A 141,782-nucleotide genomic window follows, 5' to 3' on the forward strand; every position below is an offset into this window, starting at 1 on the left:
TCAGTGCTGATAAGGAACAGCAGGAAACACTAAAGCTCTGTGTCTTGGTTTCGCTCTGTGTTTCAGTGAAAGAGGGTTATTATGTGGGCTCTGATGTGACCGTGAGTTTGGAGTTTCGTTCCACGTCACTGGATGGGGTTCTGCTGGGAGTGAGCAGTGCCAGAGTGGACGCCATCGGACTGGAGCTCGTCGATGGACAGGTGAGGAACACACCGCGACCCCAACTTTCTGTCTACACTAAACAGTCTAACCATTCCGTCTTCGGTTATTTAGACAGTAGTTAGACGTTATGATTTTTCTCGGCTCAGTCACTTTTCATGTTTTTATTCGTTCTTTTATTCTATCCTTTATGTCATAACATAAAACTGAAAACTGTAAGAAGTTTACACTGACGCTGGAGACTCTGTAAGTAATTGTTTACTAAGGGAAAGCTTTACCACATTGACAACTACATTGCCTTGTGAAGTAGCTATTCCTTTTTAAACCGATAATATATTAGAAGCCGTGTTAATATAGACTCATGATTCGCTTAATAGCCAGTACTGTTAGCATATTAGCTTTTATAGAAAGATTCAGCACCCGTGGCCCAATCAGAATGGAGCATTCGGCACCGCTTCGGTAAAATAAACGTGTAGGAGTTTAAAGGTGCAATTTGTGTGCTCACTTAAAATGGAAGCAGTTTGGCTGAAGCTAATTTCCAGGCTTGAAAAGAATAAACAGCGTCAAATGAAAAGAGAGATCAACTTCACCATCATTTCACTAAACATTAAAAACTCTTACCTTTATTCATAACGCTCACAAGATCACAAGCTCTCAACAACACAGTTGTGAACATGCTCAGTGTCGCTAATATGCTTTGGATCTAAATTCCGAGCCATGCTAAAATCTTAGCACACTTGAGATATTTTTTTTTTTTTACATAAATTCTCTGATGTGAGTACTTTGTTTTATGTTTCATCATTGTCTCTGAGCTAATCAAACCTGTAGTGTTTGTCTGTGCTGCCTAGTAATGTTGCTGTGTGTGTGTGTGTGTGTGTGTGTGTGTGTTCTGTATGTAGGTGGTGTTCAATGTGAATAACGGTGCTGGAAGATTCTCAGCTGTGTCCAGAAGCAGGTCATGGCTGTGTGACGGCCGCTGGCACACTCTGGTGGCCAAGAAGTTAAAGCACAGCCTGAGTCTGACCGTAGACGGTGTGACCGTGAGCGCAGAGAACCCACACTCTTCCTCTACCTCAGCCGAGACGAAGAACCCTATCTACATTGGAGGATATCCGGGTACGGCCAGACTACACAGCTTTCTGTCTTTTTTAGCTTCGTTTTTGTAACACATTTACTGTACATAAATATAGAGCAACGTTTCGTTTTTGTAACACATTTACTGTACATAAATATAGAGCAACGTTTAACGTTTCTTCTCATCATCTCTTAACTTCAGCTAACGTGAAGCAGAGCTGTCTGAGCACCAGAACATCTTTCCGGGGCTGTATGAGGAACCTGCGCCTCTCCAGAGGTCATATTATAGACGTGTTAGAGTTCAGCTCAGCCTTCACTCGGCCTGGCGTCTCTCCTCACTCCTGTCCTGCTGCTGCTGCTGCCTGAGCCACTCGACAATGCTATCCATCACTCCCTGTGGACTGTTTGAGTAAAAAAAAAAAAGCCATTAACTCCAATAATTTGAATTAAACTGGGTTGTTAATATGAGTGACAGGATTTTGGAGAACGGTGGAGATTCACTGCTCATGTTTGCTAATAAAATGACAGAAAACTAATTCTTCATTCTGCTCATTTTTTTACTTTCTTTTCATGAACCGTGCTTCCATTAATGTTCATTCGAAAGAACTCAAATTACAAAGAAGCCTCTGCGAAACGTCTTTCTTTCACTTCTTGTCACGATTGTTTTTTGATTTTTCTTAATCCTTTCATTGAGGATTCCAGATAACGGATCAGACTTCCTTCTACAGCTGCTTTTTCTCGTCACTGTAGATCGAGCTGCTAATTAGGTTTTTAAAGCAGCTCCTTTTCTCTGAACGGCTCAAGTTTTGGTTTTGACGAACGAGGCTCGACTTTGTTTTGTTAATCCCCTACAAGAATTCTTGGAATATGAAGGTTTAAATCGGCCGAAACTACATCCAAGAGCAATTCTTGAATGTGATTTGATAAAATTTGGTATTTATTTACTAGAACAGCCTTGAAAGTAGTTTTGACAGAAAGATAAATCAGATGTTTTTATGAATGCGTTTGTTCTACGATTTCATTGTTTCTATAGTAACAATTTTAACAGGAACTTGAATGGTAAAAAAAAAATTATTAAAAATATTCTTGGATATCGAATAAGATTTCTGTGTATTTATTATTTCTGGAAGGAGTAACCAATATTAGCACTTTGTAACAAATAAAGGTGAAGCTGTAGGCTATATGTTTTCTAATAACTGTTTTTTTTTCCTCCTTTTATTACGTTAAAGAGACCCGTGAGGTAATGTAAGTGATAAGAACTTGTTCTGTTGACATTCAACAACAATAAATGTGACTATAATTAGACACAATGAGAAAAACAAAACAAACATGAACTTTCCTTTTGTTAATAAAAAATGTTTAATTGGCAAGTTGCTGTGATTTAAGAGGAATAAAACACTTCAGGATGTGCTGTTATTTGACTTAAGGTTGCTAAAGAGATGCAAGTGTAAGAACTACTTATTTAGATGGAAGAATTTATGATTTGTATATTAAGAAGTAAACATTTTACTTTCAGGCTTTAGTACACGGTGCCTGGGTTCGGTCTGGTCATGTATTAACAGCACAAAACATTTAGGAATGTATTTGTTTCTTATAAAAAAGCTTTTTATAAATGCTTTTTATAAGACGTCGAAGGTGTCGTTATCCGTGTTCCGTATTGTTAGGCTGCAAAATCGTAGCTTCTAAAGTACATTATATATGGAAAGTCAAGACTTCTTATATGAGTGGGTTTTTCTTCTTTTATCAGTACAGGTGAAATGGTTAATACTGGGTTGTGGAGAGATACTGAGTCAGTACATGATAAAAATACAATAAAAATCAAAAACACAACTCAGAGTTGGCAGTGTCGAATCATGTTATAATACAAAAACCAAAAATATAACACAGTCGAGTACATTACGGTTTACAAAAAAAAAAAAAAAAAAAAAGTCCTTGTACAAAAAAGAACCAATTAGTAGAGTTTATAATAATGAGTTCATCTTTTACAATACTTAGTGTTAGGAGAAACAGTGATCATAGTGTTGGCAAGGAGCAGAGGCGAGGCGAGGCGAGATGTACGGCTGGACTACTGGTTACAGTGTGAGCAGCACTTTGGGCCGAACTCGTTTGGGATTAGGTTTAACTGGAAACCTGGCCCAGGGTGCAATGTAAAACCTGTCCTTATCAGCTCTTTCAGGCAATCCTCTGCTCCGGCACAGAAACCCAACGCTCTACAGCGAGCCTGTTTGACCATATATTTATTACTCTCTACTTCAGCCTAGTTGCGGGACAGTCGAGATCCTCATTTGCATCGTAAAGATTCACAGTCCGTGGGTTACCGTGCAACACGTTTTCATAATGTAGTGCTTAAAACAGGAATCCTGCAGTCACTAGAGCCTGTTGGGTTTCATGCAGCACAGCTACTGAATCCATATCAAGCGCGTTGTGAATTGGCATTTAAAAGTTCACTTGGTAAAATAATGCTTACTGTGTGATCATTATGCATAACTGTACCTATTCATAACGTTTAGAAAGTTCAAATGGCTTAATCGCAAGCATGCAGTCAGTGTAATACAAAACCAACTATGGTTTACATGGTAAAATCTCAAGATAAATGGATAAATTAGTGGTATAAATATTATATGTACATGCTTTTTTTTAACACATGTGGCCGTGTAGGCATTGGAAAAAACATGCTTCAACAGTGGCCTTATATCAACAAGTTTCTGGCATCGAACAATCTCAATGGCCAGCATTGCATTGTTCATCCTGTGTGACGCAAGCCGCAGAGAAAAAAACCCCAAACAAACAAGTAAAGCCCTCTTTCTGGAGAGCGCCTGTCTCAAATCCAGCTTTCCACCCAAAGGCTTGACGGATAAATCAAAATCCTTCTAAATATCTGAAAAGGGGCAAGTGAGGTTGTCTCAGCTCCATTGTTGAAAACTTGTTTTTAAGTGATTTTAGAAAGAGGGGCAGCTTCTCCAATCTCCTGTTTTCATGACCCATATCCTGAAATGAGCACAAAGGAGTCCAGCTGTAGTGTCTTTTTTTGATCTGTGGCTGCAGCATAAATATGCTCAGGTTGTTCTGGACTTCAGGACCCATTCACAGTGAGGATTCACACGATACACCTCTAGCAAGTGAGCGTCCGGATCAAGACAGCGCTCCCCTGGAAATAAAAACATTCTTCAGTTAGGGGCAAAACTCTGTCATGTGACATTTACGCATATCATCAGGACAAGATTTCGGAATAAATGCGAAGACATCAAAAGTGTGAAAGTATACATATATATTCATTCATTCATTTTCTACCGCTTATCCGAACTACCTCGAGTCACGGGGAGCCTGTGCCTATCTCAGGGGTCATCGGGCATCAAGGCAGGATACACCCTGGACGGAGTGCCAACCCATCGCAGGGCACACACACACTCATTCACTCACGCAATCACACACTGCGGACAATTTTCCAGAGATGTCACTCAACCTACCGTGCATGTCTTTGGACCGGGGGAGGAAACCGGAGTACCCGGAGGAAACCCCTGAGGCACGGGGAGAACATGCAAACTCCACACACACAAGGCAGAGGCGGGAATCGAACCCCCAACCCTGGAGGTGTGAGGCGAACGTGCTAACCCCTAAGCCACCGTGCCACATATATATATATATATAATGAAGTAAAATCAAACCTTCTTGTATTTTTGTTCCCAATTACAGCATTTGGCAGACATCCTTGTACAACTTACATACATCTTATTTCAGACAAATGAACAGTTGACAGTTAAGGGCCTTGTTCAAGAGCCCAGAACTAGAAGCTCAGCAGTGGTGATATTTAAACACACAACCTTCCGGTCAGTCAAACATCATGACCACTGAGCTACCAGCGTAATATCTAAGTGAGCACTTTTGCTCATCAGGAAGCAAACTGAAAACGATTGAAAACTGAGCTGCTAAATAAGATAAAGATCAAATCATTATGTAAGGAATAAAGCACCTCAGGCATGCTGATATGTAAGAAGAATCAACAGCAAGGTGATGTGATGGAATCAACAGCATGTCCACAGGTGCTTCCCTTTCCTCCTCTTTTACCACAGCAATTTTTACAATGATTACTGTTTTTACTAAGAAACATTTTCTAATATCTTTGAAAATGACTTGTTGATAATATGTAATAAAGCAACAACAGATGAGATCTTATAAGGAGTAATGAAACATGCAGTTAAATTAGTGAAGCGTATGCCCTGGAGTGGCTTATGGTGGCAACATTATGAGCGAATGCAAGGTCCATTTATTCAAATAATTTATCCTTCATAATATTTTGTAATAAACAGCTCTTCTGCCACACAAAGTAATTCATAAACAGTAAGCTTTTTCTGCCAAGCGACATAGTTTATTTAGAAAATATAATAAAATGAACGATGTTTCATAAAAGAATTACATTTACAATATTTCTAAACATTATATATGAATTATACAAATAGTAAATATTATATATTATAATAAAAATAATAAATTATAAAATATTTTTTTTATATTTATATTTTTTTAATTGCCGAAAGCAATTCGTCCATTTTAAAGTTCGGGAATAAGTTAAACTGTTAGTGATGGTGTAATGGTTTTGTTGCTTTAAAAGTTGCCTGATGTGTTAATACAGAACACGGTTATTGTGATGTTTAAATGTTGCCTGATGTGTTAATACAGAACACGGTTATTATGTTTGAATGTTGCCTGATGTGTTAATACAGAACACGGTTTTTGTGATGTTGTTTGAATGTTGCCTGATGTGTTAATACAGAACACATCAGGCAACATTTAAACAACATCACAATAACCGTGTTCTGTATTAACACATCAGGCAACATTCAAACATCATAATAACCGTGTTCTGGCCCTTTTTTTTTTCTGGCCCTTCGTTACGTCACACAGACAAACCGGATGTTTGAATGTTGCCTGATGTGTTAATACAGAACACGGTTATTGTGATGTTTTTGAATGTTGCCTGATGTGTTAATACAGAACACGGTTATTGTGATGTTGTTTAAATGTTGCCTGATGTGTTAATACAGAACACGGTTATTGTGATGTTGTTTAAATGTTGCCTGATGTGTTAATACAGAACACGGTTATTGTGATGTTGTTTAAATGTTGCCTGATGTGTTAATACAGAACACGGTTATTGTGATGTTTAAATGTTGCCTGATGTGTTAATACAGAACACGGTTATTGTGATGTTGTTTAAATGTTGCCTGATGTGTTAATACAGAACACGGTTATTGTGATGTTTAAATGTTGCCTGATGTGTTAATACAGAACACGGTTATTGTGATGTTTAAATGTTGCCTGATGTGTTAATACAGAACACGGTTATTGTGATGTTGTTTAAATGTTGCCTGATGTGTTAATACAGAACACGGTTATTGTGATGTTTAAATGTTGCCTGATGTGTTAATACAGAACACGGTTATTGTGATGTTTAAATGTTGCCTGATGTGTTAATACAGAACACGGTTATTGTGATGTTTAAATGTTGCCTGATGTGTTAATACAGAACACGGTTATTGTGATGTTTAAATGTTGCCTGATGTGTTAACACAGAACAGGCAAGTCATTAAGAACAGGTTCTTATTTACAATGGCGGCCTGACAAGTGGAATAACCACTTAGGGAAAGGGAAGTAGGGCTAAAATAAATACAAAACATTAAAAATACATACAGGTTAACAATTACATAAATACATTTTAAAACAAAATTATGTAGAGAAGCAACTGCATATATCCGTGAACAAATATGATCTAATATTTTTAAAGGATGAAATTGGAATTAATTTATCCAGTTTGAGAGTATTTTGCAAAGCATTCCAGTCGCGAGCGGCAGCAGACTGAAAAGATGCAAGACCAAACGCAGAGTTGGTTTTAGGGATGCTTAACTGAAAATGAAGTGAGGATCGGATGTTATATGTGACAGGCATTAGCTGCAGCTAGTGACCTAAGTAAGGAGGTGAGTGGCCGAGAAGAGTCTTATAAATGAAGGTGAACCAGTGAAATTTACGGCGATTGTGAAGGGAGGGCCAGTTTACAGATGAATATTAAACACAATGGTGTGTATTGAAAGGAGCATTTATGGCAAACCTGATAGCAGAATGGTAAAGAATGGTTAATACAGAACACGGTTATTGTGATGTTTAAAAGTTGCCTGATGTGTTAATACAGAACACGGTTATTGTGATGTTTAAAAGTTGCCTGATGTGTTAATACAGAACACGGTTATTGTGATGTTTGAATGTTGCCTGATGTGTTAATACAGAACACGGTTATTGTGATGTTTAAAAGTTGCCTGATGTGTTAATACAGAACACGGTTATTATGATGTTTAAAAGTTGCCTGATGTGTTAATACAGAACACAGTTATTGTGATGTGGTCATGGCGCCTGCACTGTGAGGATTTTACAGTGGCTTCAAACACAGCTCAGACAATCAGATTTTGGAATCAAAACTATTCGTTTTATATTCTTTAAAACTCCTATTTTCTTTTTTTTTTTAAAGTAAATTCACCCTTGAAACAACGTCACTATTTTTATGCATCTCGGACAAAGACGTAAGTATTTAGTTGTATAAAATGTTGAGGTTCGTGCAGGTTGCAATCCACACGTACGTTTTAGCTTCATGTTTAATTGATAAGTTGATAAACTGATGGCATCATCGAATGAAATTTTGTTTTCTGTTCTCGTTGACTTACCTATATTCCCTCCAACCTCAAACAAATAATGCTTCTGTTTTCTGCTGCTGTTTCGAGACGTTTGGCTAAAAAGCAAAAAGTAAGAGTCAGACGTATGCTCAGTTGTATTCTTGTGTGTCTCGACATAAAGATCTCCTGCTCACTCACCCGTTCTCGAAATCGAATCGTGACATCACATCCCGAGCCTTCGTCTTACTGTCTAGCTGAATCGCCATGGAGATCTTGGCATGTAGTGGTGCCTGCACCCTGATGACCCCTTCACGAAGGTCAGTGAGCTGAAATCATAGGATTGAGGATGCTCAATAACTCTGTACAATTCCACTAATCACAGTAATCATTCTGTGCATGCGTTAGTCACACGACTAGTGGCTATTTACACCCGAGTGCCATGGACGATCCTAAAGCCCACCTCACTCCTTTCTTTGTCACGGTCGGTGTTGCGTCTCCTTAGCAGTTTCCTTTTAGTCTTCTCTGAGCTGGGAGTCTTCTTACTCACGGAAGCTTCGTTCATTTTTCGCACGTGCGAGATGAGGAAACAAGGCACCTGAAACAAAAGTAAGCATCTTTGTATGAGGACAGATGTGGCATGTGATTTGGAAAAATCTGTCTCCCAGACTTTAGTTATGTTAGATGAATAAAATTTTGTCCTCCAAATCTATCTTAGCTTAAAGAGGATTTAAGAACGAGCAACGAGGTAAAATTTTAGGCAGTTGAACTATTTACAAAAAAAAAACCAGACAATTAGACGACATCTCGCTGATCACCGGTTTGCTGTGAATGGGTTTAAGATATAATTCTAATTAAATATAACTAATCCAAAATTGATGGCCACATTTTCCTCTTCTATCTGATCTATAAACTGTACAGGCCTCACCGTCCACAGGAGATCTTGGTGGACGATGAGAAGGCGGACCAGGTGAGCTGCACCTGCTGCTCCCTGCATCTCCTCCTGCTTGGCCTTCTTTCCCCTGACCGTGAATAGATTCGGGGCCACAATCATGGAGACGTTCCAAAGACTCATGCGGTTCTTCTCCTCATATGCCACGACCTTCCTTAGAAACTCCAGCAGAGCCTGACAACACAAACACACGATCATTATGTAAAGATATGCTGTTCCAGTCAATTATAAAGAATGACACGGTGATATAATAAAGTTACACTTTTTACTCTGAAGTTTATTCTTTTCCTACAGCAGCACGTCCAGTAGTGTTTTAATTCTCTTATACCACAGCAACATGCCAACAAACACGTTTTTATTCATTAAATATGCTTATGTTCATGTTAGTTCCTTATATAACTTTACAATGTAGCAGCTATAAATAGACACGTCTTCAACAGCTGCTCCCTTTGTTTTCCGTCTTCTTCAGAAGTTCATAATACAACAGCCATGTAGCCATAACAGTGACAGTTCAGAGCACTGACAGAAGAAACTCCTTGCATAAATGCTAAATAAAATGTCCTTACAGAAAGCTATGAAATATATAGAAATGCACAGCCTTTACCTCTTAAATAACATATAATTAAACGTATACGCATAATTAAAAACCTGTATAACGTCCGTGAAGGAGTCGTAACTATAGAAAGGATAAGATAAGAACTACCACCAGAGCTGATGTTCTAGAAAATAAATCTCTCTTCCCTGATCACGGAGTGATTTTATGTATGAAGCGAGAAAAACTACAACACGATAGATATCAAGTGCTGATTTGATATCAACTATTAAGGTTGAACAACAAAAGCCATGTGTGTTCACAGGAAGGTGATTTGGCTGTAATCAAAGCCAAAGCTGGAGATTGAGAGACACTCTCTGGTCACAGATCACTCTTTGTGTACACAATCATTTCAGGTGATCTAATTTTGCATCTAATAAACATGTGTACAATCCACACCCATGCTTTAATACAGCCAACTCATACCATTATAAACCTGTTAGCTAAATTAGGAGGAATTTACAATATCTTGGGGTTTGTGCATTGTTTCGTCAGGTATGAGACACGTTTACGAGCAAGTACTCGTTCCCTTGCATTCTCAAATGACAAATTATAGTCATGACACATATCCTTTTGACTTAGGTGGAGCTCTGATAAATCGAACGACCTGGCAGACATTCCCCAAACACCAGGGCTGCTTTAGGATAATGAGCATATGCTAAAGAGTGTAAGCTTTTAAACAATAATTCAGTTTGCTAGCTTTATGTAAAATTGCAGCTTTTAATATCTAGAATCGTTTTGTTTTTCTTTTAATGAACCATCTGGCAGAAAAAGAAAGAAAGAAAGAAAGAAAGAGAGAAAGAAATTAGACCTCACATTGGACCTGACCTACCGGTTTTTCAACTGCAAGCTCATTCAAATGTCTAGGAATGAAAATACACATGCACGTGTACACGCAGAGACGCAAAATTACTCTTCCTGTAATTACTCTCCTCTTGCAGCCTTCACCAAGGTGACTATCATGAAATCGGTGGTGCCAGCCTTACACGGCCAACCTAAACAACCTCTTATTTTCTCTCTACCAGACTTCAGGTCAAAGCCAAACAAAAAAAAGCAAGCTTACTATTGTTTTATACCAGAGCTACAGAACGTAATCAGAAATACCAGACGGAGGCATAAACGTAAAACACAATCGCATCGACTTAAGATGCAAGGAGCGATAAGACTCCTTAAATCCATTCCTGAACACAAATAAACAGCTAGTACTTTAACATATAAATTAATTTCACGGGCTTGTTGAAGTTCCTATTTTGCTAAGGTATGAACTAGTTTTCTATAACAGTAACTCTGACGTTTCTATAGTAACAAATCATTCATTCTACTGTAAGCTATCTAATAAATGGATTTCATGAGTCAATGAGTTGTTATTGAGCAAAGCAAATCCTGTGCTCGTAGACATGCTGACGCCTTATATTATGAGACATTTACTGCATTTCTTTGAAGACATTTAACTATTTATTTTATTTCATTTATGGATTCCAGTGCCAGCAATTTGTAGCATTCGGTGATTATTCTGCCACAGGTAGGTCATGAGGACAAAGAGTTTGAGCTTTCTGTTTTCTCTGTATTACAACATGTGTTTATTTTTTTTATTTTGGCTTATTATTTCCTGTTGCATGGAAGTTTTAAACAAAAAGGTTAGACGAGGTTAGACATCACGAAGTTAAGTCCATTATTAATTACGATCACTGTGGCAAAACACTTTGGGACATGCTGTTATTGGACATGCTGTTATTGGACATGCTGTTATTGGACATGCTGTTATTGGAAATACTATATGAAAGGTATGAAGAACAAGTGTGGTGACAAAAAAAAAAAAAAAACGGCAGGTAAGATTCTTACCTTCAGCGTGTCTCTGTTAGCTTCGGGCAGAAGCAGGATGAGGAGGTGCAGAGCCTGCAGTTGGTGTTTGTGTGGTGCGATATCTGTCACATCCGAGACAGCTGTTAACCTCATCATACTCGGTGACACATAAAGCTACACTATCTTTTTGCCATCAGTGACAAGTACAAGAGTGAAATCATGCATAGTAATTCTTGATAACACTTTTATTTGTGCCAACTGTACTGTGAATAAAAAGGTTTTTATGTTTGTTTGTTTGTTTTCCAGTAGGCACATGGGAAGGTATGCGTGATTTTTTATAGGTGCTCACTTTGTGCGGCGGTGAAGGCAGGCAGGTGCTGCAGTGTGAGCAGGGGGTACGGCAGCTCTCTGATGAACATCTTCAGCAGACCAGCTGCATCGTTTTGTCTCACCTGCTCCCAATCAAAACTGTCGTCATAAAACTTCACCTCCAGCTCTTGACGCAAGTGCTGTGGATTTGCATAAAATTGAATAAATCAATAAATCAGGAATCATGCATCAAAACCTAACAACTGAGTAACTGAGGGTTAATGGTCTTGCTCAGGGACCCAGCAGTGGCAGCCTCGTGAACCTAGGATTTGAACTCATGACCTTCCGATCACCTTAACCACTAGGCTACTACTGTACGTCCCATAACAGAATAATCTACTGTTGAAGCAGTAAAGACAAACACTTTGAACAAACACTGAGTTCAACTGAATTATGGTAGAGTTGATGGCAGTATTAGCATTCTGTTCTGTTTGAGCAGAGGGTGCAAATAAAAGGGTGTTGAAGTGTAAACAGAATGCTATATTCAGTGTAGGCAATATTTTTAATTACATTTAAATATATTCAGCTTATCTGCAGTGTCATTGCATAATTCTCCTCTACTTTTCTATCTCTCTCTCTGTCTCTCTATCCATCAATCCCCTGTGGTACAATATATGTGGAGTGTCATATTATCCAGTATGTTTTTTTTTTTTTTAACTCTGTTGGAGGTTCCAACTTGTGTAACAGACCGTTGCCTTTAGCATGTTTATCTGATTTATTATGACAGACCCACATTTGATTCGGAAAACACCAGTAATGACACAAAATAAATGACTTCTACATATGCTTCAGTTGATCATGGTGATCAGTGACACCGCTCTGCATAATTATGGGTAATGTTCAAAACCAATATTGTTGAAGACCAATATAACACTGTAAGAAGTTTTAAGTCCCTTTAAGTGCCCCTCTACACACAAATAGTCCTGTACACTCAGCTCCATGTGTACCTAAGCCTGGAGATTATGTGGCGTGTGTGTGTGTGTGTGTGTGTGTGTGTGTGTGTGTGTGAGAGAGCAGTACTAAAGTAAAACAGCTGGTCTGCAATAGTGCCCTGTAATGCCAAATCTTTCTAAAGGCTCAGAGCAGAAAAATAATCAGGATGCTCTGGAGTCTTTCCATACCAACAACCCCACTGCGATTTCTTCCAGCATTGCATTATATTGTATTATAATGCAATGCTGGAAGTATTGGAAACACAGCAAACTCACTAATTAGCATTAAAACAAACATAAGTATCTGACCTAACCTTATGTTGCTGTAGACTACAAATGCTGCTTGTAGATAATGCAGATAACGCTCAGACACACGCACACACACACACACAAGCACACGTACACACACATGCACACACGCTCAAACACACGCGTACGCATGCACGTGTACATGCACACACACGCGCACACAGGCAACAGTAACCCGATTTTGGTAACCCAATCACTACTCCTTCTATCTTAATGTCAAACTGCCTTTTAATGAGTTCATTTTTGCTAGATTGGATTAGAATAGATTAGACTACCTGAGTAAGATGCAAAGCTTCACAGCCTCTTCAGAGATTTCAATCAACAAGGCAACCCTGTGCAGGCACCACTAGCTTTCATTAGTTCTGAGCAGTTACACATGGAAATATCAACATGGGCACAAAGAATGTGTACGTAGAAAGGAGTGAATCTGAAGCGTAGTGGTTAAAATAAGATCTGCGAAAAACAAAACGTGTGTGGGTTGTCAGGGAGCTACATGTTTTTTTTTTTGTTTCCATTGGCACATCATGTGTGTTAAAATCTGAGGTAACATGGTGATGGAAATGTGGTATGTCTAGGATTTAAAGCTAGCTGATACTGAGTGACATCGAAACCAAACTTTGGACAAATTCACCATGCTATAATGTGTGTGTGTGTGTGTGTGTGTGTGTGTGTGTGTGTGTGTGTGTGTGTGTAGAAACGTAATAGAGCTAAACCAGTCATTCAGTAGTTGAATTACTAATTAAATTAAGGAATGAAAGCACTTTTAGGGGTTAAGGTGTTTTACCTTTACTCTAGAGGCGGAGCCAGGTACCCTGAGAATTCCTTCCGTCTGTAACCCTGTCTGCTCCAACTTCGACAACAGCTGCAAACAAACACACAGATAAACATGAACTGTCACACTCAGAGAGATGGGCTTTCAGAGCTCAATATGGATCCTTGTTCACTCAAAAAACTGAACGTATGGCGTTTGCTAATTCCAGCGGGTTTAGTGTAGTGTATTTGTCTATCAAACTTTCTGATACACCCCTTGCATTGTTTAGAGATAACGCAGTGTGCTGTGTGAGATTTTTCAGCATTCCACTCCTTTTAAGAACAGATAGAAGATGCTTTATCTCTCACTGATAAGCCAATCAGACAGCAAGACTCTTGCTCAAACAGTGAAACCTAAACTAAAAAACACAAACGGATAAGCTTTCTCCTGCTCGCTCCAAACCTAAGCTTTATTCAGAATGGAACAGAAAGTCACCCTGTAGTGCTGGATATCAGTCTTAGCAATTAGTGTAAATATAGCTGCTTGAGATTATATGAGGAAAATAATCTCCTCCGCTGTGAAGGTTATATATGCCTTGTGAGCTGCTGAAACTCAATCTCATTCTCGTTCATTATTTAATGCATGATTTTCAAACTATTCCAACACGACATACCATGACCTTTCGGTTACATTTATACTCTTCGACACGTACAACTGTTTTAATATTCCTTAACGTTTCATGGTTGTAATGAAGTGTTCTAGTTAATTCCTCTTTAAACTGGATCAGGTTGCTCTCAAGCCGTGAGGAATCTGTACAGAGCATTAAATTCTCAGCATGTGGTGGACTATTGAACTTCTTTCCTCCCACACTCTAAAAGCAGACACAAAGGAAATAAATTTAGTAAAAAAGACTCAACTCTTAACACAGAGTAAAGCTTGCCTTTAGGCAAATTACACTGGCAAGAAGATTCTCCTCGGTGAATAAAGTCACTTAGGGATTTGGCTTAATCTCCGAAATGCAGCCTAATAATACTTGGTTCCATTCTCGGTCTCGTTCCTCTCAAGATTTCTTCCCCATATCGTCTCAGGGAGTTTTTCCCTTGCCACCGTTGCCTCAGGCTTGCTCAATAGAAATAAATATCAATTTAATTTTAAACATTGTAATTTCTATTTTGAAATTTTCCATTAGTGTGAAACTGTTTTGAGACAGTGTTCACTGTTAAAATCACTAGACAAATAAAATCAAATTGATTTAAATATCCTAACCTCAACTACTCAGCTACATGGTTAGCCAACTTTTGTGTTGTACCGTTAGCTCGAATGACAAGCTCTTTCACAAGAAAGCAGAGAAAACTGACATCATATCTACATTTATTAAGTAGTTTGGATTCATTTCTAAATCTACAAAAAACAAACCATGGTGTATTAATCCACTGTGATATGGTTAACCATTTTTATACCACTATATCCTAGTGAATTTCTTGCTTTGCTGCATAACTCAAATGTAACTAGAGGTAAAAGATGACTAACTTACTAAGAAAGACTTTACTTCAGAAGGGAGTACTTCAACAGAGCTGATAAAACATACTATGGTTGATTATGAACCGCTTGTCGAGTGCTAATCCCACTTAAATTAGCAGAAAACGTCACATTTCCCTTTCTCCGATATTTCTCTTATAGATAACCCTCATATGAGCCTCAAAGCATTTTAAGACAAAAGAATCCTACTGGCTCTTCACTTCGGTCAGTATTGGATTCCATAGTGTTGTAAAAGAAGAAGTAAAAAACTGTCATTTTAAAAAGGTTAAGCTTTTATCAGCTAAATACTGCTGATTACTGCTGCCAAGGTAAACTTCCAAGCTTTCCTGTGATGTAGCTAATACAAGCTAAAATGTCAAGGAGAATTTGCTTGATATGTTATATATTCACATGAAGTAGGGCAGTAGTAGTGATTATATAAAAAATAAATGACAAAGAATCCTCTTAATGAAGCAAAAGACACAATAAGACTGATAGTCATTTCTCTATTCGGCCCTCAAAATGGCAGCGATGATACAGAGTGAGGTCACATGAAGTGGAAAGATATGTGACTCTAGTTCTTCAATACAACACAGTCTCGTAGCTTCCAAGCAAAAACAGACAAGAAATAAAGCAGATTGTAGCAGCTGACCAATACTCAAGGGAAAATACAGTAACATGGGTGAGACTTGATAGTTTTTCTGAAAAGTGTTTGCTAAGAATGGGAACAAAGCCTCGGCAAGTAGAAAAATCAAATACATCAAGCTGAGGCTGGAGCTGAGGAGGAGGGAGGGAACTGAGTCCAAACCAGATGAAGTGCTGATTAATGACTTTCTAAAATGTCCAGTGCAAAGAATCGCTGTGCTGAAGTTTCCACTTTGGGCTGAACATAAAGACGCTTTGCTGTGGTTCAACCCCTGCACCACAACCCAGCAAAAACAAGAGCGAATCCAAGAGATAAGCTACGTACCTTTTTGAAAACAAGGGGAACTTTAGAGCCAGGAAATTTCTTTTGGTCATTTTCCAGCAATGTAGTCAGGGGAACTCCAAATATGCCAGTTTCTGCAGAGAGAAGGAGGCAGTTATCACACCAACCAAAACATATCTGGAGAATAAGTGATGAAATATTAAATGATAACATTTTAAAAGTACTCACCCCGCACCTTTCTACGAACTTCACGATTCCTCTTCAGCTCAATGCCCAGGGCATCGTAAAATGTGGTTAGCTCTATCAGACAGATATAGCCGATCTTCTTGATGTCTTCTGAGGACAAGTCTTGCACTCTGGTCAGCCCTTGCTTAGGCTTCACAATCTGGAATGTCTGAGTAAGAAAGATAATAAAATTATCTCAATAAAAAAATGAAACAATCTACAATCTACATTTAGTATGTATACTCTATATTTCATCTCAAAGCATGAGGCAATAACCATTCAGATAGATTTCCTTATCCTAATCTTTTGGATGGTTTTTGTTTTGTCCATATTCAACACAGCTGTGGTTAATGACTCTGTTTTTCTGTTTTAGAAAAGTTATAAAAGGAAAAAAAAAAAACAACATACACAGTTTCCCAAAAATAATCAAAGTAAATTGTGATATCAAACTCATTTCTGCTTTTGTAATGACCCAAGCTCTTTTTCATAAACATCTAAAATGTAAAGGCATAATTTTCAACCACTAAAATCTGTGTATGGTTATACCAACAGAGATAAAAATGTCTCACACTTAAAGCTATATCAGACTTGTGGCAATAAAATAATTCACTTGTTTGTACTGATTGAAAAAGTCCAATATGTCAAGCTCCATATTGCCTGCAAAAATAGAACACCAGTCTACTGCTAAAAAGGCTGAAATCCTAAACTGAGTATTGTAAATGTGACCTGTTTTCCCATCCTTTCTTTCGGCTCTTAGTGCAATCAATAAAAATGTAAAAGCAATAAAAATCCAATGATGACAGATGGTGAGTGAAAGGTTTAGTGGCCCACAGAAGCTTTGTGTGTGTCTGAGATTATAAAGAACTGTGGAAAAGCAAAGCTGAAGGTAAACACTTACTGGTAAATCCTTGTCTCCTTTCCAGATCCTTTGGCAGTCAAGGCGGTCGCGGCCTTTCCGATGAGCCGTCACTCCCTCGGAGTACGGTACTTCAAATGACAAGATATTCGGCTCCAGCTGACACTCTGACATGCTGCTCTCCACAGGGGAGAACACTGGGCATGACTGGTTACCTACAGCAAACATGTGCATACAGACATAGTCTGTAATACCCAAATTTGTTGGTTCGGTAATGCTATATGAGTTTAGTCAGGACAATATACTAAGCAAGAGCAATAGCCCCATAATGGACTTGTACAGTGGTTTGCTAGCATTAACAGCCACAGACTAACCTTTGGGAGGTATCCAGTGTGGCAGTATCGGTGTAATTGTCCCATTTGGGGACACTGTAGGAGTTGGTTCAACTGTCTGTAAGAACAACGGAATGTAATCAAGGCATATTAACCCATGTGATAAAGAGAAATGAACAGTTTCAGAAGCAACAGAATAAAAGTAATGCGACATATAAATCCCATGGTTTACACTTTGATGTTTATTAGTACTGTACAGTATAGAAACATACAGGAAACGTCTCTGAAATCTACACATAGGTGAGATCATGTGTACTCATGATCATGTGTTTTATTGTCATGGTCAGTTCTCTCCATACAATACAACCACAAATGGTTGGCAGTGGTTGTTAAAGTAGGATACAAAGGATTGTGAAGTGTTGCCAGGAATAAGTAATTTTTCAAAAATTCAAGAGTTATTAAATTATTTGAATGGCCATTTGAATTGAAAGCCTCAATAACCCAAAAACCAGTTACCTGTAAATAATATCAACTTGAATCTAATGTGTTCAGTTGGTTCTGGATTAGAAAGATCTATGTCTCTAATAAAAGAACAAAATATTATATTATTTATACATGAAACATTTCATAAAATGTTCATGAAATGTTCACAAATGTATTAAATACAGCTAAAAGAATCCATGGCTGCAAAACCTTTAAGCCCATGGACTACAAAAGAGCTTTGAATGCGGCACTCTGAAAAACAATGCTGAATCACATCATAACAAATGATAATGGGTCATATTCTTAACCAGACTTCCTGTTGTGGTCTATTCCTCACTTTGCCTTCCTTCCAGCAGAAATGTCCTTAACAACCCATCATCCTTTTCTGTAATCTAGATCACATTACATGAGCTAATGTTAGCACATTAGCCCACTGTGCCAAGCTCTACTCACAACTGCATCCTTACCATAGAAACAGTAAGTCTCAGTTGCCAGTCCAGCTGGCTGCGAGTAACTGCCCTACATTCGCTGCCAGCCTGCCTACTCCCTTGCTCCATCAAACACCATTTGTTGACCAGATGTCCACTCAAGACATTCTACTTTTTGCTGATGATATTGATACGGTAGAACTTGCGAATAAGACTGATCCACTGCATGTTCTACCATGTTCCACTTTCACCACCCCATGCCTGTGCATGTGCCTCTATAACACTCATTCTGGTCAGGCCTTGGCAGGACTGACCAGTTACTCATCCACTTCACATGCTCTTAGTCACAAAGTCTCTCAAGGATGGGCTTGAGAGCTGCCTTTATTTTGGTGTTTATTACTGAATTCCCACACATAAATGACTCTCAATTCATTTCAACTTGTATTGAAATTTAAACAATAGACAGTGTCAAAGCAACTTTATGGAAATCCAGATGAAGCAAGCCAGGGGCAACAGTAGAATTAAAAGGAATCCTTCACAGAAACCAGACTCAAAATGTAAACCATCCTCTTCTGGGAGACAATGGATAATGGGATTCTTAATCAGATATAATTAGATATAAAGAGACCAAACAGTATTTTTCATTATTATTGGGGTAGTAAGAGTGGTGCGTACTTGTTCACTCAAATGTGCCATATACTTAGAAACCCGAACGTGATGTAGCTTTAAGTGGTAGTCCGTAAGGTCCAATTATGTACTTATGAACTATATTTAAAGGTTTCCAGGTAAAATCCAGGTAAAATATATACACACTAAAAGTAAAAAATATACACTCTTGACAGAGCCAGAGGGACCATCTGACAGACAGAGCTATAGAAGAGTAAAAATAAAATAAAAGCAGTATGGTAAACAATATGTGTTGAAAGAAGAAATACAAGTCCTGAGACAAGCACAGGACAGTTTATATGATAATAGCAGAAGTTACAGATCTACAGCGTCCAGGTGAGATCATCCACTGAAGCAAAGATGCATCAAATTAGGGTCAAGTCTATTCTGTTTACAAAAACAAAGTCCATATTTATTTAAACTGCAACTCGAGTAAAGAAAATCCTCCATCCTATTTGCCTCGGTCATTGGATATGAACACAGCTTTACTGAAGGCTAATTTAAACGCAGCTTGGGTTGTTCCACATTCTAGCTCTTCTACATTCCAGCCTCAGTCAGTAAGAAAGCTATGTTTTGAGATGACTGGTGAGCAGCTGACCTGGCAAATGGGTGGCATGCTCAGGAATGTCTCGCCTATCCTGTACTTACCCTGAACACAGCTGTCACTCTTATCATCAGTAGGTTTCTAAATGAGACTGACACCTGAAAGGCTCCACAGTGACTGAGGACAACAGGAGACGTAAGATCGAGAGGCAGCTTTATCTGCTATGTATGTAACTCATCATCTCATAGACATTTAGAGAAAAGAGATTATGCAGCTAATCTTGCCATGTGAGAGCAGGAACCAATTAATCTTGCAAGATACTCAGTCTCAGGAGGCATCTCAGAATCAATATTCCTGTCAAAAGGAATAAAATACACTCAACGTGAAAAATCCAAGAGTATCAAACCACCATCTTTATAGTGTCTGAAAAACACTTTACGGATCTTCCAAGAGACTTCCGTACATAAATCTCCAGAACATTGTGTGTCTTGCTTACCGATGTGTCATTCGTGGAGAAGACATCCCGGACATGGCGTATGGCCTGCTTGTTTCTTTTGCGTAGGGTTTGTGTGTAGTTGTCTAGGCGTTTTTTCACCATGGCGGCTTGTGAGCGAGTGAGTGTTGAAAGGAGAGCCTCGGCAGGACTGTCAACGATCGCTCCGGACACGAGTGGGGAGAGACCAGCTTCGTGAAGCCATGCTTCCTCCAGTTCCGCTTCTACCATGCAGAATTGCACAAACATTACAGTCAGAATGCCAAGAATCCTGTACATCTACAGCAACAGTCACACCTGATTATTCACTTCCGATAAACATCTCAGTGCTGGGGCAATCAGAGTGAAAGAAAGAGTGGAAGAGATTAGGGGCCTTAAAATGTCTAGTATGGAATGTTTTTTTTTTTGGTCTCCAGTTTTAAGTTTCTAAGTAATCTGAATAATAATTTAAGCAACTTGCAAAGTACATAGGTTTAGAGACTCGGTGCCTTTAATAAAAAACATTGAAAGGTCTATCTGGAACCTTCCCAACCAAATTGCAATTGGTTCAGTCTGTCTCACATACATTATTCATTTAAATGTGCTTAATTGTGCTTGAAACATGGACCCCAATGCTAATCATGCATTCCCCTATGAAGAGAAAATCACCATATCAAACAAAAGTAAAAAGAAAACCAACAAAAACAGCATGAGTGAAAACACCTGTTAACCATTTTCTTTCAGAAATCCTGATATAGACCAGGGGGCTAACAGAATACATGTGTACATGACCAAATATTTTATCCAATGCTGCCAAGCATAAAAACAGTCCAAAGATGTAAAAGGAATGCCCAAATCCAGCAGGTCCACATTTCAAATATAGCACAAGAAAAAAAAAAGCTTAATCATTATTATATCCAGCTGTTCAAGCAGAACCCCATGTAGAAGTAGTCTGGACTCACCATCAATGCTGCCCTTCTCCATCATCTCCTCCTGTCCTCCCTGGTAGTTCTCCTCAATGTTCCTCATCTCACTCCAGTAATCCTGCATGGAATCCTGGGAGTCTTGGGATATGGAGCGATCAGGAGGAGATGGAGGCATCGCTCCTGCCGAAGTCATCCTCGCAATTCCCAGATTCTGTGCTTTCCTAATGAAAGCAATACAGAAGAATCCAGTTACTTAAATCCATTACTCATAGTAATATCACATAGTAACACACAACAAATATGCATTTTAACCGGTACACTTATCCAGGGCAACTTGCATTTTATCTCATTTTATACAACTGAGCAATGGAGGGTCTTACTCAGGGCCCCAGCAGCGGCAGCTTGGTAGAGCTGGGATTTGAGCTCATAACCTTCTGATCAGTAGTCTGAACACCTTAACCACTAGACTACCATATACCTGTACCACAACAAATCAGACTGCAAGGCATGTGGTGATGTAAATGTAGGAGAATTACACTACAATTACTACAAAAATAACCAGAGTATACAGACTCACTGAATGAGCCAGGGATTATTATAACGTCTTTACTGAATTAGTTATAACACAAAGCCGAGTTGTTCACAAGGGACATCCATTTTCCACTATAGCCCACTCATTTCAAAACACTCTGAGATGAAAGAGTTTGTGACACCATGCAGACCTTCACCCTTTTTTTTCCTGTCAGCAGCTGTTGGGAGGGTGGAGAGATGGAGGTAGAAGGATGACAGACTAACTCAATCCTTTCACTATGGAAGCTTCTAGATTAAAGGTAAGCTTCATGAACCAAAGGCAATCAATCATCAAAGCAAGGAAGTTTACAGTAAAGCAGAATGATCTTAGGATTTCAAGTAGTTCTCGAGAACAAAGTTAACATTATAGTCCCAAAAAGCCCTGCGAAGCAAAGCAATCTAATTCAATTTAGGCTTGAACTTTCCTACTGAAATATTGATAAGGAAAAACTAGCTGACTATGAACTGTTATCACCGTGTCTCGCATTCGCTCTCTGTAGTTTCTTTTCCAGGAAGCAGGCTTCACTTAGAGGATGTTATCGATCACAACCATGCAAGATGCCTACTGTGTTAAGAGAACTCCATTCTAATAGCCTCAAATTTCCCTAAGAGGCTTCTGCTCTCAGCTTCGACGTTTTTTTATTACTATATTTTGGAGTCTCTGTCACACAAGCATGACATGCTGGTTTCAAAATTGCCTTACGACACAATCACTGACTCATTGACTTTGCAGAACTAATTATAACTATATAAACATTTCCACAAACAGAATAGTAGTTCGTTTGTGTTAAATCTGCCACATTGAGAATTGTAGGACGGTGCTGGCTGAGCAATCCTATCCATTTCATACTGCTAAAAATAGGTCTCTCACTTACAGTATACAGGTCTACAATATGTCTATATCAGTAGACAGGAGCTTTTATCTCTGTTTATTTCATCTGAGATTTTCTCCTTTAATAATTTGGTTCTAGGTTTATGTTTTTACAAGCTGACCCGTAACAGCTACACAGAAGAGATGATGGAGGTTGTTATGCAAGGAAAACATAATTCTTTTGCCAATGGGCCCACTAAGGTACACATCAAAAGATGTGTTCACTATAATGTACAATAAATAAGTCATTTCCTATACATCAATCATGCATTTAAGATAAGCACAGGCATTATAGCCATTAATGAGATGGCTAATGAGTTCAAGAAAGGTTCCTCTACACAATGGTAATGGTATTTTGCCATCAATGAAATCTTTGGCTGACCTGCGATCAGGACACATCAACTGAGGAATAATGAGGAATAGTTCAACATTGTTCCTATGCCACTCTATGTACACATGCATAATGTATACTAAAGATGTAACTTTACTTCCTGAATAAGTGCAGACCTGAGTACAAGTTGCGTTCACATCCGGCATAGTTCCGGCGCAACCAAAATGAGACTACCTGTAGGAGGTGGTCTCAGGTTCGGTAACACGGTGCGCAAACCCTGCTCTGTTTCAGAGTGAGCTACCAGGCAGGCTGAGAGAGTGTGACAAAGCTCATGTGAAAAGCACCAATAGGACCCACAAGACAAGCCCAAACCCAGAGAACAAGTACCTATATGGCATCGGAAACATGGCAAAAACATAAATTACCATTCTATTAAAGAGAAAAATATTCTTATTTCATCAAGTTCACATGGAAAAATATTTCTGTGTCCCCATTGAATGTAACAGCCTGAATCGTTATTTACTGACAACTTTCTTCACCTGCAGGTTTAGAGTGAATTGTATTCTATTGCTTGACATGAAGAAGACAATTGGGCTTGATAAAGGGGATAATTAGTGGAATAATTTCACACAGTGTTCAAGAATTATCTTCACAGTAACAAAATGAATGCAATTCTAAAACAACTAACTAAGTAACAGTACAGTGTGCTACCATACCATGAACTCCAAACCTGTAATGTCCCTGGTAGTTTGGCATAATCTACTGTATCATAAATTTCCAAAACAAAACTTTGGCATAATACCTTTTTATGAAATATTGTGGTATGCATTCAATATTTAGTTCATGCAACCAAAATCTTGGCAAAAGTGCTTTCGATCTAAACTGGGATCTGTTGCTCATCTCGGTACGTTACAGTACATTGTGACAACGACATGAGGATTCATCAATGGATTGAGAGTTACAGGTTTAAAGCAATCGTTATGCTATACAAAAAGTGAAAACCAATAACAGCACTATCCAGTACAGGTTTTATAATATGACAAAAGAAACAAACATTATATTTAATGTTCTATACAATACTGCATTACAACTATAATACACGTCTTAGTACTGAACACACTAGATGAACAGGCTAACAGAACACAAGTCTGACTTCCTGACCTGAATTTGGCTTGGCACAAATCCTAACAAAGCCTGAGGAAATGAAAGACAAGCACCTTAGCAAACACATGCATAATATGAAAATAAACATAGACTACTGCAAGTTGCTTCTTTATATCACCGAACCATATTATACAGCAACCGATATTTTTAGTCCTGATGTTCCAGCTAAAAGAATCAATACTCCTTGAAAACTGACTCCAACTAATGTCTAAACGGAAAAAGCAGATTACCTTTCAGTGTCTCATCCAGCTACAGAGGACAAGAAAGAACATTAGAGTAGAGTAGCTCTGCTCTGATCGGAGATGTAGATCATAAATCGAAGCCTCACAAAGAAGGAGAGTAGGGGAGCAAAACAAAAAGTGAGAGGAACAGAAACAGATACGAAGAGGCTCAACTGACCCAATATCAGGATTTCCTCCTGTGACGGCAGGAACCCTGTGTGTAACCTAAACTCATCTCCCCTCCCACATACCTCGCTCCATCTATCCATCCCACTCCATGGGAGGCGAACAACTTTCCAGCACACACATTTCTTCCTTCCCTGCCCCCTCAGTCTTTCTCTTCTTCTCTTTGGTCCACCCATCCCTCTCCCTTTACCCCATCCTGTCCTGTTCTCTCTCTCCGGCTGGGCTAGAAGCCACTCCCTGCTTTAATCTTTACAGTTCCTCCACTTCCCTTAAGAAGGAAGGAGTTAAATGCCCGTTGTCTTCCATGTTTATGCCAAGTGGTGTCTTAAACCCTTCACAGTGAGACTAGAAAGTAAGGACAGTTTGGATGTGAGGAGGTGTCCTGGGAGCTGGAGTGGTGAAATGGGGTAATTTCAGAAAATCAGTCCCACATGTAGGTAATCAGCAAATCATTCATATCGCCACTCACTTTTATTTCACAACAAAACATTTTACTTTTCAATTCCTGAGAAACAAACATAGACTGAATGTTCCATTAAAAATGACTAAATAAAGGGATCTAGTTTCCGGAGGTTTTGCATCGCACAAGGTGTTTTGCATACATACAGAATGGCATCTGCTCTGACCCAAAAAAAAAAAGAAAGATAAATAAACATGCACACAAAGTACGCTTCACCATTTCTATGGATAATAAATAGAACATCCATATAAACTAGCCATTCCTTCTGAAGTATAACAATAAAAGAGCTAGATGTCGTTCAGGGCAAAACAGATTCCATAGCTCAACAAGGAACGAGAACTAAACTTAAAATGTGGTACTAGAGTTCATCCCTGTGAGGCTGCTTAAACCACAGAAGAAATCTGAAGATCCATCAAAAATCATGACCTCATTCTTCCAAGAATGTAAACACAGGAGCAGTGCTGCCAAGGCCGTAATCCAAAAGCAACATGTACGCAAAACTTTTGTCTTCAAACTACTTTTCGAGCAGGTCAAAGAAGGGAAGATTCAGACATTCTGCTTAGACTGGAAAACATTTCCAACTGCTTTATCAGTGTCTGTATGGCTACTCTGGCCATTTATTTAATCGACTAAAACATTTTCCATTTTCCGTATTGATTAAAATGGGCATCCACTTCAATGCTGATAAAATCAAAACAGAGTGCCAAACTGCTGACTGCGGAAATGCTGATTCGGTGCACAAAAGCTTCAGAACCGTTTGGAAAAGCATGAATGAAAATAGAAATTCAAGATGATTTTATCAGAAAGGTATGTCAACCACCCCCAACTAGACTTCAGCTAAAATACGAAACACATGTTTCATAAAGATGCCTCAGGGAACTTAACCAAGACTGCTCAAGGTTCCACGCACTGTGAAATGAAGGGCATCAGCTAATGGCTTTAATAATGACCAAAGCAAACTGGAATTATTTGATTTTATGACTTGGGTTGCCTGACTAGAGTAAATAAATCATTACAAGTCCTAATAGTATGACTGCAGGTACGACATAACTTGTGACTTAAGGTGAATATATTATCTTCCCATCATAATCAATCATTTATTTAAATTTTATTCACGGCAAATCTGCACATTGCATTTAAAAGCAATTCTTATAAATTCTTAGAACTCAGTCAAGCATTATTGCTGTCATATAGAAGAAATATTTTAGAAAAAAAAAACAAACATTCTTAAAGCTGTTTACTCGTCTGAAAGCTTATTAGGTTGACAGAAAATAGAGTTTTATTGATTTATAAGAGCATCACCTATTGAGCAATACTTCTGAATAGACTCAGAGATTAAGAAATAACAGTACCCCACATCAGAAAGTACCTTTATTTAAATTCACATTCATAATATTTGCCAATTTAAATCATTAAGCAGGCAAAGTACCCCACATGGCTTCTGCAAAGGGAAACAACTGGCATTTATAGTGCTGGTTTGGGGAAACCTCTAATGACAGGCCATGCTGAATAAATATAGCTACCAAGCCTGTTATCCTATAAACTGGCCTTTGCTCATTAGTGCTGGAGCATTAGGCACTGTGAGAGCACAAAGTATTGCTCAAAAGTGATTCAGAGGCACAACGTCATACAAACCGATCAATACGGCACTGAAATGCAGGGCTTCGAGATGATTAATATCTATAATATGGTCATGGAGAATTCTGCAAACACTAATAACTCATTAACGCAGTGACGGAAAAGTAACGGCTAGCCAAATTGTCTTTAAGGCTTTAGTGTTCAGTCTGGTCACAAAACAACACATGAACCCCTGTGGTTGAGATGAGCAATAGTAGCCATGTGGTGATTAATGGGTTTTTATCCTCCGTAAGCTTTCAATTCATGATCTGAAGTCAAAGCCACCATAAGCGAGTCTTTGTTAACCATCTTGTCACTGTGAAACACTTTATAGTGAATTTTCTTTATGGGATTATGGCTATGTTTATACCTTTACTATCATCCTTCACACACCATTCATTTGTGTCTGGCAAATAATCCAATTCAATTAGAATTTTTTTGTATAGCACTTTTAACATTGGACATTGTCTCAAAGCAGCTTTACAGAACATAAACATAATACAAAAAGTGTATTATTATACAAAGCTTAATATAATACAAGAGTTCAAGATTAATATTAATACTTGTATTTAAATGTGGTTGTATTTATCCCCAATGAACGAGCCTGAAGTGACTGAGGCGACTGTGGCGAGGAAAAACTCCCTTAGATGGAAGAGGAAGAAACCTTGTGAGGAACCAGACTCAAAAGAGAACCTCATCCTCATTTGTATGACACTGGAGGGTGTGATTATTAACATACAGTCTAACAATTGTGTATTGATGAGGAGGTTGTTGTCCTCAAAGTCATGTAGTTGGTGTCTCCTCTTAGAATGTCTGAACTGGAGCAAATACCCAATGCATTAAGGCCATTATCCTGAATTCCTTCATTCCTACTTAATTACAAAGTTAAATAGACTTCCCTGGTATTGGAAACAACCCACTTAGGACAAACTCACTCATAGCATGTTACAATTGCTATTTTCATTTTTTTCCTACCATTATGAAGAGGAACTACACTGTCTCTGATGCTTCCTGTTTTGGTTACCAACATAGAAAAGACATAGTTTCAATCCATGACTTAAATATGCAAATTTACCACTATACCACCACTATTTAGTACATGAGAACTTCCCATGAAAGTAAAGTTTGGATGAAATTACGTAAAGAAAGTGAAACTGATGGTTTAGCAGCAGAAGTGCTTGTTTAAAAAAATTCCCTTTGGGAGATTCTGTGTTCCAAAGAGCTTTGTTTCATCACAACGTCCACTGAGACTCTCCATTAAAAAAATAACATTTCACCCACTAGGACCGAGCAATACAACAATACACTATTAATATCACGATAAATTACATCATAATACACTTTTCTGAGATCAGTTCTTAGAGTCAGGTTTAAAAATATTGGCACTCTTGCTAAAAAAAAATGTATTGGTGGTTTATAACCTTAAACTCAACTTGAAAATAGGAAAGAATGTTAATTCTAAATTCTTCAGAAAATGCAACTGAAGCATGTTTACTTGTCTATATTGTGCGTTTTTTTATTTACCTGATTAATCAGAGTTCCTAAACACACTCCTCCTATTTGACTACATTTATACAGGCAATGGGATATTTCAAGTTCCAGCAAACTTCATCATGGTCACACCATGACTACACTTCTAAAGGCTGTCAGTCAGTCTGTGTATTTTACATGGCAGTATTATAAAAGCTCTATCCCTCTAGCTGCAAATTCTTGGTTAAACCCATAAGACGCTTAAAAGAATTTTAGTTTAATTTCATTTTCGATCACGCTAGCAAGAATGCAGTTGTACTGAATATCGGCACGGCTGTGATTACCTGCGGTCTGATGCCAAGAGCTGAATCACGTACATCAGTACACTTGTTTATGTAAAACAGAAGCTTGTATGACATTTATATATTGCAGATCAATGTTTCTGCACGCACTCTGATTTTAAAAAAATCTTTAAGCATTGTGACGTGGTTTTTTTTTTCCATGTTGCCCGCCACGACCATAAAGATCTCTTTTAATCCTTTTAACGTCTAATAAACGTTCAAAGCCGTAAATGTCCGAGGTTTCTTCTAAACGCGGCAAAATTTTAATTAATGCTCACAATATCACAAGATAAACAAATAATAGTACAAAAGGATGCACTAGATAGATAGACCCATAATTCTATTGATTGTGGTTCATCAGACAAAGTTAATTTTGTAAAAGTTAACAAATTAAAACTTAAAGGAAAATTACTTGACATTTGTAAAACTCTCTCATTCACACACACACTTCCGTGCACAGACACCAAGCCCAAACCTTTACCATGCAAATTGTATATCGTCAGTACATCTTGTTTCTAAATTGCGACAGCGTTCCTGTGGTTTTAGTTAGTTCAAAAACCAAATTACCATTCACACTAAAGAATAGCACAATAGGTCTTGAGTTCCTGACAAGGTTATCAAATCCTATATTAATGATTAATTTCAATCCTAAAACAATGTACAAATTATCAGACACACTGCTATGTAACCCCTGGTCATAAATCAGGTTGTTCAAGATAGCTGCAAAATAATATTCTTAGCCTTTATGCGCACTTCTTCGGACCTCCTCAACAGTATGTTTAAACAAACCTTTGAACCAAACCTTGTGTAAGTCTATCCATTTCTAATTCAGTCCTGCTGTGTATAAATACAGGTATTAATGTAATATTCAGATTCGGGTTGTGAAACAATGAGAGCTTTTGTGCATTCTGATTGAGTCAATAGTGGATTTTAGATATTGTTACGAACAAATACCAAGACAAAAATTTTTTTTTTTAATCAGAGTGAACAACTTTCAGTCAAAATCCCTACATATCATGTGAATGTTATCACACAGACTAAAATACTTGATGTAAACAAACATAGCGCTTAGTAGCCTACAAAGCAAATAGCTGCACCGTGTAAATAAAAAAAATCATAAAAGCTTCAAACCCTGTGAATTATGGCACCGTGGCATTTTCCTTATTAAATACAATTTAGCAAGACCTAATAAAACAAAGTTAAATTGTCAAGAGCTCAGCATGGAATCAGCTAGAATTTCTAATCTAAACACCTCTTTAAAAAAGGATTCACAAATGATTCCCAATTCTTCTCCCACTCAGCTTAGTACATGTTCACGGACACACGCGGGGAGCTTGGTGATTAATAATGTTTACCTGCGCATAATAGGATGCTCTTTCTCGGTACGAGCGTGCTGTAAATACTGGTCTCCCTTTTTCATGGCTGTATAGAAGACGACTGATAAAGTCACAGTCAGAGCGCTTGCTTTCTACCTGCATGAGTTCTGGAATGTGGCAGAACAACACTATGAAAAGCAGCACATTCTGGAGCTATTTCCTCTTGCGTTGAACTCACATGAGGTAACAATCTCTGTGTGTAAAGCCCAGCATGTGGTTTTGGTGATTTATTGTACTTGAATGGCAGTGGGCTTCTTGCCAAAACTAACACGCAAAGAATGTGAAGTTTCCACTGCTTTTTTTTTTTTTTTTTATTGTACAATATCGACTCTGTTTAGAATTGATCAGCTTCGTTAGAAAAAATGAAGACGGAGGGACTTGAGGATTACGGAGGATTTTCATTCACAAGTTGGGTTTTACATACAGTGTCAATACACAGCAGAGGTACTGTCACTTCAAACAGCCAGCACTTCCTCTCCTGTGCAATGGCTAACGATAGAACGTTTAATAGTCGACATTCACGAATGGTGCGGTGTGGAAATATCCGATAAAAAAAAACAAACAAACAAACACAGGTTCAGATGTTCTTCAGTGGAGGTCTTGTGATGCTATGAATGATAATTTAAATATCATTCATATATTTTATCAAATCTTTAATTGAAGATAATATGCTGATATTTAAACTTAATATCTCATTATTTTGACACTGTATGTGATTATGTTATGCTTAATACAGCATCATAAGTCTAAACTTGTTATCTCGAGTCATCATCTTGTCATTCTGAAATATCTTTTTGTTTAATTTGATTTATTTTTTAAGTTAATATTTCATCCCCACACAATTAAAGTGAGTGAATTAATATTAGTAGTGGGTCACAATGGCTTAGTGGTTAGCATATTTGCATCACATCTCCAAGGTTGGGGGTTTGATTCTCTCCTTGACCATGAATATGCAAAGCATGTTCTCCCTGTGCTTCGGGTGTTTCCACCAGGTAATCCAGTTTCACATCTTTAAACTGTCCATAGTGTGTGTGTGTGTGTGTGTGTGTGTGTGTGTGTGTTTCACCCTACAGTGCTGTACAATCTAATTATTGGTAATTAAGTGTGATGTCATGGTGTTGAAGACCTGCACTTAAATTAATGGAATTGGTCACGATGGTCATAGCAGTTACTAATGAAACATAATAACAAGATAATATATTATTATTTTGAATTACTAAGCTGAAATAATAATATTGCAGTTCAATATTTTAGAAAAACTTGACACTCTGGGCTTCCATACATGCAAAAGTACAATTGAGATGTCATTACACACAACATAGAAGTACATACGTAATGTAGTCATCGTTTACATGCCAGGACACCCAATAAAACAGGGCATGGCTAAAAACATTAGCTACTCTGTATATCTTAGTTCTAGCCCTAACATATTTGACCTATCTATACTGAATATCTTCAATAGTGTCTGAATATTAAACAGCAAATATGCATTAATGAGGTTGTGTGTCTGTGCTCAGGTGTAGAAGCCCATGGCTGACCTTGAGAGTACAAAAACTTGGAGAAGCAAATAGTACAAATGACCACACTGTACAGGGAGTGTGTTACTTTGAAAAATTACAAAAGCCACCTTTATCTGAGAATCAGAGGACCGGCGGTTAATATTTTGTACAAGAAAAGGCTAAATAGAGCACAGCTTTGAAAGAAATCCTGCTTGTGAGGCAAATTCTCACACCGATGCACCACCATTAAAAGTTAACGTCAACACAATCGTAAGCGTGCAGAAGTCACCTCTGTATGCGTTACACATTCTGAGATAAAGGCTTAGTGTTAATGGATGTTTATTCAGAGACAGCAGGTCACTTCTGAACTATTATATTAACATCCTGGAGCGGCTTTTTGGAGAGGTTTAATTCGTTATTTAGAAATCACTGTTCAAGTTCTCAACATACATCACTCACCATATTCTGCACAAAATAGCTGCAAAAAAAAAAAAGCCGAAATGCCTAAAGTCTTAAGTAAATAAGTAAATACTGGAAAGCTTAAGTAAATATTAGAAAGCTGAACGAATACATTTTGTTTTAAGAAGATTAAATCCATGCAGGGTTCTAAATCACCGGATACAAGCAGTCATGATAAGAAGTGGTAGCTAAGTGGTTAGGCTTTTGGACTGCTGATCAGAAGGGCATGTGTTCAAATCTCACTACTGCCAAGCTACTACCCCTGGGCCCTTGAGCAAGCATCAGAACTTAAAATGCTCAGTTGTACAAATGATATATATGCAAGTCTGGATAAATCAAAGCTGTTAGAGACACAAAGGAGAGCAAAATATGGTGAGAATGAGAACACGGGGGAAGAAAAAAAGCAAACAAGAAAGAAAAGACAGTGTCACCACTTGCCACTCTGCACTTACATCATTCCCTGATGAGATGCAAGGAAGACACACAGCCAATCAGGGAATGGAGATGTGCACAGAGTGGTACACCACACAAGCAGATACTAACACATACTTACAGGCTTTATTCATGAGCTACAATAATATAGAGACTTTAACTCAGAGTGTGTGCATGCACTTTTGCCTTGACCCATGATGACTAATTAACATGTGCTTTATTGATGCAATTTCCAGGGAAATTGTAATACTTTTTCATTGTGTTACAGTTTGCCTCAAATATCATCAGATTAATAAAAAGGGTTAGGGTTTAACCATTATTTCTCAACCAAGACTTAATTCTAACACTTGTTTAGTTACACTCCTGGAATAGTGACTATGATTTAGCTTTATGCTTTTTTATTTAAAAAAAAAAAAGTCTATTGATAGGACAGTGTTTTTTCCCCATCAACAAATAAATACAAAGAAATACAGACTGTCAGTGTGCGATTTTTTTAAACACCTGCCCTGAGTTCACAATTATGGCACTGACTATGGAATCAGTGTGTCAGGACAATGAGGGTATTATGTTTGCACAGGTTAAAAAAAAAAAGAAATCAGCCACAACATTTCTAAGCGATGTTCTATCCAGAAAGCAAGAACTGTACATTCTGAGAGATAAGAACTTAAGAGGTGATTGCACAATAGCCACCGAGTCACTTCTAAGCTATGGGTGTCACCTAGAAAATCTAGGCTAATTGGTTTAAAGTTAATTAGTTTAATCAGCCAATAATCCCAATTGTGTTAGGTTTTGAAAAGAAACAGCTAATTAATAACAAGAAAGAAGGTACAAAAGTAAGAAAGAAAGAAAAAGAATCACAGGCATTTCTCATTGCCCAGGTTTTTCTTGTTAGATTGATTGTTTAAATCAAGACCTGAATGTCTACTCTTTGGGCCTTTCTACACCTGGTCACTTCATGTGTTTTCTCTGATCCGATAGCTATCTGATTTGTTAAAACTGTTCCATTTACATTAAGCCACATAAATGCGTCTTGGCGAATCGGATATCAATCCGATCTTTCTACTCCCGCCCAAAATGCAAATATATTTTACCTCATTTCGGGGGTAACTGAGATAGAACACGCTTTGGTGTATGCGGTTTTCAGAATGCAATCAAAAAGAAGACGAAAAAACTTGTTACGACGGTTATGCTACAAAAAACAGCATTTACTGTTTGCTGCATTTTCTCTGGCAGCAGCAGTGCATTTTAAGACCCAACGAAACACCTGGGTGAAAGATCACTTGCGAGTGACGTACTTCCGTTTGGGAGGAGTCTATCGCTGACGTATGTGGCTTGAACAACCACATTCATTTACACCTGTCCAGTTTCATCTGAAATGCGTCCCAGACGACCTCCTGAAGTGGTTTGAACGATCGGATTTACATCTGTCTCGAAAACGTTTCGGAGGGCATTTAGACCTGGTCTTTTTACGATCGGGCAGAAAACGCATGAAGTGACCAGGTGTAAAAACCCCCTTTGTTTGTGCCATGGGTTTCACCTATGAAGACCAACCTAAAGACCAGAGAACTGTCTATAGGACAAAATCAAGGTCACTGTGAAGCTGAGAAAAAGAGGAAAATTAAGCATAGCCAATACAACAACATGGAATGTTCTGAAAAAGAAAGCAAGCGCTGGTTTACTAACAACCAATCATTGAAGAGATCAGCTAAGGAAAATCACAACAGCTGCAGAAAGAAACATGGTGTGATCTGGAAGAAAAACCCAAAACAAGAGCCAATGATATCACCAAGAGCCTCCACAGGGCAGGGATGAACTTTAAGAGCAGTAATATGAAAATGGAAACCCGCTCATCAGCAGTAAGAAAAGGAAGGCAAGATAAGAGTTAACAAAAAAAAAATTACAAAAGATAAGCCACAAATGTTCTGAAACCAAGATTTACCTCTACCAAAAAAGGGATTGAAAGGCCAAAGTGTGGACAATAAAATAATCTGCTGCATGATCCAAAACATACTTGGGCACTGTTGTAGATTAACCCTTTAACTGAGGCATGGCTTGGACTTGTATGGCTGCTTCTGGAACAGACTCACTAATCTTTATAGATTATGTAGCTCATGATGGTTGCATCAGAATAAATTCAGCAGCCTACAGACGCATGCTGTCTGCCAATTTACAGAGAAATGCATCCAATTTAATTGCGAGCAATTTCATTGTGCAGCAAAACAATGACCCAACACACACTGCTAACAAGACACAGGACTTCAGGGGAAAATATTAAGGTTTTAACCCAATTTAGAAGCATTTTACCTCCTGGAGAGAAGACTGAAGGGAGAAAACCATGAAAAACAAACAAAAATTGAAGAATGCAACAATTTGGTGATCACAGTGGGTCACTGGCTTGATGCTGTTATTGCAAGCAAGGGATATGCATCCAAACAGTGTTATTTACTTTAAGTCTATCAGTTCTTTTACTTTTGTTCACCTAACAATTATGTGGTTTGCTCACAAAAGGTGGCATGGTCTGATCCATCTTCTTATGGTACCCACCTCTGTACAGAGTACAGCAAAAACATGTTGATTTGAATATTTCTCTACTATATTGAGATTATAATGACACATACTGTTATTACACATGACTTGTATATTAAAATCTTACTGACTGTATAAAAATATGTTTATTTTTTTTTTAGAATGTGTCATTGGAGATGCTGTGGTTTGATAAAACACACCCATCTGAAGTAGATCATGATTAAATATTAGTTAGAGGGCAAAAGGTCACGCTTCAGGCTTGTGCAAAACTGTGCAAGAATTCAATATTCTGATAAAATGTCAATTATACTGAAGAATTATACTGATTCATTCTATAGAGCTTTTATACTGTCTGTACCTTTCCTTGTTACCCATTCTGCACCTTTAGAATGATGCATGCTTTGTATTTTTAATGCTTTACACTAGAAACATATTTCAGTAGTACTTAAACCTATTGTAAATCATATAGTTCTATGTGAAATATACACATGAAAGGTACAAAAGATGTATAATTATAGGGCTTTCAGCCAATACAGTGTAGTATTATTTTTGTGTTTGTGTGTAAAGTGTACAGACTGGGAAATATTCCATTTAAACCTGATTTCCCAACACATTAGAGAGAATGTTAATACATTTTGGTCCAACATAGGCTGGTTCTGCAAAATGATCATGTCCAAAAATCAACATCGATCAGTAATTTTCTTGAGTTTTCTTCCTGATAAAGTGAACATGACCCAATTCTGAGCACTGTGTTAATACGGGTGGGTGATCATGGTAGTTTCAATGATGCTGATCCACAACAATGAACACAACATATAACCACAACAACCTGACAATAACAACCTGACAATCCACAACAACAAACTGACAATCCACATCAACAACCTGACAATACACAACAACAACCTGACAATCCACAACAACAACCTGACAATCCACAACAACAACCTGACAATAACAACCTGACAATCCACAACAACAACCTGACAATCCACATCAACAACCTGACAATCCATAACAACAACCTGACAATCCATAACAACAACCTGACAATAACAACCTGACAATCCACAACAACAACCTGACAATAACAACCTGACAATACACAACAACCACCTGACATTAACAACCTGACAATACACAACAACCTGACAATCCATAACAACAACCTGACAATCCACAACAACAACCTGACAATAACAACCTGACAATAACAACCTGACAATAACAACCTGACAATACACAACAACCACCTGACATTATCAAGCTGACAATACACAACAACCTGACAATCCATAACAACAACCTGACAATAACAACCTGACAATTAACAACAACAACCTGACAATACACAACAACCTGACAATACACAACAACCTGACAATAACAACCTGACAATCCACAACAACAACCTGACGACAACAACAACAACCTGACGATACACAACAACAACAACAACCACCACCTGACAATCCACAATCAGCCATTTAAATGACCTACTGTAACTGGACTGTGTGTGTTTTGCCTACCATTGTGTAAAAAAAGACAGCTCAGACACAGACACAGGTATATAAATATCTTGTGTATACTGTGCATGATCTGTATAAATCATATATTATTAATAATAATAATAATAATAATAATAATAATAATAATACTGTATCTGGACTAACTGGGTCTTGTTTCTTACCTGCTAGCAGGAGACTCATATGGCTCATAGCGCTCATCGACCAAATGTATCCTTGAGGCAGTGAATGAATGGTAGGCGGTTAAAACGACGCTTCCCGATTCTTTTAAATCCATGGATGTGTTAGAATCAGTTAGAAACAAGAGATCTCTGGCTCGTACCGGAGCAAACGCCACTCAGCGCTTCTCCATACAAGTAAATAATACTGTTTATTACAGCTCTCTTGCGCGTGCTCATGTTGTAATCAGACGCCACTGGCAGGAAGCCGAGAGGCACTGCACCGTTGCGGCCAATCAGAGAGCGGCGTGCTTGCATAAATTAAAAACCTATTGTCTGCTTTGAATAAGCGGCCGTATCGTTGACGCGGTTTTTCAAAACTGGCGCGTGCGTTCTAACACTTTAACGGTCGCCATGTCAAGTAGCCCATTATTCCCTGAAGTTAGCATATAGGCTAATATGATTGTTTTATACGTCTTTAGTAGCATCATTTAACTGTTAAATTATATTATATGTCAACTTTTATTGTTTCTTGGATAGTTTTCAATGGATAGGAATTAATTTTGGTATTCATTTTGAATTCCTGTACCAGCTGTGAAATAAAAAATTCCACCTTGCACATTAATGTTAACAATTAGCATTATTCCTCAATATGGTTCTGTCCATCCATTTATTGAACTGCTTATAGATGGTATCCCAGGGGACTCGAGGTAGAGCGTATGGGACATGGGACAGGATGCCAACCCATCACAGGGCACAATCGCACTCATTCACACACTACATACAGGTTAGAGATATCAGTCATCATACAACTAGCAGAGGATGGTGAAGGTCTACACATGGTGAAGGTTGGATTGAGAGGCAAACATGCTAAACACTTTCTTAATCGATTCTTTTTTCTATTTTCACTTTGGCTACCAGTTTCCTACATTACCCACAATTTAGTGACGTGACATACGGCTAAGTATGGTGACCCATACTCAGAATTCGTTCTCTGCATTTAACCCAACCAAAGTGCACACACAGAGCAATGAACAGACACACCCCGTGAACACACACCAGGCGCAGTAATTTACATTACATTTACAGCATTTGGCAGACACCCTTATATCCAGAGTGACTTACATTATCTAATTTTTATACAACTGAGCCATTAAGGGTTAAGGGCTTTGCTCAGGGGCCCAACAGTGGCAGTTTGGTGGACCTACAGTAGGATGGAACTCACAACCCTCTGATTGGTAGCCCAACACCTTAACCACTAGGCTACCACATGCCCAATGTAAAATGCAATGGTACTACCCCTGCTGGTGGAATCAGTCAAATTTAGCCCTTCTTCATCTCTGTCTAAAGGGCAATACAGCAACAATTTGTTCTGTTAAACAATATTGTACTTGTGCTACAGTAGCAATGTCCCCACTGTGACATTTGTGCAACAGAACTTTTCCCAGAACTTAAGCTTTTAAGCTTAACATTTATACACAATTACACATGCTGTTCATATGCTACATATTTATCTGCACTTGTGTATTTTCACAATTGCTACTCTTTGCACGTCTGGTAGATGCCAAAATGCATTTCTTTCTATCTATCTATCTATCTATCTATCTATCTATCTATCTATCTATCTATCTATCTATCTATCTATCTATCTATTCAAGTTTTTTCAATTCAAGTTTATTTGTATAGCGCTTTTTACAATGGACATTGTCTCAAAGCAGCTTTACAGAACATAAACATAGAACAGAAGATAAACATAAGGAGTAGTATAAAGAATTAATATAATAAAAATTCAAGATATATATATATATATATATATATATATATATATATATATATATATATATATAGTTCACAGTGTGTATGTATCTATCTATCTATCTATCTATCTATCTATCTATCTATCTATCTATCTATCTGTTATATCTCTGAAAATGCATGGGAACAAACAAAAAAGAAACAAATGATGTGGACCAACATCCAATCAGGAAAAAGAGGCATCTCTGCATGTCTGTTAATCACATTGTCTAGCAATTCCCCCGTGCACTAATATTGTGCTCAAATTGGATCAGGTTCATTGTGTTAAGCACTGGCCACCATTGTGTTGTTCCCTACCTCAATTTTTATATAGCTCAGAGTTCACAAGTTGTGACACAATATTTGTGTGTTTTTTTTTCAACATCACAGTGCCTTTGGAAATATAGTGTAACGTGAGACATACAGAGTCGTCTATTAGTAAATTGCTATTCCTTTCACTAATAATATGTTTATGTTATTTGCTTAATATCTGTTTTTTACTTTCTCACACAACATTAAAGCTATACGAATAATTACAATTAAATTCAGTAATAAATACTCTGTTCAGTAATGCCTATTGTCTTTGCATAAACACTTCTCCTTTATCAGTTTTTTAACTTACAGAAGTGTTTATATGGCAAGAGACTTAGCCTGTTCTCCTGTGTGATGACTCCTATTTCACATCATGTACAGCACACAGGCCTGCATAAGTCAGAACAAACACGTGTCTCTTGTGCATTCTGATCCACATTGTGTGTCTCAGGTCGCATATACCCAGTGGATCTCCACACAACATGATACAAGTTAGGTATTAGTGATTAAGTATTAAGTATTAGAAATACATCACATGATGTTTTATCAAAAAAAAAGTTTGTCTGATTATTATTTTCACAGTTTAAAAAAATCATCTGTGCTCATTCACCTTCTCTCTGGAGAATATAAAATGTCAACACAGCTGGGAAGAAATTGTCCTGGGTTCGTGTTACACAACAATAATTGTTCAAGGCTACCACTGCTTATGAGATCTTAGCAGGGTCGGCAGCTATAGTGAACAGAGACTCACGCCAAGTTTAACACAGTGTAACAATGTCCCCTTTTAGATATTCTCATGTGTATATGCATGCATTCCAGACTCTTACATGAATATATGAGTGTGGAAGGGTAATGCATAATAAGAAGTAAAATGTAGTTGATGTATTTGGCCATGTGTCAATGTTTAATTTTTCAAGGACAAGAAAGACTTGGACATCTCCTGGTGTATAAACAATCTTCAACATCTTCAAATTTAACATATATATATATATATATATATATATATATATATATATATATATATATATATATATATATATATGTGTGTATAGTATATAATATTTATTAGGGATGAGCGAGTACAGCATTATCTGTGTCTGTTAACCATATGAATTATCTGTATCTGTACTCGGAGGGGGTGGGGCCTAACCCGGGGCTTGTCTTTAAATGGGCGGGGCTTTAACTGGTAATAATTCATTCATTCATTCATCTTCTACCGCTTATCCGAACTACCTCGGGTCACGGGGAGATGTGCCTATCTCAGGCATCATCGGGCATCAAGGCAGGATTCACCCTGGACAGAGTGCCAACCCATCGCAGGGCACACACACACACTCATTCACTCACGCAATCACACACTAGGGACAATTTTTCCAGAGATGCCAATCAACCTACCATGCATGTCTTTGGACCGGGGGAGGAAACCCCCGAGGCACGGGGAGAACATGCAAACTCCACACACACAAGGTGGAGGCGGGAATCGAACCCCGACCCTGGAGGTGTGAGGCGAATGTGCTAACCACTAAGCCACCGTGCCCCTGACTGGTAATAATTAATTTGTAATATTTATAACACTAGCTTACTACCTTTATGTTTTTATGAAATACAGCAAAAACATGTCAGACACTCAGTGTCTGGTTACTGGTTAGAGACAGCTGAAGGTTTAAAAAAGAAAAAAAAATCTCTGACAGGCAGAGACGCATTCTACCAAGCAAGCACCACGTCTGAACAAACCCACGTTTACCAGAACTCTACTGGTTAGTAAGTACGTATTATTAACGTTACAAGCCGAAGTAAAAAGCTGAAGAAACCCTAAACATTAACGGAAAAGACCCACGAACGCGAGTGACTGAGGGAGAGACAGAGAGCTGTACTGTGTGTGACTGTGAGTGAGCAGAGCGAGACACAGCAACACAATACATCTGTATGTGTGTAGGGGAGGGGCGCTGTGACTAGCCTATCACAGAACGCTGACATAATCAGCTACCCAATGATGATTTTCATTCAATCCGAGCACAGATATTGACTCGTATTATTCGTATAATACTCGTACTCGGCAGAAGTGCTTTATCCGTACCGGCTACTCGTTTCAGTCGAGTATCCGGCTCATCTCTAATATTTATTAATGTTTTATATATATTTATGTATTATATATCTTATCTGTAACATCTATAAATGTCATGCAGGATATGTGCTCCTCCCTACATAGGTGGATGAAATGTGAAGAAAGAAAAATAGACAGCTGGAGTTCTTCACATGTACTTTCAGCAATTTGAGAAATGTCAAGTTCAACAAAGAGGCTTGAAAGGCAGGTCTGATTATAGTGATCATAAAAAAAGAAAGAAAGAACGACTGAGCGATATAGGCTGAAAATGTCATGTAGAATTTAGGCTATTACCTCTAGGGATCCAGAACAAATAGATATAATAGGCCATCCAGGATTTGTGTGAGTGTTGTTCACCAAAACGATATGCAAGGATAGGAAACAGGTTCCATTTTGGTTTATGGGGTTAAGGTTAAGGTTTGATTTTGGTGTAAACATCAATATGTAACTTTTAGGGCCCGACAATGTGTGTGACAAACTTGTATTTGTGTGTTAGGCAAAAACAAAGATATCCTGCTGAAATTACATTGTTAATAAATAGATGATCAAGGACTGCTGCAGTGTTTTATCTTAATCTTCTATCTCAAACCTTCTATAATATATTTAATTTAACTTTACAGAATATAGTTATTTTAATCTAAAATTGTATAACCAGTGGCTAGTATTACAAACAGTCTCCTAAAAAAGATTACTTAATCGACTTACCCACTGCTTAGAGTGATAATTCAGTACCCAGATAAATCCTACAGAGCACTAGGAGTCAAATAATTCTGCATTGTTGACTATATTCGTGTTTTTTTTTTTGTTTTTGTTTTTTTAAAGTGTGTAATTGATTTCAATCAATAGCCTGCCATAGCCCATGGATTCATCTTAATTAGAGCAGGCTAGTTTCTTTACTACCCTAAATAAATTAATGCAGTAGGAAGATAAAGAGGAGACATGTTTGTGGTAGCCCCAGAGTTGTGCCTGGCTCCTGCATCTGTCAACACATTTCAGATCCATCTGGACAGCCCTTCATGCCAGCCTGGACTAGGATTGTGTTACAGTCTTGCCTGTGCCTGCTCATTATTTGCAGGAACACCCTCATAGTTATCATTTAAGTAAACTAAGAACAAATATTAATGCATATGAGATCATATAACATTTAGATGGGCACCACTAAACAGTATTAAAAGATTTATCGTCATCGAGTACATCTTTCATTTTCTAAAGTGGCAATAAATCTCCGAATATTTATCTGGTTTAAAGAGAACCACAGATGCTGAGGTCAAATCAGAACAACACAATGAATGCGCAATCAGTCAAACTATAATGGAAAACAATCAGTCCATATTGTTTAATTAAATTTAGAAAACATTTAGAATGATCTCATAAGTTGATCAAGGATCAGTGTTCATGAGCACAGTTCTAATGACACTACAGGAAGGTGGCACTGGAAACAGTGAGAGAGAACTGTGGGAAACTCTAGCTGGCTGAGCTGTGAGGTGACCCAGGAACGGTATCAGCTGGCAGTGCAGCATTACAGCCATTCTCTCTATTCAGGCTCAATGCCATAAGTCTCAACAGTCTGTTTCCTTTGGAGGTCATACTGACTAACTCTTCACTTCCCTTTCACACCAGCCCTACATTTGTGGGGAAAAAAACTTGGAATTGGACAATCCTGAGTATTCATAAATGCTGCCAACTGCACTTCACAAAGTCACGCTATATCAATAATAATGTGGTTATGTAGTGTAAATCAGGACAGGCTAATAGCCAGGCCTTTCACAATGAGGTGGCCAGGTTCCTCTCCTCCCAATTTACATGATTCATCTCATCAGCATGCCTGAATAATAATCCTTAACCACAGAAAGTAACAATGACACATGATAACCCCTATCTCTCTATGGCCTGGGTTGGACCATTATCCAATGACTTTTTTTAAATAATAAGACCCATCTATTCTATGCAGTACACTCGTTTTACTAAAGAAATCCAATGTTATGCCTTTAACTAATCAATATTGTTAACATAAAAATGTGGGTGACCAGACAGACGGTCATTCTGCATGCAAGGTGATGACCCTTTCAGTACGACCATGTATTAGATACATTTTACATTTACAACTGAATCTATGAAGCTAGATAAGATTGCTTTTCATATTTTTTTAATTATCTGACACTTTCAAGTACATCTGACAATTTCAGTGTTTTCACTATTATTTACAAAAAAGAAATCTCTCTCTGCTAGTTAATTATTTTATTTTATTTTTTTACTTTTTTGAAATCAGTTCCATTCAATAGCTCATTTACATTATTAATGAACTGTGGCAATGTGCCTTTCATTGCCCTTTAGCTAATAAATTACTGAAATCCATATTGAAATCGTTCACTATTTACTACTTCTGCTGAGAAAATATCATTTCTGCTTTCCTCACTCACTCACGCAGGCCAGCACAAATTCTCAATATAATTTTCATTCTCTAATAATTATTGTTCTTTAACCTTGGAGGATGCCAGTCATTCAAATAATAAAGGTTAGAATTTGCATGGATCAGCTATGTAAAGTTTTATGACACATAAAATAACAGGGGTCGTCCTGACCTATATCATCATTAGTGAATTCATTTTCATAAGATGCCCTATATGTCTGCGGTTAGTGCTTTGGGATAATGATACATAATGGTTTTTTATGTCACATGATTTTTGTGTAGGTGCTGAAAGTGGGTACATCTTCCACCCTAGTAGAGTTCTGAATGGGATTAGGTAATGGACAGTGCTGGTGTAAAAGCCAGGGGTGCTATTAAAACCACAGAAGTGACCAGGATTCTCATACTCACACATCAGCATTTGTGAACACTATTACCTGTGGAGATTGCTGCCAGTTTTCAGTGGTGTATATAAAACAATGAGAAAGAAGCATGTTAATATTACAACTGTACTTAAGTACATCTCTTTATGTATATATTTATGTAAGTATGTATATAACTGTATTGGTAAAAGCGTATTGAAATTCTAACTACAATGAAAATTGCTTATTACAGTATTATCCCATTACTGCAAGGCAATTATTTTCTAATTTTTTTTTGTCTGTTACTTCTCAACCGTCTCAACACAAATAAATGCAATTCAACACTTTTAATAAAGGCAAATTTCAGAGAAGTCCAAAACATCAGGCTTGACCAAAGCACAAAACACAGCACCAAGTCAGGTGATGAGCAAATATATTAGTCTAGACAAAACAAACTTGTGAATCAAGAAACAGGCAATAACCCAAAAAAACAGTACAACAATAAGCGATGACAAACAGGTTGGTAAAGTCAGGCTCAGGAACAATGAGAGTTTACTTTGCAAGGTGACTGTGAAATGCAAGTCTTTATATAATGTGGTCTGTAATTGTGAACAGGTGTGTATAATCAGTAATATGGTAAACGTCAACATGCTAGTGTCTGTTGGTGTTGGGTGTTGTAGTCTATAGCGGCTTTGTTTATAAGCTGTGTAGTAGTCTGGGTAGTGTAGTTGGATGCAGTTTCTGGCATGTATATGACAGTCTGTTTTCCATACTTCTATAATATAAAAATTCTGAATCACCTAGCTGCTGAAACGATGCTAATGTCAATGTTGAGAGCAAAAGAGAGAAGAAAGAAAGAAAGAAAGAAAGAAAGAAAGAAACAGTTTAACTATGTTTTTATCTGATTTTACATAGCTTTAGTTATACTGCACAGCACTGTTGGATAAATGTTGTTATAGGAAGAAAAATCAAATTAGCAAACAAACTAACTAGCTAACGGTTATGCAAAAACACTGCAAGGAATTTCGTTTTGGAATCACAAATGTCAGCTTAAGAACTTAAAAAGCTGTTGAATAAATAAAATGATGCTAGAGGCTTACCTTAACTTGACAGACTTTGACACTAAATGTTTTTCTTCTCACAGCACTCTTTACCAGTTCGTATAGCTTATACAGTAGCTATGCTTTTTAACCAAAGAAACTAGTTAGCTAAGTACAAATCATATGCTACAGTAAATTTTGCATTTTACAAACATTCTAATTTAAAAAATCTAAGTTTTAACAATCCTGTCCTGTTGGCTGCTGTGTCTCCAGCTCTCCTTGAAAACGAATGACTTCCAACAGCTTTATTGTGTTGGTGCCAGTGTAAACAGAAAGCATAGATTGTTATATAAATTGGACAAACACTGTGGTGTTCAGTATATGCTTTTTTAAATGAGTTTTTATTTCAGCTCATTTTCTTTTCACGACTTCATTTGAAACTGTGTTTATCATGTTAACTCATGTTATTTAGCTAAAATGTAAGACTGCAGATGTCAAGTTTGAGTCACAAATTACACTCAAAAATTTGTCAGCAGAAAACAAGAAGTTCACACAAACATGTTCGGTAAGCTGATTTTTTATTCTGATACCTACAAGCACCCTGTCTATTGAACTGTGCTAACTTGTGTTATATGGTGTTAGCATACACCATGTTGTAAAACTGATACAGTACTTGCACTACATGCAAGACATGTGAAAGATGATATATGCAGTATGTGACTGCGTCTAGTAATGCTTGACCTTTTCCTGGTAAGCTCGGCTTCACAAAGGTTTGTCCAAATTTTTGTTAAATGTATTGTAATTAGCATGATTTGTTAATTTTATACAAATGTATAAGATTTTATACCAGAAAAATAATTTAGTATATTTAACTATAAATTATATATATATATATATATGGTTCTCATAAATATTCCAATATTCCTCATTGTGGAACGATGCGATAGAGCAATGAATTCAGTCCAGTGACTCAAGCACATTTCAGAAAGTCTGAGTCTAAGTGAAATATTCTAGGATCACATTGCCTACAAAAGCCTTGTTTAATCCTTCAATACAGCAGGAAGTAAATGCTGCCAAAGCCATTGTTAAAATGAAAACACTGTCTTAGAGCTCATGAGAGGATTTACATGCACTAAAGAACACATGGTTGGTTAAAGAAACTTTACAAGTTTAGACTATGCTCAGAATGCTCAGATAAATTTTTATTAACTTTTATTGCCACTTTGCTTGCAGTTGCATACTGTATGTTACCTGGCACTGTAAGGACCAATACTGTATTAGAGTGTATTGTAACATGTAAGAGTAAAGCTTTAATGTATAAATAATTAAAATACAAAAGTCGTCAGAAAGCCTTGCTGGTCAGGAAAGATGTTTACCTATCATTTTTCTAACAGAGTATAATCACGAACTTCACAATTCAGCATCATTGTGCATCCTTTGCAGTGTAGTATTATTTTGAATAGAGAAGTTAATGGGCATTTCCCTGTGTGTGGGGGCAGTGGTTTTGGTTTGTCAGCAGATTAGAGGGTGGTGAGGGAATGAATGACTCATAGCCCAGTTTCATGTTTACACACAACACAGTTCACTTTATAAAACTATTAAACAGCATATCATTTTAATCCTACAGGTTTTTAAATATTATTAACTTGTATATGGTCTATTAAAAAATATCAGAGATTTCATTAGTGGCAATTCCACCCCAACTGCATGAGTTAAGCACAGTATAAGCAGGGAAAACCTCACATTTATCTGACAGACAGACTTATTGCTGTTTTCTTCACAGCAGCTTACAGTACACTTAAATGAAAGACATATTAGTCTGCATATGCTTCGTAACTTGCTAGTTAAACAGAAGCCACCATATGTTGCTTAGAGAAGTAACATTTCTCATATTTAACAATTATTCTGATACCTGCCAGTTGTTTAATAGACCACAACGAACTACAGAAGAGTTGCGCGTCAGTGGAAATGTGTACCGTAAAGGCAGATACTGTATTTAAAACATTATACTCCATTTGAAGTCTTATTTTATTTAAAAGACCCTGGCTAATGATGGATTCCTTTAGACTATATATTTTTAAGGTTTACATAGTCACAAGGATAATGTTAGAAGTGAAAAGAAAGATATTATATTAATTAATCATAAATTCAAATTGCCCATACAAAATTGTAAGTCTCTGTCCAACATTGTGCCAAACATGTGACTTTGGCTAGCAAAATTACTTGTGCTCAACTGGAGAATTCTGCCCAATGTGGGACTTTATCCAGCAAAGGGGATTTTGTCCAAACAGGGATTTTATCCAAACAGGGATTTCTGCACAACTTTAAACATCAGGCTTCAAATAGCAAAAGTGACTCTGACCAACATGAGACATTTCCCCTAAAGGAGACTTGTGCCCAACTGGGAACTTCTGCCAAACTAAAAGCTTCTGCCCAACTTGTCGCAAAAGGGATTTCATCTCATATGGGTTTTGTACCCAAATCAGGAAAAGTAATAATATTTAAAATGTAAGCATTTCAGTGCTACTTTTATCACCATGCTTTAGTTGACAGTTTATTTCCAGTCTCAAGCAATATGCCCTCTTTCTTCAAAGAGCTTGTGTTTTACTCACATCCTTCCTTCACAGTTCTTCCTTCTTCATTCAGTTTTGTAATATTAGGAAAGCTTTATAGGATGTTGTCAGTAAAGTGATGAATGTTCTTTTTTGAGACTGAAGCACTTGATGAATGGTAATAAATTAGGATGAAACAAACATTCTCCCCCACGAAAACACTGTGAAGTAAAACATATAATTGAATCCAGTCTTTTTTTTCATTGTTATGCCTTATTGATATATTTAGAAATAATATAGGTTACATTCTAGGTTTGGTATTGAGTAAGAAGCTCTTTGGCTTGTACAATTCAGTGTGTAGGCCTCACAGTCTTTTATATTGCTGTAATGTGTGGGTTCCTGAGCACAACACACTCCATATATAGTTATGTACCAAAATATTTTGCCTATTGATTTTAAGAAAGCATTAAAGCAATGAAAATCCAAACAAATAAAATACAATTTAATTGAATGCTTCTTTTTTAAATATCTTTTTTATGTTCTTTATTTTCTGAAAATTATATTATTGATTTTTCTGTTTCATATAGCTTGTTCTTTTTGTGCTAATGATTTCTCACATTGAGTGTTAGGGTTAGGGTTAGGGTTAGGTATTGAAGGTATAGGCTTGGTATTGCACTGTTTATTGTGCACGGTATTATTTAAACACAAATGTATTGAAGATATCTTGGATTCTTTTTTGTCTCATGCTTTTCATCCAAATTATATAATAAAGAATATATTAATTTAAGAATGTTCTATCTTAAAAGTTTTGTGATTTACTATTGTGTTCTACAGTGTTTCATTTTTTATTTTCTGTGCACTTCAAACAATTTTTTTTTTGTTTTTTACTTTAATCTATGACTGTACTATTTCCTTTCACATTTGTTTTGGCCAAAGCAATACTGCTATCTTACAATCTTTGCTGCTGAGCTAATGTATTATTGTGTGTGTGTGTGTGTGTGTGTGTGTGTGTGTGTGTGTGTGTGTGTGTGTGTTGTGTATGTGTGTGTCCTGTCTGTCTGTCTGTTTGCATAAATCTCCTGTGAATTAAGTTCTTAGTTATCTGAAACCTTTGCATAATTTATGCCTGACGAGATTGTAATTAATTATTTATTTCTTTGGGAATAATGTGTAAATAAGGGATTATGCTATGGCCTTTAGTGCGGGTTATTATTTTGCCATGATAATGATGTTTGCACATAAGTCTGCAAATGGATATGTTTCTTAATATTCAGCAACATTATCTCCTTGACCAGAAATAGGTCTGATTTGACTGCAGTGTGGCTAAGAGCGCCACCATGTGAGTCCTATGTGTGACTGAAGCTCATTCGCCTCTAATGTTTTAGTATTGTGTGTATTCACAGTATTCTGTGTTTGGATTTTATTGAGGTCTTTTTCTTTTTATTTCTAAATGGTTGGCCATTTAAAGGCTGTTTGTTTTTCTCTCCTGTTGAGTTTACATATATATTTACAGTATATATTAGATACTGCTTTTGCTACTATTGCTACTACAATTACTTCTACTATTACTTTACTACTACTGCTAATAATAATAATAATAATAATAATAATAATAATAATAATAATACCAATAAAAATTATAAACAATAATATTATTATTATTATTATTATTATTATTATTAGTAGTAGTAGTAGTAGTAGTAGTGATCGTTTTCTTCATAATTATGTTTTTATGAATCGGTTGTTATTTAATACGTTTAATAGATGTTTAATATGTTTAATAGATGATTTCACGATTTCAAAGATAATGGGGCTTGTGCTCTTCTGTGAATCTTATGATAATGTCACTAGAGGTGTATTTCTCCTAGTAGAGCCACCGTTGATGGACAGATTTGATCAAAGCAGTCAGCCAAAACCGCCAATAATGTTATGAAAGTATTCTAAATGTACTAAATGTATCCTGCCCAGATTAGGGTTACCAGGCTCCCCACCTGGAGCCAGGCTTGGTGTTCATTTTCACAGATTCACATATTAAATTAAAATGCCAATATGGAGATGGACTCACCACCAGATAGGGGGTAGGTATGTGATAATAAATTACTGGGCATTGCAAAAAGAATGGTTTTGGGAGCATGGAATATCACCTTGCGTTCAGGGACTGGAATTAAACCCATACTCAGAAAGAGCTTTGTAGCAAAATTCTTGATGGTGTGATCTTTTTTATTTTCTTCATTTTCTGCATAAAAAAGGATAGGATGGGTGTGGGGCTAGTCACCAGTCTCAAGAAGTAAAACTCTTAGTATCGTGTCTGCAGTTAAGGGTATTCAGCTTTCTTGGAGATTGTGGAGCCACATTGGAGCCATTCCACATTGCTCCTGGAGGACTTCAGTGTTCATATTGAAAGGAGAAAACAGAGTCTCTTGGATTTGAATCTGAGGGGTGAAATTTTCATTACATGTCTGTGCAAGCAACATATTATTAATATTAAATACAAGGTTGCTAAAGTCATTGATCAATTGTATGATTGTATCGTATCATCACACCTGAGGTCATGTTTTTCAGACAGAGATGTTGAAGGTCTGAACAAGGTTTGCATTGTATGGTTAGAAAAAGGAACCAGAGGATGTGCTCCAGTTACTGGGGAATAACATTTCTGGGCATCTTTGGACAAGTTTATGCCCAAGTTCTGGAGAGCAGATTCTGTTTGATATTTAGGAATATTGATATTCTACCTAGCCTGTGGAACTGTGGACCAGCTCTTTACTCTTCACACATTTGAGAGGTCATGGGAGTGTGCTAATCCAGTCTATATGTGTGATGTTATTGGAGAATGCTCATGTCCCTTGGAATTTCTGTAGCATGTACTGCAGGAATATGGTATGGTATCTGGGTGGCTAATGCGACGTGATTTGCAGGTGATGTTATTCTCTTGGCATCAATCAATGTGGACCTCAGATGCATGCATGAGCATTTCTTTGCTGACAATGAAGAGACTGGAATTTGAATTGTAATAAAATGACAATTCAAATCCCAGCCTCTTCACTGTCAGCAAACAGAGCAGACAGAGCCTGTGGTCCTCTCACAGAAAAGAGTGGGTTCTCCCTTCAGGTGCGGGAAGCAATGTGTGGAGGAGTGGAGGAGTGTGTGTCCCTTGTGATCTTAATCATTATTTATGGAAAAAGTGTAGAAGAATGGCAAACAGCAGTGTTATATTTTTTGTCAATCTGTGGTAGTGAAGCAGTAGCTACTTGGGTTCTTCTACACCAACCTTGGCAAACCATGTCTTTATGGAGCTCATGGGTATTATGCACAAGGGGATTGTCATGCTTTAACAGGTTTGGGCCCCTTATGAATGGGTGATTTTAAAGCTACAGCACTGAAGTACATTAGACAATTGTGTGCTTCAAACTTTGTGGCAACAGTATAGGAAAAGCTAATATATAGGTGTTCTTTTCAGGTATTGGCAAACATTTGGCCATAGTGTCTTTCATTTATTTACTTTGTTGTTTTTTTCTGGAATGTACAAAAAGAAAAGCATTGCACACCTTTTACATGGAGAATAAAACCCTATATTTTATTCTGATTTTGATTCAGTAGCTGCCCTTTCAAATTCTGATTTATATAAAACCCTGCTCCTGTGATGATTTGAATTAATAACGTGCATAATGGTTAAGTGGAAAAAGCTAAAATCATTTATTACTGTAATCCTTTAATGCCATCCTGTGGTGATTCCAGCTTGACATACACAAAGGGAATCGATCTTTCAGCAGAGAGAGTACAGATGTGAGAGGAGATTGAAGACAGCTGATAGAAAAGAATTGGGGATTCAAAATGATGCAAAAGTCCATCTAATAGAAAAAGTATATATTACTTGAAAAATAGAGCTTGAAAATGAAGCCATATTGAAACCTGTGAGTGAACCATTAGTGGGCAAAACAGAATATTGCAACTGTGACTATTATTGGTGCTTGCAAAGCAACATTATTACTGTTGTGCCGGACAAAAATTCGGCGCATAACTTGTCCCGCAGCTTTTGTCCTAGACCCATGAATGACGTGTCAAATCGAACGGCTCATTGAGGAGAGGTGTGCTATGACTTTTATAAGTGATCCGAGTACCGGTACTTCTGGTACCGGGTCTCAAATTGGCCTTTTTTCCCATAGACTCCCATTATAAAATTTGGAGGTTTATAACTCGGCAAGCTTTCGAACTATCTACACCAAACTCGGCCAGGTCCTTTAGGGTGATAATTTAAACAAAGTTTTAACTTGGTGTACCGACTGGCCTTCCGGTTGTGCCGCAGCACCGCCCCCAAAATATGCAAAATCAAAAAACTTTTTACAACATGGACATGTGACATATCAAAACACTCAGAACAATGAGGGGAACTTCCTCACATGTATTTTGATGACGTCACGTGATGTCACATGATGTCATGTGAAAATAAAAAATTAGCACAACATGGACATGTGACATATCAAAACACTCAGCACAATGAGGAAAACTTCCTCAAGAGTATTCAGATGATGTCACATGCTCGTCTCGACTAGCCTCTGGGATTTGCCACATGCAAGCAACATTCACATTTTCTTCAGGAAATGTACGTTCTAGTTATTATTATTATTCAGATGTTGTCTAATTTTACTTCATCACTGCGTTGATGTGAAGGTTCTCCAACCTCCTTAGAAAATGAACTCATGTGTTAGGTATGATCTATTATGTTCAGTGGTCCCTAAGTAGAAAAACAGTAAGAGCAAAAAACCAAAATGGAAAAATAAAATGCACTACAACAAATAAGAAAAGGCAAAAGCAATAAAAAAATGACAGATAATCAGATCCAAGGCCTTGATATGGGGGTGTGGTAGCTTAATGGTGAAGGCATTGGAATACTGATCAGAAGGGAGTGATTACAAATCCCAGGTCCACCAAGCTACCACTGCTGGGCCCCTGAGCGAAGCCCTTAACCCTCAGTTGCTCAGTTGTATAAAATGAGATAAAGTCGCTTTGGTTGCTGACAAGGGCATTTGTCAAATGCAGGCAATGTAAATATGATGATATTTAAATTATGCTGTCAACTTTGCATGGCAATCATATTAGTAACTGAACAATGAACACTCTCCTACAGGTGATTTTTTTTGTCCTGTTTTGTCAACATCGATTTTGTCAATAGAAAAATATTTGCTGTTGTGTTTCTTTTTAATACTTGCAGCTTTTTTTTGTAATTGCTGTTGTGTTTTGTTGTTGTTGTTTTACTGTTTTGTTTTTCTGTCTTTTTTGTTATGGGTTTTCATTTACTGATGTGTTTCCAAATTTGTTCTGGAGATTTTGACATTAGTGTTGTTGTTTTTTTTTTTTTTACTGATATGTGTTTTTTTTTACCCAGAAGTGCTGTTGTGGTTTTGTTTTTATTGTTAGCTAACTGATTTTGTTCTTGTTGTTCTCTCACTTTACTGTTAAAAATTAAATTAAATTAAATTAAATTAAATTAAATTAAATTAAAACCATTATTATTATTATTATTATTATTATTATTATTATTATTATTATTATTATTATTATGTATTTATTTGTGTGGTTTTGCTGTTGTGTTTTTCTGTAATAGACCACTGTTCCTGTGACTGATTGCAGAGTAACATACATGACAAAGTACTCTTTGACTCATGCAATTCTATTATAATCTTTGTTTTCTTTATTTTTTTATTTATCTGTATTAGAACTGTAATCTACAGTACTAGAATTTATAAATTATCCCTACATTTTAATCCAGAGTAGATAAGGGTTAAAACAGTTCTGCTAAATGTAGAGAATCCCTACAGAAAGAACATTTCAGAATTTATTTTAGGTGTGTGCCGCTGTCAAACAGTATAGCCTAATTTCACAGCTTCTTCCAGAGAGATGGTGAAATATTGTTTGTATATTCACTGACATTCTTGCTTGCATGGTATATTGGAATTAAACCTACTGTGCTACTAAGTACTGCACAGTTTTCCTTTACTAGGATTTCACATTGTTGCACAATTCTATCCTGTGCCTTCACCTATGACAAGTCATCCACCATGATTAAATCTCCTAATTTAGCTGTTCTTTAATTCTGTAGGAATTGAACGAGCATGGCTATAAGTACGTTTTAAGGATATTTATAAGATCCTTATTTAAGAAGCATCTTTCCTAAAGTTGGGACAAGGTGTCTAGAGTGATCTTCCTTGTAAAGACAATCTTCATCATTTTTAAGATCTCAGTACAACGTACTGGGTTAAAGCCTAATAGAATAGTGCTAGTGTTTCTACTTAATTGCCTTACAGGCGGTGGAACCTGAGCTCTTCTCTGCATTTCTCTATTCAAAAATTAAATCTGTCTTACCTAATCTGATTGTGAGGTCAGCTGATACATGCCTTTTGTATTATGGCTCAGAAGCTGTATATAAGCTATCTACATACTCGATGCACAGCTCGATGCACATATTACATAAACTGGGAAAATAAAATCTAAATAAATAAATAATTTTCTGAATGTCATACACTCATTTGATACGGCTACATGAAATAGCCATTTGCTATTTATATGTCCATATTAAGATTTTAGTGTGTTTTTATTAAGCATAAAAAATATTTGCATTTTTGACATAGAAGCTAAATAGAGATTATGTGTATTTGCATGCATTAGTAGTGCTTTGTACTTTAACTGCCATGTGTTACCAGAGAAATACAGCTGGCAAGCTTTAAAAATTGGGTATTAGAGATAAATATAGCACATGGATTTTAAATATTAATGTATATGTAATACATTATGTTGCAGATGGTCACACAAGGATACCTAAAAGAGTGCTGCATGTGGATATGAAAAAACAGCTTATGCCCAATTCTCACCCTTTTTTCAGTGGATAAACGTACCTGGACACTGTAGACTTAGCGAGGATCTGCTGCTGTATACCTCACAGAATCCTTTGGACTCACCTCATACTACTATTTGACCTTACAGAATACAGCTGTGGAATAGAAATTATTTATCACCCCACTATACGGAGTCACACAAAAGAGACCGACTTTCTTCCTTGTCTACTCTCTGAAAGTTGTCACTTCTGGCTTGCTTATTATCTTCTCAAAGTAAACTTATTTTTTTTAAACTTTTGATGACTTAGTACTTACATGTATAACTTTTTGTACTTTTTATGTGTAAATTTCAACTGGAAATATTTACATATATAAATTCAGTTCAATTCAACTTATTTGTATGGCACTTTTAACAAATCACATTCTCTCAAAGCAGTATAGAAACAGGATAAAATTTAAAATTAAGTTACTATTTATCTTTAAAATCTATCCCTGAGCAAGCTGGAGGTGACTGTGGCAAGGAAAAACTCCCTGAGATGATATGAGGAAGAAACCTTGAGAGGAACCAGGCTCAGAAGTGAACCTCATCATTTGGATGACACTCTACAGTAAATAATGTAAATGTAAATAATATCCTTTCAACAACAATTTGTAATTGCGTGGAATTAATCAACCAAGAGCTCCTGAGGAACTAATGGGTCAGTGCAATTTCCGAGTTCACCACAAACCCAACACTAATTCCTTCCTGCCAAAGTCTTCAAACGATCGCTGATGAAGACCAGACCATAAAGCTGACTGACGCAACAGCGGTTCAAAGAAGGCGTGACAGTCTCCAGTCTCCATGAGTCACTGGCTGATCATGCAGATCAATCCCCAACAGAGTGCACACCATGTGATGAGTGAGACTCCGACCAGGCGGAGTCTCTATATTACATATTACATATGTGACTTAAAGGTATCTCATTTTATACATCTGTGTGCTTGAGGGTTAATAGTCTTTCTCAAGGGCTCAGCGATGGCAGCTTAACAGTGCTGGGATCTGAACTCACCACCTTCTGATCAGAATTGTAGTGTGCTAACCATTGAGATACTACTGCCTAAATATATATATATTTCAATTCAATTCAAGTTTATTTGTATAGCGCTTTTTACAATGGACATTGTCTCAAAGCAGCTTTACAGAACATAAACATAGAGCAGAAGTTAAACATAAGGAGAAGTATAAAGAATTAATATAATAAAAATTCAAGATATATATAGTTCACAGTATGTACAGTATGTAGGTTTGTATGTATGTATGTATGTATGTATATATGTATGTGTATGTATTTATCACCAATGAGCAAGTCTGAGGTGACTCAGGCAGCAGTGGCAAGAAAAAACTCCCTTAAATTGGTAAGGAAGAAGCCTTGAGAGGAACCAGACCTCATATGGGTGACACTAGAGGGTGTGATTACAAATATAAAGTCAAACAAATGCTGTATTGGTGTAAGGATCACATGGGGTTCAGATCTCCTCTTAGTATCACAGAGTCCAACTGGAGCTGATAGATCTGTAGATGTCTCAGGATTCTCACAGAGTCTGCCTCATCTCAGTGGAGGCCCGAGATCTTCATCGCACGGAAGGCGGATCGGAGCTGGTACAATGTCTGGATGCCTCGGGATGGGTAGAAAGAGAGAAGCAGTGGAGAGGGATTAACATATCTGCTGTTTATAAAAATGTGCAAGTCTAATGTAATAGTGTACAAGATTATAGGATGTGTTATGTGTACGCCTGACTAAAGAGATGAGTTTTTAATCTGCTTTTGAACTGGGAAAAGTGTGTCTGAGCCCTGAACACTATCAGGAAGACTATTCCAGAGTTTGGGAGCTAAATAAGAAAACGCTCTACCACCTTTAGTGGACTTAGATATTCTGGAAACTACCAGAAGTCCTGAGTTTTGTGATCTCAGAGAGCGTGAAGGATTGTAACGTGTTAGGAGACTAGTTAGATACGTTGGAGCTAAACCTTTAAGAGCCTTGCATGTAAGTAGCAGCAGTTTGTAATCAATTCTAAACTTAACAGGTAGCCAGTGTAGAGATGATAAAATTGGGGTTATATGGTCATACTTTCTTGTCCTAGTGAGAACTCTGGCAGCTGCATTTTGGACTAACTGTAGCCTATTTATTAAAGATGCAGGACAACCACCTAGTAATGCATTACAATAGTCCAGTCTAGAGGTCATGAATGCATGAACTATCTTCTCAGCATCAGAGACAGACAGGATGTTTCTCACCTTGGCAATATTTCTAAGGTGGAAGAAGGCTGTTTTTGTGGTATGGGCGATGTGATTTTCAAAAGACAAGTTACTGTCTAATATAACACCCAGGTCTTTAACTGTCAAGCTAATAGTAACAGTACATCCCTCTAAATGGAAGTTAATATATATATATTAACTTCAGTTCATACTGTAAAAGGTACAAAAATATTTATGCTTGATTATACCACCTTGTACACAATTAAGCTTACATGTAATACACAAACAAACAACATCCTGATTAAACCCCACACCTGTTCTTTTCAGATCTAATAAATTGAAGTCTCAGGATGATATTTAGTCCAAGTGCCAGTAGAGGGCTGTGTCCGGGCATGCGCAGTGCGCGCATAAGGAGAGCCCTGTTTTGACTGTCAGCGTTGACGCGCATATACCGACTGGCGTGTGGGGTAAGGAATTAAAATAATTTCATACAACCCCGAGCTAATGTGTTTAGTTTTATAGCGATAACGAGCCTCACACTTGGGGAGGACGTCGCCTTTTGGGTACGAAAGACGCTCGAATGTGAACTCGCTTGTGTGTGTATATATATATATTTATATATATATACACACACACACACACACACACATATATGTGTGTGTGTGTGTGTGTGTGTGTGTGTGTGTGTGTGTGTGTGTGTGTGTGTGTTTTCCCCTATCGTATTTAAATGCGTTGAGAGAGAGAGAGAGATAGATAGAGAGAGAGATGGCTGTGCTCGCTAATCTGCCCTGTTTTCTCTCCTGTTTAAAGCGAGCTAATGAAACACAACGAGATGCCCAGAGACCTGAGCGCACACACTGACAGCACAAATTTAACCCACTTCATACACACTTCTACATTCTGTATCCATAGTTAGCTCTATGGCTAAGTGAAACTCATTTTTTTTTCTATTTTTTTCCCTCCCTTCTTCTCGGAAATGTTTTCCTTTTCATATTTATAACCACGTAGCCATTCACTTTGCTACACTTACAACTCTTCCTGGATGTTGTTGCTTCCTCCTGCGTGAAAAGACTTTTATCTTTTACTGAAGTGGAAATGCTTTTATGGGGTGTTTATTTTTGTTGTTGTTGTTGTTTGGTTTATTTCTTTCATTTCTGGACGTTTTCCTGGTGGGTGGAGAGTTTCGTTGTTTGTCATAAATATGATATAACAAACGTTGTTTGTTTGCGAGTTGGAACTTTTAATGGCGACGTTGTTTTGGAGGAAAATAAATAAACAGTTTCTTACATTCGTGTTGACTAAAGTGTGAGGATTCTGTTGTTTAACGTCTAGATCATATAGACAGGGCTGTAGGGTGTAGACATGTGGCTGTAGGGTTGATTCTGTACATCATGGCCTACATCTCAGACTGAAAGAGTTTAATACAGACACACTGATGTGAGGAATAACACATTACAGCCTCTGTATAACAATAGGAATAACAATAAACATCCCACATTAGAATATAGGTGTTTTAATTACTATTAAAAACACCAGATCTCACAGGAAATCTTTGCTATTTGATGTCTGATCAAGATTCTTTCCTGAATTTGTGTTTTTTGTAATTATCCATACATTTTATAGTTATTAAAACCAAAAACCTGTTTTGTTTTTCTGATCGATATTGTATTAAATATTTAATTTACTGTAAAAAAAAATATATATATATATTTCACAACAGTATGAAGGAATACAATTGTGTTCTTGTTTAATCAGGAAAACACCACGCGCTATAAAATGATTGCATCTTTGTTTTTCGGTGTAAAATCAACAATATATTTAAATATTCAGTTCTGTGGAAAGCATGTGTAATATCCATTTAAATCAGGGTAATAATGAATTGATATGAAATACAATTTCAGGAATGAAAGTGTTGTAGAAAAAGAAAATGTTTCTGACTATAGAAAAAAAACGTGTTAAAATTTTAACTCGTGTGATTTAGGAGGATTTATTATATCTAGATACAGCTTGAGGTGGATATCAGGAAACAAGCTTTTCATTAACATCTGATGTGATTGTATGAAGTGGCCGGAGCTTAAACCACCTTCTAAGATTCAGATCATTCGATGGTCATTTATTGAAGGAAAACTGAACAGTTTTAATATTTTATTGCTGCAATTGAGTCTGCTCCATAAATATAAGTCTGAAAATGTGAATGAAATGGCTGACCAGAAAAAAAGATTAATTTTTTTCTTGCCTTAACTGTTACAGAGGGTGATTTCTGTTGACCAGTGTAAGATAGACGGTCAATCGGTTGTGATATAATCGACAAGGGTATGTTTCTGAGCTGAACAAGAAGATCTGATGGTTTCAGAAGACAATAAGGAGAAATCTGATTTAAGTTGCAAAGTAATAATTAATAGGATTTTATGTTGTGCTACATTATGTTGTGTTGATCCTGTTTGTCATGATTGGCTCTTCAGATTTCCCTTGATTACCAAGACTTGGTTTTTTTGTTAGTTTGTTTTTGGAGTTTCCCTCTTAGTATGACTTACTTTGGATTTTGTACAAGTGTAGACTGGTCGATTATGTTGAACGACATAATGCCGTAAGATTTGGGCTGATTATCGGGCGTTTATTTTCACTTTGGTGTCGGGAAGTTGAGAGTCGTTTCCAACTTTGTGGCCGCCCCTCTAGTACTTCCTGTTTAAAGCCTTAGTTCAAGTTAAAGGTGAATGTGAATTTATTGCTTAGTATGAGGTTGGTTATTTAGCTTTGCTATTAGTTATTGTCTGATGTTGGAAAAAACACCTTGAAGTGTGACACAATATTGTGCATAATTTACTTTTATGTACCAAAATATTATATTTTGAGTGAAAAGGAGAAGGCTAGATTTAAAAAAAAATAATTTTGGAGCAAAACGTTTAAGTGTGAAAAGTGATTGTGACTTTGCATGTGAGCTGTTTTCCTGTGTGCTGTGTTGCTTGAAGATAAGACTACAGCATGTAACTCTGACCTGTGTCTCAAAACATACTGAAGAATTGTGTGTTGAGGATGGGATTTTACACTCTGTCAGAAATGTATTATTTATATTTGCTTAATGTAATATGCTACAGGTTGAAACAAGAAGTTGGGCAACATTAAGCAGTAATTAATTAATTGAATAATTAATTGATTTTTTTGGATAAATTGCATGGTCCGCTCATGGGCTTTGTATTCTCTGATACTTTGCATCTCAGAAGAAAGCTTAAGCTTCAGTCCAGTGTGATTTCCCTGAGTCGCAGGTTTTATGATTTATATAATGTCAGTTTGTGTTCTTTTGATCTACATGGCAGTTCCTAATAAATACACTTAATAGGGTAGATATAGCATTAAACACCCGAATTTAAAAAAAAAAAAAAAAAAGATTCCGAACCAAAAGTACCTTTTTTTTTTCTTTTTTTTTTTTTCTATTTATAGTTTCATTTCAATGAGGATTTTTAAGTTATTTTTTTTATTTAAATGCTAAAGAAATTATATTCAACAAACTATTCTGTAAAAAAACTTAAAATGTTAATTGATTTTTGTTTTTTTAAGCATGCACATTTAATTTGATTTCAAATTCAGATCACACATCACTGATATCCTGATAGTTATACTACAACACTTATTTTGGGGAAATGTCTTTTTGTTTATATTTTATGATTTTTCATAATAAAAAAGTCAACAATATGATGAATGAAAACAATGTAATGACTTGAATGAATGGCTGTATATTAAAAAAGATACAACTTTACCATCAATACAGCCAACAAGTTCACTTCATGTGAGATATGACGCTAAAGATAAGAAAACACTTTTTACCTCACAAAAGCTGTAGCTGAAATGAAACTTTACAGAATGAGTTTGAGAATGAGTTGTGCTTACCTGACAGACTTCGTGAGGAAAATTATAATGTCAGAAGGTTGTCACGGTTTGCACGTTGCTCCATATTTCTGTTTCAGAGAAACGCCGCCAGTTGAAAATCTCAAAATGCAACGTCATGACTGCTGTGATTGGACAAGTCAAACACCATTAGCCAATGGCTTTAAAACGCAAAATGCTTATTAAATATATGCTTATTAAATATATGGGAGAGAACCAAACAGTCATGTATTGTCAAGTTTCTAATATTTTATTTTCATAGAGGTACACAAATTGTTGTTTTTGCAAAAATTTCTCTGGCAGTATGCATCTGAGGCAAACAGTAATTAGCTAAATAGCTTATTCATTTTTGGGTATTTTACTGTTATTTTAAGGGACTTAACTGAGGTTTATCATATTTTCTTGTATTTACATTAACAGTATTTAACTGTTAATTCAACGGTAATTTCATATTTTATAGTTTACAGTTTTTTACTGTTGCTACTTTACAGTTTTTCACCGTTAAAACTACGGACATTTTTACAGAATATTGTTAATACAGTATATTAATTTTACTGCAATAAACCATATTTTCATATGTTTTTAACTGTTAAATTTAAGGTCTTACTCTGTAAAACTAATTACAGTTTTTTGCAAGTTTTGTGAAATATGGTTTTATCCTGTAGCATTTATACGGTATTTTACTGTTAAATTTACAGACATTTTTTACAGTGTGTTCACTAGGTGCAAGTCATTACAATCCACAACAATACTACTACAAGTACAATTCTACTCTATCAGTTCTTGGAAAACAACTGTAAAAACCATTTTGTTGGATTGTGGCCTGTAGTTTTAAGCCAATTTTAAGACATTCACTCGTGCAACAACACAGCAGTGGGTCATGATGTTTCTGTGAAATTCCTTTAAATTAAAATTGTTCTATTTAAATTTGGAATTTAATTCAATCCTTTATTTGCAGAATTAACCTGTGCCTTTGTATTAAGGTCAGGAATAAATTGAATTTTTACAGTCGTTATTTCTTACAAGACTTTCTTTTTATTTTATTTATTTATTTTTTGTATGAATGTATTTCCTAACAAACCTATGTCCTTTGCTGCGTTTCTGTGTATATCCTGCAGCGTATTCATTACAGTGTTATGTTTTCATCAGCTCTTGCCATTTCATTGAGCGGGACGGAGTGATTCAGGATCAGATTTGTTAGCATAATAGATAATAAAAGGATTAAGTCTGACCTTTTCATGTCCATTGTTTTAGACTTCAATTGGAGGAAGGCACGAAGTGGAGAAAATCATTTTAGATGCTAGAATATCAGCAGTGAATAGAGTTCCTGCTTTGAATGTTTTTCCTAGCAGTTGAGATGTGAGTCGAATAACGGCGTGTGTTCATTTCCTCTGACGATTCTCTTTAATGAATATAATATTGTTGATAACTTTCCAGCTGATAGAGATCTGGTTTGTGGTCATTATTTACACACAGGACAGGAAGGCAAGGACGATGTGATATTAAAATGTAAGTGTTAAAGCAACTGTAGAAAGAAGCACACCGTAATAAACCTGCTTTTTAATAGTTTAGCCATCATTTCCTGGTCATTATGTTTATGGAATTCAGCAGAGAGTTTCAGCCTGATTGAGCATTGTGTGTGTTTTTAAGGATATTTTTAATCTTTACTTGCTGTGTGTTGCTAGTTGCTGGTATTCAGGGTGTGGTTTCAGCTCTGTTTTTGTCCACTGTGCGTCTGTTGTTTTTCTCCTCGTCATTCTGAGTAATATGCTAGGAAGAAGTCATCCCTGTTATTTCATGACTGTATAGTAAATGGTGCTCTAGTCTATAAAAGTGCTCGATGATAGATGGTCAAATTTGGTATTGTATTACACCAAACAGACGAAATGTCATTGATTGATGCGTCATTGATACGAGTCTATGAGATATTCTACACGTACACTTGTTCTATATCTTTTTTATTTTTCCTCTACTGCTCTGATCAAGTTGCCATTTTGTCTGCTTCATCTCTCTCTCTCTCTCTCTCTCTCTCTCTCTCTCTCTCTCTCTCTCTCTCTCGCCCTCTTGCTCTTCCAACTCTGCCTGTTCTTGCCTTGCCCAGTCTCTGTTTCTCTTTTGTGGATTTTCTTTGTTATATACACTTTTTTCAGATCTGTAGCTTTTAAACTGAGGTAATATCAAACTCAACAGATATTTTATATCAGCAATCTTTATTTTTATCTCTGTTCTTATATACATCTATTTCCTAATTACCTCATGCCCAATTACCTCATGCATCTATAAAAACATAGTCAATGGCAGACCTGTTTGATTTATTTATTTAGAGTTTATTTCTATCCATAATTATAATTATGCAAAAATCTGTAAAAAAAAAAATAATTCTTCTTATTATTATTAGGATATTAGACAATTCTTAGACAGAAGGAAAAAAGAAATATATATATTTATTTTAGATTGCCTGTGACATTATTTTTATACGGTCTTATTTAAACAAACTTTTAAGTTTTTTCACATTAAAATCTACATTTTTTTTTCTAACTTCAAAACACATTGTAGTTTTTTTTTATTTTCAGACAAAGCCTTGTTTGTGTACATAAATGTATAGCCAAAGGTTACAATATAAAATACTCAAAGGAATCTCATCCATCAACTACCAAAGATTTATTGTGTCATTTATTGTTTTTAAAAATGTCTCCATTCACCTGTAGGGTCTTGCCTTAATCTTTTCTAGGCTTTTGAGATGTTTGTTCCTCACTGTATTCACCATGCTCTCTGTTAGCTGCATAAAAATCCTTCCCATCATCCCCCCCGGCTTGTTGCTGATGCAACGTACAGACATTTCTGTACAATCACAGCAGCACTGCACTGAAGCTCATCATAAGTGGACAGCAGTGTAAAAGGTGCTCTGTTGCAAGGTGCTTGTTCTCTCAGGACTTTTAGATGTTGGGTGTGTATCCATTAAACAGCAAACAACAATGACCGTTTGACTGACTGGTTTAGTATTTCTGAATTGAAGCTTGTAATTTGTTAAATGGTTTTCCTCTATTAAACTTGGTTAGGCTCTGTCACAGACATGCATGCACATGCTCTATTATGTCAGTAATATGACTGAGAGGATTTTTCATCTGCTTCCATGTGGCTTCTTGTTCTAATTTAGGATTTGCCAACATCCTTTGACTAGCAAGAATCATTCCCTACATGCGGTCGATCTCTTTGGCTCAATGCAGACCAGATTTATGAGCCTAAATTTGTATCTTCCATTTACAACCAAGACTTAATTGTAAAAAAAATAAATACAGCAGCAGCTTCTTAAACAGGCTACATTTTTTTTACTTTTTCTTTTCTTTTTTCCTTTCTTTTCCATCCTGTAAGAGCAACGCACAAAGCTATCAGCAATAGAATTACGATAACTGGGAGATTCACACTTGTGCGTGTACAAGTAATGTCTATTACACAGACATGTCTGAAATATTCCCCTAATGGCCCTTATGTGTTGTTTGAACTGTCAGTTAAAGATAAAGTGGGAGTTTATTTTTGCTGGGCCTCCTGTGTGTTTCAACCTTAGAACCTGATGTGTGCAATATTTGTAGGAATTTGAGCCACATATCAATTAAGTGAGTAAGCTTTAAACGTCCTGATAATCTCTTGTTTGACAAACGATCGATGATTGACAGATGATCTAGTTTGGAAAAGAACGCAGCATGATCAGGACTGTCAAACCAGATGCAGTCTAATGATTAGTTTTTTCTTTTCCTTTCAGTGCTACTTCTTCTGAGGCTGAATTTAAACAAGTGTCTCCTGGAATAATACAACTTCATAATGTAATAACTGATGGCTAAAACAGCAGCCCAGTTTTCTCATAAGCTCCAGACACAACCCATACATAATCAGACGTAGGACAGCTTTAAAATGATCACCATGGGGAATTTTGTGGGTTTTAGCATTTCATTATTGGATTCTGACACCTCTGTAGCTGAGGATTTAGCATTTCCTTCCCTCTCTTAATTACAATGTAAGAAACATATCAGCAAAAGCCCGTCTTTTGTTTGTTTGGTCGGTTTGTTCAGAATCTAAATAAACAACCCAGCATTTTGTAACAAGCAGAAAATAACAAGAATGGGAAGCTCCATCTTTCTCATTATTTTGTTTACACTTAATGTGATGATTAGGACCGTAGCATCGATTCTTGGAAGTTATAATGAAATTGTGATTTATGATAGTGAAGTGTTTTGGGTGATGGTAAAGTTAAATAAACTATAATGCCGGTGAACTTGAGGGCTGTTCACACTGCGCTTAACCCTGACTTCTAATCTTCGGGTAGATGAAGGTTTCACACTTGTAATTTAGAAGCAGGGTTATTGTTAGTGTTTATTTGAGGTTCTGAAATCCTTCTCTGAAAGCACAAACATGGACAGTGTGAAACGATGCAGTGCAAGAACGCTACAGCTACATGCTTCAGAACAAGACAAGAGAAAATCGGTTATTAAAACCGGTCACATGCTATTTTTTTTTTTATCCAGTCCTAGTTGTTTAAAATATGCAAGTAAGCATCTTAAACCGTGTGCAACATCAGATTGTGAATTCACAAGGTTAATTGTTAACCATGGAAAGTATGAGCAGTGTAAATCTTTAAATGATATAACTCAGGATTCTGTTTCTCCAGGATTTCAAGGAGGAAAAGCCCTTTCTTGTTCCTGACAATAAGTGACAGTTACAGTACATGCAGTGTTCTGCTAGTGGGTGTTGCATCTTGTTAGTGTCTCCGTACTGTTTTCCTGCTGAACAATTCTTGTCCAAACCATTTGATGAATTAGCTTATGTTCTAAAAAAATCTAACATGCGACACATGAAATCATCACGTCACCAGTCCGTTAGACTTCATACAGAAATGAACAGCAGTGAGCAGTATGTGAGCTGTAAGGCTGCATCCATTGAGAGGTATAGTCTACAGTGTTTGGCTGTGTTTCTCAGACACGGTCCTCAAGGCAGGAGCGTGGCTGTGAGTAGAATATTAAACTTGATTAACCGGGGTCCTAGGTGAAGAGGACACCCGAGGGATTGAAAACTGTGACTGCACTTGGACTTGGCTTGGAAATTGCTTTCTGGGACATGGGTTTTGTTGTGTGGGAAAAACTGGTATATGACATTTCTTACATGTTGAGGAGCATTGCACGGTGACGGGTTTTGTTATAAGCCATGTTGTTGTTGTTGTTGTTCTTTCACAGTGTTTCTCTGTTTCTCTCTCATCCTCTCCCTCTCTCTCTTTCACCCCCACACACACCCTCTTACTTCTGATCCAACTCAAATGTAATTGTTACCCTGTGTCCATGTTTATTCTATTCTTCAAACTGGAGAAATTTGAAGCAAACAGCTTTTCCACATAAAATCAGTTTGAACAACTTTGTAAACATTCCAGCAAAAAATTAGCCAGTGTCAGTTTTATTTAATTTTTATTTTTTCCTGTGCTATCCGTCCTATCTTCCCATAACACTTAACTGGGGAACTTTATTGGCATAATCTGTGCCAATGCCAGTCAGCCCACGTTGCCTTAATGTCAGCCAAGTTTATATCAGCTAATTGTCCTAGAGCTACATGAAGAAATCGTAAGCATGTTAGTTTGTAATGTAATGTAAAAATTCTGTTACAACACCGAGTCATTTAATGTCTTTGTGCGGTATATTCACTGACTAATTATGATCGTGAAACCCAGGGGAAAGTACACCCTGCGGGTTTGGACATCCTTTTTTTTAACTGCATTAATTGAGTGCTGTAGGTCTAATGATCCACCTCTCTCTTAAGATAGATCCAGGCTCACAGCAGCAGTGTGCAAATTACTGCATTAGATTTAACAGTCAGGTTAAACGCATGTTCTTATAGGATTTTGCTGAAGGTCTCAGTGTTTCGAATGATTTAAGAATTTTGTCGTGTTTTGTTTTGTTTTTTGTTTGCTTTTAATGGAAGGTTTTGGAGCGATTCAGCATCAGGACGTAGAATGTGATTGGAATGGGAGTCAGAGCGCCGGTTCCCTGATAGGGTGGATTAGGTGAGTGCAAACACCGATTCTGTGTGTCATGTAAAGGTGTTGATCAGTGCCATACCTGCTGTGACCACTAAAGCTTCTTAGGTCTTTTTGGCAATGTAAATATTATACAATATGTATAATGCCTGTTTCGAACAAGTGTGGTCTCTTTCTTTTATTACATTTTTTTTTAGTGATTAAAAAAAAACAATAACCTTTTGTATTTTCTTTTCTATGTGAGCAGAAGGAAACTTATTTATTTATTTATCTTTTTTTTTTTTATTGGAGACCTCTAAATTCTAAATTTTATGTTCTTAACTTGTACAAGCATGAAAACTAGCATTTTGGACATTAATCATCTCGAGACCGCATCTGCACATGATAAACAAAAGTGGTGCTTTTTGCTAAGACGAGTAAGCCAAATTCAACAGTATTCCCTGGTCCAGCTGACTGATATTTTATTTAGTTTCATAACGTTCAGTTAGAAGCTCTTCTGCTTTTAATACAGATCTGTCAGAATGCTGTATTTACATGATGCTGTATTTCTAGCACTTTTCTTCACAATGCCTACAGACTAGAGACTATAAATATAACTCTAAATAAACAATATCCTTAAGCATTTGTTGTTCAAATCTATAATTTCGGTTCGTATCACAATGGCAAAAGTGCTTATTTTTGAGCAGCGATATGAATCACTGCTTACTTTGCTAGTCTGCTATTGTTTGCATTTCATTCCAGAGTCTATCATTCTCTAATGATGCAGGGAGAGGACAGAAAGAAAAGGAAACAGAGTTTGAATCCTAGAAGCGTGTCAGAGGAATACTGTCTCAGAGTGAGTACTGACTAACAACCTACCCTATGTCTGAGCAATGCTGACTGTTTTACTGTCATCTAAAAAGCATCCTCGCTTTCTTTCGTAGGAACGTCCGAAAGACGACGCGACAAAGATGAAAAATAAACCGCCCACTTCTGTTGGTAAAGCTACTTTAATGATCTCTTTAGAGAAGGTGTTTGTAGTCCACTCAATTTAAACATAAAACTTTAAGACATTTTATACAGGGTGATTTTTATATTTTTTTTACAACTGTGTTTTGAATCGGAGCAGTTAACAGTAAGAAGAGGCCCTGGTCATGGGATCAGTACTTGGAAGAAGAAGGATCCATCGCAGCGCCTCCGGGACTCTTTACTGAGGTAAGGATGAATCTATATGCGTTTATTGTTTAAATTCTCACTGGGTTTTTTTTTAATACCGTTATCCTGACACAGCTGATTTAAATCTAGGTGCTTATTTAGGTGGCCTTAGGTTTTGTATGGAACAACAAAAAAAAACAGCAGTCAACAGTGGGAGCTGTGAGCCTCTTATTCTGCGTGCTTTTTCTCTTTATTCAGAGAGAAATTGCTGAAATGAGAGAAAATGCACACAGTATATCTTTTCTCTTGTCATGAATGACAGCTAGCCTTATCCTTTTAAATAGTGTGGTTTGTGGACGTTTGCTTTCCTTTTAATAATAATAAGGCAGTGTACTTGTAATAGGCCTGTGTCCAGAGATGGGCATTAGGCTACTTTATTCACACTTTATGTACAGTATGAATGTACTGGGACACTTCTAATGCACACAGACTCACAATATATGTGGCAGATTAGATCAAATTTCTGATATTGGAATAAGAAGAATGTCATTGTGATATATATATATTGATTGTGTGTGTATATAATAAAAGGTAGGTTTATTAATGCAAAAGCCTTTCATTTTGGTTTAAGCAAATCTTTTGAATCTCACCCTCATCGGTAGATAAATACTACTATTTCATATCCGTGTACTGCATCCTTTACTGTGAAGATTTTTATTGTCATGGCTGTGAGTGAGAAATAATAGATGTTCAGATATAATGTTCCAAAAGACATACTGCAAACTAAGTAGTAGCAGCCTAAATCCTAATGACTGCAACGATTTTCAGACTGTGTAGTACGGTCGTGTGGGATTTGGGATGCAGTCCGTGTATTCTTGACTCTGAGGATATACACAACCTTCTGCTGCTGTTACAAACTGTGAAAAGGTTTACCACATTCGTGACTTTCACAGATACTGAATATGTAAAAGAGCAAAACCTTTTGATTTTGACAAGTCCGTCAGTAATCACAACTACGCTGCTGTATAAAATATCACTTTGCATGCAGTGAATTTAAGAGTTTTCCCCAAGCCTGCACATTTAGTCTTAACCTCGCTCGCTCATTCTAGCTAGCTAGTGAAAATACAGCAGCACATCTGATTGCTTAAAAAACCGACGCAAATACCAGTTGCATTCTAGTTAAAAAAATGAACAAATAAGATGTACCTTTATTTGTCCCACAGTGGGGAAATTTCTCTAAATAATACATATAAACAAAACTGACTGCTTATCTACTAACCTGTTATCATCATGTATTAAAACCGGCTTTTGATACAAATATCAAAATGAGTCAGATGAGACGCGTGCGTATGCTGAGCTCCGGTAAAGAGCACAGCACATTCCTAACGTGGCTCATTTGCATGCTGTGACGTTAATGTCTATGAAAAAGTGCACAGAAAGCTGGGAGGAGGAAATGAATGATAAGGGTAATGATTAACAGGATAAGTGGGAGTTATTTTGATTCACTTCTATGCCAATAAAAATATTTTATAATGTCATGTAGTAGTAGTAATAATGATGAGGACACAGTGACATAGTGGTTAGTGTGAGTGTGCTTGCATTGTGATTTGAGTTCATTAGTAGGTTGTCATTAGTAGGTTGTCAAAAAAAATTCATTAGTAGGTTGTCTTTTGTGCAAATTTGCACAAACTGAATAGCATTAGTATGTTTTTCAAAATTTACAGGATTTTCATGAACACAAAATATCTTTGTGTAACCACTCATATAAATGATTTACAAATAAATCAGTTTGCATCCAGCTTGATAAATGTGGCCCAATATTAGTGAACCAACAAATGGCTTAAGAAAAACCTATATCTCCCTAAGACTTGCTCTCATCATGTACACAGTCCTCTCTACAGATTTCTTCAGTCTGAAGTTGGGGTGTGATGACCCATCCGAACGTGTGTATGCCGTAGACATACAAACCTTTGTCCAATTCTCACCCAGGACCATGAATTACCATTACAGAATTTTCCTGGCGACTCAGAAATGTTATTATAATTTTGTACTGTATAATATTTTATTGACACCCTTTTTCATCTTTTTCATCTTCACAAGTCTGCCATACTGTTAAGACCAACTTATAAAAGGCTATGTAACCAAATTTGTGTTATTTGTGGAAGAGACCGATGAACTAGTCCGACTTCTGTATTCCGAAATACTCCGACTAATGTCTGCAAGAGCATCTGCAACTGCACAGACAGTTCAGATCCAACACTGGAACTGTAGATTTAGCTGATTTTTATTTGCATATATTTAATGGTGTTTGACATGCGTGTGCTCATTTATAGCTTATTGCTGTAGCTTGTCAGCACTACAATAGAGCAAGTCCTGGTTCTCAGTTAAATGTCTGCTGAACATAAAGCTGGATTGTAGAGACAAACTGGCACATGTAGTGACCATGCCCTTACTTGTTAGGCGTCCCACTGGACTCAGTTTAAAATGAAGACAAACTTGGAAGCTTTTCGTGCTGCCAACGGTTTATTTTTGCTTAAATTCAGTGTGAACTATTCTGTTGTTCAAAGTGAAGTTTGAAGCAAAAAGTTAAACATGAGTACTTTTTACTTGTGCTTTGTGTAGGGAGCATAATTATATATATTCCTGACAGGCGGTGTGGAAAAATGTGCTGACTGCAGCAGCTCACTGAATTGAACCTGTTTACTCCAGAGACTTCTTTTTGGTCTGTTTACCCATTGAGCATCTCTTTCTGTTGAACTCTTATTACAGCTGCATAATAGTTCTTTTTATGATTAATGCGTTGAGTCGAGCTTTGGTGCCTCCAGCACTGCCTTTATGGAAGTGGGCTTTCTGCAGTTCATTCGCTCAGTGAGTAAGTGGTGTGAGCTAAGCTCTACACACTGAAAATTTCCCTGAGCTGCTCATGCCAGCTGCTAGAAAGCTGGGACATGCAGAATTATAATCCCAAAGGCAGCATTTGTGTAAGGGATCATATTGATTAGAAAAGCAGTTGATGACAGATTTTGCACTTTCTTATATTGGTCTGAATGGGATTATGAAAAAGATATCATGTTGCTCTGAACACGATAAGTATTATTTATTGATTTGTTCATTTAGTCAATTTGAAACGTCGTCTGTTGACTTAATCGCATGACGTTGCTGCTTCTAGCTTACAGATCTGCACAGTTCACTCAGTGTTGCTCACTTGGATCATTTCACTGTACATAATAAACAAGAAATAAACATATGTGTAGCTTAAAGTGGAAAATAAATCATGGGTTCCTGTTGGAAAAAATCGCATGGATGTAAAAGACATTTCATTCAATCCGCATGCTTATTCAGGGTTAAAGTATTTCTTGGAGGTGGTTTGCAAGTCCAACAATAACACAGATTATGCTAACAAACCATCAAACTACTTCTGTTTAACATCATTTTATTGAAGTGCTCTGTGTTTTGCTGCAGCACAGTCGGGGATAAAGAAAGGGTTATGTAGTGATTACGACCTATAAGAAAACGTCCGTATACAGTGAACACGTTTCATACCGATAATTTCTAAACACTAAACACTTTCTAATCCAAATGTATTATAAAACAATCTAAAAACGTGTAATGATTCATAATCCTACTAAATTTCTATTGACCAGAAAAGGACATCTTCCTGTTGAATTTGTTGAATGTTCCTCGGGCTGTTTTCTTCTGGCCATTTTATACTCATGCCTGCTCATTAGGGATCTACAGCCAGATTTCTGTGCAATACAAATAGAAATTAACTGAAATAATTTTTTCAGTTTGTTTCTCAGTGACAGGAAACGTGCCAAAACTAGTTGAATTATATGTCCATCATATATATATCATTAGGGGAGAATATGTTTGAGATCTACATCTGGATGACTTCAGAAGTCTTTAGATACCAGTCAGTCTTATAGAACATGCCTACAGCATCCATCAGCATGGCAACTTTCTCCACAAAGGGACTCGACAAGACATCTGTTCTGCTTAGAAATGCAAGCAAGTAGTCATTTCCATAGCAACCTGAGCTCAGGGATGCTCCTTCTCAGTATTCACAAAAAGAGAAATGATATCAGTGAATGAAATGCTTTGTAATGCTGTTTAGTTCCTGCATGATAACATGGAGTTGTGCTTACTGACTAAATTCCATCCGATTCTATCAGTTTCTCACTTTTGCTGCCACATGTTAATAGGAACCACCACAGAACCACCTCTGAGCAGATATTAGTTAGGCTGGTGGATCGTTGGTTAAAACATGTCAGGACAACAGCCGTTCTGTGGTCATAATCCGACCAGTGAAGAAGGGCTGGGAAATGATTAAACACAGATTTGCATGGAAAAAAAGATAAGCTATAATGTGTAACTACACCTGCTAGTTAGTAAGTGTATACCTTCCTAAAGAGACAACTTTTTCCCTTTCTTTCTTTTGCAGTACCAGTCATTTCCTTACAGCAGGAACGGCTTTAAAGTGGGAATGAGGCTAGAGGGAATCGACCCCTTGCATCCTTCCATGTTCTGTGTGCTATCTGTGGCTGAGGTTAGCATACATTACATGTCTTCAGATGATGCTAGTGTTAAGACGTGAAAAATGCCACTGTATTTATTTATGTAGAACAATCTTTCTGTTTAAAGATTTATTTCTTTAAGACATTTGGACGTTTAAAATGCATTGGTTGTTATTTCATTTACGTGTCCTCCAGGTGATTGGCTACCGTCTGCGTCTGCACATCGATGGTTACTCGGAGTGCTATGACTTTTGGGTGAACGCTGACTCCCCGGATATCCGGCCAGCCGGATGGTGTGAATCCACAGGTCGCAAACTACATCCTCCAAAAGGTATGGGGCATCACAGGCGGTGATGTGTGGTGATAAATAGAGCACATTGTATTGAAATATGTGTTTACTGGGCAGATGGTCAGCAGTCCAACTGTGATCTTTGGTTTTAATGAATGGAGATTTATTTAGCCAGTCTGTTTTATAAAAGATGTGCAGCATAAAGTCAAAGAGAAATGGTGCTTAAGAGTTAAACCCTTACATTATTAATGTCTTGCTTATGACCTTTTATTCTCACTTTCTGACTCTCTTTGCCTCTTAGGTTATAAGATGAACGAGTTTAACTGGGAAAAGTACTTGGAGTCTTGCAATGCTCAGGCTGCACCAAAGAATCTGTTCAAATCCCAAAACAGTGTAAGTGCACTGCCTTGTGCAGATTCAGACAACATCCCACATATAGACAGCAGCAGGAGGAAATGTCTCTATAAGCAGTGAACAGTGCCTCTTACAGGCTGAAAAAGCCGTGATGGAAATGTCATGCTTTTATTTTTACTGATAGTCTCAGCTTATTTACGCCTGGTTGTAAAAATTATCTGTGCAGCCAGAATCCACTCGACATCAGTTATTGAATCCCATGAACATTTTCAGACAGCATAGTCATTGTGGAATTTTACTTCTCCCCAGGAGGTGACATGTAGCATGTTTCATCATAGTTGAATTTAATGCTGCCAGCATTTAGGCCCTTGGCATCTAATTGGAACCAAAATCCTCTCAGAGTCCCTCTGTGTATGCTATTTTTTTTTTATTTATTTTTTTATGAAGTACAAGTTGGGAAAGGAAACAACATGTATGTGTTACTAAGAAATTAATACTTTAATTATTAGGAGATGGAATGAGTGCTGGTTAGCTGTCAAACTTTAATGGTGAACATTTGTCATGGTAGATTATCTGTAGAAGAATGTTAAAGGAAAAAGCTTTTATTTTATTATAATTTTTTTTAAATCCATCTTATTGCTCAGGTTTTGTTTTTTAAATTACAATCATGAGGTTAGCTGTCTCAGTACAATGAACATCTTTTAACAGACTACCCCCACCTCGAAATTTGAAGTGGGCATGAAACTGGAGGCAGTGGACAGGAAGAACCCCTGCCTGGTGTGTGTGGCCTCTGTGGCCGACATCATAGACAACCGCTTTCTGGTTCATTTTGACAACTGGGACGACACGTACGATTACTGGTAAGAGGGCACTGTAAGAGGAAAAACTCCTAAAAACTCATGGAGAATGTGACATAAAAAGTCTATACTGTACAGAACTGAAAACAGTGAACTCTCTGATTTAATACTGGTTATTAAAAGAAGCAAAACCGAAAATTAAGCATTTAGATTTGACCAGAGATTTGAGGTGCAGTCTAATTGAATTCTGGTGGCATGGCTCACATTTCACAATTATATATGGAGTAGACGCATGATGTGTACAAAAAACCATCTGTCATTTATTCAAAATATATAATGTGTTTTGAGTGAAACATACTGATTGACCTACACAAATGGAACAACTCTTATTCTGCATTTTTAGAGATAAGTGGGAGCTGTCAGTTATAATATTTTATACGATGAAAATCAATGGTAGTTGTCTTTATGTTGTCCTCTTGAGCAGTGAGAATCATGTGCCAGTGTTCGGGAATTTGACATGGCTGTCTGAACTGGGTAATGAAATGCACTTTAGGGTGAAGCATATACAGTGATCTGTAATCACTTGTATAAGTAAAAAAGTTTAAAAGAGATTGGTATAATGTGTTGAAAAGAGGAGAAATGCTCTCTTTTTTCTGTTATACTACTTGCTTCCAGCAGGAGAAGCTCTGAGCCTTCCCAAATCGAAGCAATCATCTCATGACGCACTGCAGAACATGTACATGCACAGAGCAAAGACTGTTCATACTCTCCACAGTCCAGTTATTTCCTCATGCAGGATTCCTTTTCTTTTTTAATTCTTGCTTCTCGTATTACAAATGAAAGCAAGCAGGAACCAAACTGCTGTCAGTAAAGCTTAAATATCCATACATGCTTTAAGGAAGTAATATTCTTTTCAGATAGCAATGATTTTGTTAGACAAGTGTTATTATTAATGACATGATGTTTTTGGTTTGGCTTTCCTCAGGTGTGATGCCAGTAGCCCCCATATCCACCCTGTGGGCTGGTGCCAGGACCACGGACGACCTCTCACAGCACCTCAGGGTAACTGCCAGCCATATTTAGGCCTTTGTTTGTCTGTCCTATTCTCTACATTTTGTCCGTTTTGGCAGGACAACGCCTTACCCATGTCTATACGTGCAATATAAAAGATTTGTGGAACTATCCATTTAATATACTGTGAATGGATAGCTCCTTGAAACTTTATATTAAAGAAATGTCGTCATTTTGCTTGTTTTCTTGCTTTTGTGGCTCTAGATTTGATTTCATTAGTGCCTAGTCCTTCCGCTTTTTTGTCCCAATATTAAGTAAAGTAATTCCTTTATTACTAAACTAGACAATACCTTTTCTCCCATAACAACAGAACCAGGACACACTATTACTGTACATTATTCATGGTACACATTTGTAATAGATTTGAAATACATTGAAGAGATTAGAAGCAATTTTCTTTAAAATATTTCAGACAAAAAGCTTTTTTGTTTGCTAATTTGGATAAGAAGATGAGGGTTTACTCACTTAATTCAATAAACTTCTATCCTTCGATAAACATGTCTTGATCGGTCAAAAGGATCGGTCACGCTCGTGTCCTCACACATGGACAGATTGGTGTTTTACTAAATATACAGGTGTTCTAAATGCTGTGTGTTACTGATGATTTCTTACACCCAGTTCTCTATGTAACCTACAAAAACATCCTCATCAATGTTTATCTGAGCTATTCTCACGGCTAACATTCAGACATAGAAGAAAATCTCTCCAGAAGTGAATAATTCTGATTTATATACTACTTAGAGGTCCAAACCATAATAACTGGAACTGGTATTTCCTTTAAAGTAATACTGACTTTCAGTCTTCACTTTTTGATGATCCGGAGCTGTATATTTACACAGTGATTATTATCACTGTGTAAATATACAGCTCCGGAAATCATAGTCAGGAAGTTGGTTAGTTGTAAGACTTTAATAAACATAGTTATACAATTTTTAGTGTGCCTGGTTCACAATTGTTCTCTCTCTCTCTCTCTCTCTCTGTGCATGCATTTCCTTCCTCTCTTTCAACTCGATTCTCTTCTTCTGTTCTGCTGAGTTATGCTAAGCTAAAACTGCATCTAAGTTTTCACCCCAAACTGCAGCTGTCATCATCTTTCCAAGAATAGCTCAGGCTACTACATTAATCCTCCAGCACATTCATTATATATCGAGCTCTGTACAGGCGACGTGTTTGGGTGAAACCTGCTCTGCCTCTGTTATCTCTTACTTTTAGTTTAGCTTTATCATATGTCAGACTGCCGTGTGAGCATAGGAGCATGTAATTGAGCATTGGAGACCTTTTGGAGAGAGTCACACTGCTGTCACATAGACAGATGGAGCAGTCTGCACTGCCTTAGAGGTGTGATGGGGGAAATCTGGCTCATGGTGATAGCAGCTAGCACGGCCATTCCTCTCCTGAGTAGCAAGCACAGCTTAAGGTTAAACCCAGATGAATACGACAGGATCATCTCTTCACACCTGACCTGGCAAGGACATGGACTGTGTTAGCTGTACATGTCTGATAAAGTTCTCTTTTTTACAATTTTAATTGTTCTAGACAACAAAACAAAGGTGTGTGCATTGGGCACAGTGTGTTTATAGAAAAAATAATGAATTCTGTTTCATTATATTCTTTAATTTACTAATTACTTGAATTTACAGAATGGGTCTAGTCATTTTATCTCTCAATGTTGTATTTAGCAAAGAAACAAGTTTTGATTTTGCTGAAAAATACTTAACTCTTTTTTTTATTATTTTTAAGTATCTTATTGAAATGAATTCGCTCATGTAGCAAGCTGAGGATTTTGACATTATGAGTAGCTATAGAGAAAGCTATATGTGAACAGGGATTCCATTATAAATGCATGGTAATAATATACTAACATTGCAGTGATGGTAGTAAACTGCTAAACAGCAGTCAGTAAAGCCCATTTTATTCCAGTCACAGTAGATGCTTGACGTAGGCTAAGCTGTGGTGCAGCACCAAATACTATGTTAATCAGTGTGTTTTCTTACATGAGGTGTGCACCTCATAAGCACTTCCATCATATTGTTCACTTTAGTAATATTTATTCCACACGATGAGCAGTTTTGGATTCTTATGTATGCTCGTTATCCAAACTGTACATAGTTCAATTTTAGTATCATAGTTTCATAGTATTTTAGTAACAGTCGTATTCTAACAGTATGTTCACACCTCATTTAAAATTCAATAACACTTAATGAGGTACTACTGAGAGCTGGACTCGGCACTTCTATTGCACTAAATTGCTGTGGTCTTTAAGTCTTTTGTTTTATTATGATTTTTGGATCATTTCTTTGTGTTCCCAAATCATTTCTACATAAACATAACCCAGTGTCAGCTATTAAGACTTTATTAGCTTTTCACAGTATCTGCTTTATGCTCTCTCTCTCTCTCTCTCTCTCTCTCTCTCTTATCTTCAGTCTTTTCTTTTTCTGCTGATTGAATGAAAAAGCTAATTAGATTAACAGTCGTTATTTGCTCATGCTGTAGTGACCAATAACTTGAAGGCCAGTACAGTGTTTACTAATATAACCTTATGTTCAGGTGTAAATAACAGCAGTTGAGTCAAGGGTTAAGTCATGTATTTGCCAGACATCAGTTTCATAATGCAATATAGTCAGAGTCTATTTCTTTATTTAAATCAACATCTATGCTTTAAAAAATATATATACAAAAATACTGCAATACTAAACTGATTAAGATGTAGCGATAGAATGACTTAGATGAATGTTTAGTTATATTGTAAATATCTAGCAGAAAATATCTGCCAGTTGAATCCCAGCAGTTGGTAGACGCCCTTATCCAGAGCAACTTGCATTTTATTTCATTTTACACAGCTGGGAAATTGAGGGTTAAGGGCCTTGCTCAGGGGCCCAGCAGTGGCAGCTTGGTGTATGTTGGGATTCAAACTCGCAACCTGACCGGTAGTCCAACACTTTAACCACATCCCATAAAATCATCAGATAACAAAAATGATAAAATATTGGTAGACATAAAAGAATCTGTAAATATTTTATAGGTTGATTCATTGTTCCTGTCTACAATAGGTTGGTGTTAATTAACATGGGGACAGTGTTGGTCACTGGGACAGTAGTGTATATGTGCTTTTTGAACAACCCTTTCAAGATTTTGATCTCATTTGCTCTTTAATAACCAATTCTCTTCTTGGAAAACTTTGACTAGATTTTGGAGTGTGATTGTGGGGATTTGTGTTTATTCAGTTATGAGAGCATTATTGAGATCAGGCACAGATGATGTGTGTGGAGATCTAGGGTGCAGTCAGCTCTTATAGTTCTGTTGCAGTGTGTCATTTGTCATGTTTTCTTGCTTTTGCTTAGCATTTTAATACTTTATTTCAGTGACAATGGGGCCCAGTGGGACCAAGGAACACAGCACTGTTGTGTGCTTCTGTCTTTTTGGCAACCGTTGTGGGAAAGACCCACAAAAGGGTGTGATGGTCAAGTCCACACACTTTAGGCATAAAACATGCGTAGCATAGAGCTTCTCATCAGTGAACTTGTGCATACATGTTCCTTAATCAACCATTATGTCAAACTGATGAGAATGTTCCCAGATGATTGTATTTACCTGTTCAATAGGCTTTGTTCTCACTGCTGTAGTAGGTGGAAAGAGAGTTGTGTATCTTAATGTGATTACTGCTGAGGTTTAAAAATTAAAACACCATACTTGTACATTCTTATAGCGATGTTATGTTGAAATCTGTCATTTGTCCGCGTTTTCTTGCTTTTGCTTTGTTTTAATTTATTTCACTAATTTATATTGACACCCCCACCCCTAGACTATACTGAGGAAGAATTGAATTGAATTTTATTTTATTTTATAGTTAAAGTTGTTCAAGACTTTAGAAAGTGTAGAGCCAAATAAGGATCCAACTCTTAACTTGCTGGTAGGAAGACAATATAACAGATAAAGGCAGATATTACAGATAATGCAGTACAAGCCATTTCCTGCAGCAGACATTGAGTGGTACGCTTACTCTTCTGTTTCACATCTGATAAATAGCGCACTTGTTCTTGGAAGGTGCTAACGCTTACCATTAGTGCAAACCATTAGCAACTTATTCAGCCACGTGCCGCAGCACCATTACTCGCTAAGTCTCTGAACCTGGCAGCATGGTGTGATGCCTTTTTCTAATCAGATTGTGGTGTTGGCTTTTGTTCAAGGACACCCCAATCCAGAACATTTCATATGGGAGGAGTATTTGGAAGACAATGGTGCTTCTGCAGTTCCAAGCCAAGACTTTTGTATGGTGAGCAAAGAATGATCAGTATGATACAATATTTCTAAATTGTGCAAAGTGTTTATCAAAAAAAGCCTGTGAGTGACTACGTAGGTCTGATCTGTGCATGTGTTCTTGTTTCTGTTTTTGCTTGTGTTTTTCTATTATGGTGGGGACTATATATCTGTTTTTTGCCTTGTGGGGACATTTTTCTGTCTTTTTTTTTTTTTAAACAAAGTTTGAAGGTTTTATTTAAAATGTTTTAAAAAAAAAAAAACAACTCAAAAGCTTTTTTGTTTACTGACATTTAGGCTAGGATTAGATTTAGGTTTAGACATTAATTAACTGTGCCTCAGGATGAAATTGGTTCATAATTATTCAGCAATGTGCTGACTGAAAAAGGTACTCCTCAAGGCTATATACATGTTGAATGGCAGTTTAATTAAAACCGGCTCACTCCTCTTTTACAACAGCTTGTAGTTATAAATTTTGCAACTGCAGACTTTGGTTTATCCTGGTGTTATCCCAATGATCGACGCTGTCTGTCTGCAGAGAGCCCCTCATGGATTTCAGAACAACATGAAGGTAGAGGTAGTGGACAGAAGAAACCCCATGCTGATCCGTGTGGCCTCAATTGTTGATGCTGAAGACTACAGAGTGAAGGTGAGTTAGAACACTACTGACACAAGCTTCACTTTCAACATGTTCGGGCAAGGGACATCTGAAAAGAGTGGCTTTGTGTTCTGCAGGTTTCCTTAAAAGTCTCTTCGTATAGGGGAGATACTATTTTTTTTTTTAAATAAACAATTAACTTCTTATACCAAAGAGTCATCTGTTCCACTCACAATGAACTAGTGATAACTTTGAATGTGTTCTTGTAAATGATCTTTATACTGTTTTTTTTTTTTTTTTTCCCTGGTATGCCAATATACATGAACTACAGCAGGTATAAGTCATTTTGCCCAAAAAAAAAAAAAAATAATGTTTTGTTTATAAATGCGTTATTATTGTCAGGAGTAGGTGCTTTTGTTGAACCCGTCCCATGGACATTGTCAGAACCTTGGACATTTTTTTTTAGTTTAAAAACATTATATATATATACATTATATACATACATACATACATACATACATACATACATACATACATATATATATTTTTTATATAATGTTAAACTTAGACAGGTTATGATGTTTTCTTTGTATACTCTGGTTGCAGTAGGCTTAACTACAAATAAAGGAGCAACACTGACAAGTCTGCACTGGTTTATTAGTTTCGGGGGAAGTGTTGGTGCTCTAAAGACTGTTTTCTTACTGGCCACTTTATTAAACAGTGCCTTATTAGTTATGACATCTTAACGTAAAGCTTGAATGGTTTTCCCTAAGTAGGATATCAGCATTCTAGTACTGTAGCTCAGCAATGACTCTAATTGGCAATACTGGAAGGAGTTTGTATTAAAAACGACGGTGTGTTTCTGGAATGTATAAGCATGATCGAAAACCTCAAAGATTACATCACATGCTGTCGTTGCCATGCTAAAGTCTCTTTTATGAAATTTATGAAGTTTGTCCCATTGTTATTCATTCCTAATTGTCTGGTCAGATACCATCCATTAGGAGTGAAGCTCTAATGCAGGTCAGAAGTATTTGCTGAATGTATTGATTTTGATCAGACACAATTCAGTTCACATCATACTACAGCAGACCCAAATCAGAATTGTTTTTAACTCTATGATGATAAGAACAACACTTCAGTTTTCCTCATTAGTTTTTGTTGTGTTTACAGTTACAGATTCCACAGTGGGAGCCCTTTTTAGGTTCATCGGGCTGACTAAACCTGAAACAGTTGCTACTGTAGAACCTAATTAATGGCCCTTTTTGTGCACACATTTTAAAGTGACACACGTAGCACTGCTTCTTTATACTGAAATAGACGTTAGAGCTGAATATGCTCTGGCACGACAGGCTACGTTTGATCTGCACTTAATGATGTTTGCTAGGATTTCACTGTTGATGCAACTGAAAGCTAATGTTTCTTAACCGAACACTGCAGTGAAATCGCATTAGAGCCTCATCAGATGCTGCCTGTTGAGATGGTCCAGATGCAGCATACTTTATGCAGACAGTGCTGTGATTTGATGTCTTTTGTATCTAAAAAAAATACCTAACGGAGCTGTCTTACGTTTTCTGTTATCAGAAAGCACAATCATTTGACTCATTACCAGAGTGTAATAGTTTTAAAATCAATATCAGCTTGGTGACTAATCATATAACTGAGTGAAGTGTCAGAATTTTTGTAGCATAATTGGACGTGCCAGGAAATCTACTTTTCTCCCTTTGATCCAAAAGCAAATGCCTTACAAGGTACTTGAAAGATTGACCTAGCATGATTTTTTTTATGTTAACTTCTATTTTATGAACATTCACCAGGCACCGTAACTGTCCAGTTTGGGTGAGTCGGTGCCCACGATAGCCTCCGATGTGGTCTTCTGCTGTTGCAGACCTTCCAACTAAAGTTTCAATGTTTAGTGAGCAGAAAAACCTCTTAGAAAACACCAAAGTTGTAAAGAGTGCTTATTAGAGTTTTCATATTGAATTGTATATTTCTGCACCATACTGTGTAACCTCAAGTGACTAGAAAATCTCAGGAGATCTTTCTGAAATCTTTCTCAAAATAACCACACCATGATTGAAGTCATTGAGATCACCTTTTTCTCTCATTATATTTAGATATTACATTTGAACATTACCTAAAGCTCTTAATCTGTATCTGCACGATTGCAATGTGCTGCTGCCATACAATTGGCTGATTTTGCATGACGTTACATGGACGTATAGGTGTTCATTATTTTTTTTCTGCTTCTTTGTAACAGGTGCACTTTGATGGCTGGAACTCTAAGTTTGACTTTTGGGTGGACTCGGACTTGCCAGACCTTCATCCTGTAGGCTGGTGTGCGAGGACGGGTCACCCACTGGAACCTCCACTCAGTAAGTGTTCATTACCTTCACCTACATGTTATGCCGTGCTGTTTTATATATGAATAACACTCATAATGAAGTCTATGATAAACTGTCCTCTAACTGTACCACTGCACAAAATTGTGCTGAAAATAGCTTATGGTCAGCAATGAGCATCAACTTCTGCATCTGTCTGGCCCAGGAGCACTGAGTGCTCAGAGTCTTTATTTTAGCATTCTGCTGTATTCAACACACCTGATTTACCTAATTAAGTAATTACCCAGGCCTCCATGGACTGTAGCTTGTGTGCTAAAGAAAGAACACAAATCTCTGCCGGAGACCAAAGTCTAATATTTCTTATTTTGCCTGTTCAGAGTATTGCAGCCTTGTTCTTAAGAATAGAGTGGATCTAATACCATACAACTAATCATGAATATTTGTGCAAACATGACTTCTAAAGTTTTAAGCTAGTTGGCTAATTAATGTCTTGATCTAATCTTTGCATTGTTTTTGAAAGTATGTAACATGCAAGCCTTTACCTTTTGACATTCACCTCAGTGGTTGTGGAAAGCGGGGATAAACCAGATGTATGTTTGTCACCCCCAAGATGCATCACAGCATCTAGCGATGACATTTTCACTTCTAGGACTGACCTCTGAGGTCTGAGCTGACATTTAGCTATGTTGATTCTGTTGTGTTCTACTTGACAAGGTTACTGTGCCGTGTCAGTGCATGAGATTTGATCTTGAATGAAATTTAAACTCTTGTATCAAGATGGTAGGAATTTAAAAAAAAAAAAGAAAAAAAAATTTATTCTTTTTTTTAACTGCAATGATGCTTGGAGAAATACCATAATCTTATACACGTTTTTTTTTGTTGTTTTTTTTTATACGTGTCTTGGTATTTATGTTTATAATGTTATGCTTTTTGTTATGTTTTCTTTTCTGAAATTTGCTGTATTTCAGTATAATAGGCATTATTTTTGACTTTATCAGCAAATGCAGGACCTTCTGACCTCAAGAGCTCCATGACGCAGGGAGTGTGTCCAACCCCAGGCTGCAGGGGAGTGGGCCACATCAAGGGAGCAAAATACACAGGACACCACAGGTATGGCATGACGTTTATCATAGTGACACTTGCCTTTCTGCATTTTGTACATAATTCAAACTCACTCACTCATCTCTCACTCACTCATTTTCTACCGCTTATCCGAACTACCTCGGGTCATGGGGCGCCTGTGCCTATCTCAGGCGTCATCGGGCATCAAGGCAGGACACACCCTGGACGGAGTGCCAACCCATCACAGGGCACACACACACACTCTCATTCACTCACGCAATCACACACTACGGACAATTTTCCAGAGATGCCAATCAACCTACCATGCATGTCTTTGGACCGGGGGAGGAAACCGGAGTACCCGGAGGAAACCCCGAGGCACGGGGAGAACATGCAAACTCCACACACACAAGGCGGAGGCGGGAATCGAACCCCCAACCCTGGAGGTGTGAGGCGAACGTGCTAACCACTAAGCCACCGTGCCTCCCCATAATTCAAACTGCGATTCAAATTTTTTGATTGTCATAACACAGGACAATCCTCTGTTTCTGCCAAAGCTGAATCGATCCAGGTTGAACTTGGCATGAAAGAGTGTTTCACTTAAAGCTCACCTGTCACATCATGCAAGCCTTTTAATCCAAGCAGAGGGCATTTGAGGAGAATGTAGGATCATCTAGGATCCAGGTTAAAGGCGGGGTCTCTCCTGAGGATGTGTAGCTTGTACTGTATCTAGGATAAGCTGCTTGTGTTGATCTGTTTAAAGTAGCAGTGATCAACTAAAGTTTGTAAAAGTACAGTTTCATAAAAAGTCTTGATAAGGAGCTAACATACCTGAAAAATGACAGCAGTTGCCGTATACATTAACTTTCTTCCTGTGATGAGCAGAGCATTTATTATATCCTGAGTTTTTTATGTAACCTGACAAAGTCTTCCAACTTGTCAGCGTGTCTTGTCAAGCATACAGCTTTGTGCTTCAACTGTATGCCTCTGTTACTCCACACCAACTATCTCTCCCAGCCCTCGCAGATCAATACTGTCACCTGGAGAAATATCAAGTTAAATTTTGATCGATGTGAAACAAAGTGCAGTAAGAATTGTAATTTTCTTTTGTAAACTTCATTCTGTTTTCCTGCCTTTGATCCACCCAATTTTCCTTTGTAGAGTCTTGTATTTATCTGTTTTGATTTTTACCTTTTCCAATCGTGTAATCACAGCAGAATCACCCAGGAGCCGAATATGCATACTTTTCTTCATCTTTAGATAAAGAGACTGGGGTCTATCAAAGAGCCATTTCTGATTGGAGAGAGTGTGAGAGATGCAGCGTTTATTATCCATGCGGCAGAAAATGTTCTTCCCAGCCGCTGAATAGAGCTGAGCTTCATTAGTGAATAATTTGCATTCTATTTGCATATATTAACATATGATTGCTTCAAAACTAATCATGTAAGCTTGGCAATAGCATTACGTTCTCATCAAGCGTCACATGTAGGAAGAGAATACAATATTCAGATATCTGAGATGCTCAACAGAGTTTACCTTTATTCGGAACAGCATTCATGAGAACATCATGATGAGTTTTTCATCTCTTCGATAAGCTGCCTTAAACAATTTGGACAGCTTGAAGGCTGCTTTTGTGAAGAGGTCCTAAAGTGAGATGATTGCAGTAAACAAGACCTTCCTGTGCATATGGAACTGCTTGACTTTCTTAAATAAAAACCCAATTTGAAATGCATATTAGTGACATACTCTCAAAGAGCTACTTCATATTGTTTGTATGACGTCTGTATTTCTCTTCTCTATCCATTAATCAGAAATATATGAGCTGAACCATTATCTGAAAGTGAAAATAGCGGGGTAGTTGTGAGTCAGTGTGATTTCCAACACAGTGCAATTTAACCAGAAAAGCAACACAAACGCAGAGTTATTTTTAAACCCTATCTACATTTTCACCATTTCAGTTCCATGTCAAGTAAGTTTTATTTATATCGTGCTTTTAACAATAGGCATGGTAACAAAGGGACTTGGTTATTTAGTTAGATTTAGATCCCTGATGAGCTTTAACCAAAGAAAACTCGTGAGAGGAAATTCGTGAAGAAGAAACTCGTGAAGAAGAAATTGTGAGAGGAACCAGACTCAGAAAGGGACCCATCCTTTTCTGGGTGGCACCAGATTATTAGATTATTATTACTCCAGTTTATTACTCTGTCAGAGAGTTTTATTATTGTTGTTATTACTATTATTATATTATTTTCTTACAGTTTTTTTGTTTAAAGTCTATAGAAACCAACGGATGGTATCTACTGAATAATTCATGAGACTTGCGCGCAAACCATTGTCAGTAAGTGCAATCTTTAGGCTATCCATGTGAGCGCAGCCGCCTTTGATATCAGTGTGGTACATCTCACAGCAATCTTTAGGCTATCCTTGAGGGGCCATTCTTAGCAACACTGAGTGATTCTCTGATGATGGAAGCTCCAAGCAGGAGAAGCGCATCACGATGGATCAAGCAGGACCAGAGAGCAAAGGGAGTCTAGATCGAAGCATCTCATCAGGCAGGAGCGGGAGTAACCTGTGTAGCTCTTCAGGAGAGAGAGAAACAGGGGAAAGAACCAAATACAGACGTGTTCATGATAATCAATGTAGCATTATCGCACTGAGAACAGTTTTATTGTCAGAAGTTAAACACCTTTTGCTTTTATAAATACTTGTATTCTTTATTCATTTTAAATGTGTCTCTCAGGGCATCACAAAATATTTAGGCAAATGATCAAAATGGACAGTTTAAATTTGAACCCTTGACATCCATAATTTAAAAAAATTAATTTATTAGAATTTTCCCTGTTCCTTGCATTGATTTATCCTCAATCATAGGATCATTAGGAGCTTAACCATGTTTGTGTCTCATTTGATGGTAATGTTAATCGCAGCTTAGCGAGCGCAGAAGTGGAAGCTTAAATCCTGATGACGCTGTTCTGTGGCACATTTGCTGTATTGAAGGCAGAGCAGAAAAAAAAGTGAAACATAAAGTCTATTTCAAAGCCCACCCTGTCTTTTACAAGGCAGTAGGGAGCACTTTTAAACCTCTTCAAAATATCGTATGACCTCTCCTTAAGTATGCATTGATTTTTGTCTGGAAGCCATCTGTACTGTAGAAAAGGGCGCCATGCGGCGAAGCGCAGCCCGTTTGACTGCAGTAATTTTAGCCTCCTCACATCCACGCACATATTAATCTATTTTTGCACTCCTTTCAAAACCCTCCAGCCTCTTTTCCCATTTCTGCTTTTAAAAATAGTCTAATTGTCCAATTTTAGCGTTTGCATTTAAAAATTCAGAGACTGAGAATCAGTGTAAATGATGTTTGTTCATAATATACACAAACACATAAGGTAACATGTTGCACAGTCCATTATTGGAGCTTTAGAGCATTTGTGTAACGAGTCGTTGTCATGCTCTTATCTTTCTCTAATAGCTGTTCTTTATATCATATCTATTCCTCTCCTCTGAGCCTATTCTTTTAACGTTATTCACGCTAGAGCAGATCATTTAATTGTGCTATCATATCAAAAGATGTTTTGAGGGGTTTAATAAATGTAAAGGATGGTTAAGCTCTTTAGATTGCAGCTGCTAGCAGTGTATGTTTTTTTTTTTTTGTTTTGTTTTGTTTTGTTTTTTTTTTATGTTCAGGAAGATGTCATTTTGTCCTTATGCCTGGATGGTGATGGCAGTTATCCAATCAACCCTTCACAAGGCAGCAATGCAATGCATAAATCATGCAGATACAGTTCATGAGCTTCTGTATCTGGGAAAAACTGATCTCAGTGACTTTATCATGGCATGTTATTAGTGCCAGATGGTCTAGCTTAAGCATTTCAGAAATTGTTGATCTGGGATTTTTCAGCTCAGTAATCTCTAGACCATGTGATGGTTTTATGCTGGGCATGGCTTCACCAAAACTGTACAGCTAGAGATGGTTTCGGTGAACATGAGCCCATTGTAGCCTCAGATTCTTGTCTTTGACTGAGAGTGGAACCTCTTGTGGTTTTCGCCTCCTGTAACCATCCACCTCAATGTATGACGTGTTGTGCATTCTGGGATGCTTTTGTCTTTTTTTTTTTTTTTTTTCCCCTCACCACAGTTGTCAGTGTGGTTATTCAGGTTTCCTTAACCTTCCTGTCAGCTCAAACCCGTATGGCTATTTCCCCAATCATTTTGTGCATTTTGCTGCTACCACATGATTGCCTGATCTTCTGATATTCTGTATATTATTCTATTGTAGACAGTTTTATTTTTTTTTTTTTTTTTTGTTTTTTTTTTTAAATTTAATGCTTATTTAAATGATGCAATGTAAAAAAAAAAAAAAAAAAATGCTAGACACCTTTGCACTGATGTACTTCTCATCACTTACACCGGCATCAGACTTTGAATCCTGGTACGTAACCTTGACCAAGAATAAAAAAAAATTTGTATAATTTAGTATTACGATAAGAACAGATATTTCAGCAATGAATATTTCCAGATTAAAGAGAATAGAGTGCATGATGAGTTACTTACCCATAATCCTAGATGATGTGTACAATGGCTCTAGGTTATTGGTCTCCCCTGTCCATCTTCTTTTGTCCCTACAGTGATGCAAAGTCAAATCAAATCTAATGATCAATGATTAAATAATCGATGAAGTCAAATCAATGATTTTTTTTTTCTCTTTGCATGAAATTTAAAATTGTCCCTAGGTTGGAAAGTGTTTGTTAGTACACTGACTTGACTCTAGAAAAAAGGAGAAACATTGTTTTGTGTGTTTGAATCTCTGCCTGAGCGGAAGAACATTGTGTTTAAACAATCTGCGTTTCATTACTAAAGATGCCATATGCTTCTTATGAGGTTGGTATTGGAGCTGTAATGGGAACAGGACCTTCTACTATTAAGAGGGAAGATTCCAGATGGTGTTTCAGGTGCAAGCTAAATGAAAAACGGTCCTTTTCTCCGAGCCAACTCTCTCTAGTGTGACTGATGTTACATGTGCAAGAAAAATTATTGTTTTGCATTCATTATATATATTATATATACAAAAAATAGGCATTTGTAGTAATATTTTAGATTACCTTGTTTTTAGCAAACGGACAGCTTTTGTTCTTGCCTGTATGACATGCACATGTATAAAATGCAGCTTCCACAGATGTCATCCCTATGCATTTCTTGGACGATTTTCAACTGCTTAGCTTTGGGAAATGGTGCTTGTCTAGTACAAAACACAAAGCTATGTCTTTTTAATTGTTTTTCACTCTTCTCTGCTCATTTATGTCTCCTTCTCTTCTTCGTAGTGCCTTCGGCTGTCCCTACTCGGACATTAACATGAAGAAGGAGGTAGTGCTGCCTGATCGGCTCGGTGGTGAAAAACAAATCACCTTCGTCCCAGTGCACTTTGTGCAGAAAACCAAGAGGCTGTGTGCTGAGCAAGAGGAGGAGGAGGTGAACGACAAAGAAAGCCACGAGGAGAACAGGTTGGGATGATCTGCACTGCTTTGTATATTTTGTCATCTTTAAATGAGGATGTTTTATATCTGCATTTTGTGTTACTTTACTTAGAGTTTGGAAATATTTGATTGTTGATTTACATTTTTAAAAACGAAGTGAAGATTTTTTTTACAGTGTGAAAGGCGCATGGGTCACTTTACAGTTAGTGCTTTCACACTGTAAAAAAAATCTTCTTCGTTAATAAAAATGTTTAAGATGCTTTAGTCCACAGTTAACTGAAATTCATGTGAAATTCGCATGATAAAAACATTGTTTTCTGAGTGACTAAACAGAAAGGTAGTGGATGGTTTTCTTATTACCCCAGACTACATTCTGCCTTAAACCTGTAGAACTGGTCACCTTCATTAACCTTTCATTCCTCATGAAATCACACGATTAAATGTGCAATGGGCAGGTTTTAAAACTATTCCATTTTATGCTCAAGTTCACATTTAGGTTTCAGCCTAAGCCCAATTTCATGCTGATCTCAGTCTAGCAGCGAGCTGATAGGCTGAGCGTCAGGTTTATTCCCAGCAGATGCCTTGGAGGTGCCGAAATTTCATTTCTTGCTTGTCATACAAACACTCCGAGACATGGGGGCTACATAGGCTTAAATGCCACCTCAGCATCACTGAGCCACTTTATGCCCCTTCTGAGGGATGTATGAAACTGCATTAATTTTTTTCCCGACAAAGAGCAAGCCATGAACATGGGCCAAGTGGTTCAATGAGCTTGTTATATGGAATATCTGTGCTGTGCTGGAAGTTTTTAGTTTTAGCTCATATTTTTGTGTGGAAAGTGGCACTTTCTACTTCTTCTAAGGTCCATAAAGACTGAGTTCAGTACATTATTGAATGTTACCCCCATTATTACATACTGAGGTTTTATGTACAAAGATCAGGTGTGATAATTTATCAAAGAAGTTAAATCCACATCAAGCAGTCATACTTGCCAAGTATTGCATTGCTTTGTACATCGTGTAGTTGTCTAAGGCATTAGGGTGTATTTCTGTTTATGCTCTTTGCAGGATACAGGACTGTATTGGCCATTATCACCTTGTGCAAGACCGTGTGCATTTACATTTATGGCATTTGGCAGACTCCTTTATCCAGAGCAGCTTACAGAAGTGCTTTGAATTACCCAGCTGTCTAATATGCAGTTTAATTAAGTTTAATGTTAAGCGAATCTTTGTAATAAGCTCAGATTTAAGCCCTGGGTGACCAGTGAATTTGTTGTACTGGTCATCTTGACCGATACTGCACAGTGCATATCGACTGAATACCATGAATACATAAACAGAAGTTTAGGTGATCTTAATGTGTCAAATCACAGATAATCAAATATGACTTGTAAAATATATCCACAAACTTTTTTGATGGGCAGTTTTTGTTCTGCCGTAAGAGACCTCTGATCTTTTAATGTTTCATCTGTCATCACACTGTTCTCATTATCTTTTGAAGAGAGTACTGGGTGTAACCAGTGTCATGAGAGGTCTTAATACTCTTCTCCAATCTAAATGCAAATTGTTCTTGCACAAATCCTCTCCGAAGTCTTCTACAACTTTATCGATCGTCTAGTATTCCCATTATTTTGGGCAGCTGCTCTCAAAGCCTTTCTTGTTGAATAGGTGCTGATTTTTGTCTGTTTTCCCCACTCTCTCAGGGAAGAGCTGTCAGGCTGTAACACAGCTCCTCGTCCTCGCGGCCGGCCCCCTAGCCATGCCACAATAAAGAAAGAGTACAAGGAGGAACCTTCATCTCAGGGACAGAAGGCGTACTCGCCGCTGGGGAAGCGCAGTCGCCTGACCACCAGGTAAAGCCAAGTCTAACGTAAGATTGTTAGAACTCCTCAAGAGCAACATAATGATCGCAAACGAGGGCATCTCAGACTCTTCAGGGACTTTCTGTCTGAGGTTAGATAATTCAACTAGGTCTTATAATGAGATTGAGCTGATATGATGAAACTCTGTGTAACTGAAGACAATATCTTTTTTTTCATTTGCACTCCTTTAGAAATGGAACACGAATACGCTTCGAGTCATAACTGAGCTTTAGTCCTTTTTTTGAATGAATCTTTTTGTATTATCATCCACAATAAATCACACAAAACATAGTAGGGAGAGTAACTAGTACTTATAAAGCTCTGAGAAAAATACATTATGATGTTCTGGTGGCACAGCAGGTTACTATGTGGAGGTTCTCGTCATTTTCTTGGGGATTTCCACAGGGTTTTCTGGTTGATTTTACTCCCACCTCCCTAAAATGTGCCTTTAGGTGGATTAGTTACTGTAAATTGCCCCACAGTGTGGACTCAACTATGGTGCTACATTAAACAACACAGAGCTACAAAAAAACAACAGAGAATTGTTATTGTTATATACAGAGCTATGGCCAATGCACATAAAGTTCAGACAATGACAATTCAGACAACTTAGACTACACTATTGGAACAGATACATAAAATAGTGCATATACAGACTAAATGGATTATTGTGCAAAAGCAAAAAAAAAAAAGGATCTGTAAACATGTGATTGCAGCAGTGTAAACATATCTGCTCATGTGCTTAGTGCAGTTATTAGCAGACAGGGTGCAATAACACATGCAGTTACACATCCATTTACACATTATGGATAATGTAGAGATGCCATTTAGCCTACAGACATATATTTGGACTGGGGAGGTAGCCTGAGTACCCAAAGGAAATCTCAGGAAATATTTGGGAGAGCGTGCAAACTCCACACACACAGGGTGGAGGAAATCGAACACCCAACCCAGAGGTGTGAGGTAAATATGCTAACCATTAAGCCAGTGTGTTTCCTGGATACTCAACATGAAATAACCAATTTTAATAGCGCATCACTGATTGATGTAAGCATCAAGTAGTAATTTTCGTTAATCACGGGATTCTTATCGGATTATATTCAATGTATTATCCGACATAAAGAATGTGTTATCTGTCTATAGAATTTAGTCAAGATTTTCTCATAGAGTGACAAGTAATAATATTAAAAGACTCCTGTAATCACACAGTGTAAAACTGGCTTAAGACAACCACCTGAAATCATATGCTTATACATGCAGCATTGCAAAAAAACATTTCTCTCATTGCTATTTTAACACTAATTTAATGTGAATAATATCTGAAACATAATATCTGAATAGCCCGTATGCATTAAATCACTCATATTCCATTACACTGTTATGTCAACAAGTAGCAGGGATGATATTTATTGCCACTCTGCCATGTGGGCCGGAACAGCCCCATCTCATCTAGCTACTTATTAACGTAATTGGCATCAGTCCCACGTTTCCCATGTGACACCGAGAGAATGAATGTTCTATCGTGTTTTTCAGCACCAAGCATGTGAGTGCGTGTCATGTTGCATGCATGATTAATATTAAATGGCTTCCAAGGCTTGCATTAATACTGTGTAGGTGTCTGAGGAGATGGATAACCCCTTCAGTAAAGGCAGAAAGTAGAACAGTCACTGAGAATTATGTAAGGATGGGCTTACATAATGAGGACGAGAAACAAGTCATGCAAAGAAAAAAAAAAAAATAGAAATAAGATAATTGCACAATTGGTGAAAGGTATTACAAAATTTTAGCTCTTTCTTACTATTCATTCTGTAACACCTTTCCATAAAGGTGTTATTTTAACAGGAGTCCAATAAATCCTGTCCATCTCGTCACAGCCTTCTAATATAAAATCTGACTAAGATGACGAATAGTATGTAGTCAACAGTGTTCTGCAGCAGCTGTTCAGTGAGTCGCTTCATTTCACAGCTTTCTCACCAAGAATCTCTTTTATTTTCCACCATTTAATCGCCCAAGTTCTGTTTAGTTTACTTGTACTAATAACATGTTTTTGAGCTTTTTCTGCACATAAAACTATAAACAAATAGAATTCTCAGAGTCTGTTATGGCTCTGATGACTTCTCTCCCTTGGGCTGGTTCAGAGACAGTACTGTGACCTCTCCATGAGAACAAGATGCCATTTCTCTTCCTTTTGCTGTCTTGGCAAGCGTGTAACATCGGTTCATATCGGTTCAAAGCATTCATATCGGTTCAGTGTAATTTTAAGTGGTTATCTTTGCCTTATAATGTCAGTGGCTTCTCTCAAAAATATGCACTCTCTTTGTGCTTTATTAGGAATGACTGTAGAACGAAACATCCATGCAGTTACCAGTCAATCATCTAGAGTTTATGAAGCCATGCAGATACAGGTCAAGAGATTTAGTTAATGTTCTCCTCAACACCAGAATGGGTGAAAATATGATCTCTGACACAAACATGTTGGCATGCTTGTTGGTGCCCGGTATCCTGGTGTGAGTATTTCCGAAACTGTTGATCTCCTGTGATTTTCACACACACAACAGTCTCTAGAGTTAAAAGCAGTACTGTGAGCTGCAGTTCTATGGGTCAAAACACCTTGTCAGTGAGAGAGATGAGATGAATGAGGAGAATGACCAGATTTGTTCAAGCCGACAGGAAGTCTTTACAGTATTGTGATCTCAGAATAAACAACACTCTGAACCTTAAGGCAGATCGACTGTAACTTCAGAAGCACAGAATTCAAAAACGTACCTGGTTCCACTCCTGTCAGCAAAAGTGTCTGAGGCAACAGTGGGCACGTTTGCTGTCTGGATGTAGTGAGCCTGTGTATATTGTAGCTTCAGTGTCGTGTTCTTTTTGTGCCAGTTTCCAATAAGCAGATGAGCTTTGATCATTTTTTTTTTTTAAATAAATAAAAATCTATGTCTCTTCCTTTATAAGAGAAAATATTCTGTAAATATTCTACTTTGACTGTATTCTTGCTGTTTTTGACTGCATTTGATAGACTACCTTTTAAGAATCATTTGATTTTAATTTGTTAGTGATATTATTTACCCTTAAGCCAAGCCAAGGATTCTTGTAGCCAATTAAATCATCCATCTATAATCCATCTGGAGTGACAGATTGTGCAAAAACGTCTTTGAAAATGAATAAACATGAAAGCCAGAAATAGTGAAAAACGTCTGAGATTGACCCCTGGGAGACTTGTGATTTTGGCTCTGCTGAACCCATGGCTCAGGGTTCATGTTATTTTGGGTGTAATGAACTGGAAGTCAGATTTTGGGTTTGTCTGTGGAACATGCTCTGTTTGAAGCATTACAGTCAAAGCTACAAAGATTCAGAAGAATGAACACAACTGACGTATCCCAAGTGTAAAACTTCAGATCAAATCGAAACCTATATATAATCTGAGGACACCAGTAGCCTTCATCCTTTTCTTTTTCTTCTCTATGTTACTCAGACTCTGAGGATGTATTACTCCCCCGGACTTGTATAATAACGCTATTGCTCTATAACAGCACTGTACAGGAGCGTATATGCTCAAGTTACACCAAGAATTCCCACTGCCACCTTCTGGATATGAAGTGTATTGATTAGTCTACATGCTTAGAAAAAGGGTACTAAACTGTACTTGTTGTTGAGGAGATACCCTCAAGGGTGCATCTTTTTTAGTATGTGTCTTGTCTATAAAGGTACAAAAGCTAAGAATCCCCCTGATCAGGTAATGTACAGGGTAGTACCTTTTTTCTGAGTGTGTAACAACTATGAAATGTAGGCTTGATCCACTTTATCACTGTTCTATGCGATTGAGCGAGCACACCACTTGTGAAGAATGTGTCCCACACACACACACGCACACACACACACACACACACACTTCATCCTGCTGCCTCTGTGTAGTCAGACATGCTCTCTAGTCCATTAAAATCTGTGACTTTTTGCTTACCTCTGTTTTTTCCTCTCTTGCTCTCTCTTCCTCTGTCTTTTTCTATCTTTTGCTCAGGATTGCCCAGTCAACAAAATACCTGCGCATCAAAGATGAGGAGGAGGAGGAGGATCTTGAGCTAAACAGCATGATCCCAGGTAGGAAATAACCTCTGTTGTAAAGTGTATCTATGTCAGATTTTTCTTCAGAACACTTTCTGCATTTCCTATTTTTATCCCTCTCACCTAAATGTTAGTATCTCTAATGATATTTAATCCGTTTTGAATTGTTGTGTGTCCTTCTTACCTTCCTGAGCAATAAAGTTAAAATGTATATCAAAATATATTTGATAATTTAGTTATATACCCATTTCCTTTTCTTTCCCCTCTTTTTTCCCTTCACCTTCTTGGTGTATAAACACACAGCTTCTTATCACTTTGGTGCTGTTTGCATTTGCAATGTTTTGTTTGCTTTTCATTCTTTGGCTATGTTCCTAAAATAGATGAGTGTCAAATACCATTTCAGGAGTATTGACCTGGTGTGATATAGGCTGCCATCTGTCCTTATTTATTACTTACTCAGACCTTGTAGCAGCAAAACTGACTGATTGAACAGCATTCATTTTTGTACATCTGTCTTCCTACTTACAGTAATAATGGCTGACTTCTGGGTGAACACTGAGACCATCAAACCTCAAGCATTATTGTGCTGCTACACTGCGGTGTAGATGGAATTATGACTTGTAATTGAACCACTCAGCTGTAATACATTTTAAGATGCCATGGTGGGCCATAGAGAGGTGTGTGTGTGTGGGGGGTTCTGACTTTCAGTTTGTATTTGTGAGTGTGTGCGTGAGTTTCCAAACTAATAATTCCCAAGTTTTTACATATTGAAAGTGGAGAACATGCATGCCCATGACCACTTTGTAAACATTAGCAAAGCTGAAGAACATGCTCCATAATTTCCCTTATTGATGCATCCCTCTTATGGAGGAATTCAAATAATAAGAAGCCCTTGTCACATATATGGCACAGTGAAATACATTTATCGCATATCCCGGCTTGTTAGGAAGCTAGGGTTAGAGCACCTCCTGGAGCAGTTGCAGCTCAGCCTTGAACCCCCAACCTACTGATCATTAACTCAGAGCATTAAGTATTGGGCCAGCGCTGCCTCTATGACTGCCTGCTGCTGTAAGAACCAAACATTTACAAACACCACCAGTTTTCCCATTTACATTACTGTGTTTCTTTGATTGTTGATCTCAAGCACTGGGAAATATTCTGCATCAGTTTGCTTTCTGTCATGAACCACTGAATTTCTTGCCCCTAGTCCTAGTTTGATGTGTTTTCTGATGTTTTTTCTTTGTTACTGAGACTCTTGAATGTAATGAGGAGTTGAGCAGAAGCAGATCAGAAGAAATTACACAGACTGAATTTCATTTACAGTCCGTTCACTGCACTTATGATGGCCACCAGCTATACTGAGCGATATAATTCTTAGTATGGAAATGGCGATACTGGGTTTGAATATTTCATAGGTAAATAAAGGGATTGGTGTGTGTGTGCATGCATGTGTATATATGTATGCGTAGCTGTAAGCCTGGATGTGCGTGTGGTGTGTGTGTGTGTGTGTGTGTGTGTGTGTGTGCATGCATATATGCATGTGTAACTGTAAGCCTGTGTGCACCCTTAATGGCACAGAAATAGTACATTCTCACAGTGTCTCCTGAGAATATGTGGGCCTGTGAGATATTCCCCTGTATAGAGCTTTCTCTTTTCAAAAATGGTTGCAGAGTGAGCCACTAATATTAGCTGTGTGTATGTGTGTGCATGTGTGTGAATGCTCAATTGAGTGAATACAGTATGTGAGTTCATATTGATATAAGGGTGGGGCTCTATAGGGGACGATAAGGCAAGGTGATAAAGAAACATATTACCACTATCAGAGTCTGCATGACCACACACACACACACACACACTCTTTCTCTCTCACACACTCTCTCTCTCTCTCTCTCTCTCTCTCTTTCTTTCTCGTAAGATTTGCTTTGTTCATTCTAGTCATCATCATATGTAGAGAATTTAAGCGCTGCAGAAAACGCCACTCTTCTTTGTCCTGAGACCAGAGTCAGGTACAGTAATAAAGGTTCATTTGAAACAAAAGGGAAAAGATGTATTTTTACCTCAGACGGGGAAAATATATTATTTCATAAGCAGCTCAGAGACTTTAATCAGCCAGGATCCTGGTTTGATTAAAATGCTGCAGTGATTCAGATTTGATAGGACATGATGCTCTAAGCCTTTTACTTGCAAATGTTGTGGTCTAATCAACAACTCTAATTTTTTTTAAAGAAGCAGCACAGCAGAATTTAGACCACGCTGCTGTTTTGGTTTTTGAATACATTTGCTTGTACATTAACTTGCAAGGTTCGAAATGAGCAATGGTGGTGTTAAAGAAAAGTCCTACTGAATACATTTAATGGCAGAGTAAATATTTTATAGCTGAAGCATGAAACACTGAGGCTTTTTCTTTTTTGCTAAGAAAGAACAGCTCTGGGGGGCACGGTGGCTTAGTGGTTAGCACGTTCGCCTCACACCTCCAGGGTAGGGGGTTCGATTCCCGCCTCCGCCTTGTGTGTGTGGAGTTTGCATGTTCTCCCCATGCCTTGGGGGTTTCCTCCGGGTACTCCGGTTTCCTCCCCCGGTCCAAAGACATGCATGGTAGGTTGATTTGGCATCTCTGGAAAATTGTCCATAGTGTGTGAAGTGCGTGAGTGTGTGTGTGCCCTGCGATGGGTTGGCACTCCGTCCAGGGTGTATCCTGCCTTGATGCCCGATGACGCCTGAGATAGGCACAGGCTTCCCGTGACCCGAGGTAGTTCGGATAAGCGGTAGAAGATGAATGAATGAATGAACATGCTACATTTGCATCTTTGTGTGTGTTCTGAATGTAGCAGGGACAAGAAGATTTTGTTCACTTTCAGTCACTTGGTTCACTTTTACACCTACAGTATTAGTCCAGCTGAATCAGAACAACATTTTATTCTGGTTTGTTTTCTCACTCCACATAATTAAACAAATGTTTTTCTGTCAAAGTAAGCAAACGAAACACTATTTTGTGTAAAGAAATTTTGTATATCACATTTTCTCTCTCTCTCTCTCACTCTCTCTCCTTTCCCATTGGCTCATTGGTTTGAATCTGCAGAACTCGTAGCATTGCTGCAGGACTGTCCTTTGACTCAGTTTGGCCTCATGGCTCAGTTTAGCAGCTCAGATCATGGGAAAAATGTCACATGCTACTCAAATCATATGGCGTGTTTGGATCAGTACATGTCATGTAGTTGGATCAGTTCAGCACAGAATCGCTTTCTCAGTGCTGTGTCTTTCAGCACAGGAGACCTAGTAGTTAAGGCATTTGGCTAAACTTTGGAAGGTCATAAGTTTAAATCCCAGCACTACCAGGTTTTTACTATTGACCGCTTGAAAAAGGCTCTTAAGCTGCTCACTTGTATTTTCTATAAGTTGTACTCTAATGCTAGTTAACTGCACTACACACACTCAATTACTGTGTTCTCACCTGAGGGGAAAAAAAAGCATCCAAACGGTTTGAATCAAACTGGGAAAACACTGCATATTTGAAAGTACCTTTGGATAAGCAGCAGAAATGTTACTGTTCTTAAAACCTTGAATCTTTTCTATTGACTTGAAATGCAGGAAGCTTTTGGAATGACTCAGCTGCTTGAGAAGAATAGATAAATTGGATGTTTTTCATTTCTGCTTCTTTCTCTGTCCCTGAGGCCTACAGTTTACTTCTTTCCTATTGCTCAGAGCTCCTGTTGGCAGGCTATGGACGTGGAGCTTCTTGCTGAGTATGCGGAGATATTTTGAGACCCAGTGAGTCATAGAGGCTTTCGTTGCTAAATCTTTAAGATCATTTACACTGCCTCTCCAAACAGTGGGATTGTAGGGAAAAAATAGTTTAGATAAATTTGTTTCATTGCCTTTATTGGTGATTTAAGCGTTGCTGGTGCCATCCTGTGGAATATTTCCTTCCTCTCTACACAACCACCTAACAGGGTTTTGATGATGATTGATGATTAGAGGCACTTTTATGTGGTTTGGGAGATAATGCTGTTTTATTAAACTGCAGTGAGCCACAGACGAGCGGGAAAACGGCAGCAACAAAACAAAAGCCTTTGTCTCTAGAACTTTGCCTTTTGTATTGTTTGTGGAACGTGTGCAGTATTTTTCCAACTGTACCACAGTGCGCTATAAATAACCGTGCAATTTGATGTCTTTTCTTTTCTTTTTCTTTTTTTTTTTTTACATTTAAGATTATACTGTGTTTAACATTTATATCATCCATTATTCCTTCTCAGAGCCTCCTCCTGCTCTCTTCTGTGTGACGCAGGGGACTGTGTGAGAGCATATCCGTGGCTCAGTCAGCATCCAGAAGGACAGACAAAAATAGACAATTGATCATGATTGATAGAAGGAGAGAAAGAGAGATAATAAGAAAAACAAAGTACCAAATGCGCAGTAATGGTCAGGGATGATTTTGGCTTATATGGAGGTGGATGATTTTTTTCTCTCTCTCTATCTCTCTCTCTGTCTCTCTTTGTCTCTGTCTTTCAGTCCCTCTGGAAGCAGATGGAGGATTGACCTTAATAAACAAAGCTGATGGGATGAAGCCAGGAATACAGCACTGTGCTAGTCATTGGATTATGGTTATTAGCTATTAATCTATGTAAAGGATTATTGCCACACCACTAACTTGTGTACTTATCTCAGCATGGGTATGGAGATATTAGAGACTGTCTCAGTCAGTCATATGGTTAAATTATGCTTAAGTGACGACATTCTATGTGTTTTAACTTTTCTTGTACACCGATCAGCTGAAACATTCATGTCACCTGTCAGTGGATTTAACAACATGGATTGTCTCATTACATGTCAAGGGGTGGGATATATTAGTCAGCAGGTGAACTGTCAAGTTCTCAAAGATTGTGTGTTGGAAGCAATGACAATTTTAGACAAGCGCCAAATTGTGATGTCTACATGACTGGGTGAGAGCATCTCCAAACAGCAGGTCTTGTGGTGTGTTCCTGGTATGCAGTGGTTAATACCTACAAAAAGTTCAAAACACCTGAAGCTGTTCTCATTGACGCATGTAGGGAATGGAGGCTAGCTTGTCTGGTACAATACCATTTAAAAAAAAAAGTACAAATTGATGAAATTGTTCATGCTGGCTGTGATGGTAAGGTTTGAGAACACAGTGTATTGCAGCTTGCTGTGTATAAGTGCTCATGCCGACCCCTCTACATCACCAAAAGCGGCAAGGATGGGCAGGTGAACCTCAGAAGAAGGTGGCCTGTTCTTATAAACCATGATTTCATTTACATCATGTGGTTAGCTGGATGTTTCATCACTCTCCTGGGGAACAGATGGCTCCAGGATTCACTTTGGGAAGTATGTTACTCGGCAGAGGTATCCATTGGGGTCCACCTCACAACTTGCAGGACTTAAAGGATTTACTGCTAACATTTGTGTCAGATACCACAGCGCACCAGAGGTCATGTGGAGTTCATACCTCAAAGGAAGTCAAAAGAGACATCTATGCAGTATCAGTCTGGTTTGTTATAATGTTCTTGCTGATTGGTACAGATATTTTTGGCCTCAAATCAATAATCCTACAGCTTTATTTTTGAATTGCTCAGTAATTTCTCCCATTCTTCTACTTTTCATTTTTAGCACAATGAAGTGGCAACAGGAAGAAAGTCTGTTATTTTGAAAAGCAGTGGATAAAATTAAAGTATCAAGGTGTTATTTTGTGTGTGATATTTTATAGCAATTGCAGACACTCAGCAGATTTTGTAGTGAACCTTTAGTGCTATATAATATTATGTTTGTACTTACCTTCTTTTTATTCCTCCACTGCTGGGTGGTGGATGCATTACATTTTCGGTTTGTCTGTACTTCCGCCCATTAATGCCTCTGTCTGAGGTTAAACGGTTGGAGGATTTCTAATAAGCCAGCAGAGAGACTGATTAGGTTTAGGGGATCGATCCATACAAGGTCGAGACTAAAGCAAGGTCACCTGTCTGAAATAGATTCAACAAGAAAGAATTCTTCTATGGCAAGAGACCATATGGCCAAAAGTATGCGTATCTCTGATCATGATACACACATTTGTGTAAAATATCTTTTATATGCTGTAGAATTTAAAAAAAATTACTGGATCTAAGGGGCTCAAACCTGTGCACAAAGTGAGACCCATAAAATCCACATTTGCCAAGGTTGTTGACCTCAACACTACTGAACAACCTTTGGATTAATTGGAAAGATGGTTGTGTACCAGCTGTTAATAGCTGCAAATGGGGAAGAGCTCAATATCCATGATTTTAGAAACATTTAACGCGGCTGTTAGTTTTAGGGGTCCCCTTTTTTAACTTTATAAGTGTATGCTTTAAGGGAATTGGACCCAAAATATTGCTAAAAAGAAGGAATAATCTTTGCAGTGGAGGCATCCCACTGATAACTTTAACCTTCGTCTTTGTCTTCGTCTTGTTAGTATAAATCAAGTTTTTCATCGTCTTATTGAAGCCAGTGTTTCACAGCTTTATTTTAAATGCAACACTGTTGTTTTGCCAGCATTTTGTTAGCAAACCCATATATTGTGATACAGGAATCCCATGTATTGTTATTTTCATCATTATCACCCCTTTATCCTGCATATCAACAAAATTCCCACACACCCGCTTGCTTCATTATTACATTGCACACTGACAATGAATATAACAGCTCCTGACTGCCAGGATGGAAGCAAAGAACACTGGCACTCAAGCTAATAATATTCCAATGTAGCCTCCATAATTCCATAAAAAAGAAATGTCATAACTTTAGGCACTGTGGTTTATGTCACAGACGAAACTTTGTCTGTAATGGATCATGGAGATGGAATAATGGTGTGTCAGATGTCCTTCTAGTCCGGTATAGCTGCTGTAGGACATTTACTAATGCCGCCTCCACTGTGTGACATGGAAGTGCCATCACCACATTCTCACCCACTGTCTCAGCCGCCATCACCTGAAGCCCACAATCTGCTCACTTCCACCCTCTTACTCTCTTTTATCCTCTCCTGTGTCCTTGTCCTCCTCTTTCTATTCATTTTCACTTATTCACCCTCTGTCCCTGGCTGACTCACTCATTCTTGTTCTCTCATTTTGTGTTTCTTGTTCTAGTGTTCTCTGGATATAGTTTCTACGCTTATGTTTGGACATGTGTTCTAATCTTCTCCAATCAGCCTCTATTTTATTTATTTATTTTTTAAATATTTTTTTCCTCACCCTAATCCATAAAACCACTCAGACAACCCAAGAGATTTGCTTCCTTTCTTCCGTTATATGTGTGCGATTCACACACTTCAGAAATCTGCTATTTTTTCGTCACATTTTTATGTGATCATTTTGGATCTGTGCCCAATTTACAGTACTGTCCTCTGTCCTCCGGGGGGGCGGAGGCAGAGTCACACAACTTCAGAGTCCCGTCTGTTGCTATAGCAGCAGCTTCCATGCCAACTGGTGGTGGATGGAGGGTGTAGCCATGCTGAGCTCGGCCTTTCCACCCAGGGGTCAGCACAGCTCACTGATCACCACAGACACCCACTGAGCCTCCACAATGAAGCCATGCTAGAATCTGGATTTCACGTGTGCAAACTCGGTTAGCACCTAATTTTTGACTTGGTAATTAGTTTGAATTTAAAGGAATAAGTTTATCTTAATCCGTGTTTTATTTCTACTTTCCCCTCAGTCAGTTATGTTTGTTGAATAGCCCTAATATTGCTTTTTTCTGCTGTGCATGTTGCGTGTGGGTTTGGCTTGTTTCTCTCAGCCAATATTATTGATGGGGACATTCATGGTGTTTTTACCACAGACAGAAAATGGAGAAGTGAGAAGATTCTTCATGTATTCCTGGTTTCATACTTTATTTATAAATACCTTTATACTTTATCATTTTGTCTTCAATACCCATGTAGTAACACCTACAAATGATACAACAGTGTGACAATGACAGCGTTGCTGATGTCTTTGTTTTAGTTTAATTATATATGTTTGAACTGAGCCACATATTTTCTAATGAATATATGGTTATATTTCTCAATATATGACTAAACAAGTACTCTTATTTAATCCCTTACTAAGGATGTAAAAATGAATGAAACGGGTAAATGCAATGCGTGCATGTTGATGAACACGCTGATTGTTTGTCTTCCGAGTTTCACTTGCAACTGCATGAAAGTAAAATCCTCCCGCTCACACAGATTTATTTTTAATTGCCTTTCATCAGAACCCAGTCTCGGTGCACACCTCTGTTCTGACCCAGAGGTCAAGCAAAGCTTTCTAGCAATCTTTCTTCACAAATCAAAAATAATATGCCTTCAATTTGCATCTGTTTAGAACATTTATTAAAGGTTCATTTTGTGAAAAATGTGAATTTTTTATTTTTTTTCATGTGAAAGTGTTTGCTCCCTTCCTGATTTTTTTTATTTTTTTTTTGCATGTTTGTCACACTTTACTTGTTATCTTTGACTAATATTTAAATTTATTTGATGATCTGAAACATTAAACACAACACCCATTTTTTTAAATAAAGGTTTTCATTATTAAGGGAAAAGTAGAATCACTTCAAGTCAAGCTTTTATTGTCATTTCAACCATATATAGCTGTTACAGTACACAGTGAAATGAGACAACGTTTCTCCAGGATCACGGTGCTACATAAAACAAAGACAGTTCTAAGGACTTCGTAAGTAGTCCTAGATACATAAAGTGCATCTGTGCAACCTGGTGCAAACAGTGCAAGACAAAACAAGACCGACAAGACAGTGTAGGACAAAAGATTGCAAGACAATACAAAAAACAGACAATACCTAAATAAGTCCTGACCGACAAAGTGATGTAGACCAAAAGAGCCTCAAAAGCTACACATCATGCCGAAATTCAGGAACAAATGAGATGATCTCGGGCTGTTTTGCTGCTTCAGGAAGACTTGCTGTGATAAATGGAACCATGAATTCTGCTGTCTACCAAAAAATCCTGAAGGACAAGGTGCTGCCATCTGCTCATGACCTCAAGCTGAAATGAACTTGGTTTCTGCAGCAGGACAATGATCCAAAACACACCAGCAAGTCCACCTCTGAATGGCTGAAGAAAAGCAAAATGAAGACTTTGGAGTGGCCTAGTCAATGTCCTGACCTGAATCCTATTGAGATGCTGTGGCATGACCTTAAAAAGGCGGTTCATGCTCGAAAACCCTCCAATGTGCCTGAATTACAATAATCTGCAAAGATGAGTGGACCAAATTTCCTCCACAGCGCTGTAACAGTGACTCATTGCAAGTTATCGCAAACTCTTGATTGCAGTTCTTGTTGCTAAGGGCAGACCAACCAGTTATTAGGCACTTTTTCACACAGGGCCATGTAGGTTTGGATTTTGTTTTCCCTTAATAATAAAAAACCTTCATTTAAAAACTTCGTTGTGTTTACTTGTGTTTTCTTTGACTTGTATTGAAATTTGTTTGATGATCTGAAACATTAAAGTGTGACAAACATGCAAAAAACTAAAAAATCAGGAAGGGGCAAACACTTTTTCACACCACTGTATATTAGTATTTGGTAATTATAAATCCCTTACACGGGGATTAGTAGATGGATTTAACAGAACATTCCGAGTAATTACATTTCTGTGAACCTCTTCAAGTGTATTTACACTTCAGCTGCACAGATTATGTTAATTTATCTAATGTTTAGCTATGCTTATATAAACCAAACAAATGCTTGGGCTTTACGCCTGTCTTTAAGTTAACATTTTTGTAAAAAGTGCTTGCTTGCTGATTTCACAGGAGGAGGGATCCATTCGTTTTAATGTGTAGCTGTATAGTATAAAAATAGCAGAATTAATTAACATCTTTAAAAAGTACAGTGTTTGTTGTAACATAAGTAATGGAAATGCCTAGAATGTAATTTGACATTACATAATTTAACACAATTTAGTTTACGACTGCCCTTTTTGGTTCATGTCACCATGGTACACACAGATTGGAAAACCAGCGCAGCTTGCATTTGTAAATTGCACTCCATTGTAATAGATGGAAAACAAGAAATCTGTAATTCTGTGTTCCTAAGTGCTCTCTGCTTGTTATTGGTAGCTTGTTTTACCTTTTAGAAATTAGATTTTTACTAATAGTATTTGTAATACATGTGATGGAAATTCAGAGAGAATGGTTGAGTTTATTCTAAACTTGCTGTCGTTAAGTAAATAACTGTACAGCCAGTCACAAGGTACATGGATTTCACATAAAAGTGATTTATGATTTTGTAGGCCAGTAGGTTTCTCATGATTTACTTGTTATACCCGAATCCATTTTATATAATACACAGAGGAATGAAACGTGAACTGTTCCCTCCTTGCCATTTCCTGTTGTTCATAGTCTAATAGTAACTGCAGTGGACTTGAACTGTAGCCTTAGCTGGTAGGTCAAACCTTGAAATCCTTGATTTTTTCCTCATTGATTTTGTGCCCCATGCATCACGTACATATCGAGTAAGCTGTCCCTGCACTGCTTCACCCATCACAATCTCTATGATCAAGGCTGTCAGGGTTTCGATATACGAAGCAATGATGGTGTTGATTTTTTATGAAGATTTCTGTAACCTCATGCTGTCAGGATGGAGTCCATGTAAAATGATACAGAAGAAAGGATTTTTCATTATAACATGGTGTCTCCTTACTTCACTCTATTGCCCAAACTAGACAATTTTGTAAAATTAGGCTTCAGTAAACTAAACAAAACTAAATCTTAGTTAAATTATAGAAGTTCATGAACTTTTTAATATATTTACAAAATACCACGATGCATAATTAGCAAAATATGGAGTGTGTGTGTCCTTTAGTGTATATGTAATTAAAAAGGATTAGGAAAGACTGTAAATCCAAGCCTGCAGAAAGCAGTTCTTTGCTGATGAAATGTCTTCATTATTAGAGAAACATTATCTAATATATCTATGAAACACTCAACTTAATTGGGAATTGAAATTGCTTTAATAATCATTTTTATTTTTGTCTCTCTGTCTTTCTAAGTGTCTCTCTCAATACTGTGCTCTCTACACCCACACTAAGCTCAGACTATTTTCATATTATATAATAAGATACCTTATATTATGTAACCTTTTCGCATCTTTTCTACTCATATTGAAGTATTTTCTCACACTAATGTAAAAATAATAGCGGTGAAATTCTCAATCTAAATGTTAATGAAATGGAAGTAGATATATTCTTATTTGCTTGATTCTGTGTGTGTACGTGTGTGTATGTAGATGTGTGAGAGAGAGAGTGTGTGTGTGTATGTGAGAAAATGATTTATATAGTATGAGGCATGACCCCTAAGCTCAGCTGACCTTTAGTATAGACCATGTTTACAGTTATATGCTGCTTCAGCAATGTACTGCATTGTAATTGGTTAATGGTTTGAGTGATTCAACAGGCAGACTGGAAAATTGTTCTACTTATTGTGCTAAGTTGCTGCAGTCTGTTGGAGCATATAAACGGTAAAAAGCGCTTGCATTTTTTTTTTTTTATTGCATCACGCAGCTGTTCATTTTACTTAGCCCTAATAAAATTGAAGTATACATGTGAATTCTGAGCAGCATTTTTATATAAATAAACGTTTTAATGTCTTGAAAATTGACATATGCTTCACTGATTAAAGAATAGTTGTAATGGTTCAACTCCGTCCAGGGTGTATCCTGCCTTGATGCCCGATGACGCCTGAGATAGGCACAGGCTCCCCGTGACCCGAGGTAGTTCGGATAAGCGGTAGAAAATGAGTGAGTGAGAGAGTGTAATGGTTCAGTCAGAATTAAAAGGTTACCACAGTGTATTGTAGTGTAGTTAATCATCCAGAACCTGATGCCATGATTGCTAACCAGAAAAGGAAGATTAGCATTGTCCAAACTACATGTCTAATTAATTCAGGTAAAACTTTTGCACAGCACTCAGGTATATTGATAACTAGCAATTTACACGTAATCTAATTAAAATGCATTTTTAATAATGAATACATTCTGAGAGATTACCATGACTTGTTTCTAATTTGGCAGTGACATGAACACAGCTTGAGGTCAGAGAGAGGGAAGGAGAGAAGGGCTGAGAGAGAAAAAACAGAAACCGTATAACTGTAAACAAAATGTTAGTCTTAGTTGTCCTGTACATGTTATAACTAAAAATATGTGGACACCTGACCTTCACACTAACATGCAGGCCTTCTCCAAGCTTTTACCCTCAAATGTGGAAGCATACAATTACTTAGAATGTCTTTGGACACTATAGCATTTAGGTTTCCCTTCTTAGAACTAAGGGGTTAAAGTCAAATCTGTATGACCGCATGATAATATCACAGAGCCCCGATGTCAAACCCCACTGAACACCTTTGCAATAACAGGAAAGGCGAGTCAACTCTGGCATGAGATTTACAAAAAGAACGTATTAGGTGTAGGACAGGTGTCCACAAACCTCATCATACTGTATTATTTATATATATATATATATATATATATATATAAAGAATATGATGCTAAAGATTGTACATCTGTGGGGAAACATTGGACATTGTTCAGCTAGGTGTTTGTTTAGTTTTATTATATAAAATCTAATTGGTTTATACAGAGATAAAATGAGTAAACAAAAAGTTTTGTATAATTGCAAATCAACAGAATTACATTTTGACATTTTAAATTTTTTTTAGGTCTATTTATAGATAGCATGCTTACATGTGAGCAGAAGGTGACTGATTGTTCAATTGATTGTTCAATTCAGAAGGGGTGTGAGTGAGGTTTAGGGAGGTGAGTGAAGTGAGGTATAGTGAGGTGAGGTGAGGTTTAGTGAGATGAGGTGAGTGCTACAGCATGGCTCAGACAGACATTTCAGCCTCAACATGAACAATAGGTTAATATTAGCATGTATTCTAATGTAGTGTTGTTTCTTTAGTAACAGCTCATACACAGGGACATGTTTTGTAGGCGCACCACATAATCTAAGACTAATAATTGGATTTTTAAAAGGAAACATTTATTTAACATTTATTGAAGGAGTCTATGGTTGTAAGCGCTTTGCAACAGTCACAGTACTTTTGCAGAATTTATCAGAACATAAAAGACTTGAGTATAAAGGAATTTATGCTTTCCAGTTTCTCTGCACAATGACAAGCAGAGAGAGAGAGAGGGGTTAGGGAATGACTATCACAACTAAAACAACGATGAGCATAGGAACTAACTTGTCTCTCAGACACCACAACATTAAATCTAACTAAAAACCGTTCAAATACTGATGTGTTGTTTATTATTGAAGTAAACATTGTAAACAGTAGTGTAAAAGTAGCATAACACATTTGCGGGTTGTGTGAGGGCACAACATATTTATATTTTCTATAACATTATGGTCTCTCATATGAGATTCCTTATCTCATGTTCACATTCTCAATTAATTGGAAATTATTTTTATCTATAATATTATTTAAAAATGACTCCAGCTCAGTATTTCTTTTTATTTCCAGAGTAAATGTGCTTTGTATAGTATTTAAATATATTGACTGGCTACTGTTTACACACCATAGTATTGGATTGCACTTAAATGTGACCCATCAGTGTAGAGGCTTTGGGGGCCAGTTTATTAAATGCTCTTGAGGATTTGGGTTACTGCTTCGACAGTATTTTCATTGTTCACTCACTTGGGAAGCCTCCAAGGCTCACTGCAGAAGAGCACGCTGCAATCCTGGCTGGCCTTCTGGTAAGATCCTTGGGGGGAGGGGGCGCACAGACATAGAGCGAGGGAAAGAAACTGGAAGAGAGCGAGACCTGGAACAAACGAGCAAACTCTGTGCTATGTATCTGCGTATACACCTGTGCTGTACGCATCAAGCAGGCAAGCAAAGTGTTTCTGCTTTTTAATTGTCATCCAGTGCAGTCCAATTCCTTTAGCCTTAAATTGGTATGACTTGAGTAATTCATTTCAATCAATGGGTCTGTTTTATTGCTTGGCATTTCTTTGACTAGCAGCAGTTTGGTCTCCAGTCCAAAATATGACTTTTTTTTTTTAATTGGAGGCATTGAAGAAGAAATGAAGTACTGTCATGATCTTACAATTATTTTCTGGTTATCTGACCATCCCTGCATTCGTTCCTCCATGCATCATCTGTTACTGTTAACGTGAACCCAAGAATGAGTATTTATATGGAATTATCATTGTAACGAGCAGATCCAAACAGGATCAAGGTCACTGCAATTTCTTATATCTGAAACAATTTTTCTGCCATAGTTTCTTTTTGTTTTGAACTTCACGCTGGTGGAGGCATCACCATCAGCACCACTGGTGTCTAAATCTAATTGTTTATTCATGCCAGAGGCTATACCTACTTTTTTTAAATTTACTCTGCAGCTGTTCTTTTGTCACTTCATAGAAAACATTGTAGCATAACACACAACAAAGAAGGCATGTTTGGATCCTTTTTACGCTATAGGTCTGATTATACACAGTCCTCACTTGTGCAGTGATGGTATGACTTTAATCTGCCTTGACATATTGTCTGATTCTATCCTGTTTGCCAAATGGACCTACACTGAGCATGTGACACAACAAATTATAAACAGATGCTTAAGTGATGATGATCTTTGTGACTATCGCCATGGCAATGCTTTCTTTGACAGGATAAGCATGACAGTGTATGTTGTTTTTGACTCCCTTGTGCCAGCGTTCCCAAAAAATGTGGCACTTCTGATCAGGGAGAAACTGCTAGATATGAAATGAATAGGCTTCACTGACATTTGAAGACACTACACATCGGATGGTGTAATTATATTTTAGATCATACCACAGCACTGTTGATTGGTCAGAGGTTATTGATTATTTTTATTTATTTTTTTTTTTACCAGTAAGCAGATTAAAAACTGGAAATGGGTGTTTCCAAAATGGCTGCTCAGTGTGTGCGCCTTTTGTCACGTATACACCCAAACTACATTCAAAAGTCACCTGACCAGTCATGTGTGCAGTCCCTGCATTAATCTTAGAGTCTTGGGTTTAAATGATCTGCATTTCCCTTTTAAACTCACTTTCCCACACAGCAGCATGCTGTCTCAGTGAGCACACTCTCTGTAGGAGTCTCTAATCCTCTGACAGGCAGATCCACTAGCATGCGAACACACATTGCCTGTATACTCACACACTGTCGGAGCCTGGACCCACTGCAGACATACACACATACACACATCCTCACACATGCACAGTCTCCCTCTGGAGAGCGCTTCCTGATGAGTCACGCTTTTTCTGGCTGTTAGCTCATAAGACTGTTGCCGAGGGACTTTAGTGTCACTAACCCAGCCTGTCTCACAGCCGACCAAGTGCCACTCTCGCTTTGAGTCTCCTGTCTGCAGCCTTGTTAGCGCTTCTTGCATTCGCACTAATGAAGAGGTGCAGCTAAAGCTGAAGGAGGGAATGTGATTCTGCCTACAGTATAACCCCCTGAATGACCTGATCGCCTCAATGCCATCGCTGGCTAGTCACTGCAGAACTGATCCTCAAGAAACATTTTTGTTGAATTAAATGGTGAATTAAAAGCTTGATGTGGATATATTTGGAGAAGTCAAAAATTATATGGAGTACGGATTTATTGATTGGCATTAGGATGTATATATATTTTTTGGTTTCTTTATGTGCAGCATATAAATTATCGTTAACGTTGAACTGACTTGTGCAACACAAATATTGTCTTAGGTGGTGCGAGTCATTTTGCCTTGAGCTCTCAGTGTTAAATCAGATTATGTGCTTAGTCATTTGTAAAGGCTTCACCATACAAGTTAATCATTCAGGATTATACACATGCTTGAGTTATTTGTATCTTTCACTTTATTTAAGATTAGATGCATTTCTGAGGTAGAAGGTGTTTTTAGCACCATCAATTCTTTTTAGCTGCTTTTGAAGTCTTTTGTCTACATTTGAAAATGGATCAGCTAGTTTGTATTTTTTATTTGTTTTTTATTTTTTGTAACTGATTAGGAGCTGTTTGTAGTGGGAATGGAGGTGAGAAAAATGTAATTAGACCTACTGTGTGGCAATCACGTTTTTCTGTAAAAAAAAAAAAAATCTTAACTTAGAGGTTCAGTCTGTAATGTTTCTGTACTTCCTCACTGATAGGATGGAAATCTAATCTCACCTATCTGAATGTAATGGTGTTATGTAATGTGTTTGTCTCTTTATCTGTGTCTCTATGCTGAAGGGAGCAGTGGTGTGGAGAGTGGAGTGAACAAACTCTGTCTCTCACTCCCTCTCTCTCTGTGTCTCGCTCTTTCTCTCTCTCTCGCTCTCTCTCTCTCTGTCTCTCTCTGCTAAGTGAAGTAACATTAGTCAGAGAAAGTATTCTTTCAGTTTGGTTCTTTTAGGTCAAAATCAATGCAACACGTAACATGCAATGGGACTTTGTATGCAAAATATCTCCTTCTCTTCCTGTTTTCTTGCTATATAACTTTTTTTTACTTTTATTTTTACTTTTTCTCCATTATCCATGCTGACTATTGCTCTGCACAGACTTTTTTAATGCTGTGAAAATGGACATTTAGTGAATAGCAAAGACTTGTATGAGTAAATAGTACTGAGATGTGAAAAGTGGTCTCTGTTTGTGATGTTCCCCGGAGTCTCATGATGGCCTTAATGGGATCTTAAAAAAAAAAACATGCACAAACAAAAAAATAAAATTTCATACAGGGTATTGTGAAAAACCCTCAGCTGAGACACAATGTGTTAATGCCAGAGGTCTTCACAACACTGTCCTTCTCAGGCAAACAAAAACAGTGGACCATGCTGGTTGCTACCCAGACTATTTGGATTTAAGTGGCTCGGAGTGGTTCTTGTTGTGCAGTCCTTGACCAGCCAGCCATTACAGTGTGACACCATACATGAATTTATACACTAATTTATAATTAAGAGCAATTTAGAGTAACAAGTTGACCTTACCATCATGGTTTTCAAAGGTGGGATAAAACCAGAGAAACCACACAAACCTCTATGCAGGCAGTAGCAGTAGTCTGAGATCAGGATCAAGCGAGGGATCCTTGACCTTTGAGGTGGTGACATTAGCTGCTGCACCGCTGTGCCTGTGCATTTCTCTCATAAACATTTAGTCAAATAATAGTTGTTATGTAACATCAAAAAATACTGCATAAACTTTAACAGCTGTTGCTAATGAGTTTCATTCTTTCATAAATCACTTCAAATACTGCACAATTAAATCCATAACAGTGGCACAGTTAATTTCAAGAGCCATTACACATTTAATAGGAACCATTGTGGATGTAATGTTATTGTTAGTGTAAGCAGAGCGAGGACATGTCTCAGTTTTACATAACGCCATATCTGCAGTATCTGTGGTTTCCGTGTTTGCTTGGGTGTGAGAGCAGAGCCATTAGCTGTCCTCCAACAGCAAGAACTGAGGAAGTGGGCATTCACTGACAGACGTGAGCAGTAAGGGGTGGGGAAATGTTTGCATCTCTTCTCAAAGGCACTGCATTGTGTTTTGCAAAGAATCCGCTGGGAAAAGAAAACAGAATATTGTCTTGTTGTGACAGCAGCGAAAATCTCTGGAATATGACATAATTCTGTTGTGTGTCAACAGAGTAATCTTTTTGTTAGACATTTTGGAGGCTAATACTTGTTGAATTTATTGATGCTGAACGGTCCATTGTAAACACATTTACTATCTGATATCATTATGCATTTGTGTTCATTTGAATTAACACTCCTCAGTTTAAATAGAGCTTTGAATAACCCCTGATAAATTATATAGCAACCCATGTCTGTATTTTATCATATAAACTGTAGTACTTTTTAAATGCTGTTTAATTTCATGGTCTGTTTATTCACCGCATGCTTGTTTCCAATTCAAACATGTTAAACCGTTTAATTACACATTTACATTACATTACATTACATTTTATCCACATTCTTTATTGTCATAGTCTGCTCATGTGTGTTGTAGTATACAGAACACACTTCACTCTGTTTGTTCCTCCAGCTCCATTTTTTCCCCTCTATCCTGTTTATTCTGCTGGACTCGCTCAGATTTCTATGAGAGGAAAGCCACTTGGGACCTTGTTTCCTTCTTGCTTAAATCACCCGGTTTTGACATTGTGGGGACGTTTGGCAGGTCCCCTCGAGGAAAACTGCATTTTTAAAACTGCGGCTTTTCCACAGTCATGCTTACCCGGGAGCTGAGGGAGAAAAAATAGCCGTTCTCTTTGGATGGGAGGGATGGGATATGATACTGTCTCTCCTGTGTCATTTACAATGACACTGGCCAATCAATCATCAAGAAATATGTGTAATATAGAAATCAGTAGACAAACAAATATTTATTTTTTTTTACTCGGTGATCATATAGGATTCATTTTAGTTACAAAGGTTATGATTCGGGTTGAGTATAGATTTAGGTAATAAGCTTTAGTAATAAAAAGGCCAATAGAAGATTATCACCATCATAGCAGAGTACATGTATGAGGTGTCTGTAATGTTTGCGTGTACATGGATGTCTGTGCATATTTGTGTGTGTCCTCTAGCCACAGATGATGAAGTGTGATGGCAAGTTGGCTCTGAAATAGTAGCATATGTCTTGTGTGTCACCAAAAGCTGCTTGAATGTGATGTGTTTTTGTATCATTTGTATTAGCGGGTAAAGTTGGCTCGTGGCTGTTTATGGAACAATTTAGACTGTTGTGCAAATTTTATTCAGAACCACTTCTCTGACTGAAAATCAAAGTACATGTCTCAGTAAAATATAATATAAAAGTCTTTGCCTACTTTAAAATCTTATTTTAAACATGACAGGCAAATAAATACATCTGAGAGAGACACTAAATTATTATTATCGGTTAAGAGTTACATTTCCTCCATGTGCACAGCAGTACATATTTAGTACTGAACATACCAAATAACATCTGATCATAGTCATCAGATCTGACGATGATGATGATGTATACAGTTTTCTGCACTTCCTGTTGGTGTTTTTAAAGGCCACATTTGTACTTCCATCTCAGAAATGAAACCCTTAGTTTGAGTGGGTCTCTCGGAGAGAACAGCTCTGTTCAGATAGTTGAGAAGGTCAGGCACGCTCCTGTCCATGGACTTATTTTAACTCTGGACTAGTCTTTAGTTTTAGGCTCATTTGGAGCTGAAGTGAACTGACTTGTTCTTTTTTTTTTTTCTGGTTCTGCTTTTAATGAATATATTAAATAACGTCTTTTTGTTGCATATTTGTCATTGTTCCTGTTTTTGTTTTGGTTTCTGATTTCTATCTTTACCGCCATTGATCAGTGTTTGGTTTTTTTCCTTATTAGGTTAACGTATTTAATCTCTGTGTAACGTATTTAATATTTTGAGAGCAGTTAAAGGTTTGAGTTGTGCTGGTGTTGTTCCAAGTCATGACATCTTCTGTTCTAGTTTCCTGTGTATTTTTCTTTTTCCATAGTGATTTCTAAGTTTTGAGCTGCACAAGTCTGGTAGTCTGGACGTCTGGTTTATGATTATAGACGATCCCTCTTGTGAAGAGAATAAAAATAAAAAAACTTCTAAAATATGTAAAGAGAATGTTATCACCTGAGAGAAAACTGTGGTTTAGATCCCCAGTTCTTTGCAATTAACATATTTGTTCTAGAAAAATAAACCTTTTTTTCCTCAGAACCGATTTAATCTACTGTATAAGATTTAATTAATGCCATATTTAATTTAGAGCTAAAGCTCTGAAGTTTAATAAACAGTACAAATCATGCTGTATCACAGACAGTACGTCTGCCCAAAACATGGTACAAAAACCCTGCTGGGTGCAAACTGCATGCTAATTACGATTTATGTGACGCATTCAAATGAAATTAAAAGCAAATTTAAACCGATCTTCTATCTATCATGTGTGTTGTGTTAATATGTATATAATAACTCGCTCGTGAGACGTGCAGCCTTCTGCTGACGACTGTTAAAGCTTTTATGATTTTCACCCATGAGAAGGATGAGTTCATTATTATTCTGCTGCGAACAGACTGTTTGCATTTTAGATTTGGTGAAGGAATAAACACTGGAAGAATACGGTGACTACTTTCCTTTTCCTTTTTGTTCATCAATTCTTTAGCTAATATTGATCAAGCACTATATTACTCAACCATGTATCACTTTAGATGTACAAAAGAAGGATTGATTATTCCATGTCTAATTAAAACTGTATATGTTTTCATAAAGTCACTCCAGCAAGTCACCACGTCCTCAGAGCATGTCTCAAATAGCACATCAACATTTAACAAAAAATCAAATAAAATAAATAAATCTAATTATATTTTATCGTTCATCTCTCTAATGCAGCTAACACAGATAAACTGTGATGGGTTTCCAATTCCTTATATTAATTGCTTTATTTCCCTCTATTTTGGCTCATAAATCTTGCTCTAAATTGGATGAGACAAGGATCCTGCATCCCTACAACCATCCAGTTGCAACCTGCTCCTGTTCACTTGGGCTCATTTAGCATTCTGTCCAGCATCTTTAAAAAAGATCCCTTGGACAAACTGGTGTTAGTTTTCTGTCTTTGATTTAAGCAGCACGAGATGCAGTGTGATGATGCATTTCACTGGCATTACTGGAGCTATAAATCATTTTCAGTTCCAATGTTTTGTTCAGCATATGCTCAGCAGATTTGGGTACACAACTGATGCATACTGTGTCTGTTTGTGTGTGCAGAGAAAAACGTGGACAGTCTCCAGCAGGCCCTGCATCAGTCAGTCTTCCTGTCAGCCATGTCTTCTCAGCCTGGGCGTGACTTGCCACTGTGCTGGGAGCAGCACTGTAAGCTACTTCCTGGTGTGGCCGGGGTGCAGTCTAGCCGTGTCGCCCACTGGACAGTGGAAGAGGTAAGAACACCATATTAGCACAGTGCATTTAAAATGCATTATACGTTTTTTTCCTAAGCAAAACATAATTGCAATTTTGTTAGGTATTAGTGTTGGATACATCAAGACAGGAATGTCAGCACTTTCCACTGAGAGTAAAGAACAGATTTGTTTGTTGGGCCATTTAGTCTTGCCTTCAAACTGAGTTTAGAGCCAACAGGTTTCCATACAGAGAATCATATTGAACTTCTTATCTGTGTTAATCACACATGCTTCAGGTGTTATAGATAAATGTCAGAATAAGACATGACACCTCATGCTGTTCTAGCAAAATAATCCATGCCAAGGTGATGTAATAGGAATCTTACCACCATGAAGTTGATTAGGATGTACTGTTATAGTGTTTGAGCCTGATTCTATCCTAGCAATTTGCCAACAGTTGGAGTGTTGGAAGCAACGATTTGAAATTGAAACCATTTGTTTTAAACCATTATTATAATTTATAATATAATAATAAATAAATGTTGTGAGACAATTTAGTTCTTTTTTCTTACTCATGAAGTTAATAGTTTAATTATTCAGGACAGTGGACTGAAGTGGACATCTTGCACAATTCTGTCTCTCTTACATTATTAACAAAAAGATTTTACATTTTTAATAAAAAAATATAAAATAAATGCCATAAAAATCCCTTTGAATCAGCTGTTACTGGGAAAATTATAAACAGTGTTGATTTGTTTCTATTCTAATCCGTTGAATGACCATGTTCAGTATTGTCAGAGCTGCAGTTACAGAAAATTTATGGACACCAGTCAGATTTGAGAATTTCAACAGGGCTGTGGTGAAGAAACTGCCTTCCAAGTGAAGGAATGTAACATAGGTGTAAAATATATGTACCCCACTTATTGTTTGCCTGGACTTATCATCTCATAAATAGTCTTGTACCACTTAAAATTGAAAATTATAAAACTGGCTTAAAGCAATAACATACAGTCACCAGAACCAGGAGCTTTTGAACAAACCACATCAACAACAACAATAATAATAATGTGATTAGATTGCTGTAACTAAATGTGTTCTTTTATATTGCTCTCTGGCATGTTGCACCACCTAGCTTCACAAGCCCATTGTTCACATACATAAGTGTTTTGTTTTTTTTCCGCTCCATGTAGTAATCTCCTGTTAAGACATTCTGCTCTTGGTTTGTAGGCGGTGTTTTAAAAAATGCCATGCACACCATCTGCTAGGGGAAACCACTACAAGTCCATATTTAGCCAACACTGATGATTGGTTTCTTGAGTGTCGGTTGCTTTCTTCAGATGCACATACATAAATTGCTTTAACCCTGAAGTGCCTCTGATGCATATGTAGCAAAGACATTCATCTGTTAATCTCAAAAATCTGTTTATATCCGTCTGTCCGTTTGAACTGTTGAAGAGGAAAGAATGAAGGGATATACCTCACTTTTTTGTGAAGTCAGTGAGCAGGTCAAGGTGGTAAACATACACTGTGTGTTGAAACAGATGCTGTGCAAACACTTCATGCCCTCAGCAATATCAGAACTGTCTAACACAGGACAGTTCAGCTGTCAATCAAAATCTTGGTTCTTGTGTTTTTCTCATGATTATCATTCTGTAGACTTTATTAATATTTCACCCATGAAGCAGGATTTGTAATTTTTAAATTATGGGTAAAAATTGCAGGGGGATGCAGGTGAGGGATGAGACACCACAGTGCATGAAAAAGTAAATGAGAGAAAATAGATTTTTCATCATAAATACAGCAGACTTGCTAGTAGCTTTTGCGCATGTGGTTTAAACTTTCTGATATTAACTGAAGCATCCTGGAAGCTTGGTCATTCTCACCTATTTCACACTAGTGATGTTATGACTCCTGCTCATGGGGTGTAACGATGCACTGATGGAGCTCCCTTACTTTCTTTCAAGGTTAATGGAGAATGTTTTGAGTTTACAGAAACCCATCAAAGATTGTAGTACATATGTGAATAGAAAACTGACTTGTCTTCAAAGTGACAAAATCAAAAAGGCCAATTCAGGTATCCAAAGTACTGAATCCACATTTACAGTACTATGACTTGACTTTGACTTGGATTCTCAAATAGTCGGCTAGTCTGCTAGTTCCTGTTTTTATGTGTACATTTACATTAAATCAGGAGCTGCTTTTCCGACCTGCCCTGAATGACATTCTTGTGTAAATGCTCCAGCAATTTGTTCACATCCAGCTTGATTAATGAGGTCTACTTAGTCAGGCTAGGTCCTGCAATCGGTGTTATCCAAACAGTACAGGTTATTTAAACTTGAAATAAAAAGCTTCTGAGTTGCTTACAATTAAAATGCAATGTAGCCTGATTAATAATGAGTAGAGTTTATGCACACTTAAAAACAGCTGTATCCACATTTAGACAAGTGCAACATCCTTCACTTCCTGTCGGGTTGTACATCGTCATCTTTTCTGTGGCTAAGCTGCTGGAGGTGTATGACTTGATCAGCATTTCTGCGTTAGTGAATGAGTTCACTATGAATTCACTACATGTTAAATGCTGCTAGTTACTTTTTACATGCCGTATGAACAATGCGTTAAGGTTTTTTTGTCAAAAAAAACTGAGGTAACTAATGCATCTGGCCTAAGCGTTGCGGTAATTTTAAGAAAAATAAACATTTCTATCTTTTTGAAAGATGGACCTTCTTTGAAAAAGTAAGCCTGTCTATCAGTTATGATGAACGTTATAAAGCATTTCTATTTCACCTCCTTATTATCATGTCATTTTTATGTGGCACCCACAATACCCTTCGTCATGACCTCCTTATTCTCCCAGTCCTTGTCTGAATTTCAATGAAACAGCATGAATAGAGATTTTTACTGACAGGCTTAAAAACCCCATCAGGGTTCATTAGCCAGCTACAGATACATCTTCATTATCAAAACTAACCCAACCTGTTCAGCTCGAGCTACATCATAATGTACCTTGTGATTAATAATGAGCAGAATTTAATTGCACTTCTAATGTTAAAATAATCCTAAATCTACTGTCCTATGCAGTGAGGCTTTCTCCAGATCTGTGTTTGGTGTGTCACTACAGTAAACTTCTTGTGCTTTAAAGTGGTGAGCTTAATGTCAGTGGTAATGAAGGTGAGACAGTGTATGGGCGATGCTCCTGAAATGAACACCAGGCACTTTTCCAGTGCTCTGTGGCCCTTTCTGCTCTGCACTGGGACTGCACTGTTGTCCCTGTAGTCTCATTACAGGCTCTGCTGGAAAACGTCTGTGCTACTTACTACTTTGAACAGTAGTTTTAATGTGTTCTTTTCCCCAGCCAATTAACACCACAAGTGGTTTACACAGGTTGTTGGCCCTAATATAATATATTTCTGAGATATTAAGGTACAGATTGATTAGAGCCTGAGGAAAAGCTGTGCTGAAATGAATCACATTGATCTAGATAAATAAGTCAAATCTCCTAAAACATCCTTGAATTTTGTATTTTGAATTGTCCAAACTTTTTAGAGATGAAATTTTTTTAGTGTTATGTTCGGTAGTTTTTCCCTCCCTGAGCTGCCTTCACTTGCATCTCTTTTGCGTTTCCATTTTAATTCACTCTTTGACCCTCAGTCCACCTCTCTCTCTTTTTTTTCTCTCTTGCCACTGGCTTTCTCATTAATTGCTTATTTTTCATTCATTGTTTCTTTTATACCTCCCAACGTCCGGATGTTTAGATATCGCTGACTATACTTTCAGGAGAGTTTCTTAACTACATGTTTTGTTTAAATCTATCAAGATGGTCTGGGATTAAAAAGTTTTTATTTTCAGCCACTGCCACTCAGTTGTATAATTGTATTGTGTGATATGATTCTTATTCTTAATGCACAGTATGCTGTGGTACTGAAAATCTGACTGCACAATGTGTCTTGGTGGATTTGTGTCTAGGTTGCTGACTTCATCCACTCTCTCCCAGGCTGTGAGGAGCAAGCCAAGCAGTTTAAAGAGGAGGTAAGCAAAAGTGACATGAATTAGGCTTTGCCTCCATTCTCCTTTTTAAGGTGGCCTGTATTCCACATCATATAACAAATGCTGAATTCATTGCTTCCACTTACAGATTAGTCATGTGAATTTGTTTGTACTGCAGTTTTTATTATCAAGTTACTATGCAGAGTTTTATACATCGTCCTTGTAGAGCCTCATATCTCCTGCTAGTGATTGTGTTCAGGAAATTCCTGCCTTGCTTGAGTGGAAAAGACTGCAGCTAGCCTTTTGCCTCTACACACACTTACTGATTGTAAATCTAGTGAGGATGCTGAAGGAATAGCTTCTTTTTATTGCTACTAATAGTCCAGTCTTTGTTCAGTTAAAGAGAGATGTGCATTAAGTCAGAGCTGTAACTATTAGTATGCAGGGGATGATGTGCAGAATCAAGCAACTGTACCTCCTTTGTACTACAGACATTTTTGTCTTCTTCTATCAAAAGTATTTATATTATACAGAGATACTAATTATTTATGACATTCACTGAGGCAATATGCATTTGTTCTTGTGAAAATAAACAGTAATTCAGTGTTATGATTTTGTAAGGAAAGACACTTGGTATAATGAAAGACATTATGTATTTCTTAATGTTTCTGTATTTTTACAGACAATATAACCTTTTGTTCTACTGCTTTTTCTTTTGCTAGCAAATCGATGGCAAGGCATTTCTCCTACTCACACAGCGGGACATTGTGAAGATCATGAGTGTTAAGCTTGGTCCCGCTCTCAAAATCTACAATTCCATCCTAATGTTCAAGCACGCTGAAGACAGCCAATCAGCAGGCAGCGATACCAATACATGAAGCCCAGCAGAATCTGACCCACTCCATCCTCTTACAAGCTTATGTGAATCTAGATGTGTACTGTATCGATGCATTCCAACCTCCCAACTTCCAGTCCCTTTCCTAGACTTATAGGTCTCTATAAAAACTGTCTCTTCTGGTTTGATTTCCTCAAACCTCTGACTTTCAGGTTCTAGTGTCTGTCCTCTGTTTGATGACTTTCAAACCTGCCTTTAAATGTTTCCCCATGGCATAAAAGTAAAATTAAACTAAGCCATGTTCCAGTACACTTTTTCTCTTAGGCCTTACCCATTTCCGTCTCCTCCAGTAGCTTTTCCTGACGTAAAACGAACTGACAATCAACCACGCAAATAAGAAACAGCCGGCTTTGGCGACAGGGGTTTTCTTGGTGAAGGTGCTATTTAATACAACCCAATAACAGCCATTGATATGTAGGTTTCAGTGATCATGTCTAGTGATTTCAAAACCTGGGACAGGCCCTTTGTGCTTATTTTAGTATCTATTTTGTATAGATGATTTCTAATTTTCTCTTTTCCTGCTGATTCATGATCTTTATTTATTGTGCAAAGACAATTGTGCAAAGTTGAAGGAAAATTAATATATTGTATATTATGACTTTAAAAAAATGCCAAAAGGATTTTTTTTTTTTTTTTTTAGAATTTGAAAATGTTTATTTTTGTGATGTATTGCGCATTATCTTTATGACTTTGAGTGGTTATCCCAAACCTTTTGGACGAGTGTTCAAATTAATCTAAATTGCCATTGAGTTTTAATTTAAAGTAGATAAAATACTTTGAGTGTTATTTCTGTACTAAGTGCGTTCATGCTCTCATTAAAACAAGTAAGCTTGCTAGGCTTATAAGCTTTAATTCTAGGTCACTTCTGCTTATGAGACTACTTCCTCAAGCCTTTTATAATCTTGTATGAAATATCAAATCAGGGACATTTTCTGATAACTAAACGCCTCTTCTATTGCACACCCCAAAAAACAACTCACTATACAGTTCACTATACATTTCTGAAGAGAGTGGAAATTAAAGTAATGAATTGCATCTTGCCGAGTTCAGTTCAGATCGGTTTTCTGTTTTTTTCATACTTTCATGTCTTCTTCTACTTACTCTGGTCCAGCTAAGCTGCAGACACCAGGTATTTTGTTCCTATACAATATTTTCTTAAGACTGCTGTTGACTGGTGCAACGCTACAGTAAGCTGGTTCCACCTCCAGCCTCCATTAACCAACTTTGAAATGTACTGTAAATATTTCTTAATGGCATTTCTTACAAGGACTTTCCTCTTTCTACAGCAAAATACATTCACAAGCGCACAACCCAAATAAATGACCAATTTCCTCTTGTCTCTCTCCAGTACTTTATCTCAATGTACATGTCACTACTGAATCATACATTTGTTCAGAGTTTACAAGCTTCAGACTCAGCACTGTTAAAAAGCAGATGATTTTTAAGAAATTTGAGTCATTTAGCAATCTTTTTTTTTTCTCCAGTTGAGTAGTAATTAGCGAAAGGCATGATGCTCTCAGGGGGGAAAGGGGAACATCAGTGAGTGTTGAGTGGTTTTTGCCATATCCTCTGTGCATTTGCCTTCTTGTATTTCTTCGCTGCGAGTTATTTCAGTCTAACAGGTTTAGTATATGAAGCACCCAGCAGTGCTGATTCTCCAAGCAGAGAACAGTATCAACGTATGTCTAAACTCTAAGCAGATGGATGATTATAAATTCCAAGGTGTGTTTTTGGGGTTTTTTTGGGCAGTGTTTAAAAAGTGTTGCATTACAGTGGTTGTAAAAATCCCTTCTAAATAATAATTATGAGAAGGCCATAAGGGCTGCTTTGATACTGTCTTTGGGGAACATCTAACATTCAGCTTAGTTAAGGCCACTAAGAAAGCTTCCATAATTGTGCTTTAGTTAAAGTACTGTGTAATGAATGTCAAATGCCATGAATGATTCCAACCAAGTTTGCTTTTTATATAATTTAAGAGATTTTAGAGAGGCTGACCATGATTTTAAGATTAAACTGACTAAAATTGGTTAGCTTCAAACCACCAGAAACAAATTTAACAAATAATTTCTGTATATCTGAATATTTAGTATGATGAGCAGCATAGAAAAGCAAAGTATTTACACCAAAATGGATCAGGAGTTGGAGTTTGGGATGTAGTCCATCAGGATTCGATTTTGTGCCAAAAAATTACTTTCAAAGGTTATGGGTGGTTTTTGATTCCAAATGTATGAGACATTTGACTCCTCCAATAGCAAAGAAAAGTGGGATATTTAACATTTACAGGAAAGAAGCTCTGCAAGTGTTTGATTAGATTTCTGAATACATTGAAGCCTTTCCTCAGAACATAATAATGCATTAAGGCTGAAACGGATATAGCACAATGATGGCTAATAGCAAATGATTAAAACATCTTCCTGCCTCACAGCAACAATAAAAAAAAGTGTCAGATTCCAGGTTCTCTCTTTCTTTCCTTTATTCTTGCGGATTCTTCAATTTTAGTTAAACAGATGCATAAATGTATAAGCGCCTCTCTGCATGTCATCACACCACCTGCAGTCACATCAGAACTGCCCAGGGTTTCTATGATCAGGTGCCATTGTTTTGTCAGATTCATTGGCCAATCAAAAAGAGGACTATAAGCTACAAAGAAGTAGGTGGTCTTTGTTATATTAACATCTGCAAGTTGCAATTTAATTTATACAGTTTATTTTCAGACTTATATTCTATACTCATTATGTGTAGTTAGTTGTATATTTGTAGGTTATTTCTTGCTTTGGTTTTTATATAAACATTACAGTAGATGAATTGACTTATCTAAAATACCTCCAGGTGTGACGAGTTTGTGAGTCTGTGTATGCATGCTGTTCTGTGATAGACTGTGTTTTTGTGCTCTGGATCCAGCATGACCACGACCGGATAAAGTGAAATGAACTTCATACATTTTTTTTTTTGTGAAGTGGCAGAAAATGCAGCAACCAATATAAGAGCAGCACGTCATTCAGTTGCATGTTGATTAACCCTGGACCACTAATCTGAGCCTGATTGTCCCATGAGGTCTTATCTTCCTCTTGAAGTTTTAATCAGTGCTTATGGATTCTGGCTGTTATGTACACTATGTGATTGCATGCAGACGTCAGGGAACACACAAGTGGTCATTGAGGTTCAATAAATCCTTTTGCTGCAGTGAGAGAACGGATGCATTTATCAGGCATTGCCCCACAGAGACTACACTCAAGCTGATGAGATGCAGTACATCTGAGTGCTGACTTTTGAGGAGGCAGAGCAGGAAGGATCAGAACGACGTGTAGTGTATCTGCTCCAGCAAAATGGGCCACAGAAGCAAAAGCCTGGAAGCATCTATTTAATAAAAAGCAACAGAGCATGTAGATTGCATGATTTCCCTCTGTTCTTGAGGGGGGTCAAAAGACAGGCATTGTTGGTAGCTTGGCATCTCTAATGGTCCGTTGTGTTTGAACCGTATACTGTAAATACCATGCAGTTTGTTTGGTGTAAAAGTAGTATTGCTCATTGTCCAGTCACTACTGCACAAATAGAGCTAAAACTTCCTTAGCTCTTGATTATTGTCCTCCAGTCTGGACAAATTAAACTAAACAAGGGTGTGTTTACTAATGAGCTGAAAATGGATACACAAAAAATTATAAATGTAACCAGCAAATTGACAAAGTTAAGCATTAAAATGTTCGACACAAATTCAACCAATCTCCTCAAACAATCCACATGTATAAATTCTATATAAAGATTTAGTGAGAATGGATAAAACTGTAAAGACTGAGAGTTATTTGATTACTACTTTCAGGTTCTCTATATGACTGCCCAATCATTACTGACAATGATATAAATTCTTACAGTTTTTTTTGTTTTGTTTTTGTTTTTGTTTTTTTGTTTTTTTTTTACAATTATTTAAACAAAGATTAAGTTCAGTAAAATATCTATTTGCAAACCCAGCAAGCCAAAGATGCATTTACTTTGCAGAGTAGCACAAAAACAAAGCATGGAAATTTGTATTTGTACTGTAATCAGATAAACTGCAATCAGATGAGAAGATCTTCAGCATGTTTTTTCAGAAAGGTCACATTTTTTCTCCATTCTGTTTGATGTGAACATTAAGTGAGATGCTTGACCTGTATCTGATGCATTATGCTGCTAGCACCTAACTGGCTGTTTGGATAATTGCTTGTATTCAGATGTTCCAATTAAAGTGATCTAAGGAGTCAATATAACCTTGATGGGACACAAGCTCGATAAAGAACACTATGCAAACACAATTACACAATGATTTACACCTATAGGGGCAAGTTATTTTAGGAAAACCATCTACTCTACTGGGAGTTTGAGGGAGGTGGGAGAAATCCTAGGGAATGTAGACAACCCACTGAGCTCAAGATCAAATCTACGATGCTCTTAAAGAATCCTGAATACAGAGAGTATCTTACTCATTCTGTGTTTGAGAAGGGCTGGTCAATAATATTGTTTGTTCGTCATTACTGCAAAATTAACCTAAAGAAAGCTGTAATATGAAAAGATTCTTTATTGAATGTTGTGTACAGTATAATAGTTTCACAGTATACATGATGCAGTGTAATCATTTTGGTGAAGCCCATGCTTTAAGTTGGTGGCATGGTGCAGCAGCATCCCCCACTTCAGAGCTCAGGTTACCATCTCTGTGTCTGTGTGGGTTTCCTCAAATTTTACTTTACTTCCACCTTTTAAAAATATGCTGCTATCAGGTATTGCCCGTGCTAAATTGTTTGTGCGTGTGAGTGAGTGTGGTCTCCTGTACAGTCACCATATACAGTGCTCTGGGATATGATCCGGATCTATCTCCCTAATTAGTATAAAGGATTTCACTGTGAATGAATTAATATATTCTTAAACTTTTTTCAAAGGTGCTTTTTATAGCCTTAGACATCACAGCTGCAACATGTAATGATATAATAACGATATAGTGTTTTTTGAAACTAGAATTTGGATTATAACATAAAAAGGAATAATTTCACCCTTTTAAGCTAAGCACGGTACCAAATTGAAATTTAATAGTGTTCGAATTATACTCTATCAAAATGTATTGCACCCAATCAGGTTTTAAATGAAGTATTTGATTAATTCATTTAAATAACATGTAAAATGCATTAGAGATGCAATGGAATTCATTCACTATGCTCTGTGGCACACTAATTATTTGTGGCTTATAACAGACTTAATTGCCATATTGATAGATGTTATGCAACATTCAGCAATGTTGGAACAATTAAAACATACTTTCTTTCTCTACCCACTTGATGGGAACATTTAAAGTGACAATGTAAACATGCTAATATTTAACATGCTAATGTGAATATTTCATCATATACAGTAGGTATGAGAGCAAAAAAAATTATGATCAAAAGTATGAGGCCTTTTCCCAACTATGCCACATACTGTAGCTGGTCTCACATAGTTTTCCCTTCATTTGAACCAAGAGGCCCAACGCTTTCTAGCATGACAATGTTCCTGTGCTCAAAGTGAGCTCCATGAAGTCATTGCTTGATGGTTGACATGGAAGACCTGCATAGAGCCCTGTACTCAAAACCACTGATTACCTATTAGCCTGACAGACAAACCTGACCTCATTTGTAATGTCAAGAATGTCATAAATCCCCCAGCCACACTTCAAAATATAGTGGAAAGCCTTCACAGAAGTGAAGGTGAACTGTACAAATGGTGAACTAAATCTGAAATCAGACTTTCACCATGCATAAGAGGGTGTGATGGTCAGGTATACAAAAAACTTTTGACCATATATTTACTGTATGTTTTACTTTCTTAGAAACTTGATCTTTCATGTCTATCTTTACATGTGTATACAATAACACAACCTGAGCACTAGTTATAATTCTTTAAACAGATCAAATAATGTTTAGTTATAAATCTATCTAATAATGAGTTATAAATCTATTCCAACCCTAACCCTTACCTAACTGTTATGCTCACCTACATACATTCTGTTATGTTTGAACAGTCAAGTAGTAAATACACATAGCAGGAAACCAGAATTTAGTTTAAACTAGAAACCTGTTTATTAAACTTATATAAATTAGATTTAAACACGATAGATGTGTGAACAGCTTTGTTCTTCCATTACACAAAGTACTTCCTTGTTGCTTTTATGTGTAAAATACCTGCTGGCCTTTTCTAAAAAGGACTGACTCTCTCTCTCTCTCTCTCTCTCTCTCTCTCTCTCTCTCTCTCTCTCTCTCTATCTCTCTCTCTCTCCTGATACGGCGGTTTCATAGCAACAACAGCCGCGAATCAGCGCAACATCAGCATCCCGCCATCATGAGCGCAGTGTTGCCGTTCCCTTATTAACTGCTCTGTGTATAATCCTATTGTGCTGGGATAATTTGCCTTCGGCTGCTTGACGAGATTTATAAGTTACACTTCTGGTGATGTATATCCTAGTGAAAGCCTGGGCGGGTTTTAAACCATAACTGGATGGTGAGACTCGAATCTGGCAACCCCGCCTGGCTGTGAACTCTCCATTCCGGACTGGACACAGAGCTGTGCTGACGGACTGATGGACGTGTAGACAGAGAAGCAAACACAGGGCAAGAGGATCGAGGAGAAGGATGGATGGATTCACTGCTGCGGGTAATAAAAGGATGGAACCGAGCAGTTTCCCTGTTCATGCGGAATTACGCGCGGGTTTCCACGTTTTTCTTCACTGCGCAAAATGATGATCTCGGTGGACAGAAACTTTTGTTGATCATCGCCTGAATTCGGCTATGACACTGATGCACATTTCTCACTCGGTAAGTAACGTTGCTGTATAAATGTAGATATGTATTTATTTATTTTTTTAAATCACACACTGATCTTTTTTTCCCTCCCCATCACCCGTGTTGCTTTTTTCTGGATACTGTCACGACGCCGGAGCACAATTATCTGTATTTTTTAACATTTTAAATATTCCCCATTTACAGATGTATTCCGTACATCACTGTAAACACTGTGTGAGAACAGTGAGCTCTAATGGAGCATACATTTCCACACATAATTCCTACAATTGCCTAGACCATGCTTTGACCAGTGCCTCCACATTTCCTCTCAAAACCACTGATTTGAATTAGAAACTGCTTTTTATTGGTTGGTTTTGAAAATATCAGGCTGATGTATAAAAGATAAAACCATATAAACAATGTGTAGAACAGTCTGGATTTATAATAAGATGTACATCATAATTTCTCCACAAACAGTGTTGGTCTACTGTAGTTCCACCAGCACAGAGTAAATGCAGAGGAGATGGTGTAAGTAGCTTCATCGGAAGCAGCAAATTACATTCTGGTTGTTTTTATAGACGTAGGTAAATATGTGGATTTTTTTTCCCATGTGCGTCTTGTTATCATCCATCATTTCTTTATGTTCATACATTCCTCCGTCCCATCAGTTTACAGCACTAGGATGATGGTCATCTTCAATGCACGAGAACACGCACTGCTGTAATTGTGTTGTGTTTTTCAGGTCTTTGTTAAGGTTTAAGGAGCTACAGATACACTTCACTAAATGGTGTAGAATAGAAAAGAGCTCATAGATCAGTCAGATAAGAGTCTAACAGGACATGACAAACAATAATAAAATAGATACTCTTGATGCATCCTATCCACTAATACTGTACATACAGTACAGTAGATTCTTTTAAAGAAATCTGACCCACAAAGGAGCGGTTTGTGCTGTACCATCAGTGTTATGAGACTTATCTTGCAACAGAATCTTTTTACCCTCTCTTTATAAAACTATTAAAACAACCTAGTGAACATATTTTCTAATCCAGTGCTGATACTAACACAAAACACTGAATCAGTGCAGGATCAGCTCTGTTTTTTCTGACGTACTCCACTGATGTATTTTACCTGTGAACACCTCTTGAATTGATTGACATGCCGCAGGTCATGCATGTGAATATAGTCTTAAAGCAAGCATCACTGTATCTGTGATCTTTCATATAACCTGGAAACAGATGCTCACAGACATTTGGCTCAGTTATTAAGAAGATGTCAGTGTTGAATACATATCAGATACAGAGCTCTGATAAATATCATATTATAAATAAAAGTGAAGCGTCGTCATTCTATAAAATACATGCTTTGCCATTTTTAAGGTCAGAAATTCAGTGAGAGAGTGTGAGAGATGCATCTTGGCAGCAGTAGCTGATCCCAGTAATCACCTGAGGTTGATCCTTTGAGCAGGGCTGATAGATTGTTTTGTGCTGGAAGAATTATGAGATGGTTTTATTCTTCACAATCTATCTCTGCTTTGCTTCACAACCCAGTAAAGAAAAGAACAGGAACCCTTTGTCTGCCATACATTTGATCATTATGTGTGTGTGTCTCAAATACTGGAGCCTTGACCGAAAGGAAAATAGTTTGTCATCCTACCAGTTAAGACAATTTTCTGCAGTGTGGCAGGGTGTATTATCTTGCTGAAAAAGGCCACTGCTATGGAGAGTTGTCCTTGGTCTGACCAATGTTAATGTAGGCGGTACTGTATGTGTCAAATAACAATTTGAATGCTAGGACATTAAAAAGGATTCAAAGCAAAATGTTGCCCAGGGCATCACACTGCCTCTGCCAACTTCCCTTCTTCCTGTAGTGCATCCTGGTGCCATCTCTTTCTCAGGGTGAAGACACACATGCACATATCTGTGCACATGATGATGTTAACGAAAACATAAATCGTCAGAACAGACCACTTTCTTCCACTGCTCCATGGTCCAGTCCTGATGCCCACGTGTCCATTGCAGGTGCTTTCAGTAGTGAACGGGTCAGCATGGGAACTCTGAACGGTTTTCAGCTACACAGATCCATAAACATAAAGCTGTGACACACTGTGTGTTCTGCACCTTTCTGTCATAGCAAGCATAAACTTTTTCATCAATTTCTGCTATAGTAGCTCTACTTTGGGACTCTAACAGACAGGGCAAGGCTATGCTTTCCATGACCCTGTCATTGTTTGCACTTCCCTGGACCACTTTTGGTAGGTATTATCCACTGCATAGATGGAACTCCCCACAAGACTTTCTGTTTTGGAGATGCTTTGACCCAGTCAGCTAGCCATCACAATTTTCCCTTGTCAGACTCACAAAATACACTTGTCAATTTTTCCTGCTTCCAACACATTAACTTTTATATCACACACCTTGACAGGTGTCACTGAAACAAGATAATCAATGTTTTTCACTTCACATAAACTGCAGTTATCTAATATCAGGCTCACCCTTACTGGACAGTTGAAGATTAGAAGAAGAAAAAAAAAAAACGCCAATCATTTTTCCAGTCTTCAACTGTCCACTTTGGTTGAGTCTCTGCTCATGATTCTTGTTCTTGGCTGACAGGAGTGGAACCCGATGTGGTCTTCTGCTGTTATAATCTATCGACCTAAAGAATTGATGTCTTGTTCATTCTGAGATGCTTGTCTGCTCACTACATTTGTAAACAGTAACAATTTGAATTACTATACAGACATATATGTACTGAATTTTATTAATTAATTAATTAATTTATTTATTTATTTATTTGATTACTCCTGGTTCTCCAGCGGCAGGATCCCGTACTCTCATTGGTGCTCCCATTTCCGGGCAGGGAGCTAATCCAGCCACTGAAGAGCTAACTCTCAGTGCCGGTCCCAAGTCCGGATAAAATGGGAGGGTTGCATCAGGAATATCATCCGGCGTAAAAACGTGTGCCAAATCAAATATGCAGACCAGATGATCCACTGTGGCGACCCTGAACAGGGAGCAGCCGAAACAACAACATTTATTTATTTATTTATTTATTTTGTATTTGCATTTCCGCTGCCATGTAAGTTATCATAAAAATATTCATTCAGCCTGGTAGACTGTGCTTTCATAATATTCAAGTAGAAATATGAGTTTATTTTGTTGAGAAAGGTTAATTTAATTTGAATGGTTTTCTGTCCTACACTGCACAAGCTTTCCATGGGGTTAGATTTCCTAGGGCACTGTGGGTTTGATCCAAACAAGGACAATCCAGGCCACAACCATGCCTGTTTTTTTTGTTTTGTTTGCTTAGAGTAGGCTAGGAAAATCGCATGTGACGGATCTCTAAACCTGTCTTATGTTTATAACAAACCTGACTTGTCCTCATAATACTATCAATCATACACTATTTCAGAAAAATTGTTTCTTCAGGAGTTCTTTAGATATTAACAGGATCGTAGCTTCCTACAGGGTTTCTGCTTGAAACCCCTTACTAAAAACAGGTTGTTACAGATGGATGCCTGATTAAAATAAAAATTAACGTAACATAAAGTGTGCAAAACCTGGCACATTTTCTACAAGTCTTATGAATTGAATTGGAGCAATTGACAATTTCATTCTTCCAAAACATTTCTAAATGTTTTGGAGAGGTGGTCATCCTGGAAGAGACCACTCCCATAGAAATGCTTTACCATAGTATGAAGGTAATCAGTCAGAAATTCATATTGATTTGCATCACTTTTTCCTCTAAAGGTACAGATGGACCCAAAGCATGGCAGCAAAATGCCACAACATAACAGAGCCACTGAGTCTTCTTTTATTAGTCACCTGTCTGTGCATAGAACCATTCAGAGTTCCCAGAAGGGACCCATTAACCTTAATTTGTTAAAGTGTTCAGTGTAATTGGTATCTGATGCGTATTCATTCAACTCCTTGTTTTTTTTCTCAGTGTGACAATTCATCAGGAACTCAATATAAACATCTTATTAGTCAGAGTCTTCAAGAGGAGGATAGATTTCTCGTTCTAGTCCTCATTGAAGCTCTCAATAGGTTTCTATCTCATGCCATCTCCTTGACACTGTCCTTTTGGCAATGATCGTAAGGCTTTAAGAATCTTTGCAACAACATGCTGTTAAAAATATGATCTAAATGTATAGCACTTTCAGTATTATATTAAGGAGTGTGAACATTTACTTTTGTAGTTGTCAGTTTGCATGTATAAATCAGTAAACTAATATGCCTTTACCTTTATTGTTTCTTTTATAACTGGAATTGTAATGATATCCTATTACCTTTAAGCCATGTCACATGAAGTAATGTAGCTCCTTATAGTTTATTCAGGGAATCGAGTGAAATTTTATACTTTACCATCTCAGTAGATGACAGTTTAATTTCCTGATTTATTCATCCATGATGACGGCATATCAAAGTAAAGGTTCACACCGTGACAAGTCAAGGACATACACTTGTTCATGGCTAATGACTTACTGTATTAAAATGCGTCATAATACCATAACATTCATCGCCTGAGTTGTTGGTGAAAGTTAGCTAGCTGCTGTATCCTTGTAGGTGCTGAGTGTGGGGATTTTGTGTTTAGAATGAGTACAATAAGGGTAATTGTTAGTTTAATGATCTTGTTCTTCACTGGTGCATATTTCACTGCCCATTAACTCTATATAAGCTTATCACTGGGCCATGTGGCGCTGCCTCATTACTAGAAGACACACACATACATGTATAGGGAGTAGCATTTTGAAGTGTGTTTGTTTTTGTTTCTGCCATTCAAATTAATCTGACGTTTGGACATATAGTGGGGTCACGGCTGCCAACCAGTACACATTAGAGATATATTTCACTTTTCTATATGACATGTTAGTCATACAATCAAATCAGACATTTGATGAAAGCTACAAGAGACAATTCGGTCTGCTGAGAGGATTACTGATGATCCGCTGCCCTCGATCTGGGAAGTATACTCTTCCAGAATGAGGAAACAGGAAGGAAAAATCATTTCACACTTCACCCACCCTGGCCACAACCTCTTTGAACTGCTGCCCTCTGGCTGGCACCAAAACACCAGACACAAGATCAGCTTTTTCCACGAAGGCCATCTCCCTCATGAGCAGTTAACTGCCTCCAAGGACCCTTGTAGTGCTTTTTCTTCTCTGTGGATTTTATTAAAATCAATTATTATCTAATGTGCAATCACTCCTATTTATTCTATGACCTGTATATGACATTACCTTTTCCATAGCTGCACATCGTATTATAAAAAATCATTATTTTTTAAAAATTATTGTGTGTCTTGTGGTCATGTTTATGTGTGTACTGGAAGCTTCACTGACCGAGTCAAATTCCTTGTTTGTGAACACACTTTGCCACTAAAGCACTTTCTGATTCTGATTCTGAATAATGCACTTTCAGATCAGTAGTGAAAGTTAGGGCTGATATCATTCTTTTTATAACCTATTTGTTTTGTGGTGTTTGTGAATGATCAGCCTCACCCATGTTTACTTCCATCTTCCATCTATAATGTGCCACTTAGGAATATTTTCACTTTACCTTAATAGATTTGATGGTCTGTAATTTCAAGGTTATTAACAAGCATAAATTTAGCAGCTCCTTCTCTATTCATTTTTATCTCTCTTCGTGCATTTGGGTAACCTCACTTTGCTAGATTTCTCTCACGGCTCTGCTGCCTACTCATCAGAAAGGTCAGATGTACATGCTTCAGATTCATGCTGTGCATGGCTCATCCTCTGACCGATAAATCTCTGTCATTGACCTCAAGGACAACTGTGATTTTATATGCCACCCTCTCAGACACTTTTCATCACCTTGTGTACATTTATCCTCTGCTGTTTGCTTGGAGGTGAGGAGAATATGCACCAGAGGTGACAGTCAACATATTTCTTGGACACATTACATGTAACAGAACATGAATAATCATGCACAAATACCTGAAGGAATGCTTTCTTACATATGAACTAATGATGGCTTAATGCATGTACTTATCAGGAACTAATGAAGAGCTAACCTTAACTATGACCACCGACTAACGAATAATGAATAACGACCACCTTAAGTACATGTTTGCAAATGTTTGTTGAATAATGTGTTGATTAACACATAGGGGTAAACTAACTCGAACATGCTCTATCTGAGGCTAAAACAGTGGAAAATAAGCTTTTAGAACACTGATTTTAAATGTTAATACACGCAGAGATAGAGATTTGAAGAGAAATGGATGGTGAAATGCACAAAAACGGGCTGAGATGTCTACATTTGATGAGGATTTGTAATGTACTTTATGAAAGTAAACAAGCACCATACAATGATGTTTGGGTATACAGCTGTATTTGGCAAATTATATAACAATTTACTATTTTAAATTATTCAGTTTAATTTCCTGTTCTTTCTTATAGATGATGTTTGATTTAGTTACCCTATTCTTGTTAATTGATAAGTTAACTAAAAAACATTAACACATTTATTTAAAAGAATCATGTTGTAGTTAAGGTTAGCTCATTGTTTGTTTGTTATTAGTACTCATCATTAGTTCATATGTAGGGTTTAGTAAATGATTATTCAAGTAATGTTAATGTAAAGTGCTACCATTCTATGCAGTTTTTTTTAGGACTGGCTTAATGAAGGTTCAAATATGATCTATCAATTATATTTTGAATCTGTATTTTAACTACGAATCAACTTGTGGACCGTTTCTGGAATGGAAAGTTTTAGCAAGTCATTATTATAGTAGTATATTCTATTATAATACTGCGATTTAATGTGCAAACAAAATATGTTAGACATGTAAATCTACCTTAGCAAAGTAAACATTTTATACTGTAACCCTGCCTCTTTCCAAAGAACTACATCAGGGGTTTCACAGTAATGGGGTAAATACATATGTAACTTTGGAGTTACAGATACAGGTGCAATAGTAGCAGCAAATCATTTCCTGTTACTACACTGTGTAAGTTAATCAGTTTGTTGAGAAAGCTAGTCGCACAGTGTTGGTAGCTCTGAGGGTGCGAGATGCAGTGCGAGGACTGATAAGAGCTTTGAGGTAAGAGGGCGATGGTCCATTTCTGAATCTGAATCTACCAGAAGCCAGTGGAGGGAGCGCAGAAGTGGGGTGGTATGTGAGAAACTACACAGGTTGAAAACAAGACGTGCTGCTGCAGTAGTCCAGATTTGAAATGACAAGAGTCTGAACAAATACCTGAGCAGCCAGTTTGGATAAAAATGGCCAAATCTTTTTGATGTTGTACAGAAGAAACCAACTGAGCGTCCTATTTTTGATTGTCCATGGTTACCACAAGGTTGTGAGCTGTGGCCATAGGGGAGATCAGAACATTGTGCAGGGATATTGCAAGATCCTGACTTGGTGATCTGGGATGATCAGCAGTTCAGTCTTCCTGGGATTGAGTTTAAACTGATGAGCTGTCATCCATGATGATATGTCCGACAGACATGCTGAGATCCGAGCAGAAGCCATGGTAATTGATGGAGGGAAGAAGAACATAAATTGAGTGTCATCAGCATAGCAGTAGTAAGAGAACCCATGTGAGGAAATAACTTCACCAAGAAAGTGAGTATACAGGGAGAAAATGAGAGGAACAAGTTCTGAGCCCTGTGGGACACCAGTGGAGTGTCTGCATGGAGCAGATGTGACCCCTCCCATGTTACCTGATATTAACAACCTTTCAGGTAGAAAGCCAACCATTCCCATGCTGATCTGCCAATTTTTAGACTCCTAAGGTTGGACAAGAGACATAAGCGTGTCACATTCGCAACATGCGAGGAAAAGGACAGCTGATTTTCTATGTCCACCTCAAGGTTGCAAGCTGTGACTAAAGGGAGTATCAGATTGTTATGTAGGGATATTGAAAGATCCTGACCTGACCATGTTTTCCTTTTCATAATAGTGTTATATTCACCTTTAAAAAAAATAGCCATAAAACTGAATTATAGAAAATCTGGAAATATTTTGAATCATAAACAGAAATTAAGCTGGTATATGCAGAACTGCATAGTACTGAAATACTGCACATTATTAGCTTAGAACTGAGTAATTCCACATGTTGCTTTGTCCATCTTTTTAAAAAAAGGTAGCCATCCATTCAGTGTACATGTTGCTGTTTGGAAAGCTTGAGTTTAGAGCGTTACTAACTGTTACCATTGCTTAATTTTAGTTTTTACACCTCTAACAGTTTTCTAACAGTGAAGACTATTAAAAGATATATCTGATGTCATGCATGCCTTAAGCACCACTTTCCACATCTCCTCTATGCTGGATAGTGAAGCATAAGAGTGATAAATTGTGAGGAATAAAACCATGCCATAATTCCTCCAGTAAAACAATATATCAACCCTGCCCAGGAGATCAACCTCAGATGGTTTGAAGGTCTCTCTCTCTCTCTCTCTCTCTCTCTCTCTCTCTCTCTCTCTCTGTCCTTTTTTATAGCCCCAGCTGTAAGGGAAAAATGCTGAAGAGAAATGCTGGAATGTCTTCCAATGGCCATATTTGGATGTAAGAGAACACAAAATTATGTAACGTATTGGCCTTTGTTTTTCAAGTTTTCCACCATTGTGAGGAAAAGGAATTTAATGCCCACTGCACTGTGGCAGTAGATTCATCACCACAAATTAAGAAAAATGGCCATTATATTCTCAGAAGGGAGCAGTTGTACAAGTGTCTCTGCATGCCGCTCTTCAGAATTGATGGACATCACTTGTGGAAAGCTAAATCAGTATATTGGTCTTTCAGTGAACTTCTTGGTGCATTCAGAAATAGCAGGACATTTTATGGTCTTTATTTATACTAAAGACCATAAAATGTTTATTTCCACACACTACAGAAAGCACCATTACATAAATTCATTATGAAAGAACACCTGCATTCATATATACTGATGATTGCAAAGTTTCTGATCCAATTAACCCAATATTCCCGGTTTAGTAGAGACCTACTTTCACATTCTGTTAAGTCTGCTTTGTATTTTATGTAGTTGTCTTCTTAATTGTGGTTGTCTTCCACTATTTCATTTTAACTTCTGTGTATTCTTAAAGGATATATATATATATACAGTATCTCATTTATGTAAATATGTTATTATATATTTTCATGTGACAACACTGACACTTTGCTACTGTACAATGTAGTTAGTGAGTGTACAGCTTGTATAACAGTGTAAATTTGCGGTCAACTCAAAATAACTCAAAACACAGCCATTAATGTCTAAACCACTGGCCACAAAAGTGAGTACATCCCTAAGTGAACATGTCCAATATATATAAGAATAAACAGAAGTTAAAATGAAATGGTGGTATATCTTGTCTATAAGAAGACAACCATGGAAAATTTAACAAGCAAACTTAACAGAATGTGAAAGTAGGTCTCTCCTAAACCGGGAATATTCCAAAACATATCTAATCAGTGTCTCACTTCACAATCTTGTTCTGTTTTCTTTTATAATTGATGAAATTAGAGAGAGATGAAATTGCTTATCTGAGCCTCTGTGTGTTCCAAGATGTCTGTTATCATTAGCTGGAGCTCCAGGTATCTTTTCAGCCATCTGTTTGTCAACCAGATGTTGTTTAAGAAAAGCTCATTTTTTCTCTCCTCTGTGTGTTTCAGATAAGAATAGTTATCCCTAGTTAGCTAGCTATCCCATAGTTATCCCTAGTTAGCTAGCAAAAGCCCGGCTAATTCTGCTAATCTTATATTTTATATTTAATCTGCATACTCATTATGTCAACATTTTAAAATAGCCTTTCTTTCTGGGGCTGTGTTTAGTGTTATTTTAATACTTTTAGACAGCCACATCTCTGTGCTTGGTTAGTCACAGATTACTGATATATCTTCTCAGAGTTTGACTTGTTGACTACAGGCTAGAGGTGATAAATGAGAACAGGCAGGTTTGGATGTCCCTGATGTGCCGTTACTTGGCTCACAAGAGCAATCTGTGGTAAGAGGTTCTTAGAGAGCCAGTACAAAGCTTTATTTCACTCTCTGTTTCCTCTTAGAGATGCCAAGATTTCATGATTCCAGTCTTTTGCTAGCTTTATTGTTATTTGGTCAAACTGAAATGTATTTTCTTGTCACCATATCTTTATTCCTAAAGTATACACTGCCATAACACGGCTTTCGTGGGTCTTGGTGGCCTCTTTTCATTTTACTGGGTCTGTTTTCCTGATGGCGCAAGCATTATTTGCTGCTATAATGACAGTTCATTGCTAATTTGTATGGATAAAGGCAGCTCTTTCCCACTTGTACCCAGATGCTATTTTTATAGTCAGAAGAAATGAATGTGTATGCTCTAGCATGGGTGGAATGGAGCAACAGGGAGGTGACATTCAAAATTCACAGTGGTGCAGTGGTATTTTTAAATTTTGTTTGTGATCATTCACTTTGAAATGCTGACATGACATTATACTCAGAACATCATATAATTAATAGAATCAGTAAATCGTCCAACAAAACTATCATTCGGTCAAAGAATTAGCAAATATAAACAACACATGACTAAAGACCCAAAAAAGCACACAGGAAGAACATTTTCAAAGGAGAAAATGGAGTTAATTTAATGCAGTATCACAGCAGCATGTCTAAACACACCTATTGATAATGTAATATTTAAAACCACCTTCCATATAGAAAAGGTTTTTATATCATCTATACGTATATATATTGCCTTTCCAAAAATATTGTCATCTGTCCAGTTTGTGTGAGCATATGCACACTCTAGCCTCAGGGTCTTGTTCTTTTCTGACAGTAGTGGAATCCGGTGTAGTTTTGACACCATCTGGACCAAATAAGTTTATCTTGGTCTCATCAGACCACAGGACATGGTTCCAGTAATCCATGTCCTTAGACTGCTTGTCTTCAGCAAACTGTTTGCGGGCTTTCTTGTGCATCATCTTTAGAATAAGCTTCTTTCTGGGACGACAGCCATGCAGACCAATTTGATGCGGTGTGCGGCGTATGGTCTGAGCACTGACAGGCTGACCCCTTCAACCTCTGCAGCAATGCTGGCAGCATTCATACGTCTATTTCCCAAAGACAACCTCTGGATATAACTCTGACCACGTGCAGTCAACTTCTTTGGTCGACCATGGCGAGGACTGTTCTGAGTGGAACCTGTCCTATAAAGCCCCTGGTCTTGGCCACCGTGCTGCAGCTCAGTTTCAGGGTCTTGGCAGTCTTCATATAGCCTATGCCATCTTTATGTAGAGCAACAATTCTTTTTTTCAGACCCTCAGAGAGTTCTTTGCCATGAGGTGTCATGCTAAACTTCCAGTGACCAGTATGATAGAGTGAGAGTGATAACACCAAATTTAACACACCTGCTCCCCATTCACACCTGAGACCTTGTAACACTAACGAGTCACATGACACCAGGGAGAGAAAATAGTTAATTGGGCCCAATCTGGACATTTTCACTTAGGGGTGTACTCACTTTTGTGGCCAGCGGTTTAGACATTAATGGCTGTGTGTTGAGTTATTTTGAGGGGACAGCAAATTTACACTGTTATACAAGCTGTACACTCACTAACTACATTGTATAATAAATGAATAAAATATAAAATATATTTACAAAAATGTGAGGGGTTTTATTTACAATTTCTGTGAGATATTGTATATATATATTTATATATGTTGCACTTGGTCCGTGATGTCCATGATGATGGAAATATGGGTTGTGATATTATAAAGCACAATATTCCCAGGAATCATATTAGAACATTTCACATAATTTAGCACTTTTCTGAAGGGCACAGAGAAGGCCATCACTTTTGTGTCTTGGTAGTTTGTGGTTGCACGTTACATCATGTGTGCAGACATCTGTCTGGGTGGTAGAGTGTAAGTGCTCTCCTGGTCTCCCACACACAGCTGCTAATCTGGCTCTCTCTCCTGGTCTACATGAGACACCATGTCACTACACTGCACACACAAACGTTCATAGTGACAATGCCTCTGTGCTTCTAGCCCTCACATTAACAAACTAAATGAACAGATTTCTTAACATCTGCTCAGCTAGCATGCTTTTTTTGATATCATTTCTCTAAAGTAGTTAGATCACTCACTCCTCTACTACTAGGACGAATTTGATATTATTACTATACTATATATTACTATTAATATACTACTACACAATGATGTGATGGAATTTATGATTTACTCATTAGATTTTTAGATTCACTTGCTTTACTTATACTGTTAACTTTATCCTGATGCTGTATCTCCTTTGTATACATTTATCTGGGAGAATGACATTAGCTCTGAATGTAAATGTGTGTGTGAACATGTGTGTATGGGGTTCTCTTCGATGGACTTTTAGGGTGTATTCCCTCTGCATGCTATAAATCTACCATGCCACGCTGTCCAGGATAAAGCAGTTACCGAAGATAATTGGAAGATATGATCTTACAATTGAATATGATTCAGAGATATATGTTACAGTAAAGGCTTTAAGCTAGCAAAATAAACACACCTAAATCACCTTAACTGAAGGAATGAAAGCATAGTGTGACACTGAATCTATTTTATAAGAAAACATTTATTATTATTATTATTATTATTATTATTATTATTATTATTATTATTATTATTATTATTATTATTATTATTATTATTGATTCTGTTGTTGTGGTTCACCTGCTATAATATAAATAATTACTTGTCTTCCTTGTTACCCTGCAGTTAAAGAACTAGATATAAATATTTGTATAAATGTCTTATACATTATGTGTATAAATTACAGCTTTGGTTACATTTTGCTAATTATTGTTAATTAAAGTGTAAATAAAGTGTTTCTCTGTCAGGGTATCTATGTTTGCATTATACACTATATGGCCAAAAGTTTGTGTCACCTGACTATCATATAAATATGTGCTTTTGAACATTTCATTCCAGATTTAGTCTTGCTCTGCTGTTATTGTACCTTTCTTCAGAGCATGGTTGTAGGGATTTATCCAGTCAGCTCTAAGAGCATTAATGAGGTCAGGCACTGATGTCAGGTGAGCTGTAGGCCTAGCACACAGTGAAAAGTCCAGTTCATCCCATTAGTGACTACTGGGGTTGAGGTCAGTGCTCTCTGCAGGATACTCTGTGCAGGTTCTTCCAATCCAACTTTGGCAAACCATGTCCTTATGGACCATACTTGTGTCAGGGGCATTGTCATGCTGAAAGATGTTTGGTGAAGGGAACTCTTAGTGCTACAGCATACAACGACATCATCACTTGCATGTTTCCAACTTTGTAGCAACAACTTCTTGGGAAGTTCTTGGGAAGACTGTGATTGTCAAATGTTCACAAACATTAGGCCATATAGTGTATATTTGCTTCTGTATATGGATTTAAGTTATATAAAATGGATCAAACCTGTTAATTTATTGTGACATGCTCTATATTACTGATGTTTACTGTATATATCTGATTACTGTTGACTGTCTGATGTACTGATTTTTTTAATCTTTCTGTCAAATGCAGGATGATTAGTTGATCACTAGTTCAGGTCTCATTATGATTGCTACTGGAGGCCTCCTGCGAATCTCAGCAAGACGTCAGGATTCTCTCCAAGCCAAAAACCGGGCAGAGAACAAGCGCAAGAGAAAAGCCAAAAAGAAGCGAAAGAATGAGGTGGTTGTGGTGAAGGGCAAATTGAAGCTCTGTTCAATCTCTGGGCTGATTGCTGCACTGGGCATTATTGTGCTGCTGGTTGGGATTGCCTTGGCTGTATTAGGCTACTGGCCTAAAGGAAGTCCGCTTTACCCAGGACTGCTCACAGTTAAAGGCTTACAGAAACAAGCCTGGACTGATGGCAGAGGAGGACCCAAAGCAGTGAACTGGACCACTAGTGGCAAGTTCATTTATCAGCTGGATAAAAATCATATAATCTCTAATTATACTAATAACACAACTGAGGAATCGCCAAAGTTGGGTGTTTTTGCTGAGTTTTTAAACAAACACTTACATTCAGACAAATTAAAAGTGTTTGGACCATTGATTATGGGCATTGGTATCTTCCTGTTTATTTGTGCTAATGCAGTGCTGCATGAAAACAGGGACAAAAAGACAAAAATCATTAACCTTAGGGACATTTATTCAACTGTTATTGATATTCACAGTTTGCGATCCAAGGACAATGCTTCACTAAATGGATTTGTGAACTATATGCAATCAAAGGGGGTAGAAGGCAATCTGAGTTCTGTATACAATGCTGCTATGCTAGCAAAAGGCTCATGGCCATCTTCAGACTCTTTCAAACAGGACCCAGACAGCCTGCCCTCATCCAGAAAGTCATCTACTGGCAAACTAGAAGACTTACCTTTGGATAGTCTTGCGATCAAAGACACAGTGTATAGCATTTGCAGGGATCAGTCACCAGAGGCCAAGCAATGGGAGACCAAAACAATTGTAACTTCCTCAGTCAATGCTTTCACGCTACCATTGATCAGGCTTAACCACAGGACAGCAGGAAACAGAAGGGGTTCAGATAAAACCGGGGAGATCAGAAGTGAATACCTGGATTCGGATGCTATTCGTCATTGCTTCGAGTCACTAGCTGCATCAGGGAGCATCACCAAAGCTAAAGTGAAGACTTCACACACCCGAACCATTCTTTCCCAGGACTCAGTGGAAGTTTATAAGGGTAGTGAGAGCCTGCAAGAGATGCCACATCTCTCCCTTGAAGGCTCTAGGGTGCAACTCCTCCAGGCATCCCCTGGCCCTAAAGTGACAGGCTCTCATCTGTCCTTAAGTGCCCTATCTGACTACTCCAGGTCCATTGACTTGGGTATCTGCCCATCCACCTCTGTGGAAAGGCACATGGTGCAAACCAGGCGACGTAGCTGTCCTCGATTGGAGGGCCTGAGCAGTGGGGGTTATATCAAACTCGAAGGTCTTGGAGGTGAGTCTTTTGAGTCCACTGATGTGACAAGTTTTAGTCGTGGGAGTTCTTCTGAACTTTTGTCTAAAGGCCAAGTTTCAAAAAGCCCCCTTGTCTTGGAGGAAGGTGATTCTGATGAGCATGGCATGATCAGACAGTACTCAAAAAAGGAAAAGCTGGTGATGATTTCCCAGTCAGACACTACCTTAGAGGACCTGGAACTAGAGAGTGTAGAACTCTGACTGAGCCACCGGATTAAATCAGTGAACTTGCAACTTGAAGTTTAATAGACACATTACATTCTAAAGTTATCACAGCAATGGATCTTTTCCCTTGTGCTCTTACAGTGAAAATAGATACATTAACTTGCTGTACAGCCTTGGGTACTAATGAATATATTATGTTTCTTTCTTTGGAATTACATTTAATGCCTTTTCAGATTAAAAATGAAAAAACTCGCATTAGAGAGAACAGCATTAAAAACGTGCTGGCATGCCATGAACATTTATAATTGCTATTTAATAAGCAAAAAAAAAAAAAAAGTTTTGAAGTGTGGTAGCACATCTCTATAAGGTTTAATTTTGTACTCACAGTAGAAACAAGGTATGTGGCTGTTCCACCTGTCCACCAGTGTATTTATTTCTAGACAATTAATGAGAAGTTGCTGTATCAACAGCATGTATTTTATACTGTAGTGTCCTTGCACTTTTTTTAAATTATCCAGATTAATTTTAAAGGTTTGACTAAATACATAGCAATATCTTATTTGAACTGTCATCTGCCTGATGTAGACGCATTATGTTTGCATTTGACCGGAGTTTTTATTACGATTGTATGTTTCTTTTTAGATGTCTTGCTTGTTTAGAAATGGCTGTAATGTTTT

At 37.4% G+C, this 141,782-nt stretch overlaps 4 protein-coding genes across 11 annotated transcripts in view; 3 read left to right on the forward strand and 1 right to left on the reverse strand.

Annotated features, from left to right (window-relative positions):
* lama1 (laminin, alpha 1) overlaps window positions 1–2,293 on the forward strand; it is a 40,509-nt gene extending 38,216 nt beyond the window's left edge. For both annotated transcript variants that reach the window (XM_060869714.1, XM_060869716.1), the window contains exons 60-62: window positions 67–200; window positions 1,059–1,275; window positions 1,436–2,293. In XM_060869714.1, the coding sequence (XP_060725697.1) occupies window positions 67–200; window positions 1,059–1,275; window positions 1,436–1,599 (515 nt within the window). In that variant the 3' untranslated portion in view covers window positions 1,600–2,293. The remainder of the gene's footprint in view (window positions 1–66; window positions 201–1,058; window positions 1,276–1,435) is intronic.
* Window positions 2,294–2,568: 275 nt separating this feature from the next.
* On the reverse strand, window positions 2,569–44,429 carry arhgap28 (Rho GTPase activating protein 28). Of its 5 annotated transcripts, none has more exons than XM_060869719.1 (15): window positions 44,262–44,429; window positions 21,012–21,196; window positions 20,074–20,294; window positions 17,499–17,574; window positions 17,167–17,339; window positions 16,272–16,437; window positions 16,086–16,177; window positions 13,631–13,708; window positions 11,586–11,745; window positions 11,276–11,358; window positions 8,818–9,015; window positions 8,353–8,487; window positions 8,091–8,218; window positions 7,944–8,008; window positions 2,569–4,381 (listed from the first exon to the last, which is right to left on the reverse strand). In XM_060869719.1, the coding sequence occupies exons 2-15, from the start codon at window positions 21,166–21,168 to the stop codon at window positions 4,290–4,292; spliced, it is 1,824 nt and encodes a 607-aa protein (XP_060725702.1). In that variant the 5' UTR covers window positions 21,169–21,196; window positions 44,262–44,429; the 3' UTR covers window positions 2,569–4,289. The 5 variants fall into 5 exon arrangements, with proteins under 5 accessions (XP_060725702.1, XP_060725700.1, XP_060725701.1 ...); XM_060869717.1 differs by lacking the exon at window positions 44,262–44,429 and adding an exon at window positions 36,189–36,418; XM_060869718.1 differs by lacking the exon at window positions 44,262–44,429 and adding an exon at window positions 29,562–29,748.
* An 11,766-nt stretch (window positions 44,430–56,195) lies between these two features.
* On the forward strand, window positions 56,196–120,566 carry LOC132845613 (lethal(3)malignant brain tumor-like protein 4). Of its 3 annotated transcripts, none has more exons than XM_060869722.1 (20): window positions 56,196–56,286; window positions 65,663–65,744; window positions 66,459–66,552; window positions 66,641–66,695; window positions 66,823–66,911; window positions 71,293–71,397; window positions 71,561–71,696; window positions 71,956–72,047; window positions 72,717–72,868; window positions 73,791–73,867; window positions 78,064–78,149; window positions 78,672–78,782; window positions 80,992–81,106; window positions 82,072–82,183; window positions 87,454–87,633; window positions 89,309–89,458; window positions 93,486–93,565; window positions 114,221–114,390; window positions 118,315–118,377; window positions 119,058–120,566. In XM_060869722.1, the coding sequence occupies exons 3-20, from the start codon at window positions 66,475–66,477 to the stop codon at window positions 119,211–119,213; spliced, it is 2,007 nt and encodes a 668-aa protein (XP_060725705.1). In that variant the 5' UTR covers window positions 56,196–56,286; window positions 65,663–65,744; window positions 66,459–66,474; the 3' UTR covers window positions 119,214–120,566. The 3 variants fall into 3 exon arrangements, with proteins under 3 accessions (XP_060725705.1, XP_060725707.1, XP_060725706.1); XM_060869724.1 differs by having other exon boundaries at window positions 56,211–56,286; window positions 66,826–66,911; XM_060869723.1 differs by having other exon boundaries at window positions 56,278–56,382.
* Window positions 120,567–125,694: 5,128 nt separating this feature from the next.
* tmem200ca (transmembrane protein 200C, genome duplicate a) overlaps window positions 125,695–141,782 on the forward strand; it is a 16,382-nt gene continuing 294 nt past the window's right edge. Inside the window, exons 1-2 of the mRNA XM_060869758.1 lie at window positions 125,695–126,039; window positions 139,501–141,782. The exon at window positions 139,501–141,782 is cut by the window's right edge and continues 294 nt beyond it. Of these exons, the coding sequence (XP_060725741.1) occupies window positions 139,534–141,141 (1,608 nt within the window). The 5' untranslated portion in view covers window positions 125,695–126,039; window positions 139,501–139,533 and the 3' untranslated portion in view covers window positions 141,142–141,782. The remainder of the gene's footprint in view (window positions 126,040–139,500) is intronic.

Source organism: Tachysurus vachellii, chromosome 5 (genome assembly GCF_030014155.1).
Source record: "Tachysurus vachellii isolate PV-2020 chromosome 5, HZAU_Pvac_v1, whole genome shotgun sequence".
Lineage (NCBI taxonomy): Eukaryota > Metazoa > Chordata > Actinopteri > Siluriformes > Bagridae > Tachysurus > Tachysurus vachellii.

Excerpts from the sequence above, each read along its gene's own strand:
- arhgap28 (XM_060869717.1), bottom strand. The coding sequence starts at position 36,301 with ATGGATTTAAAAGAATCGGGAAGCGTCGTTTTAACCGCCTACCATTCA. Across the intron at positions 20,295-21,011 it reads GGAGAAGGGCAGCATTGATG|AAGCGGAACTGGAGGAAGCA; the intron begins GTGAGTCCAGAC and ends TCTGCATGGTAG. Across the intron at positions 16,438-17,166 it reads AAGGAGACAAGGATTTACCA|ACATTCCAGATTGTGAAGCC; the intron begins GTAAGTGTTTAC and ends TTTCTTACTCAG.
- LOC132845613 (XM_060869722.1), top strand. The coding sequence starts at position 66,475 with ATGATGCAGGGAGAGGACAGAAAGAAAAGGAAACAGAGTTTGAATCCT. Across the intron at positions 71,398-71,560 it reads GTGTGCTATCTGTGGCTGAG|GTGATTGGCTACCGTCTGCG; the intron begins GTTAGCATACAT and ends CGTGTCCTCCAG. Across the intron at positions 118,378-119,057 it reads CCAAGCAGTTTAAAGAGGAG|CAAATCGATGGCAAGGCATT; the intron begins GTAAGCAAAAGT and ends TTCTTTTGCTAG.